The sequence below is a fragment of the Lampetra fluviatilis genome, chromosome 13, assembly GCF_964198595.1.
Source record: "Lampetra fluviatilis chromosome 13, kcLamFluv1.1, whole genome shotgun sequence".
Lineage (NCBI taxonomy): Eukaryota > Metazoa > Chordata > Hyperoartia > Petromyzontiformes > Petromyzontidae > Lampetra > Lampetra fluviatilis.
In genome coordinates this window covers 2,991,303-3,135,481 of record NC_136287.1, presented here as the reverse complement: position 1 = coordinate 3,135,481, position 144,179 = coordinate 2,991,303, and the positions used below count along the sequence as shown (strand labels likewise).

At 50.8% G+C, this 144,179-nt stretch overlaps 1 protein-coding gene across 5 annotated transcripts; it reads left to right on the top strand.

Moving 5' to 3' along the window:
* The first annotated feature begins 27,169 nt into the window (after window positions 1–27,169).
* LOC144935421 (histone-lysine N-methyltransferase ASH1L-like) lies at window positions 27,170–134,048 on the top strand. Of its 5 annotated transcripts, none has more exons than XM_078862035.1 (27): window positions 27,171–28,175; window positions 31,514–32,257; window positions 58,977–63,507; window positions 77,100–77,667; window positions 83,152–83,436; window positions 90,927–91,012; window positions 92,637–92,710; window positions 96,367–96,412; window positions 97,431–97,539; window positions 98,222–98,428; window positions 99,039–99,230; window positions 100,624–100,732; window positions 102,151–102,282; window positions 103,616–103,713; window positions 105,539–105,675; window positions 114,177–114,299; window positions 120,001–120,055; window positions 121,613–121,763; window positions 123,028–123,381; window positions 125,394–125,480; window positions 126,757–126,847; window positions 127,267–127,414; window positions 127,644–127,816; window positions 129,614–129,780; window positions 130,017–130,057; window positions 130,514–130,824; window positions 132,343–134,048. In XM_078862035.1, exons 2-27 carry the CDS (start codon window positions 31,616–31,618, stop codon window positions 132,432–132,434), a joined length of 9,009 nt encoding a protein of 3,002 aa, XP_078718161.1. In that variant the 5' UTR covers window positions 27,171–28,175; window positions 31,514–31,615; the 3' UTR covers window positions 132,435–134,048. The 5 variants fall into 5 exon arrangements, with proteins under 5 accessions (XP_078718164.1, XP_078718161.1, XP_078718162.1 ...); XM_078862036.1 differs by having other exon boundaries at window positions 27,172–28,175; window positions 31,514–32,227; window positions 77,097–77,667; XM_078862037.1 differs by having other exon boundaries at window positions 27,172–28,175; window positions 77,097–77,667; window positions 99,084–99,230.
* The last annotated feature ends 10,131 nt before the right edge of the window (window positions 134,049–144,179 follow it).

The window sequence follows — 144,179 nt, the reverse complement described above, 5'->3', positions numbered from 1 at the left end:
AGCTCTTTCTCAGAAGCGACCTGGCCACAAATGATAGCTCAACGAAGTGGTTTATCAAGTGGATAACCCCCCAGCTGGGATCCAGATAAAGATCCACACTACCACGTGGAGTGAGTGGCGCAAACTCCAAACATACGGGCGTCAGGACCTGGATCGAGCCCACGGCCTCCAGTATACCTGCCATGATCATTCCACTGCTATATGAAGGCCTCGCCAAGCCATCGCCATCTCTCACGATGTAAGACTCCACCTGACACCCACACTCGAGCTGATACCATCGCTCCATCTCCTCGGTGGACGATTTTTGGATTAGTTCCATCCTTTGGCTGGCACTCCGACACCACTGTTGACCATCCTCTCTTCTTGCGACGGCTCCTGCCCAAGTCCATTTGCTTTTCTTAACAGTTTGAATGATGGAGACGGTCACCGCATCGCTGGCTTTCAGATGGGCTTCTGGGGCCGTCTGGAAAGCTCTTCCTTCCGATAATAGGAAGCCAATGGAGCTATGCACTTTTAAATCATCGAGATTGACAACTAATTTCCTTACAACTGCTTTTTGTGTTTAGTTTGTTGTCCTCCCCCTGCACCTCTGATTAGCACGGTTGGCTACGTACGGTGCAAAAGAAGTTCAACATACATACAAACAATTTACCTTCACGTAAACAATTCACTGCTGGATGGAGCCCCCTCCGCATAACGCGTAGTTTGACCATACTGCACCATGCCGGCCAGTACGGGTTGGTGAAGAGGGGGTACCCAGGACCGGTTCGGTTACCGCTTGCCACTGATGGTATTCGTGGCGGGGAATCAAACTGCGGAGGGCCAAGTTCATGTGTTTGGTAGCAGAGTCGCCTAATCAATGAGCCGCCGCCGCTCCTCCACCCCCTTTACTCTGATGTCCAAACGTCCCACGATAAATAATTCCTGTGATTTCACATGTCAGCAAATTGTTTGTTACGGTGGTGCAGGGCAGCTCGAGGTGCGTTTGTTTTGGTTTCGTGGAATTGGGACATCAATTTCGAGTCGGCTGAATCGACGCGTGCGCGCGCACCGCGTGAGTGCGGAACAGCGCGCGCCGCTTTGTAAACAGGGGGGAGAGAGAGGGGAGAGGGGAGAACGCCGATCTTTGCTCGCGGCCTCTGCGGGGCCCAGGGCAGAGGCATGAGTCACGAGTGCAGGCGTGGGGCCCTCTTTGCGTGTCAGCGATTTCACTGATTCCCACTGCCGGTGGTGGTCCGTTGGGGGCCCTAAGCAGAGATATATATTTTTTTCGTCCCCCATTTCTACCAGCCCCCCCCCCCCCGCTATCCCCTGCCAGCTCACCTATTCGATTTATAATATCCCAGTGAGTTGACAGAAGAGATGTAGACAAGAGAAAGAGATTTGGCGCGATGAGAGAAGTGTTTAGACAATCGTTGAGATGCAGGGAAGTGAGGAAAGAGAGGTGCAAGCGAGATACAGATTGCTGGAATTGGCTTTCTTGTTAATTAGTTTGTTATATTGGTTGTGGTTTTAATTTAAGCAATTTAAGTACCCATGTTTTTTTTCTTCCAGAAATCGGGTGCCCCTTGAGCCACTTGGGGCTCTATTGTGTTGCTCGGTTTTTTTGGGGGGGCAGCTCCACCACTGTTGCTTCCCCCATTGAATAATGTTATTTCAAAATATATATATCGTATCCAGTAGGTTTCACTGAGTCTCAATATGCTTTTGTTCCGAAGAGTCTTAAATAGGAATGTTCGGCCAGATTAATTTATGAGTGTTGTGGAAAGAAACTGACGAATCTGGGAGAAAGAAAAACACGCATACGAGCGGTGAACTTCCAAATCTCCTTACAAATAGAATCAAGAATCCACTGCGGTGCTGCCTTCTCCTGGCAAGCCTCGAAGACCAAACCTACAGCATCTGGCTTTCCCATATGGTATCATATCCAACTACTATCTAGCACTAGCCAAGCTCATGACTGCTTAGCCACGACAATTTGCCAAGTTATGAGAGCATTCATGGTGATATGGTCAAAGGCCACATTAAACGTGTTACCCTACAGCCAGTAGAAAGCAGGCAAAGCCTACAATCATAAAATAAATGTTGACAAATATTTTGATGTGCGGTTGCAATCAATGGATCGATGGGGTGGCATGGTGTTGACCAAACCACCTGCAAGGCTTGATAGGGGCTCGTTAAAAACTCTTACCGCGACAGTTCTATGAGACTACCTGGGGGAACTTTGCGCAGCCTTGCGAGTGTGTGTGTGTGTGCATTCTACTGACTGCTTAACATAAATACGAACACGTGACGAACGGAGTTTATTCAAATTCAGCTGTCAAATTGCCAACTTCTGCATCACGGTTCTGGGCGCAGGGAATTTTAACCTGCAAGCTAAACGCGCCGGTACCTCGCGCCTGAACTCTTCCCCGAGGAGTGGGGGCTGCGGCCACTGCGATGCGCCGCGGATGTCATTAGCGCGCGCCAAACTAAACGTACAATCTTATTTCTCGTGGCGCTGGCTGCGTGGGCGGAATGTCTCCACCATTGCTATCGTTTGTCGTGAATTAATAGAATTAATCGGTAACTCGCACTTGGTCCAGGACACGTTCGCTACAAGGGGACGATGGCAAGTGGTTGAGACTGAAACAGCGGAGTGGCAACCAAAGGAGAGAACGCGGCCCCAGGGGACGCCCACAGCGGAGATGGAGCGATTAAATGATTTCGTTCGCAGGCGCCAGATGGATCGCTACATAGCAGAAGCATGAGAGATGGTGGGCGGCTTAGGAAGGTCTTCATCCAGCAGTGTATAGATCGTGGCTGATGATCATGGTGATTATGAATATAATCATTGATGATACCCTATTGGATCAGGGTATTAGTCTGCTCGAACCAATGTGGGTTGCGTGCAGTACAGACTGAGCAAGTGTGTCAAATAATACCTACAGCATGACAGTGCGATGCTGACACGAGTGCGTGAGAGACACACGGTGTGAAATTCGAATGAATCTAATCCTTCATTTAAACCGAACGTGAGCGCATCGAGAGTGAAGGTTATTTTATTTTTAAGCGAGACGTGGGTCACCAAACAAAGCAAAGCAACGTGCGATAATAAGGGCTAATCAACGTTGTACAGAGTTTAAATAATAACACAGATGAGAAGAAACAAAACATCTTAAATTACGTCAAGCGTTTAGCAAAACAGGCAATTAAAATCCCATTCCATATCACGCCAAGGCTTGTGTTGGCTCAAAGGTTAAATCATCTCCTTTAATTCGACTCAAACGAAGGAACATTAAGCGACTGTGTTGCTAACGGTGCACGAGGAGCAATAATAAATACATTACATCTCACCACTTTCATCATCCACGCCACTTTATGCCAAAAATCTCTCTCTCTCTACTGAAGAAAAGCCATTGCGCAATACGTTAGCGTATAGCTAACTGTGTTCTGTTGAGGCGGGTGTTGGTGGGGAAAGCGGAGACATTTATTATCCATACTCGAGGTGTTTTGGATTCGATCGCGTAAATACAAAATGTGTCGTTAAACCCGCCACCACCCGACACAGCCAATTAGTAAGGTCTTCCACGTTAACAAAACGTGGCAATTCGTTGCTCGTTCAGCACACCGGTGCAATGGAGAGTAAACCCACAACATTTACAATTCTAGTACGGATGTTTTTGTTTTTACAACAACAGCCACGGGATTTAGTTTTCAGGCTGAACGTTATAAGGGGCCGTCCATAAATGACGTCACGCACCTAGGGGGGGGGGGGGGTCAGGAATTTGTGATGATGTGTGACGAGGGGGGAGGGGGGTTTGAGAAATGTGACGTCACATCAAAATGCGCAACTTTAAATACATATAGACAACACCTTCTACTTAATTAAATAGACGTTTTAATAAATGTTTTCTCCTACAACATCAGAGTGCAGCGGCACATTAAATACGCACTACAATGACAATAGTTTAAAGCGATTTGAAGCATTTTTTTGGGGAGGGGGGCAGAACTTTGTGACGTCATATTTGAGGGGGGGGGTCTGACTTTTTGTGACGCCGTGTGACGAAGGGGGGGGGGGGTTCAAAAATCGTCCAAAATTGCGTAACATCATTTATGGACGGCCCCTAATTCGGCCAGATGGCTTAGCGGCCCAAGCACTTGACTGACGATTAGAAGAGGGCATGAGTTCAAATCTTGGTTCGGGGTCAAATCAGCCTCTCATTTCTGCCTCTCTGCTATCAATAAAAATGTGCACCGCTTTGTGGGAAGTCATAAACGGGTTGTGTAATGGAGAGAAAAAAAACCTCATGCTGCTATAGGAATGTGGAATTTCCAACAGCAACTCAGCGCCACCATTGGAGAGGGGGGCTTGTACCCACGTCGGTCGTTCGTTTGAGCGGGGAGACACATTGACGCTTGGCTTTGGATCGCCTTAAGCCTCACGAGCACATTGGACTCTAAGCGAAGGGAGGACAGGAATCGAGCGGCTCGGTCGCATAAGCGAATCAGTCGTCACCTATTGGACAGTTAGGAATGGAAAAAAAACAGCGCTGGCCAGGGGGAGAGAAAGGCTGTGGACAGCTCGCTACCAGAGTCCGGTTCACTCGTGTTGAGCCCAGGAACTGGTATTCTTTTCAGGTTACTCTTTGACATTCATGCGCTGGGAGCTCTCATTACCCATTCAGCGTGCGTCACGCTCGACTGAGCCTCCCCCGAATGGCACCCGCATCTCTTGCAAACAAATTTCCGAAACCGGTATTTTCGTTTTTTTTTTGGTGCGGGGATGGGGTGGGGGGTTAGAAACATCACATTAACGGAAATGTGTTTAAAACTGAAAAATGCCCCCGACCAACAAATTCAATGTTGAACAATTAAATCCATTGCAATTGTTTATTTGTCAAAATATAATGTATTCAAGAAACGTGCAAAGAAGGGCGCTTAATGCCTGCGCAAAAGCCCCGTGAAATGACGGATTTTGTCTTTTCATTTTGCGTCGCTCGCGCGATGTCGCAGCTACGAGGCAGGCAGGCAGAGGGAGGAGGGGTGTGGAATTCGTGCATGGCGCACGCACATTTGCTCGGCATGGACACGCAGCGAAAAAAAATGCCAGCGCTCCTCGTTACGTATACGGGATTATATGGTCACGTAAGAAATAAAAAAGAACCCAATCGGAGTAAACAAATCAATATTGTTCAAATATTTAAAATGCGGCGGCGCCGGTTGCAACACGGACAAAGGTGCGCATTGACGTTAGCAGCGGAGCGACGCACGCACAGAGGAATGCGGCATTTACCGAATTAAGATTTAAAATGTAACGTGGCCATATAAGCGTCCGCAAAAAAAATCGAGGCTTACCCCGAACCGCAATTACATTCTCAGTTGAATAGATCATGGCGCGTGTTACAGACAGATTTGAAAAAGCAGAGAGAGAGAGAGCGAGGAGGAGGAGGAGAGGTGGAAAAAACCCCAACACCGTGGCCGTTTGTGTGCAGCGTAATTTGCATGTAGATCCCCGAGGCGAGAGGGCCGGAGTGGGAGGATGTGTTTGGGTTTCATATCTCCGCTGGCTGTCGACCCACAAGCAACATTTTCCTGCACAATCAAAGGAGCGGAACCGGGTTGGGAGGGAGCGTATGACTCAGCCACTGCTGGCTGCTCTCCAAGCCTCATTAAATTCCTGCTGCCCCCCCCCCCGTTCTATTTCTCCTTCTCCCCATGCAGCCCCGCGCTCATCCACCAACGCAAACCCTTCCTCAGCCACTCCTCCCGTCATCTCCCACGCCGACCAGCCAGCTCCCTTGCCCGTCCCCCTCGCCCTCAACTCCCCCCAGCCCACACGCCCCCACCGCGTTTGTCCCCGCGCAGTACGCCATCGCCCCCCCTGCCTCCGACCGCCACCACCTCCCCCATATCGATTCGCTTGCTTCTCTACTCCGTGCATCTCTCTCTCTCTCTCCTTCTCCCGTTGGCTTCGTGCTGGATTAATGTGGCCGCGAGCTGCGAGGGCCTCCTCCGCTGCCACCCGCACGCACGCACGCTGCGGTGAAGACGGAGGAATCGGAGAGGTCTCTCCTACGTGCGTTCGGGTTGTTAGGCGTGATGTCCGACGTTTTAATCCCATTGATGGGAGCCTCCTTCAGCACAACCTCGAAAAACCTGCGTGTTAGCATCGCAAGGGCCCACGGACCGAGAGTGGCCGGGTAGCGGAAATTGGGAAGGGAGCCCCCCCCCCGTCAATTTAATGCACTGGCCAAAACAACTTCTTTCGCACCATACGTAGCCAACCGTGCTAATCGGAGGTGCGGAGAAAGGACAACAAACTCAACACACACTAAAACGTCTCTAAAGAGGCACGCGCATGGAGATGATGGCACAGCATAATGATTGGGACAGATCATTCTACGTCTCGTGACATCGTTGGCAAGACTTAGGCATTGTTCGTCAGAGCCACGGTTTAAGTTTTATATATATAATTAAGGATATGTTATCGCTGTTACTCGGCTGGTCTGTGATGGCGCACAGAACACACACTTGCAAATGAGCTGATTTCGCTGAATAGAACTGAACCTGCGCGGGCCCTGGAGGATTGATGACCCCGCAAGCGTGCTTCGATGATTGACACGATCGCACGCGCGCGGCGTACGTGCTCGGCCTCTCGCCTGCTAATTTCAGATTATATTTGTTCTTGGATTCATCAATGTCATTTCCACATCTCGTGCGAATGCCATTGCAGAAAGCCGATAACAGTGCAACTCCTCTCATCCATAGCTCTGTAAACCCGTGATTGCGTGACTCCGTATTTTTCCGCAGCTCCAATTGAGCCGAAAATATGTTATTCCTGCATTTGATGTTAACCGCATTTTTTTTACGGATAAGAGGAGTTGATTGCCAAGTGGTGGAAAAATGGTTAGTTTAATTGTGTTTATTTGTGCATAAGCCACCCGGAAATTGTCTTTTGGAAGCACCACATTCATCCTATCTGTGTTTATATTTTATTTTTAAATATGCGGCGACACCTGAATTAGTGGCACATTTATCATGTCTATTTTTATCCAGAAGTAAGAATCGCTCTAAAGAGAGCTCCGAAAAACCCTACATGCTCCCTTATTTGTGTTTTTTTCACGAATAAAGCAGAGTGGCCTGCAAGCGATCATTTATTTATCCGAATATCCGCGATCATCCACAGATCGCTTGTGCGGATATCGGGAATGTTTTTTTTGCGCCAGTAAGAGTGTCCCCCTATAACATCCCCCACCAATATCAATGCGGACAAGAGGCTATTTTACTGCATCCAAGATTACAAGACGAGAGGGTTTAGTCATCAACAATCATTTCTTGTGGTTTCTGCCCTACAAAGCCAGACGACTCTTCGATCTCCAGTGGAATTTGTGGTCACATCTGAGCCAGCATCTTCTCAGTGAGAAGACTGCGCAGCAGCAGTACCGGAGACACCGATGATGATAACAAACACACAGAAAGTGCTTTGTTCTGCGCAGTAAACAGGCAAATTTAATTTAGCAGTGACGCTTAAATCTGGAATGAGTGGTTTTCAAACAATAATAATCACTGTCTTGAACATTGCACATAACATTACTTTGTTAAACTCTGCTTGTCCACCGGGCTAACATTTCACAAATGTGGATTATTTAAAATTTGACATGGACTTTGCTCAGTGCCGGATGAAGCTAGTGCTGGGCCTGTAGCATATGTTATAAAGGGCCTTAAATTAATACAAAAAAAAACAAATATTAAAACACAAATCTTTAACTTGCATGAAGTAACTCTATTTTTTTCATTTGCGATACAGCCAGAAAAATACGACAAATCGCTAACCTTAAACACCCAGTCGTTCATAAAATTTGAAGGCAGTATTGTGCTATAGTAATAGAGCAAGTGCAGAATCACTGAACCGGAATTGATAGCGTGAACACATTTAGCGCGGGGCCCTTGAAAGTGCGGGGCCCGTAGCATATGTAGCTACTTGTGCTACTGGGATACTCCGCCACTGACTTTACTTTTTAAAGTTAAAAAACACCCGCCATCTTGATCGCGTGAGCGGGGAGCGGCACTCATCCACATTCCTCTGGCGGGGGACAGTCTGTCCATGTATCAAACCAACATTGAACCCTCCACAAAAGTGGCACTCATTTAAATGACCCTGAACTGACGATGGGCTGAGTCAGGCTGAGTCAACCACCAATCGCGATTTGAACTTCTAACTCTTCCGATTGTGAGTCAAGGGTTTAAACCACACTGCCTCTCGGCTGGCTGGTTAATGATCTACATGCCTGTGACCACTCAGCTTGTGACTTTTGCCAACTCCTTTGCAATTTATTCTGATTGGACGAGTCTCACAATACAGTACTGACAAAACGCATTCCTCCAATGCTTTGTCAACAAGGACCAATTCAGCTTGACTGTTGCCGACCGTCCCCGATCGTGGAAGCTAAGCGCAATTTAGCCTGTCGAGTGCTTTGACAACCCGAGATCGCCCATGTGTTGCAGGCTCAGGGCTCGCTGAGCTGCGAGGTGGTCTGGAAGGGGCAGTAGAAGCAACGGATTGTGCCGAGCGCTGAGCGATATCACCCCTAACACAAGTGGGGTTTCTCCGGGCACTCTGGTTTCTTTGGGGGGCCAAGGTGGGGGGGGGGGGCAAGGTGGCGAGATATTGACTACCTCGCTTGGTATGCAGGAGGTCGTGGGTTCAATCCAGACCCTGACGCCTATATATTTCTAGTTTGCATGATCTCCCCGTGGTCGCGTGGATTTTTCTCCAGGTGCTCCAGTTTTTCCCTCCACATTTAGAAACATGCGTTTCGAGTATTTGGCTGCTATACATTTCCACATGGAAAGCCACTTCGTTGAGCTATAATTTGTGGCCAGATCGCTTTTAAAAAAGAGCTACATAGCTCCGTGGGTATTACCTGGTAAAGTAAAACCATTGCTGAGTTTAGTTTTACCTTTCTATATGCAGAACAACTAATTAATGGAATTGGCCAAACATTCAAAATGAAAAAGTATTTTGAAACTCATTGAGTAAAAAAAAAAATTCCGAGATAAACAAAACACACTATTATTACGCACTATTATTATGAATGTAAAATACTACAATGCACACGCCTCGTCAATGTGCCCGGGGAGAACATGCCCAGCAATGGAGTTTGCGGTGAAGCAGGAGGGTTTTTAACATTTGCACTAATGCGCGATGTGTGCAATATTGCGACATACGTGATTAAAATATGAACCAGCAGCGGCAGCGGCAGCAGCAGCAGCTATTGTGCCCGGGGTTGTGATCTGCACGTGGGGTGGTACGGTGCTGTGTGCTCGCGGCTATGCGATGCCGCGCACACACCCGGTGGGTCAGCGCGCCATCCATCACACGGCACAACTGAACTTACTGATGCTGCTGCTGCTGCGGTAGTTGTTGCTGATGATACAGCTGCTGCTGCTACTGTTGCTTCTAGTACTGCTGCTGTTGCTACTGTTGCTGCTGTTACTGTTGCTGCTGTTGGTGCTGCACAGGTTGTGGACCACTAAATAGGTCACTGGGTTGCTGGCATGTTGCATGTAACAAACAAGGTTATAATGCACAGATTCGTCGATTAATATTGATAATTTAACCCTCACGATACATGCATTGATAATTTAACTCTTACGATATATGCATCAGATTTCCTGCTTAAAAATAGAGGTTGTGTCTATTTATGTCACGCAAACCTACGGGCAAAATGGGGCGTGAATGCAACGTTCAGGAAAATGGAACATCGCGGCACAAAGCGAGACGGGAAAAACAATGAGAACATACAAATCAGAGCAATTTAAATGGGACGAAAAAAATGTGTACATTAACCGTGGCCTTAAATCGTGGAAATTAATCGAATCTCCGGGGACGGTGGGGTTGGCGGGCGAATCGTAAAAGCCATAATCGTTATTAGCAGCGGCAATAGCAGCACCGGTTCGCTGCTGCTGCCGCTGCTGCCCATGCATGTCGTGTCGGATTTAGGCTTCGGTGTGAGTTTTTTTTTGTTTTCCGCGCGGGATAATGAGCACGAAAATGTTCTCTCCCTTTTTTTTGTTTTGTCCTCACTCTGAGAGCGTTCTGTTCCAAAATAAAAAAAAAATACTGGAACTTGGCGAAAACGCATCGCCGCTTGCAGCGTAACCACATTCATCTTCGAGCGAAATATTCCTTGCAGGTGCGTGACCGCGAAGGTTCTGTAAGTTTGGCTGTTTTCTTGACCTGAATGGCTCGCCGCTCGCCCCCCCCACCCCCTCGTCTGTGCACGCGCCACGCTTTTCCTGGAAAAGCACTTGCGTCAGTTGCAATTACGGTGGAATCCACATCCCGAGCCTCGGAGCCAAGCGGTGGGCGGATCAGAGGACCAGGGAATTATTTTTGTTGTTGCCCTATACATTAACGCGTTAAAAAAAAGGCAAATATAACATTCCAGTAAATCATTTCAATATCCCATCCTGTATAATCTTATCCGGCGCACTCCCGCCCACTGCGCCAGGAATACCAGGCCTTAATGTCAAATGCACTTTTGGCGCGGCGTTGACGGAATTCTCTGCCGGAGACTCGAACGCTCGTTTTTTTTATGTTTGGCTCTGATTATTATTATTTTTCGTCTCGCGTGGAGTTGTGTGGAAGAGCAAAAAAACACACACAGCAATTAACTTCCATTGGATGGGGCAGGAAGCTCCAGTGGTAATGAGATGAGAGGCAGGCAGAACTATTTAATGTGTTTGACCTTTTCTTTCCATTTCGGATCGCACCCCCTTCTTGTATTGACAGCCTCTTCTTGGACATCACACGCGATGCTCGTGCGCGCGCGCCCGTGTCCGCACGCTGTGCTCATTAAGGTGACACTAGCAGCGGCTTCGCGGTGAAGGCTCTGACCCTGTTTTGTATGAGTCGCGGAAATTCGGGATAATTAGAAAGTTGCACTCAAGGCGCTCTGCGCGTTGTTTTGTGCAAGTGTGAAATAATATATATTTTTTAAATCTTCACTCTGTGCTTTCTTGCCAAGTTAATCGCTGCTCCTGAGGGTACTTTATAAATGTAATATATTATTATTATTATCATTGTTTATTCAAAGTTTTTTTCCCCCTTCTTGTGTGGTGGGAATTAAATAAAAATTTAACGGTAGCACAAAAAAGAAAACATATATATAGATTGTAAGTGAAGTTTTGGCTGGCTCTAAGGAATTAGACACTTTGGCGATGGTGTTCACATCATTTACACGCCCTGTTGATTTCTGATCAAAGAGGCCACACAAGCAAGCGCCCCACCTCAGCCTGAAGAAGCGCCGTGACATTTTCACAACTGAAGGCTGCCGGTGTGGTGATGTTTTATTTATTTATCTTGACGAGCGATGCGATTTGACAGCACTGCTTGGCTGTTATGATACGGCTTAATCACGTGGCACTAATAGCTGAGGTCTGACACCGCGATAAATATTAATATATTTATTACAAACCTGAAATGATGACTGCCTGCAAATGGCAAAACCTTGCACTGCACGAGAGCACTGTGAAGGCGCCCGATAAGATTTTTTCCGGCCGCTGTGGAGATGGAACAATGAAATCACTTTCCGTGCAATTGCTGTGTGGATTGCCGTGTTTCAGGACCGCTGAAGATGACGGTGGTTTGGGGAGACCTTTATCCAGCAGTGGACAGATCATGGCTGAGGATGATAATGAGCCTTAGATAATAATTCAGTTGAGGTCTCAATTCCAAATTGCTGGTCAAATTACACCTTTTCCAGTGCAAAGCAAATTTCGATTTAAAGCTTTCGTGACTGTAGGGATTCATCTTCTTGGTTCTTTCGGTAAAGTCACGTAGAATGGAAATAATAAAATAATACAAATAAAACATAGAGTCAGACTCTGTCTTCTCGACAGACCTGTTCTCCACCTGAGGACGGCTGCTTGCGTTGTGGCCGGGAACGTCGTGAGAATTTATTTTATTATGTTTTATTTTTATTATTTTATTATTTCCATTCTACGTGACGTTACCGAAAGAACCAAGAAGACAGTGCAAAGCAATTCGTCATCGACTATGAGCAATCCACTGCTGGATGAAGGCCTCCCCAACTTGTCGCCATCCCTCACGCTCCTGCGACGCAATAATAATCGACGCAGCACGCGCGCGGATTTCGTCGCTCCATCTCCCCGGTGGACGTGACCTGCCGGACGCGTTCGACGTTCGTATTTAGGCGGAATTATACATTCGTCCGAACCAGCCGTCGCATCTTTGTCGGCAGTCCATCTATTCATATTTGAGACTAGGGGCGGTTTTAGTTTTTGTTGTTTGTTTATTTGTTTCGGAGCGTGCTTGCCTGGCGGTCCCCCGCGCAGCTGCGACGAGTGAAACGAGCGTTAAGTGGCGACTCTTATTTGTTTTACGAGATAATGGGAGCTCGCCACTGCCGCAGACGCACGAGCCCTCAACCGCTGCTGTGCTCACCCCGCACCCCACCCCCTCGCCTCCGTAACCGTAAGACATTTTACTAAAGCAGCGTCCATCCACAATTGCCTTCCTTATCTACTGCCGGCAATCGCTTCGAGAAGGCCCCCCTCTGCCAGATGTCCCGTGGCCATACCCCGCACGTGTGTGTGTGTGCGCGTGTTTACCCAAACCACGGCGGCCGCATGAAAATGACAGCTCCCAGGAGGGTGAGGCCTCCAGACAGGAAAAATGCATCATCTCAACTGGCTTCTGCATCAACACAATGTCCCTACACGCCGTGTACGTGGCTGCCCGCCCCCCACCTCGGTATTTTTTATTCAGTTTTTATTTTACCAGGTAAGGCCCACTGAGCTACGTAGCTGTTTTTATAAGCGACATGGCTTTAACGAATGATAGCTCCACGAAGTGGCTCATCTCGTTGAAATGTATTACAGTCGAATGCTTTGAAACGCGCGCTGATTCCAAATGTGGAGGAAACAACCCGGGGAACCCGGAGAAAAAATCCACGCGACCACGGGGAGAACACGCAAACTCCAAATATACAGGCGTCAAGGTCGGGATTGAACCCACGACCTCCTGCATACCAAGCGAGGAAGTTAACATCTCACCAACGATTATATTCCACGGTTGCCCTGTACTGCCGTGCTCGAGTGTAAAGGCTTTGGAATGAAAGTGAGACAGGTCACGTAACTTCTCGTGATATGTTTGCTGGAATTTGAAAGAAAAAATATATTCTAAATATTAAAGTTTTTATTAATTATATTCCAGTCGCATGGTAGAAAGGCTGCTGTTGTGGTCTCTGTGTTTTTTTTTACTTTTTTTTTACTTCGCATAGATATAGTTTTCACATTACATTTTACAGGCGAGAGACAATGTTCTGTGTTTGGAAACCGTGGATTTGCGGTGTGTGTTGGTGGAAAGACAGTTTTTTAATGAAATCGTATACCAAACATATCTGGAAACGGCAGTTATTTCCACCAAATAGTAGAAATACTGCCCTTTCAAATGCCACCAGATCCCAGCTTCATGCGTGTGAATGATGTGGATCATGAGCGTGTGTGACAATAATGCAAGTATGTAGCGTTTGTGCATCGTGGCCAAGGTCAAGAGGTCATCATGGTCAATATCACTGATGGCCACCACAACCTAACCATCACCTCCATCATCTCGGTCAACATTCGATCTCCCAGCTATGCTCTCACAGTCTGTTCCCATCCAGATGTATGTTTAATTCTTGGTCACCGACCTCCAGGTGCTACTCCAACGCCTGACTCGTCAGAAATGTTTTGCAAAGTCTGGTTGATGAACAATGATCGGTCTGTAGAACACGCGGCCTCGGGTAGTCACGTGACCTATGCCCGTGCTCTGATTGGAGGAAGAAGCTGCCGCTGCAGTTGCCATCATAACGCGGGGAGCAACGGTCAGATTTGTCTAAATTTGGGGCAACCGAATTCTCCACGAAAGGAAACGATGCGGGCGACACCCGTTGCCGGTGATGACCGCCGCCGACGATTGCCCTAAGTTGCCCCCGGTGCATCGTGGCGCTCAGGGACAGACGGGCGCGGTCTGCGGACAGCTGCGAGACAAATTTGACGACGCTGAGTGAAACGCGAGGAACGCGACGTCCATCGGGGATGACCACCACGCCTCGTCCCAGCTGCATCCTCATCCTCCACATCCTCCTCCTCCTCGTCGACGTCGTCGTCATCTTCCACATGAGCGCCGTCTCGCTCTGTGCAAGGATCGACGTTTCACCCCCTGCTTTCCCGTACGCGTCGGTGCTCGCGCGTGCGATGTTACGCCCTGCACCTGCTTAATAATTGCGTGGCGGCCGTGTTCCCCGCTCGTTGAGATGCGAGAGATTTCGATTCAAACACTTTCGCTTGTGTTCCTCCTGAAATTGCGAGTTTCATTCACCGGTGTTCGGTGCAGAATAGGATTGGGGTGGACAATGCAATTAAATCGTAACACGAATGCTGATGCCTTTTATCCAGGAAACCACACTGAGTCTAAAGACTCTATATTTTTTTCTTTACGGAGGATCCTGCATTGGGAGATTTGACCAATTCTGGTGACGTTCGGCTTTGTGTGATATGAAACCAGAATACCCAGAGAAAACCCACACATAGGAGGCCTTACATACAGATGGATTCACTCCACTGTTCCACCACCATATTTGGCCACCTTGCAAGCTTACCTGATATTCTCAAACACATTCGTCAATACTCTTTGGTTCTTTCGGTAAAGTCACGTAGTAATAAAAAATAAAATAAATTTAACCACGACGTTTCGGGCGCAACACAAGCGTCCGTCATCAATTGTTTTCTTGCTGTGGTTGTCCCACCTGAACCACAGAGTATGGATCCCTGCAGTCACGAAAACTTCAAGTCTAGATTGACATTCGTCATTAACACTGTGGCCATCGAAGAAAAAATATATATAATCGGCGATATTTTTTGGCAATGGCCTTATCTTCATAACACATAAACCGTTGTATATTTGATGTGCTATGAAGAAGGGTCATTGCATAAAACCTCGCCGATTACTTACTTATTTTAACGCCGAAGCGTTGTTGACGGATTTGTTCGTTAACCGTGTCTGAGCACCGCTGCCAACGCAGCAAATAACTGGCATTCTCATGCTGTCTCACACACAAGTAGAGTACTAACAACTGCACTCAACCATGATTACCTCCCGAGATCTGGTGAGATCGGTCTCGTTCTAGATGCTGCCTTGCCCAAGCTTGAGAATTGGTGGACAGTCTGTTGTCCTATAACGCGGTAGTTGCGTTTCTGAAGAACACCGCGTTATGGGAAAATCACGTTGTAGAAAAAAATATAATATAGAGGGTAAAGTATAGTCCGTGATAACCGGTCAGATGCGTACGCAGGCTGAACAAAGACTGAGGCACGTTGGTAGTATCGAGAAGCATCCAGCAGCATCCCACTGCCTTGTGCGATGCCACACCGAGGCAGCCGTACAACCGCGTATTGCTACTCGCGCGTTATATCCGGTTCACATGCGCTTTATAACAAACATGTGTTCCCGAATACATTCATCGCGCTTTATTCAATTCGCGTTATGAAAACAACACGCGGCGTTATAGGAGAACAGACTGTACTTATGCAATTTGAACTTATATATTTAATCTATTTTACGTGTTTCTTTTTGAGTAATTTGCTTACCTTTCCGAATGCTGTGCACTCTTATCATTTTTTTTGTATCGTTTGTTGTTGTTACTTTGTGACCCCGTGCCCCTACTGGACATGTGTGAAAACGAGCTTCAAAGCCCATCGGATTTATCCAGGAGAAATGCAGATTTTTATTCTGAGGTCGATTTGCCCCCTTTTTATTATTATTACACGCTTTTATTTAACTCACTCTGTTTGTTGTTGTCGTCGTTGTCATTGTTGTCGTCTTCGTTGTTGTATCCTCAAATCTTGTAACTCAATTTTAACCCACTTCTCAATGTGGTATCGACTGCAAACTTGGTATACTTATGTCATACTGATGACAATACGATATTATATCATAAATATAAAACATAAAACATTTAAACGATCTTTTTTACACGCTTTCAATGAATTCACTCTGTCTGTTGTTGTTGTCGTATCCTCAAATCTTGTAACTAAATTTTAGCCCACTTCCCAATGTGGTAGCGACTGCAAACTTGCTATACTTATGTCATACTGATGACAATACTATATTCTATAAAAAAAAAAAAGTATTTATAAACATTCATTTTTACATGTTATGTTTCGGCTTGGGTCTTGTTGTCCACGCTCAACTGAAAATGGCTGTAAATCACCACGGCCCCTAACGTTGTGGCAAGCCTCGGGGCCACTTCCTGGAGTCGTGGAGTTCTGCCATTCCTCGTACGATACATTTCATTAAAGCGTGTTGTTAAAAAAGTATTTTTTAAATATGACTTATTCACGTGCATCTAAGGAACATGAGTCGTGAATTTCACGAAAATGGAAAAGTCGTCAACAGCATCGTCCCCTGGCACTGGTCTCAGGTGCCCTACAGGTGCCACGAGCCGATGATGATGACAACGATCGACAAATGCACCGCGTGTTGTTAAATATTTCATACAAATGAATTTTAAAAATTACTATGGTGCATAATTTATAAGTTTGCGTGTAATTAGCGCAGAGTTTAATTACCAAGAGGGGAGGAAAAAATATTGGCTGCTCATGAAAAGATAATAAAATAACAGAATGTGCTTTTGCTGCCTCGATGAACGGTTCTGCGCATGACAGTCGCCACAGTGAACTCGTGTGGAAAAGAAATCGGCAAAAAAAATGCTTTGGGTGTGAAAAAGATTTTGTTTGAAACTGCTGATCACTGCCCATGACCACATCAGCCTCAATGTGCACGATCCTGTCAGATCTCAGAAGCTATGCAGCCTGGTTAGTACTTGGATGCGAGACTGCCTGCGAACACCATTTGGGTCATGAGGTAGCCAGGAAATGGCCGTACAGCAATGGATTCTTGAATCTATCTGTGCAGAACGCTCAATGTTTCCCCGGTGTACGTGTCAGTTTCTCTCCGATGATTCTGGTCTCTTCACACATGGAGGCACATTAAATAAAATAAAATTGGTGAACAATCCCAATGCAGGATCCTCTGGAGAAGTCTTGAGGCTCAGGGAGGCTTTAATGGGTAAATAAATGGCATCATTATCAACATTATTAGCTTCAGCCTGCGCACAATGTACAAATAAAACACACGTGCAGATAATCGCTCCTTCAATGAAGGAAGAACACGAACTCTGTCTCTTAAAGTCCTCATGTCATGGCCAGCAGATATTTGACTCCTGAACATTATTGCCATCTTACACAAGAACAGAATCATCATCATCATCGGCCACGATCAATACAGTGTTGGATGAACGCCCCAACAATCCTGGGCGAAATCTCTCACGGTCCTTGCGATGCAAACAATCCACCTCGCGCACCCACACGAGCTGAATTTCGTCACCCCATCTCCGCGGTGTTAGACGGCCTATCGGATGCATTGCCTGCTGCAAAAAAGTATTTGTTTTGATCACTTTAGCGACATAAGTGAAAGAGACGTAATATCAAATTCAGTGGACAACGTCAAAGGGAGTTGAGAACGGGGTGGTCCGGATTGAGGTCAATGGGACTGCACGACCGCCGTTTAGCCTGCTCGACGCTTGTGCCACGGGATTAATTACCTGTGCTTTGATTTGTATTGCAGGCTTCAAAACAAAAACAGCAACAACAACTAAAAAGCACCTCCGACATGCCGCATCGCTGATTGATATACCAGCATCTCCAGGTTGGCAATACGTCTCTTAGCGTTTGGCTGTTCAAAAGTACGATCTGACTGAAACGTGATCCCTTCACCTCAGTGCGGGGGGGGGGGGGGAACGAATAAGAGCTATTTAGTCTTCTTCTTTAAAAAAAAAAATCTGTTTTTTGAAAGCGGTTACAATATAGCTGACCTGCAGGATTCCTCACGCGCCCGTTCAACGACAATCTTCGCAAGTCGGTTCCGTTTGCCTTGCTGCGTGTAATTGCCAGATGGGAGCAGGGTTAGGGTGAGGGGTAGCTTATACTGGTAGGAACGAAGTGGACCAGACCACCAATAGATTATATCGTCCGTCCGTCCGTCCGTGTATCAACATCGCCCCCTACTGCAAAACACTTGGCAGGACCCTACAAAAACCTTTTGACTCAGTGGGGCTTTCCAAGTGTAATAATACATTATGTTTATATTCTTTGGTTATTCGTTCCTACCAGCCCACCCCGCAGGGTCCTGTTAACGGAATCACCTGAAACGCGACTGATCTCCTCCTGCGGTAACAACAATAATAATGACAACGACGACGACTTGTAACGCGCCACACAGCATTCGCTCACTCTCAAAGGGAGAGGACGAACGACTCATCAGAGGAGCGAGGAACCACAGCAGAGGTAGCAGCTATCAGCCGGTGAGCTGGTCCCAAATTACTGCTCAATCTCATCAGTCATCTGTGGGTATTAAGGTGTTATCGGACAGTTCATGAGTGTTCACGCACGTGAGAGGAAAAATGGAACGCATGGAGAAAAGCCACGTGTGCGAGGGAGCAACGCTATATTCCACACAGGTGGAACAGGTGGAGTCCACATTTGCTCTACCTCCTTCTCCTGGAAGGCCAGGATATGGCACATTGATGCCCACGGGAAGGGAGTTTCGCAACATCTGTGCGACCCACCAACTCTCACCTCTACAGTGCTGGACTCCATGCACGCACCACCACCGCCCATATACGGACAATACACAGAACAATACAAAGCGAAATTGAAAAGATAAATTCTGCTTGAGACGACTGCTTCATTTTGTCCGCTTCATTTGATTTATTCGCAAGCTGTCTGAAAATAATATGGATTTTATTTCGTCGTCAGCTGCTTAATTACATAGCCTGATACTTGTTGACGCAGACAGAGATATAAATAGTCTGTATTCACTACCCGGTGAGAGCCCAGCAAGACTAAATGTCTCGTTTTTCAAAGGAGACCTGGGGTCATAGAGCAACACAATGCAGCGCACAGTGATACAAGGTTCGGGCGAGCATCGCATGTAGGGTCAGATAATCAAAAACGTGTAAAAAAATCTGACATGAATATGAAATGTGAAATAAAAGCGATACAAACTGTAGGTTAGGGAAAGGGTTACAGCACAATCAAAGTTGTAACAGGAGTTCACACGTTCCTTGAATTGAGCAAGCTTATGAGAGCTCAGGAATAGAGCTGATGGGAGGTGATTCCAAGGTCGAGTAGTGCAAGGGAAGAAGCAGAAAGGGAAGTGTTTTGACAAATTGGGAGTATCGCAGCGATATTTCTCAGGATCTCTCCAGAAAAATCCTTGCAGTGGCCTTTTTAACATTTCCACAGTATGTGGGGGGGGGGGGGGAGGCACTTCCCCACACACAAATCTGCTGTAAGATTGTTCCTTGCAAAGAACTCAACCCAATAATTTGAATTCTCAGAGCTGGAATTCAGCCAAAATTCAGCGAAAAGCCAAATTTCACATGACAGGTGCGGACTTTGTTTTGAATTCAGTTCATTGGGTGGCCAGGCTGAGCACATCAACTCGCCGCACGTGAGAAGCCGGCTTCATCACGGGTGGTGGAAACCTGGATTCAAACCCAGACCTTCGCCAGAGGTGCCAGCTCAGCTCCCTGCCCTCTGAGGCACCCTGCCACATCAGTTGGCTTTACAGTATGAGCGTTACTGTGTTACTATAAAGCCCAGGGTGTGGTCGGTATGGTTTAGGGACAAAGCTGCCGAGCCGTTGAATAGCCTGGACTTGACAGACATTCACCTTCGCAGGGGTTTGCCGCACGAGTGGGTTTTTTTTTTTGAAACATTAAAGGACGTTTCTCGTGCACGTGACGTTACGGTTCGGTTCACCGAATGTGTTGGGGGCACCTCGATCAGAAACGGCCTCTGTCTCTGTGTGTGTTGAAATCGCAGCGACATCGCGCCAGGCGGACCCCTAACCCGCCGCGCCGCATTCTTGCCTCTTCTCGCCACTTGGCGATGGTGCCGAGGCGTCTCGTATTCAGCTCGCGTCGTGGATACTGCAGTCGGCGTATACGTGGCGGTTACCCCAGCAAACACGGAACCGTTGGGCAAACGTTGGGCCAACGGTCACTCAACGTTGGCATATTTTACCGGGTAGTGACCGGGGTTAGATCGATGCATCGATGCACATATCAACGTCGGTTCGTGCATGCGGAGGAATCCACTTTTTTTATTTGTTTATGCTGTTATGTAACGGGGTAATGTGACCCCTGCAGCCACAAGAGGCGATACCATTTACTTCAATGAAAAAAAGAAAAAATCGATTATGTAATCGCATCGATACCCAGATTCACAAGAATTCGTTGAATCGCCGGCCGTATGATACCCCGATCAGCTCGTGTGCTATCATCGCACATGTAAGATGTTCGATGGCGCTATTGACAATCTTTAAGAAATGAAAGCCTCGCCGAGGGCTCGGTCTGTTGCTTTGTGTAAATTCGGAACGTGTTTGGAAATGTCTATAACCACTCCTTCGTTGAGCACCTCCGATTAGCACGGTTGGCTACGTACGGTGCGAAAAAGTTCAACGTACATGCTTGTACATGCCGGTGGAAGGCGACCACCGTGCCGAGAGAAAGTCTTTAACGTTCGTCATGAACGCTGCCCGATGGCAATCGTGTCTTCTTTAGAGCCGAAGAACGGCATAGCCTGCAACGTCAGCATGCTGTTGCAATTCTGCCTTGTCTGTTACAAGGCAGCGTTCATGAGGAATGCGGTTCAGAATTGTTGGCTTGTGCTTGTGCACCACTGACCAATGCAGTGCCTTCATTTGATGTGTTTGGCTGGCTTCATCATGCACATACGACAACCATCCGCACTCGACATCTCGACTGCCATTAATCAACCTAACCAGGAACTTGTGAAGGGATTTCCCTGATTGACCCAAATGTCTTTTTTTATTTGTTAATTACTCACGTTTTATCTACAATTACTACGCCTCTCGGCCGATTCCGAAGAAATGAATTCATCAGCGCGCGCAGCGCCGTTCCACGTGTTTGCTTCCAGCCCGATGTCACCCCGCCTTTGCCTTGACTCACCCTCTCATTCCCCAGGTGATGTTCGTTAATGATTATCAAGGTCGTGAGTGCCACCGCTAAGCACACGTCCGCCGTGTGGGCGAGAGCAAAGTTGAATTTGCGAGATAGCGAAGCGACCCCGCTTATCCCGCCGACGACCCGGCCACCCTCAACGCACCTTGCCTCGTCGGGTCTCGGAAGCTAAGCAGGTGTAGAACCTGGTTTGTTCTCTGTTGGCCGCGTGTTGTTGTAAGTTGTGGGGTTATGAGTCGGCCAAAACTAGCTATTAACTATTTTTTATTTTACCAGGTAAGGCCCAGTGAGCTATGTAGCTCTTTTTCAGAATGCGACCTGGCCACAAATGATAGCTCAACGATGTGGCTTGTCATGTGGAAATGTATAGCAGCCAAACACTCTAAATGTGTAGGGAAAACCCGGAGGACGCGGAGAAAAAATTCCCCGCGACCACGGGGAGAGAGACACGCAAATTCAAAATATACAAGCGTCAGGGTCTCGATCGAAACCATGACCTCCTGTATGCTAGGCGAGGTAGTTAACATCTCGCCACCGTGGCGCCCCAAACAATGTCATTCCACTCCGAGTTATAATTGTCCACATGTATTACGTATGCAGTGTATACTAACAACAAATACTCAGTAAAACATGAAATATACAGTAATGTAAATTGTATAGCTGCAAAAAAAATTACATTGAACAGTGCTCATCTCCATTCGTGATGCTGTGCAAGGCAGGCAGTGGTGGAAATTCCACATTGCCGGGACAGGAACCAGCTGGTCCCAGTGTGCACACAGAACGTGAAAACATTGTCGTCTATAATACTCATGATAACAATTTACAGTACTTTGTCAATCCACTTCTGGATGAAGGTCTTCCCACCCCGTGATGGTTATGGGGTTTTGTTGACCATCCTTCATCACACTTATCAGTGTCGGTCGCTGAACGAAGGGAGGCCAATACTGGTTCAGATATCACTTGCTGCCAGTGTTACATTTGCGGCTGCGAATTGAACTCAGGTCAGTACGGGTGAAGAGCACTGTGCCACCCCGCCCCAAAGAGAATTTGACCGTATAAACATTTAGTAATATATATCAGTATAAACCCCGCAGAGCAGACTGTAAAATACAGAAGTCAATGTTTTTCCCGGTTGGGCATCATTATGGTCCACATTGATCGCGTGCTATAAAAACAGAGAACACACACATATATATAAAATATAGATGAGACACTTCACAAGATAGCAATATATAATCTCTCAATGTAAACACGCGCTGGCCGGAGCCAACCCGCGCGTACCCGCCAGCGAAACGAAACCCTAAGCACTCGCTGGGGTGTTCGTTTCAAGAGAGGTCACGAAACGTGGGGGTCACGACCTCACGTTTTGTCTGAAATCCATACCGACCACGGGCACAATCGCTTTCAAATATGCTCAAGGAGGCTGACAAAAGACAGGGTGAAAATAGCTACAGAGACAAAGTGTGTGGTAAGCTCACAGCGGCGTGACATTTTTTTCTCTCTGCATTTGGTTTCCATTAAATGCGTGGGGAGTTTTTTTTTGTTATATATAAATCTTGTCTGCACGCAGTCGAAGCTCACGGAATTAAATGCCGCTTGCACAGGTGGCAGCTCGCTGATGTGTGGGATTTTTTTTAAATTAACACCTTTTGTTCAGCAGCTCATATTGGAAAAAAATGTTTACTTGATGTTCTCGTATTTTTTTTACTTTTTCCAAAACGATCTGCCGGAGCGAAAGCGCGATGGTACGCGCTGTGTTTGTGCGGTTTTTTTCATTTCATAAATTTTCACACAAAATGTAAAGTTACAAAAATTACGCGGCTTTAATTTTTGTCATGAATGTTAAATCGTGCATGTTAACAGAGAGCTAAAACGATCGCAACAATGCCGTCCGTGTACACACTTCGAGGCGGTTGATATCCGTTTTAGCCGAGATATTTTCTTATCCCTCGACGCTGCAATAAACGCTCTCTACGGGGAGCGAGCCGAGCGCAGAGTGGGGCCCACGCCTATAATTTTCAGAATGTGTCGCTTTAGGGACATCACAGCCCAGTTAGTGTTGTAGCCATGGGGCGGAGTGGCTCCAATCACTCCGCCTCAGCAACAATTGAAACAAAACCTTAGCTGCCAGGGTCCTCTATACTCTACCGATCCTCAAGTCCTTCCATCGGCCATTCTATCGGCTGAAATCATCGACCATCTCTTGTATCGCCACTCAATACGAGGGGCGCAGTCACTATGAGCGTGCTACGTCTCTGGAACACCCACAGCATGTTTTTGATGCGGCTCTGAGACGTCCACGAACAATAGCACACCCGGTGAAACAAAAAGAGAATAACCGCACATTAAATTGAGGTTGCCAGCGCCGTACTACATATAGCGTGGCAACGGTCATTAATGATAGCATTAGCAAAGAACGGGTCACTGCGCCTCTTCAACCAATAACCACGGGGAACCATTCGCTAGTCCGTGCCCCGTACACGAGACCCTTAGCGCGACTTTGCCGATGGGGTGTCCAAGATCTCCGACCTCCACCGTCAGCACCCTCGCTCCAGCTGCCGAGTGCCGGAGGTGGTAACCCGTCAGCCGTGTTCACTTGGCGCCGAGCTCCGCGCACGACGCTTCGCGTCTCCCGGGGCTCGGTCCTCTGAAAAGGCGCGACCGAACGAACGCGACGATCGATCGACCGATCGCCCGCCGTTGAATTTATCCCCCCCCCCCACCAAGTTATGAGCGCGCATTTATTTATACACGCGGCTTTACTGTTGCAGTTAAATGGAAGCGAGTGACTGTTCGTGCCCCTGGGTGGCTGCCCGTATCGATGGTTTGGTGCTTGAGTGCGGCGGCCGTTGCTGCGTCTCCGGGGAGGTTGGTGTGTGCCGCTGTAAACACCAAAGGACGTGGAAGCTGGAAGCGGCGACGTCGAGATGTTGGTGACATCGATGGCTTCAGCCGTGATGACCTCTTGCCCCTCCGTCAGATGTCGTTTAATGTATTTCCCCCACCAAATTATATTCCAGTTGGGCTATGAGTATCATGTCACGAGACGAAGACATCTCTGGGCGGAGTGGCGCAGCCAGTAGTGCACCACCCTGTGTCAGAAAATGACCCTGGAAAATGGAGTCGCAGAACTATTCCTGGAGTCACTTAAATATACCGTACCTCTTTAGTCATTGCTAAGGGTTAACATTTTTTATGCCCTAATTAGCGTGTTTGCAGCATGTCAATAAACAGTCTCAGAAGCAGAATACTGTAAGCCAAATTAAGATAAAAACAAATGAATATTATAGATTTTCGTGCAATCGTTGGAGACTGGGCTTGCCAATCATGCAACTTACCTGGGGAACCGAGATACATCGTGGGCAGAGATACATCGTGGGCAGAGATACATCGTGGGCAGAGATACATCGTGGGCAGAGATACATCGTGGGCGGAGATACATTGTGGACAGAGATACATCGTGGGCAGAGATACATCGTGGGCGGATAAAACCTGGATTCGAACCCAAAATCTCTTCACTCTCAGCACTCAGACCTCTAAACCACCCAGCCACCTCTAAATTTGTATTCTTAAGTACAGTTCTACAATGTGTTTTATTTCAAGCGTGTACGAGATATCAAACTATGCTCATAACTAATTCACATTCCATGGGAATGTTGTCATGATCTTCCTTGCTGTACGACGGCTGAGTGTCTGAATTTTCTTAGTAAACGGGACTCGGACCTGATCCAACATCTTTCTCTATCCCTCTACCGCCTTTGAGTCTCTCTCTCTAAACGAGAATAAAGAGAAAATTGCAGCTGCTGCACAGGGGAGGGATGTGCGTGCAGAGGGCCCCACACAGAGCTTGGTGGCCTGGAGCCAGTTGCTGGTTCTCAAAGTCTCGGGGAACATGGGTCCATTGTGTTAAACGTGGTCCTGCCGAAGCAGCTGTCACCCAACTCGTAAACTCAAGTGCGACCCCACCGACCCACGCGTTATTTAAAGCGTTCCCCTTCTCCGGCTGCACCAAGAGATGCTGCCGATCGCCTGCCGAGGCTGCAGCATGGCCGGCGGGTCCAACAGGACCCAGAGATAGCCTCTCAGCTGAAAGACGAAACCGTTACTACCCAACAAATATAACCCACCCCCTCCAGCACCCCCAAAATGAAATTACGGGACTTTGTTGGAAGTGCTGCACATGAAGGATCAGGTTTGTGGTTAGGGGTTTGTGTTGATGTTAAAATTGAAGCAGGTTAGGATAAGTGATGAGTTTAAAGCCAAACGAAAATTTTGTAAAGTGTCCAATTCCAAAGGCGGTTTTGGAGGGAGTCTGAACCCGATGCTCGCCAAGGTTTTCTTGAATAAGTGAAACACTCGCAACTCGATTTCCTTTCTATTTCCCAGCTTTCTCAGGGCCCCGAGGGTGTAACGTGTGATCTCTAAGCCGTAAAGGCAGCCCTCTTCTGCTCGGTAGGGGCAATTGCCTGAAACGTCAGCCCACCACGTAATTTTATTCTATCCTAAGGCAGCGTTACTGGTAAATATGGTGTGGGGGGATTATCCAAAATGTTCCCCGAGAAAGCCGTTATACTCCCTCGGAGCTAGATTTTGCATATGAACAATTCCACAAGTGACACCAATCAACATCCATTGTTGTAATGTTTAGGAGCCAAGACATGTATTTTTTTATAATCTTTTCATAAGCGTAAACTCAGTTATATATGTTATATATTTTAAAACCCCATTTCAGATTTTATGTTTCCAAGTAATCATTCACCCGTGTGTAATTATCGTCTGTACAGAGAAGATGTCATTTTGAATCTGTTAATTTTGTCATATTGTTTCGGTTTGCAGCGTTGTCCCATAACCTCCTCATTCCTCCTCCTCGCTTTTTTCTGTCAAAATTAAAGCGACTGGCTCAGACACCGCCGCTCCGAATCCCCCGTCTCTATGCCCCCCCCCCCCAACTTCTTCCACCCCACCTCCCGACCTCATTCATTCACAGAGGGCTCCCCATTCGCTTCGGCAATTCTCCCCCCACCACCACTCCCCATCCACGCCACAACCGCACATCCACCCATCCCCCAACCGCTCCGCACCCTGCCACCCACCTACTCACCCATCCACCCACCCTAAGCCACCCCACCCACCACGTCTGTATGTCTTTTTTTAAATAATATATTTTCCCAAGTCGAGGCGACCATTCTCAACATCCCACCTCGCTCATGCCCCCCCTCCCACCCCCGTAAGCCTTAGCGCTACCGATAGGTCAATAATTGAGCTTTAAGGCAGCAGGAGGAGAAAGCGGGAGGGGTTGGGGGATTGTGGGGGAGAGAGGTGCAGCGTGGAGAGGGGGCCCCTGGATGTTGGAAGAGTGGGTGGTGAGGGAGGGAGGGGAGTGTGTGCGTGTTTCTGTCCGCGCGTGTGTGTTTCGTGTGTGGGTGGGTGTTTGTAGGGGGTTGGGTGGTTCTGTGTGTGTGTGTACGTGCTCGCTGACAGCACTTACCTCTGCGAGCAGCACTAAGACAAAAACCGGGGCTCTTTGTCTCTGTGTGTCTTTGTCTTCGTGTTTTGTGTGTGTCTGTGGGGAGCGGTGGCTCGGCGGTTTGCGCGCTGCGCCACGAACAAGGAGATTCGAGTTCGATTCCCGCTCAGGGCCAACACCAGTGACAATTATCTGAACCGGTCCTGGGCCTCCCCTAGGTCGACTCAGCCTCAAATGAGTATCTGGTGCGGTGTGTAAACATCGCCGCTGGGGAGACAAAGGCGGCCGGGCATAGTTGCTGGCCACGTCAACCCCTCGTGTGCCGTCCCGGCCTTCATTAGGTGCTCGCAAACAGCACTTTGCCCCAAAAGTCTGCTCAAGGCTATACGGGCGACCTTTGTATTTGTCCGATACGTTCATGGATGTGTCTGAGTACAGACGTGTGTCTTGTATGTGCGTGTCCCCATGTGTGGTGCGTGCGCGTGCGTTTGCTGTGCTTGCTGTGCGCCTAAGTGTCAGTGCGTGTGTGCGCGTGCGTGTGTGTGCGTGCGCGTGTCAGTGCGCGCGCGCGCGTGTGTTGCACGGGGAGGGGACTGTGCGTCTGAACACACAATGTCATTGGCTCCCACAGCCATTGACGTCTCCTCGTGGAGTGGGCCCTTTCAAGCGCCGGGATTTGGGGGAGGCGAGTAGCCGGCGAAAGCGCGCACGGGAGAGGAGGGAAGAGGAGTTGGACGCTGGTTCAGAGGCTGCCTTTTCCCCCCCTCCCTCCCTCTTTCTCCTCTTGTCATTCATTTCCAGGGGAAGCCGCGGTCGTCTCTTCCGCTGCCGCGGCTCTTCCCACTTGTCTGGAACTCTTGACGGCGTGCGAGCGGCAGGCGCGGCTTCGTAAGAATCGTTTTTCCCCACCGAGAGGTGCTGCTGCTGCTGCTTCTGCGCTGTAAACCCGGCGGCGACCCGGGATGGAACTCGGCCGCAGACGTCTCGGCGAGGTGGCAACGCTCGCGTCTGAGGTTCTGTGACGCCGGTTCGCCGGTTCGCGGATTTATCTTTCGCGGTCGACGCGCGCACTGCCTCCATCGGTGGAGTTAGACCCGTGGGCGAGAAGATGACCCAGCGTTTGTGATAATTTAAAAAAAAAAATTCGTTTCTTTGCGCTCTCCCGTGGCTGCGGGGAGGTGGAGGCTGGTGGTCCTTCACGGTGGTGGTTGCCCAGAGCTCCAACGTTTGGGTTGCGTCCGTGGTGGTTAGTAGCGGTGGTTTAGGAGTGCTGCTGCTGCTGGCGGTGGTGGTGGTGTTGGCCTTGGTGGTGATACGAGCGGTAAGCCCGGGATTCGTCCACGGTGGCTTTGCCGCCGGTGGCACTCAAGTGGCGGCGGTAGGTGGCGGTGCCTGGCGGTGGCTGGCTGGAGCTTCGTTGAAACACGGCTGGCTTGGAAGGAAGCGATAGCGGCGGCTCTGCCTCCACGTCTACTTTGGACTGGCCCGGGGAACGCGTCTCGCCCGGCCCGCTGTGGAGCCGTCTTCAGGAGCTGTTTGGACTCCTCAATCTTCCGGGGGCTCCTAGCCGAGACGCCTTCGCATCGCCTGCCGCTGACCCTGCTGTTAAGGTGAGAAGTCCGACTCGCTCGTGCAGGAACACGCGTAACCGAGTGAGCGACTGATGGTAATGGATCATGGGACCCTTCCTTTGGTAATGGAGTTGTAAAACGAAATGCTCCCGTGGAAGAAGGGCTCGGAGAGATGAAATCCGGCGCGCGTACCTGTGCCGTCGGTAGGGGGCAGCAGAGTAGAATGCCTCGTTGTACCGTACTTTGCTCAGACTCTGTGTGCTCCCCTTCGCGAAAACACGCAATGGTCAGCGTGGTGAACTGTGGACAGACAAACTTCCCCGGCCCTGGGGAGGCCCTCATCCAGCAGTGGATTGACAAAACCTGTACATGTGCGTAGTAGAGTCAATCCGTGCTTGTGTGTAGATAGATACTGTAGGTGTGAAGGCGCGGACCCTGCAATTGCTCGCTCACGACACTGCTGGCGAAAGGTCCCCAGTAGAGGGGGGGGGGGGCTCTAAATTAGAGCCCCCCCCCCCCTCTCTAGAGTGTGGAGAGTAATTACGGTTTTTTTTGTAGAAAAACATCCAACAAAAAATATATATTTTTTACAATTATTTGTGTCGATTGGTTTAACTCGCAGGGCAAGGCTCCGCTTAAAGTTTCACAAAGTCTCGGCGCTGATCTCTCGCTCACCAACCGTGCGCCCATCGTCAGTTAACCGAGTAATTCGCCTCCCGCGGAGTGTGACGCTAAAGCCGACAGAGAGCGAACAAAGCCCCGATATCGGTTACCGGTAATCGTCGAGAACGGATGGTTTACAGGCCACAACACTTACACTCGCACGGGTTGGATTACGGTGCGCGTGTTTGTTTTGATACGTTCGTGTATTAAACGCTCACCCCGAGACACGCTGTAGTCTCGGCGTGCCCCCCTGTCCACATTTATCCATCAGCATCGTTCGTTACACGCTGCACGCACCCGGTGATTGGTAAACAGCGACGCGTGACCGCCACCAGTGCTGATTTCAAATTAAGATGGACTGTGTGGACAGCTGCGGCTGGGGGGGGGGCATTGTGGTTAGACCACAATGCAATGACTCTACCATGAATCCAGGCTAAAGATGTCGATGATTCCTGGCCACGGCATCGGTGGCGCGTGACATCCGAACTGATGTTGGTCCACTTCACCAACCCACGCTGACCGGCGTGGCGAAGTATGTGGGTTTCACGCAGGGCTTGTGCATGCCCCGTGCGTGCAGACCAAATCATCCGATCTCGTGCGATCTCAGAAGCTGCGTAGGGTTTTTTGAGCCTGGGGTGAACGTCTCACGATGGGCGGACCGCCGTTCATAAAGCGGGTGCGGTAGGCACAGCGGTCCCCAACCTTTTTGGCACCAGGGACCGGTTTCGTGGAAGACAATTTTTTCACGGACCGCGGGAGGGGGGGTTCATCATTGGGTCTTTCCCCCTTTTCAAAGAAGCTCTCCAGCGACGTTTGTTTTTTAGCTCATGTTGGCTACTAGGGGTTAGCAGCTTGTGGGCTTACCAACACTGTGACCGAGTCAAGTGCGCAGTGCGGGAAAGAGGCGCGCACGGAAGTGGTCAATACAATAATTGGGGCGGGCCACGCGCGGACTCACCGCCCTCGCCTCCTGCTGCTGCTGCTGTGCGGCCCGGGTCCTAACAGGCCCACGGGCCGGTACCGGTCCGCGTCCCGAGGGTTGGGGACCCCTGCTGTAGGCTGCTGCGGCTCGACGCTGCCAGATGGGGGCAGTGCAGACAAATCGGTTGTGCCAGGACCATGTGCCAACGGTACTGCGATCCTCGTCTTCAGCGCCCACTGAAGTCAGGTCCAACAGTCCCCGGGTCTTGGCCGACCACGCCATGCCGAGGCTCCGGCATTCAAGTGACTGTCACAACGTCGTTGTTGTGTGGTGCCTGCAACGCGCGGTTTACTAATCATCGGGCGCGATTTGCGTGCACGTTTTGGGAATCCATGGAGAGGAGGGGCTGGGTGAGGGGGGGTGTCGCTTACAGAGAGAAGAGGGGGAAAAAGCGACTCCAAAACACATTCGCCCCCGGCGCGATAGCTGCAGTGATGGCCTTTTGTAATGCGACTCTGGAGCAAGTGGCATCACCATCATCACCACCACCACACCACCAGCACCATCACACCACCACCATCACACCACCACTCCGGGCTCTCATCACAACGGCAGGGCGTGCGCCATAACGCGACGGCCTCTTCTCACTCCTGGATGTGGTGATTATTCCGTTTGTGTGATGGTGATTCCCAGCGATTCGTGCTGCTGCTGTATTTAGTTTCACAAGTTTTCTTGTTTCAAGGGACGTATGTTCTCATGGGACTCACCTGCCAGGGAATGATACGCCCAGGGTAACCACGAAGTTGTCGCTAATGGAGGAGGCGGTGATGATGGGGGTTGTTTTTTTTAATGCCCTGCCACCAGCATCGCTGACGAATGCACGCACTGGGCGCTCCGTCCATGCGCGCACGTGCGCGAGTTGCCTGGCGCGCTGAGCTACAGATGGAGCCCGGTCGACCGAAGTTATTCAATTCCAGGCCACGGATAAAATCGGTGGCGGTTGTCCGAACCGATCCTGAGCTGCCGCCGAGTGCCCAGTGCGACGTGTCAACACTGGCAGTGGGAGGAGCGGTAGACAAAGGTGGCCGGGCGTAGCTCTGCCTACACCACCGGCTCGTGCACCGTGCTGGCCTTGACAAGATGCTCACGAACAGCACTTGGGTCTAGCAGCAGGCAGTGTGCCTCTATGGCAGGGGGGAGGGGAGGGGGCAGTGTTTGCGTGCGTCCTTGAGTGCGCATGTGTGTGCTTTGGTGCCTGGTTAGGTGGTGTGCGTTGGTGCTGCTTGGGTGTGCACGTGTGTGTGCGTGGGGCCTGCACGTGTCATTGTGCATGTGGGTGGGTACGTGCTTAGTTGTGTGCGTGGGTGTGTCACTGTGTTGTGCTGTGTGTGTACACACACATACACGTGTGCCCGTGTGTGTGTGTGGGCGCACACGTGGGGAGCGGTTAGCGCGGTGCACCACCCGAGTTCGATTCCCGTTCACGGCCAACACCAGGGACGATCTTCTGAACTGGTCCTGGGCCTCCTCCCCTAGGTCGACTCAGCCTCAAATGAGTACCCGGTCCGTTGTGTAAACATCGCCACTGGGGAGACAAAGGCGGTCGGGCGTGGTGCTGGCCACCCACCCCCTCGTGTGCCATGCCGGCCTTCATAGTAGCTTGCTAACAGCACTTTTCCCACGTGTGTGTTGCGTGTACGTATGGAGATGTGTGTGTGAACACGTGTGCGTCTGCCTGTGTGTCCCCGTGTGTCCATCGCTCCCCCGACACGCCACGTGGGCGACGCCGCAGCCGACCCGAGCCACGTTGTCCAATGCTTCGTCCCCATGCGGCGCTGAGGCTCCCAGGCTCCCGTTCCTCCGGGGCCCCTGGGTCCACCACCGCTCCGACCCCATGGAGAGGGGTCCGGGCTCCTCGCCGGCCTCGCTAGGGGAGGACGGAGACACCGCGACGAGCACAGCGACGACCAAGACCCAGATCCATCACGCCCAGGTTCAGCGAGTTCGAGCAGAGTGCGCATCGTCGGCGGAATCCGCCGCCGCCGGCGTCGCGCGCAGAGCAGACAGGCGCGTGCGGGAGCGCTGCAACCGTGCCAGAGCCCTTGCCCACGGCCATGCCCTTGCGCGTGGGGCTCTCGCGCACGCAGGGCAGGGAGGAGCGGCTGAGACGCACCCCGTGCGCGCGCGCTCCAGGGAGTTCTCCATTAAGGAGACCAACTTCGCCGACGGGGGATTGAAGCTAAAGATCCAGAGCACGGCGAAGATCCAGGGGCAGCAGCAGCAGGGGCAGCGGCAGCAGCAGGGGCAGCTGTCGGGCCAGCAGGCGAGGCGCCGTGGCATTACCATCACCATCAAGCCCACGAACCCTCCACGGGCAAGCACGGGGAAGACATCATCATTATCTTCGTCGTCGTCGCCGCCGTCATCAGCGCCATCGTCATCGACCAGCGCCTCCTGCTGCGCCTCGTCTGGCTCCGTCAGCTGCTCCGGCTCGTCCAGCAAAGCGGTAAAGAGCTGCGCACACGGGGCTTCTGTCGTGAGTTTCACTCTAGGAATTCAGTGCGTTGTGCCTTGCCGCCGGTACACGCACACCTGTGCGGCGCTGTGCATGTTATTGTGTTACAGGCTGGGTGGCAGGCCGTCCTGATGGACGGGGCAAACCTTTGTAAATTACATTGCTTAAAACGGTATTGAATGAGCGACCTGAATGCATCATTAAGCTTGGTGCTCAGCCACCCCGTCACGTTTGATCGTGTCAAGTTAACCCTTAACAGGAACGCTGCGTTGCATCTGGAGGTACTGATCGTGTGACCCGGACGTGCGTTGTCCCAACTGTAAATGCTTAAACAAAAACAAAACACGGAATGGGAAGCGAGTTTAGAAGTTTCTAAAACATCCCGTGAGATTAATGCCGTGAACATTTGTTTTGAGTGGGAAGTCGGTCGTAGTCCTTAGGTATTGATAGACTGCTTTCAGACAGAGGTATGTGGAAATTCTCACCTCTGGCTCAGGGCATTCCACCATCACTAAGGGCTGTCAGTGGGAGTCGGTTGTGGGCATTTCATATTAACCACTTGCTCTCGTCTATAGGGCACTAAGAAAAGTCGTCACCCCTCTCAGGGTTCATGGGGTTAGGAGGATTATTTTTGTGGTCATGAGATGGTGCCTGGTTTTTGTTGGCACGAAGCTCTTAGCATTAGTGCTGAGCGTCAAAAGTAAAAAAAAAGTTACCCTCCTGTGTAGATCTCTCGCAGTCGCACCGCTGTACAGCTCTCCGATTTGCTTTTGGGTTGTACCGCTTGTACATGATGTCCGACGTTTTGCACCGCGTGCTGAAGGATTTTTTTACGTACTGAATGGAGAGCCCATTAATTGATGTTATAAAGAAGCTCCGAGCACGTGCAAGAAACATCGCTCCCAAAGGCACAACCCGAAACCACATTGCAGGGCTGAAGTGACACTTCTAACATTTTGACACGTGGCTGAGGTGGCAGCAGTGGTAGTGGTGGTGGTGGGCGGTTTAAGCTGAAATAATTCCCCCAGCCAAACCCGAGGGATGATGTTCACCAACAGCGCCACGTGGTTGGCATGAGCCCTGGTGTGCATGGTGCATGGATTGAATTGAGGCCCCCAGTCCAATATGCTCCCCTCCACTCATCATAGCCCGTTGCCAGTGCCCCTTCAGCTCTCGGCGTAGTGTGTTTGGTATGGGCCCTGGTGCATGGATTGAAATGGGGCCCCCTGTCCAATATCCCACATCCCCCGACCTCATCATAGACCGGCGCCTGGGCCTCTCAGCCCATGGGGCTCTTTGCATTTGCACCGCACACACGCTGCATAGCCATGCCGCTGATGTTGACACTGACGCATCGTGGCTGTTGTGCAGAAAGCGAAGTCGGGAACACTGACGATCGCGGCCCAGCTGCCGTGTTTATTATTGTTGGAAAATCAGAAACTGGGGTCCTTTCAAACGCTGTGAACCCCCACGGTAGGGGGTGGAGAGAACGCGCGTGAACCATGCGCTGTTTACATTTCTTCCGTTAACGATACATGCGGTTACCGTCACCGTTCAGTGCGGTCTACGTTTTGAACATTCCAGAAATTTTACCCTGATTGGGGGGGGGGGTCGGAGCAGCGGTGGAGTAGTTTCACGCAGTGCGCTGCGAACCCGGGGTGACCTGAGTTTTATTCCTGTCCTTGGCTCACATCAGTGGTGGGCGATATCTATAGCGAGCTCTACAGGGCTGCTTTTGACCAAATGGCACTGACTGACCATCGTGGTGAAGTAAGGTCAAATCTTCACGATTTGACACGGTGTAAGGAGACCTTCAAATAATGGAAGTAAATTTGAAAAAATTACAATTGTCGTTGTTCATGAATGCCACAAAGGAAATATTGTACTGTGTTATCCAACTGGGCGGGTCAGTGGAAGAGTGCGTGGCCTCTAATAATAAGGTTGCGAATGCAAATCCTGGTTGGGATTGACTCATCATCCCGCCAGGGTCGAAAAAAACAAGTACTAACTTTGCGGTTACAATTTAACAGTGGTTGTCCCATGGAAATACTCAACTCTGCCATAAGAATGTCATTGGTTTTTTTTTCATCACTGCCTTAGGGAAGTGAAAAAGGAGACGAGTGACATGCCAGACTCAATTGAGTGGGGAAACTACTTAGATATTTTTGTAATTTTTTTAATAGTTTTTTAAACGAACTCACAAAAATCAATGATAAGAAAAAATAACCGTGCACTTTTTTCCCCCTGGTGCGGTTATGGTGATAGTATCAGTTTCATGAGGGCTTTTATTAAGATTTCCAAGTCCCACATATGGCCTGGCTTAAGGTTGCAATTAAATGGCTGAGCAGGATATTTGAAGGGAGGGATTATGCAGGATTACGGCAAATGATGTGAAATACATAATATATTGATATGAATGCACTTTTGACTGCCGATGAGAGGCAATCTACTGAATCTGCTGGTTATTATGGGTGTGCGGCTGGTGTTTTTACTCCCAGTTTTGGCTAATCATTTTAGACGCGCAGTACAAAAAAAATACGCGTCCTGTTGGGAAAGCCCAGCCTCAACAAATGAGACCCATAACCTCGTTAATGCCCTCAAAGAGTGGTGACGGATTTATTTTTCACCGGTGCTCACTGCCAGAGCTGAAGATAGATCTAACGGAGCCGAGCAGTCTTGGGACCGGACTCGTGTTGACAGAAGACGTGTAACAAATCACCCCCAGGCGAAGAAAACAAAAAAACGCATCCCACTAACGAACACGGTAAAACGTGAACATCATTAATTTTTTGATATTCGGTCAAAATAGGTTCCTATTCGCACTCAAGTGAATGATTCGCAAGTGGAGGTAAGCCCACACGTGATGGGTTTTCTTTCAATCGCAGGCAGTTATAAACTGGGGGGGGGGTCCCTTCCGTAAACACAGCGAGTGAATCGTAGCGCCCTTTGTCGACAGTGGCCACTACGGAGAAATCTTTCCTTTTCGGAGAACGGCTCAAGTTCGTCGACCTAAAAACGAAGACATTTCCATTCAAATTGCCTCCTCTCGCTTTCTGTTCATGGGCAACCCGGTCATTGCTCGAATGCGTCTGGCTGCTGGTGATGTTACGTCTGCAGGCGACGGTGGCTTCTTAAGGAAAAAAAGGGGGGGGGGGTTGTGGGGGGTGGAACAAACCTTCTTGTGTGAAAGCGTGTTGTTCACATTATCTGGCCAGCTGCAGTTGCACTCACGAGACGGCGCGGAGCGGCAGGGTGGCTGTCTCGTGGCGCAGAGCCGTCTAGGAATGGCAAGTCTCGCTCCCTCCGAGCGCGCACCCTCGCAATCCGGTTTTCAGCGCTTACTTAACGCAGGAGCCGGTGGTGCTTCCCCCCCCCCCCCCTCTCCGACCCCACACTTTCGAAAATAACGCAATCGCCTCAGGGGGGGGGCTCTCCAGGTGACGATGTAATGTTGGCTTAACCAATGTCCGGTGCTGCCCAGTGTTTAACCTTGTGTGTGTGTGTGTGTTTTACACTATTTGCGGTAGTGACAACAAATTGAGTCCATGTTTGTATAGCCCTGCGTCGCACTTAGCGCTTCTTAGTCGGGGCCCCGGCGAGGCGAGGCTGTGCATCCTGGCCGCCCGTGCGAGAGGTTCAAAGGGGTCGCCACGCGGGGTGTCCCCCTCGCTCTTCTCGCCGCGGCCCCCTCCCAAGATGCCGTTAGGCCGCCCGGGTGCGCACGGTGGACGGGGGCCGCCCGGGTGCGCACGGTGGACGGGGGCCGCCCGGGTGCGCACGGTGGACGGGGGCCGCCCGGGTGTGGACGGGGGCCGCCCGGGTGCGCATGGTGGACGGGGGCCGCCGCGCGCGGTTGGGCCCCCGTGCGTGCCTGCGACAGCGGTGGGCCCTGCGTTATCGTCTTCGCCGTTGCTCTGTGTTTCGCGCTCGCCGTGGCTCTGTCGCCTGTGCTTTTTTCAGGAGCAACTTTCAGGCTAATAGACTGAACGTTCAGGCTAAAAGACCCGACGGTGGGGAGGGGGTGGTTGGACTTCCCTGTCACATTAACGGCGCTATGAACCCAGCAAACTGCGTTTGATTCCCGACCACGGCTATAGCGTCAGTGGCACAAATTACTTCTGAACCGTCCATTGTGGTTACACGCGTTTTCACCAACCTGCACTTGACCAATTTGACGAAATCCGTTCACATCCCCCACCCATGACCGACAGGACACGGGGAGGCCTTCACTTAAGCGGCGGAGTGACAACACAATCCAAATTATTATGCGAGACAGAGAGATATACAGAGGAAGAGGGAAGGATGTGTGAATATATAACATATATACTTAGACGTAAAACTAAAGTATAAAAATAATTACGCTATTTATTTATTTATTGAGCTAACCGGCAGTGGCTCTGCATGATGAAGCTGTTTGGAAGAGAGTGAGTCACAGGCAGCAACAGCACAGCCTTTGATATGGTAATGATCCCACTGAGCCGAGGGCGCCTCTGGCAGTGGCTGTGTGATGTTTCTATTTCGTTTGTTTGCCCCAGAGTTGCTTGTGTGATGGGGGGGCAAAGGAATGAATAAATAAAGAAATAAACGTACTGCCCTCCTTGTTTCTCTCTCTCTCTGGATCTCTCTCGGCTCTACGTGATGCTGAGATACGGGGCCACGAATGGGAACAAGGAGCCAGGTCCACAGGAGACCAATTAGATGCGAGATATTTAACTATTTTACTGCAGCCCTCGGCTCTAAGCCTGGGAAATAGGGCTCTGTGTGTGTGTGAGCGCTGGTGTGTAAATTTCCCCTGGGTGCGTAAATGAACGTGGGCAACTAGCGCACTTGCCATATTTTTATTTATTTTACCGTTGCTGTTGTTGTTTCACAATAATAGGCGTAATTAGAATTAGCGGAGATGACGAGATGAAAAAACAGAAATAATTTGATCACCGATGATAATATCGGGGGACGGTTGTGCACGGACCAATTTTAGTCGGCGTATATTCCCTGATCTGACACGGATCAGAAACGTGGACGCTCACAAAATAAACAAAACGGCAACAAACGAGCTGAAAATGTGCGTACCGGATGAAGCAAGGAGAGATGGGCTTGGGCAGGACACCAGTGGTTGAGACTAATGATGTGGTGGCAGCCAAAAGGAGGGAACGTGCCTTTTTAGAGAAAGCCCCCCTTGCAAGATATGGAGCAACGAACTGGCATTTTGGCAGTGGAGACATTGGGGGTCCCAAGACTGGACGGCTTGCTCTACGGCCTCCTCACGTCACCCGTTTCCAAACTCATGATGGTCCAAAACGCCGACGTTGGCTCGTGTGCGCAGGTGCTTGCAGCGGATCGTCGCACTGCAAAACCCTGAGAGATGGGCCAATGACTTTGGATATACCACGAGTGCCAATGACTTGGGATGATGCGCGCAGACCAGATCGATGTGTGCTCAACGTCTGCACAGCAGACGGTGCGGCGTGCGACGGTGTGCCTCGAATTAGCGAGGCGCCGTGAGTTATCGGAAATCTGTTCCACATCGGGGGAGCCCGACCCAGGCAGCTCCGCGCGATAAACCCACGACGCTGCTGGATGGCATTCACATCGAGCCCGTGGAATCGAGACAGCTGTCACAGTTTTTATTTAAAAAAAATTAGTTCCCCTTGGTTATTGTTGCCACCGAAGAGTCTTGCGAATGGCCAAACGGGAAATGTACTCGTAGCGAGCAAAGCTTTTTGTTTATTTTTTTGTGGGGGGGCTGGGTGGGTGGGATGGGGGGGGGATCTATCGCTGGCCGCCCGCTGAACTTTCACTGCTTGCCGCTCGCGGCGAAGCCCATCGTCGTCCTTTGTGGTCGCGTTTGCCCCGGTATCCCGGATCTTGGCCCGCGATGCCGGGGCCTGCCCACGATGCGGAAACATTGGGCCATTAGGGCCCACCTGGTACGCGTGACATATTGGCGATTGAGACGCGCGAAACCGCGGGACGCTTTCTCCGCCGCGGTGACCGTCTGCTTGGGACGGCGGGGGAGTGGTGGCTCAAATTGATTAAATTGAGTAAACTCCGATTGCGGTGCTCGCCGTGGGCGAGGGGCGCCTCCGCGGGGCCGCCGCGACCCCGCGCGGAGTTCCCGACGCCGTTGTTGCCTCGCCGCGTTTGTCGTTCCGTGGCGGCCAAATGTTTTACCGTGCATGACAGGGGGGGGCGTGGGGAGTATGTCAGGGGGGGGGGGGGAGCAGGCAGGGAAACAACGCTTCCACCTCGTGGCTTTTAGCGTCGCAGCGAAAGAAAATCAGGACACGCGAGGTTGTCGTCATCGGAGGCTATAAATATAATTAATTGCGTGCGTAATTAATTTGCGTCACAAGGCCATTGTAATTTTCCTTCAAGAGTGACATTTTTTCGCACGTTGTAATTGAAGTCACCTTAAAATATATATATATACAAATAATTAAACTGGAGAGAGTGATGCTGTGCGGGCAAGTTTTCCAGCGTGCTCGTGTGTTTCTGCGGCTCCACAAAAATAGAGCAGACGCAGCCTTTGTTTCCCTGCACCCGGCTTGCATTTTTTTTTTACCCCCTAAGAGCCAATCGGGGCCGCTGCGGCGTAACGGACGGACGCCGTGCTCGCGTCCCTCTTCTCCGCCTCGTGGTCATTGGAGGAGTGAGGCCACAGTCTGTCACTCCAGCCTCAGAGAGAGAATGGGGAGCCATGCAGAAAACATATTGGTCCCATGGGCAGCTAGCGCCAGAGGGTCCTAAAGATTGATGCCACAAGGGCCCATAATGGGAGACTAAATGGGTGACATTCATGACAGACCATGAATGGAGGGGCCATGCCCTGCCTGAACTCTACGTACGGCATTGCGTCTCCCAGATTTGTAATTCGTATCAGGGGGGAATTCTGCATTTATGCAACGACAACTGTAAGCCATCAAGGCTACTCTAGTGGACATTGCTTATTTCCTTGACCCTGGCTGTCAAACTTAACTGGCTTTACTTGCATTGTAAACGATTCTGTAAAAAACATTTTTGATCTCGGTTGTTGACGGGTAACATGTGTGTTGCCACGCTGGGTCATGTCAGGGTCTCTGATTGGATCAGGACAGGTGGAGGTGTTTTGGGGGCAATGATTGTTGACCTGTATAGAGGTCATGCGATCCCAGAATGCTACTGAGAAGCCTCTTGCCCTGTTTTCATGACCGCCGGGAATGGGGCTGGCTCCGTGCTGGAATAGGCACAGGCTTTGTTAGAATCTGCGTCCCCATGTTTCCGGAACCTAGCCACTGAACGGGGACCCTTTTATAAGTGTGCTGCCTGATTAGAGCTGGACCTAACTCAGAATCAGTCTTGACCTCACGGGGTCAACGCAGAAACTAAGACCATGTTCTGTGATGTGCGCTCGCTTGGTGTAATTGTCTGACCGTGATGCCATTTAGACTACTATACATGGCAAGACAATTCTGACATTTTATTTTAATATATATTATCCTAACCTAAATTGTTTTAAAATTGGTCAAGAGTATACACTCTTAATCATTTCTCCCCAACCATGTGCCTTGTCTGCAGAAGTAGGGAAGATCATATAACGTTGAAATATCCACTTCATTTTGATATTGAAGTGGCAACATGGGGCTCCCAAATTCCACTGCTCGCTCTATGGGCCTCCTCACGATCCCTCATCTCCAAACTCAAGATGACCAAACATTCCGCAGCCAGACTCCTCATCCACACCCATAAATGAGACCACATCTCCCCAAATGCTGCAATCTCTCCTCTCCAATCCCGGATCAATCTCAAGATCACACTCGCTCCTGCCCACCTCTCCCCTCTCGTCTCACTCTACTCCCCTCCACGCACTCTCTGCTCCACCAACCAAGGCTTTCTGTCAAAGCCCCCATTTAACCTTCACTCATTTGGAGGTCGCTCATTCTCCTCTGCTGCCCGCATAGCCTGGAACTCCCTTCCCAACAGACGTCCGTTTTGTCGACTGGTCAAGTCCAGGCTCCAGGCCTTCCTTGTTTCCCCTCTGCCTATGTCTGACCGCCTCTACCTCTCTATAACATAAATATGCCCACTGTTTTCTTCCCAGCGTCCTGAGATGTCGCATTTCATTGCTGTATAAATCCACATTGTATTGTCTTGTTCTTGGGTCACTGTTCGGCTATCTCTGGGCTGGCAGAGACCAGGTCCAAGTGATCATGGAAAATAGGCATGTGTGTGTGTGTCTTAATTTTCTACATCTCTTACTGGTCAAAGATAAACCCTCACGTGGTCTCTGCTCTGCCGCTTAGTCGATCATCCCAGCGACAGAACTTTGCCAGGCATAGCAGGATGACTTCCTCTTCTCAGAAAATACAGGAAAACCTCGCCCAACGCTCCTTTATTGAACTCGCTTTTCGGCGATACACGGTTTACCTGAGGTCTGTTATCTGGAACACAGGAGTGATATTTTCGTTCTACGCGGTTTGATGCTGCTAAGATTCTCATCTCCACGTCGATAATTAGTGCGGTGAGAGTGCTGCATCCGTTGGAAGGTGTGAACGAATCGACTGTGAGAACGATGTAGTTCATGCGTATGTTTTTTGTGCGTGTTTTTTTTGTGTGATAATGTAACACACTCAACACGCACAACGGCACAACGCAAATGTTCACACGCTGTCGTACACATCTAGCCGTCCAGTTGTTGAGGATGTCAGTCGTATGGACACCTAGATGGCGAATCATTAACGTTCAAGTGACAATGTTAGGGGCGAGCGCCGGGCTGGGAATTCAGTGTCATGGGTGAGGGCTGGGTGCTGCGGTGCAGGAAGTGTAATGGAGACGCGGGTTTTGTGTCGAGGTAAAATTGAAAGAGCACACACGCGCACACGCACGAGAAATTGAGAGCGACTCCGCATCCTTTATCACAATAGCAAGGGCAGAAATCACGTGGAATTAGTTCAACATAGTGGGGGGGGGGGGGGTGATGATTTCAGAACCAGGAACGCAACTCTATTTTTCCCATAAGGTCTATTATTTTTTTAACGCGGTTTTGCCCAACATGGCATTTTTCCAGGAACGTAACCAGAGGTATGCTGGCAATACTTAATTAAACATTTGAGTCTAATATTGAAATTAGGAGGAAAACGGTTTGCTCGACTGCATGTTTACCATTGACGCCGCTTGTTATTTTCCAAGTTTAGTTGAATGTGTGCAGGGCAACAATGAATGTTGCGGTGTAACATCTACTAAAGACGGACAGTTGGTTGATTACAAATACAACATGAACCCTTTAGAGGAAATCCATGGGCCCTTCTGTTGCCGCATCTCTCCTCCCCCCATATTTGGATTGATATAGAAATTGTAATGAATGGGAAAATCCGTCACCATGATACTTCCTCTGAGAACCCGGCTGAAATCCGCTTTTGCTTTTTGCAGCGGTCTCTCCAAAATGCTCGCGAAATCCGTTCTTCATCCCGAGTTTAGTTTCTCAATCGCGGCGCACCGCGTCATCTCGGATGCCGTGGGCACGGCATATCTCATGCGCAAACGCAACAAAAATATACGAACTCACTAACAACAACAAAAACGTATTTTTTTAATTATTTACTCACGGACGTATTTGTTATTTGTTCAAATTTACAACAAACAAACAAAAAAATGCCCAGAAATAAACCGAGAGAGAGACGAGAGCAGTGTAATCCTCTGTGTACTGGAGATTAAACCACTCGGGATCTGAAAAGGCGCGTTTGCGATCGTCGGGCTGGGATGCCCGTCTTTTGTGTCTCCTGCGCGTCGCCGCTGTTTACGTGGGATGAAACGAGAGAGGGGATAATCCACCGGGATTACCGAGACCCAAACAGCAGCTGCGATGCAGCCCAGCAGAGCTCCCCTCCCCATCTCCCACTTCCCCCCCCCACTCTCCCAACCCAAGCCCAAGCCCAATCTGTCTCTTGGGGAGATTGCGGCGGGCAGGGGGGAGGGCGAGACGAACGTTGGCAAGAGTGCCAAAAAGAGGAAGGATAGAAACAAAGAAAGAACGAAATTGAGAAGAACTCGACTGAGGTATGCCCGCACGCACGCCCGCCCGCCCGGCTGGTGGCTGTGAGTTTGGTCTCAGAGAGTTCGGGCAGCATTGACAGGCGGCGACACGCACTCGCCTCGCTGTCGTTCAGATCTTGATGTCTAAGGCACCTGGGATAATTGTCTCAAGTATCGGTCAGACGCCGAGTCCAACCTCGAAGTTTTCCAGGTGAGCACCCGGAAGGAGTTTTTTTTATTCATTTTGTGTACATTGTCTAGCTGGGAGCACTTGTGCCTGAAGTGCATCATTTATAATAATAATAACCCGGTGAATTCCTACGGCTGTGCCACTCAGAACTATATATGCGATCCTCGGACATTAAAACTGTTCCATAAGATAGTGTAAAATTGGCTTAGTCTGGTTGTATTGAGCATCAGGCATTAACACTGAACCCTAACAATCCTAAACGTGCCTTAGGCTGGCCCTCTTTAGCCTCAGTAATAATAATGTCTGCTCTCCATTGAAAACGGATGCAACTTTTTAATATACACAATTATAATAGCGTTTATTTTCACTCAAGATGCTTCTCAGGAGGGGCTTGCATTGCGATGTTGGTCAATCATATTTTAAGGAGTGCCTGGCCTGCGGGAGGAACATTTGGAGGAAACCGACCGTAAATACGGGCAGAGGGGTTTTCGGACCCCCAGTAGCTCATGCTGATATCTCCGGGCCACCTCACAGCCCAGCGGGTTTGGGAGTCGTTTGGATGAGTCCCACGCGCGATCATTTTTTAGGTTTCTCAGCCACCAGCAAAAATGCGCTTCACGGTTGAAAATCTGCGTTTGGTGCCGACACTGTCGCGACGAGCCGCTACCTTTGGGACACTACAATATATGACGCCTCCTCTCGTTTACTGCCATGCACGTGTCCCACTGTTTTGTGCTAGGCGGGAGGGTCATTGCCCGAGACATCGCCTGTTATATACGCTTTCCTTTAAGGCCACACACAGAGTGTTGTTATTTTGCGAGTTGTGTTTGTGCATTACTGCTAATGCTGAATCACCAACAGCGGATGGCACTTTGGGCTATGAACCCAGCGATCCAAGATCCTGTTCCCGGTTACAGCTGATGTCAGTCACGGGCGATATCCGAACCGGGTCCTGCGTCCTCTCTTCACCAAGCCGTGCTAAAGTATTGTCAAACAACCCCTGCATGGGGAAGCCTTCATCCAGCAGTGGATGGACAAAGGTCTGCAATTGATGGTGCATAGCAGATGATACAATCCAATATTTTATCGTATCATCGTAAATGTGCGAGTGGCTATAGGAGAAATTTTTGTTGACAATTACATCCCCTGCAAGTAGTATCTTTCATTAATTTCCCTGTGGAATAAAGCAAGTTGTTTTAATCAAACCAAAATTATAAAATGTATAATTAAATAGTCTCCATGACGTGCAGACGAGAGGTAGCGATTCGATGTTTTTTTCAGGATATGGTACAATAGTTGATTACTTTTTAATATTATTTTGGGAATGTAGCGGCCACAAGTGGCTGCGGTTGCTGCAGGAACCCATACGACATACATCGCATGCCAAATGAAGAACATCGACTCCCAACACAAGCGAATCGATGCGTCTATCACGAGCCTAAGAATTCATGTCAATCAATGCGTCTGTCACGAGCCTAAGAATCCATGTCAATCGATGCGTCGCTACTCAGACGTTGCGCTGCCTCTGACCATTTCGCACCGTGTGAAAAGAAATCGGCCGATAGACGTCCGTTGGACGCAAACGGGTGAGATGAGAGAGAGAGAGCCGAGGCAAAATCCTCATTCGCAGGCGCGACTCCGGTTCATGCGTTCACATATTGTGTGGGTTGCGCACGCGTTCCAATTAATAAATTAATCGATGGTTTCCCCCTTTTACATGTTTTTTGTTCGCTCGGCGCTCAAGATGCGGCAGCCACCCCGGCGCCGGTCCCAAAGCTCACGTTGCAAAGCGACCATCGCAAAACGTCAGTCGGTACCTTTGCCCGCCCGCTCACGGGGTGGAGGCCAAGCGTTTTCCACCATAGATCTCCCGTATGCCACCCCCCACCGCCCGCCCGTCTAACCGCGTCGCCCCAGCCGCGGCCCGCCACGCCCGCACACAGTGTTGGGTTTGTTAACCACGCTAACCTTTCGCTTGTAATAATAACCGCGGCACCAGCTGGCACCAGTTGAGGGGGTCCGCCAGCTCGCTCCGTGCCTCTAATGAAACCGGCGGTCCCGCGAGGGGCCGGGCGTTAATTTAGTTGACGGCAGATGTCTGCGTGTACGTCATTAGCGGGAATAAATTCTTGCCAAGCGGAGGCTTCCCCCCCACCGCCCGCTCCGGTCGAAGCTCCGAGCTATCGGAGCTTCAACCTTGTGCTGAAAAGGAGGAGGAGAAAGAGCAGCAGTCATCGTGGCCCCGGCGGTTGGGCGGCCCACGAGGGCCACCGATGCTTAACCCCCGAGGCTGATGGGGCCACCGTTGCGGACCCTGACCCCCGCGCTTCCCAGCGGAGGGCCCGCCCGCCGCCCACTGTGACTTAACCGACAGCAGATGTTTGTGCAATGGGATCCGGGAGGTGGTCGCTCTCCCCCCCCCATCCACCTCGCCCCATCACAGCCGTTGCACTGTAACCCTGAGCTGCGCACACACCGGCCACTGGCTACGTTTTTTGCTCTTTCACGCATTGTTATTATAATTATTGTACTGGGTGCTTTCTCACGGCTATGCTTGGGTCTCTTAAGTCTCTGGAATTAACACTGAACCTTAATCCCAGAGGTGCCTTAGTCTGTCTCTCTGAGCCTCAGGCATTAACACTGAACTTTAAGAATCCCAGAGGCCCTTTAGTCTGGCTCTCTGAGCCTCAGGCATTAACACTGAACTTTAAGAATCCTAAAGGTGTCTTAATCTGAATATTATTGCATCGGTGTATTTATGTGTTTATATACATAGTCACTGCTCACATCTCCTTGCTCATTTGTATATAGCATATATAAAACAATAATACAAATTAAACTTTAACAATACTCTTGATATCTGTGACCAAGCATGAGCTGTGACGTCATATCCCACGTGCCATAGACTTTTCACCTACAGGCAGCTCATTAAGATAGATCATTAATATATTATCAATAGAGTTCACCTGGTGAAGCCACAAGGTCCCGCCATAGTGTAGAATTTTCACCATTGGCCCAGGTCCACCAATGGAGGAACGCATGATTTAGAGATGTCAGTCAAATTGCTCGTGGAAGCCAAGCAGCGCAAGTCGGGTTAGTACTCGGATGGATGTCTGCCCAGAAATACCAGGTGTTCAAGGGTTGGGCAGCTCGGAGGCGATCAGATGGCAATACATCAGTGGATACTTAACTCCATCCTTGTGGAGCTTGCTTTTTTTTTTATCAGGTAAGGCCCACTGAGCTGTGTAGCTCTTTTTCAGAAGCGACCTGGCCACGAATAATAGTTCAACGAAGTGGCTTATCACGTGGAAATGTATGGCAGCCACATACTCTATAAATGTATGTTTCTAAATGTGGAGGGGCGAACCGGAGGACCCGTACAAAAATCCATGCGAGCGCAGGGAGAACATGCAAACTTCAAATATACAGGTGTCAGCATCGGAATCGAACCCACGACCCCCTGTATGCCAGGTGAGGTAGTTTATATCGTTCCACCGTTGCTTTTGAGACTGTTATCCCCTGGTATGCGTGGTGGGTTTTCTCCGTGGATTTCTTCCGTGGGTCCTCTGGTTTCTCTCGCAAGGAGCCTAACGCTTGCGAGTGGAACCCACCAAACATCCAGATGCAGGCGCAGTGAGGTTATCTCGAGTAAACAAGCGACAGCCATTGTTGTTGCTAGATGCTTGAAGCCTCACTGCTCAACTGAGCAGGGAGACGGAGTGCTGCAAACCAAGACCAAGACACTCGCATATCGGCACGTGGAATTGTGTTTATATCAGTTGTAAATCGCCGAGCTATGGAGTGAGAGAAGTAATTTAATTTATGGGGAGAATACGATAATTTTGCCAATTAATTTCAGGTGTTTTAGGCAGCATCTAAACGCATGCTGTGCCCAAATGTTGATTTAGTTTTGTTTAATTTTTGACCGATTTTGTCATAATTATTTTCCCAGCGTGTGAACACAAACAGTTTTTTTTCCCCCACCCTTAATCGCTCTACAATAACGAGACCCACGCAAATCACTGTGCAGTGAACAAGAAGGGAAGAGGCCTCCGAGTTTCATCCAAGGCTCCATCTTACACATCCACTTTGCTGCCTTTCCTTCTGACTTGCACAGAACTGTTCGATTGAGTGCCTCTCTCCTGAATAATCCTGCTGGTAGTGATACGCAACTGGTTAAGGTGAAAGCATTTCATGTCGATATGCATTTTTGGTGCACAGTAATCAATGATCATAAAAGACAATCGAAATCCCTGCACGCCAAAAAAAAAATCTGATTTTATCTCAAATGGAAACTTGAGTCCCTTGCGTTGCCGGAACACATTCTTGCCGCGCGTGCCATAAATCCGCACGGCAATCGAGCAATTGACCTCTGTGAGCCGATATTAAACCGTGCCAGATCACTTCCCTTCCGAGTTACCAAAACAACCGTTCATCTCAAACAGTCGTCGCTGCAGAACATCTGCTCTCCGTTACTCCGGCAACATTGTGGGAATATAATTCGCCGGGAAGGAAACATGACGTGAGAAGTTTTCTCAGCAGGCTGCGCATCACTCTGCGTCGCAGTTCACTGCACCGGCCGTGGCGGATATCGGCTGGGCGGTCGGCACATGACATCCCACCGAGTCGATGATTTTTTAAAATGGATTATTTGGCTCGAAGCTTGTGCGTTGAGTCGTGCGTGTAGTAATTGATTCCGATTCGTATTCATGGCTGCCCTTAATTTACACTGTGAAGCCCTCACTTTAGCCCTAAGACTTTTTTTCAGAATGGTCCCAATACGTTGCGATGTTTGACCAATTTATTCGGGCAGTTCGGCTTCATGTGGGAGGATTATCTGGAGTATCTGGAGAAAACCCACGCTTGCAAGGGGGTTACATTTTAAAAGCTTCACAGAGATAGATTCAATCATTCATTGGTGTACCGTCATATTCTGGCCACCTGACAGCCATACCTGTGCATGTAATTGGTTCACGTGGCCCCTGCTGGCATTGGTTGCATTATCTTCACCGTAAAGTCAAGAAATTGGGATTCTTGAATCGAGTCATGATCCCTCTTCTTGGGAGTTCATCGAGTCGCAGGAGGATGGCATCATCAGGATCCTGTTAACTATCATGTAAGGACCTCTCTCAACACCTTAGATTGTCCTGCATTGTGTTTGTGTGCGCTGTCCTATTGCAAACCATACAAGCAGCCCCCAGCATGGCCATTGTGAGCCGTCGCCTGCTGGGAAATGTTGCACAAGGGCAAAATTTTTAGATGATGCCCACGACGGACGGCATGTGGAATTATGCCGGTTGTTTACAATAATTGGACTGGATGGTTAATCTCTCGGCATTGACCCGGTGGTTTTCTCCGTGCACGTCTCTGGTGGACACTTCCTCGGCGCTCGAACCAAAAATGCAGCCGCTCGTGCCGGGTGCGGGCGCGATCACGACATGTCACTTGCAGAGAACGGTTTGATTCGCGTGAAATCGGCCGCAAAAAGGTTCCCCTCCGCGCCGTTGTTCCCGTCGGGGTGGATGGCGGGCGAGCGCCGCGTCTAGAAATCGAACCCCGACGTGGCAACCCGCCCGCCGTGGTAGTGCTCGTTTATCCGGCAAAATCCGGCTGCTGCGGCGCGAGCGAGGCGGCGGGCGACCACAAGGTGGTGCCACGGGGCGATCGGCGGCCGCCGCACGTCATCTTGCCGGGGCCCTCGCTCTCGCGCCGACATCGCGCGGAGCCCGCGTGCGGCGCCCTGTCCCGGTCCGCCACGCGAGCCGCGGAAGGGGGTAGCGGTTCGCGGTCCGTGCCTCGTCGGTCCTCCTCGCTGGCTGTGCCCGCTTAGTCGCCAGGGTGGCTACGAAGGTGAGCGCAACAAAAGAACTGGAGCGCTGCCAAGTTTGCGGCTTTCAGTGGCTGACGGGCCGTCCGCGACTCCATTCTGCTCCTCTCTCCTGCTGACAGGCATGTGATTTCAACGCCAATGAACGCATTCCACCGCAGTGGAAGCGCTCGCCTAGGTATCTGCTCTTACGTTTTTAGGGTCCTTCAACTTTTTTTTTTTACACGCGCGGGTCTTTCAGGACGCGACTCTTCGTCTCTCTTCTCTGTTTGCGTCACTCGCGACGTAAGCGGCGGAGACCTGGAAATATATATTTTTAGCGAAAAATCCCTTTTGGTGTCATAGCGGGCAGCGCTGATGTTCGCAGGCGGCGGGCTGCGCAGCTACGGGATCGGGGACTATTTCGCCTCGAATCGCGCGCAGACGCACGGCGGTGATGGCAGCCGTCCAACCACTCCAGCTGGGCAGAGCTGCGCGCCGTATTCCCTCCCCGGTTCTCTTTTACGGTTGCGGAGGAGAAATCTGTCATGCGCACACTGCGCGCGGGCGCGCCGGATTCCGCTAAAGATGGCACCGGCGCTGGCGACGCATTCCGCTTCGTGCCACGCTGCGCCATCTCCGCCGTCGTTTCGCGATCGCCCGTAGCGCTTCCCGTCTGATTTTTTGCGGTGAGTGAGGGCGTCCTCGTTTGTTTGAGTCGATGGGCGGGTAGAGGAGACGCGGGCTTGCTTTTCAGGTAAATACGAATGGACTGAAGCGGCAATTCGAAAATTTGATGTCGTCCGCTTTCGGCCTGCATGGCGGCGCGGTCCTTGCGCGTGGTAGCGGCCGCCCCGCTCTGCATCGCGGGCGTGATGTCCAAGTTCGATAGTCGAGTCTGGCGGACATCTCCACGCGTTGCTTTTCGCCCAAAAGACCGCAAACATTTAATTCCCCGCATTGAAACCAGGTGTTGGCGCGGGCCGAGCTTTGAGAATCCGCCCCCCACCCGCCCCCCCCCCCAACGTTGCAGCGAAACGAGCGACCGCCACCGTCTGCGGTCGGCGGCAAGCGAGGTTTACGGACCCCCGTCTCTCTCCACCGCATTTCCCCGCGGCGCTAGCGCGGCCATTTTAGGGCGATGCTGCCGCGGCGTTGCGCCCACGGAAAAGGGGGGGCCTGGTGCGCCGCGCGGCGTAGGCACGGCGGCGGCTGTGGCTGTAAAACCCCCACAGTGCCACAGACCCCATTGGCAACGTATAATGGGAAAAGAGGTGGGGGCGAGGAGTTGGGGTCGGGAGGGAGAGAGAGGGGGCCCGACTACCGCATTGTGCGGAGATGTGAACCGTCCGTGACAGATGCAGCGTTGGACAGGTGCCAGGAGCGGCATGGAAATTAAGAAGTGCCGCCTCTTTGTGGGGTGAAAGGGAGACCGCCGTGGGATGCGTGCGCGATCGTCCCAGGGAAGAGAATGCGCCGGGGCGCTTTTAGCTGAAACGAATCTCATTCATTCCACGGGCCCCCGCTAAAGCCACCCCGCTTGGGGTCCGGGGCCCACCTCGCCAGGGGCCCTACTGCCACCTTGCCTGGCGGTGGTGGCAGTGGAAAGGGAACCTGTGGAGGAATGGGAGAGGTTCTACATTTCCGATGGTTGGCGCTGGGGCAAAACGATCGGATGCCGTTAGAACGCGTTGGTCTACGTAATCGTAGCATGAACGCGAGTCCCCCGACGTGCCAGGTGGCGTGTTGGTGTAGGGTTGTGAGGTTTAAGAGGAAGCATTTATTGGCGTTGGTTTAACTGGGTTTTATCTAATGGGTTTGCGTGCTCACGGTGCGGTGGCTGCGATATGCACATGGTACGACGATTGGCGGCGATGCAGGCAGGCGTGGAAGCCGCTCGTTACGTTTATTTTTATTTCGCCAACATGCTGTAGTGCCACCAACTGTTAGTGCTGGATATTTGCAGCGATGTGGAAAAATGTGGCAAATTTTAAATTATGGAAACGGGAAGAACCCAGCTAATTTAAGAGCTCATTATTCGATACAATTTGTTACAGTCAGCGCGAATTACCTGTTCGGAGAGACAGATGACGGAGTCGGTGTGTAATGATTGCCATTGCTGTGACATAATGATTTAATGTTCTCTAATACTGTAATTATTTTTTTTCCTTCTGTGGTTTAACGTGTGCGTGCAAGCATGCGACTCTGAGCCAACGTTGCTCAAGCTGTTCTGCAGCTCCATATTCTCTCTCTCTGCTCTAAGGTGTGAGCACTGCGGTAATAAACTGCGTGCGATGTGAGATGCGGACCGAGAAGAGGCTCTAAGGAAGGGCGTTTTTTTTGTAAGCATCGGTCTCAGCGGTGGTAAAACGATTTCCCATATGGCTGTAATTGTGACCACGCGGGAGTGGCCCGATGCCTCCTACGTAACGCTCAACCGAATAATTGCCAACAAAACGCGGTGCGAGCATCAATGGGGGGACTTTCATGAATGGATGTGTCTCATTGGTGACCATCTCTCTCTCTCTTTCTTGTGAGCATATTCATGTGCTTGTGCGGGAGAGAGGGAATCGTGGAAAGTCACCGCTGCGTAAAGGTTTCCCCACAACACAGCCGTCGGGCATGGTGGGTTGTTTGGCCATACTTCACCATGGCGGTCAGTGCGGGTCGGTGAAGCAAGGAGCCCAGGAGCAGTTTATATGTCGTCACTGATGTTAACCGTGGACAGGAATTGAACTCAGGTAGCCGAGTTCCTAGTGCAGTGTGCTAACCACTGTGCCACTCCTCCACCCAGTGTATCAGTTTAACTGTTCTTTTGTGTTCTTTTTAAACCTACTTGATGCCAAATAATTATTATTTGAGAACGGTTGTTCAGCTTTGGATACATGGGGAGGAAATGTGAAAATAATTAGTATAATTTCTTCACTTAAACCAACATCTTGTGGTACAAACAATTAAAATACTGTAACTCCGGACTGCAACAATGTCTGAGGGCAGATTAAACATACGGCAAAGTTGACCACTGCTGCCATGATGGTGAGCATGGGAGAGGCTGGCATTGATTGGAAGGTCGTGAGGTGAAGTTTGACACCTCCCTGTGTATTAATAACCTTTGACAAAAATCACCCTGGATCCACCTGATCTCGCCAGAGCTCACAATCTACACAGGGTTTAGGACCAGGTTTGTAGATTGTGTCTGCTTAGTAGAGTGTGCCTGGTTAATAGATTTTGCCTGGTTAGTACATTGCGCCTGGTTTGTAGGTTGTGCCTGGTTAGTAAATTGTGCCTGGTCAGTACTGGGATAGCAGACTACCTGGGAACACCCCAGGTGTTTGTGTGCTTCGACCTTGAGGTGGCCCATAGAGGGCAGTAAAAATATGGATTCTTCAATCTATCCGTGCGAAGCCTTGAGCATTATCTCCCTGTATGCGTGGGATTTTTCTGGGTACTATGGTTTACTCCACACACAAAGCCAAACACCCCATAAATGGATTTGGCCAACCATCCCAATACTGCTGAAAGAGTATTGAGACTTTGCGAGGCTTTCCTGTGTAGTTTAAGTACATTATAATTTGTAATGTTATATTGTTGGCTTTGCTGTTTCATTAAAGGCCATTACATTGTCTCGGCCTCGCTGTGCGCTGCGTTGCACCGCTAGCTGAGTAGTTAACCTCGCGTCCAATAAACCCTCAGAGCCAGGATGAACGTCCGACTTCAAACGTCATTTACGAGCTAAAACTGGTAAGAAAACAGCACAGATACAGCATCTGTTAATACCCGGAAACACCAATACAATGAATGAACACCACAGCATCATAACATTGTCTTAGATAACAATAGATCCTGGATGGACCAGGCCCCTACATTACCTCTGAATAACTATACAAGAGCATAAGCTTCTGTGTTACATAAAGGCACATCGTGTATTCATCACACTGCACCCCAAATGTACAGTATTACACATAACACTAAATTGTGGATGAGATATTTCGTCATCCTTGCTCTCAGGATCACAATATAGTTAGTTGGGTACAAGTTTGACTCGACTTATTAAATTACAAGTAACATTCACAATAAGGAAAGTTGCAGGCTTCGTTGTTAACTAGGCCTCGTATTTATCATAACAATTTAACAGCATTATAAAGGCATTTACATAATTATAACGGTCATTCTAACATTATAACAGCATTGCCAATATTATAAGAACATAAACGAACTTACAGACAATGCTTTTTAAAGTCCCACAATGGACAATTGCGGCTGGCTTCACTGGGAGGCGATGTGTGCTGCCATCTTGAATTATGTGTATAATGGCCGACGCCCGCGTGGTTGAGCGGGAATCTTAAATCGCAACTTCCTGGTCACGTGACCAAAATTAGCATCAAAAACAGGAAATTCCTGTGTACATACCCCCCCCCTCCCCCCATCTGACGTGAGGCAAAACCCCTGCCGTGAGGCAGAACAACAATTATTATCCCTCTCTTAGTTGAAAATGTTTTGATGACATTTCAAAACATAATTTAAACCCAAATGACTATCAGGGAGCCCTTGACAGTTCTTTGGAACCGAACTCCTAAATGTCTCTCAAGAATACATTTTTGGCTGGAGTGGCATTTCTCCTGAGTGGCAAAGAGCGTTTAGTTACACTCGAGTAGGTCAGCGTGCAGGTGGCATGATCCGAGTGGCTTTATAAAACTCGCTCACCATGGCATGACCATGACACTGAGAGCTAAACGATTTTTTTTAACTAAACTTTTTTTTATTTTACCAGGTAATACCTACTGAGTTATATTGGTCTTTTTCAGAAACGACATGGCCACCAATAATAGCTCAGCAAAGTGGCTTTTCTCGTGGAAATTTACAGCAGCCAAATACTCTACACACTTGTTTTTAAATGTGGAGGGAAAAACCGGAGGACCCGGAGAAAAATCCATACGACCGCTGGGAGAGAGAGATGCAAACCTCAAATACACAGTCGTCAGGGTCGGGATCGAACCCACGACCTCCTGTACTCCAGGCGAGGTGGTTAACATCTCGCCACCGCCACGCCCCTGACCATCGCGTCCTTGCCGCCGGGGTTCGTTAATCGGGTGTGGGGAGGTGCCGGGGTCGGGCGGCGTGGGGCACGCGGAACGGTGGTCCGCCCATCGGGGGTTGTCTTGGTTTTGCTTGGAGTGGCGTCGGTCTTCGTTGCCCGCCGGGGGAAGAGTCGCGGGGCACTTCTGAAGCGGCCCTGCCGATTGGTCGTGAGGTTTAGAGAGAGGCCCTTGCTGTCTGTGCCCAGAGCCTGTGTGTGTTTTTTTTTTACTCGTTTGGAGCTATGCGAGTGGAATTCCAACTCGCTGTGTGTGTGGTGGTGGGGGGGATCTCTACACATGGTGCATATTAGATTTGTAAATAAATCAGAATTTGTATTCTTATGTAACGATTTGCCTCCTGCCTATTTATGCAATGCATTGTCACACTTTGGGGGTCATTCAGGAATTAATTCCTTTTTTATTAATATCATCATAATTTTAATGGTGCATTGCAGCACCTCTGATGGCTATCAGAAGCCGCGTGACGTGATCAGATAGAGCAGTGCCTCTCAGCATTTTTAGTTGCACGGCACACTTTCGGGCGCACTCGATCTATGCGACACACCGAACCAAAAACAAATGCAGTTGGGCAGAGGGCTGGTGGTGTTTGATGGCTGTCTGCCATACTGCGCCGCAAGTAGGCCTCGGCAAGGTAAGGTAAAAGTAAAAAAACAACGAGCGTACCTTTACCCTACCTTTTACCTTACCACAATACAATCACTCTACCCTTACCTTTTACCCTTTAGCAGGTAAGGTAAAAAGCAACGAGCCTACCTTTTACCCTACCTTTTACCCTTACCCCATACAAATTACCCGATTACAGGACAATTTCTGGGGTACTACGACATGAATAAGGTTTATAACGGTAAATGCTAGATAGAGCACTTTATTCATATAGAATACTCTCGATGATTCCAATTTTACACGCTTTCTTTGAACTCACTGTCTGTTGTCGTTATTGTTGTTGTCGTTGTCATTGTTGTCGTTGTTGTCGTCGCTGTCGTATCCTCAATTTTTACCCACTTCCTAATGTGGTATCGACTGCAAACTTGGTATACGTATGTCATAATGGTGACAATACTATATTATATCACTAAAAAAATACATATTTTTAAACGATCTTTTTTTATATGTTATGTTTCGGCTTGGCTCTAAATCTCCACGCACAACTGACGTTGGATGTAAATCACCACGGTCCCTTACGTTGTGGCAAACTTCGGGGCCACTTCCTGGAGTCGTGGAGTTCTGCCATTACAAGTACATTTCATAAAAGCGTGTTTTTAATAAAGTTTTTAAAAAATATTAATTATTAAATGGAGGCCACGGACTGCGCCACGGAGCTTCTAGCGAGTAAACAAGGCACCGTATTTACCGTGTAATACTTTGCGCTACCTTTACCCTACCCCTTGGCATGTCGACACCTTTACCCTTTTACCCGGTAAAAAGGGTAAATTACCTTACCTTGCCGAGGCCTAGCCGCAACCTGTGGAGAGTGGAAGGTGGGGGCTGAGGGAGCTGAGAGCTGGGAGAGCTGGGAGCTGTGGGAGTTGGGGGCGCTGGGAGCTGGGGGAGCTGGGAGTTGGGGGAGCTGGGAGTTGGGGGAGCTGGGGACTGGGAGCTGGGGGCTGGGAGCCGGGGGGGCTGGGAGCTGGGGGAGCTGGGAGTTGGGGGAGCTGGGACCTGGGGGAGCTGGGGGACCTGGGGAAGCTGGGGGGGCTGGAAGCTGTGGGAGCTGGGAGAGCTGGGAGCTGGGGTGGCTGGGAGCTGGGGGCTGGGAGCTGGGAGTTGGGGGAGCTGGGAGAGCTGGGAGCTGGGAGTTGGGGGAGTTGGGGGAGCTGGGAGCTGGGGGCTGGGGGAGTTGGGGGCTGGGGGAGCTGGGAGTTGGGGGAGCTGGGGAAGCTGGGAGCTGGGGGAGCTGGGGGAGCTGTGGGAGCTGGGGGAGCTGGGAGTTGGGGGACCTGGGAGCTGGGGGAGCTGGGGACTGGGGGGCTGGGGGAGCTGGGAGTTGGGGGAGCTGGGAGCTGTGGGAGCTGGGAGCTGGGAGGCTGGGAGTTGGGGGAGCTGGGGGCTGGGAGCTGGGGGCTGGGAGCTGGGGGAGCTGGGAGTTGGGGGAGCTGGGAGCTGTGGGAGCTGGGAGCTGGGAGTTGGGGGAGCTGGGGGCTGGGAGCTGGGGGAGCTGGGGGCTGGGAGCTGGGAGGGCTGGGAGCTGGGGGGCTGGGAGCTGGGGGAGTTGGGGGGCTGGGAGTTGGGGGAGCTGGGGGGGCTGGGAGCTGGGGGGGCTGGGAGCTGGGGGCTGGGAGCTGAGAGTTGGGGGAGCTGGGGGCTGTGGGAGCTGTGGGAGCTGGGGGAGCTGTGGGAGCTGGGGGAGTTGGGGGAGCTGGGAGTTGGGGGAGCTGGGAGCTGGGGGAGCTGGGAGCTGGGAGTTGGGGGAGCTGGGGAGGCTGGGAGCTGGGGGAGCTGTGGGAGCTGGGGGAGCTGGGGGCTGGGGGAGCTGGGAGTTGGGGGAGCTGGGGGAGCTGGGAGCTGTGGGAGCTGGGGGAGCTGGGGGAGCTGGGAGTTGGGGGAGCTGGGAGCTGGGGGCTGGGGGAGCTGGGGGCTGGGGGGCTGGGGGAGCTGGGGAAGCTGGGAGCTGGGAGTTGGGGGAGCTGGGGGGCTGGGAGCTGGGGGAGCTGGGGACTGGGGGAGCTGGGGGCGGTTGGGGGAGCTGGGAGCTGGGGGGCTGGGAGCTGGGGGAGCTGGGGGAGTTGGGGGAGCTGGGAGTTGGGGGAGCTGGGAGCTGTGGGAGCTGGGAGCTGGGGGGGCTGGGAGCTGGGGGCTGGGACCTGGGGGGGCTGGGAGCTGGGGGGCGGGGAGCTGGAGGGCTGGGAGCTGGGAGTTGGGGGAGCTGGGAGCTGGGGGGGCTGGGAGCTGGGAGGGCTGGGAGCTGGGGGGGCTGGGAGCTGGGGGGCTGGGAGCTGGGAGCTGGGAGCTGGGAGTTGGGGGAGCTGGGGGCTGGGAGCTGGGGGGGCTGGGAGCTGGGAGCTGCTGGGGGAGCTGGGGGAGCTGGGAGCTGGATCGGCCACTGAACTGCAAGGAGAGTTCGCCCGTCCCGGCTCGCGAACAATTATGTTCTTTCTGAAAATATCACAGCACATCGGGGACTTTTGCCGCACCGCACCAGTGTGCCAATCGCGGTACACCAGTTTGCGAGGCACTGAGATAGAACATCCAATAGAAGGAAGATAATCGATCCTTGCACACGTGATTCTATGCTTGTATCGTATGAGAATTTGCTTTAATCAATGCATAGTTACAACCCTAGTGCCTATGTGGTTGTATGTAGTTTAAAACGCGATCTGTATTTACGTCAAATGATACTGCAGTCAATTTGTTGACGCGTGCCGTGGCTATTGATTGCACCTTCCATCAGAATGTCTTGTATCGCATTACCGCGGTGCCGTCTATTAAACCGCACAGTGCCCCGAACGTCAAACGCGTTTAAGACACAGGAGTGGGATGAGGATGGGCGTCTCCCACGGGGCTCATAATGGCCGGGTCTAGAGCACTGAGTCAGCACCGCTGAGATCATGGGTCAAGTCCAGGTCAACCTCCAAAATATATATTCGTACGTATGTATATAGGCGATCAGCATTGGCTGGACCTCTGAGGAGAAATAAATTGGCTCGTTCTGGGAAAATGAGACTCGAAGTAAACAAGCCGCGCATTTCCACAGCTGAAGAGCGCCAAGTCACATGGTGACGTACGGCCCACACTTGAAGAAGTTTGGGTGAGCGGTGTGGCATCGTTGGCCATGCTGTGAGAACCAACGTGGATACGTGTGAGCCTGACAAAATGATACTGCATGGATTCCTACATGCATTGCGACTCTTTGAGCATGCCCCCGGGAGACACGGTCATTGGCATTGAACACTAAAGACCCTTAATGTGCCTCAGGCTTTCTGACCCTCAGACAGTAACCCTGAACCCTATGAATCCTGAATTCTCATGAGTCTGCCCCCCCCTTGCGCCGATATGTTAGTCGTCACACGTATATATACAGTGCATGACGACTACGCGTTCAAATAGAGCACGCACGAACGTACGGCAAACCATCGTGATCGTAGCAATAGCGATATCTGGCGCGCTTTTGCGACATCGCGCGTGCCGCCGATGGGCGCGGCTCGTTGACAGCGGCGAATTTAACCGGAGAGTCGGGAGGGCATCGCTCGCCGCCGCGCGCCCGCGGCACGCAGAGCGTCGACCTCGCAGGCAACGAAAACAAGGCCCGCGTTTTTTTTTTACTCCCCCCGCAAATAAGGAGTTGCCGTGAAGTCATGTGGAGGCTGTTTTTGCTCAGCCCTAAGGCAGAGTTGAGCTTGTGGCTTTCCGCACACTCCGCTGGCATCTTGCGGCGCAAAGCTAGCGGGATACTGGCCAAATCTGCGTCTCATTAACCGGCCGCTTACTGAAGGGGAAGCGGCTAAGTTTCCTCATTAACATTCTGCGTAGTTTTTTCGTAATCTCCACGCTCTCTGCGCCCCGCATTCCCCGTGGCCAGAGCGCGCCCTCGCTCAGCCCGCAAATTATTGGGGCCCTCTCGGCCTCGCGAGGAGCGGAGCGACACACGATAGTTCAAAGGACCTTATTAACCTTTTGGCTGAAATGCCATTTCACAACTCGGAGCGTCAGGCTAATTATAAGCCCTTGGAATGTTTAACCGCCGCCGTAATATTCTCAATCAGCCGATCTGTTTAGTTCACTTACGGCCCGAGAGGTGCACCTGGGCACTTTGTGAAACCTTTAACGCGAGGCAGCTGTCACTGCGCGCCCCGCGTAAACGCGCCCTATGGGCGGGGTGGGGCACGGAGACAGGCGGTGCAGTTCGCCGATTATGTAATTGTTATTAAGGGGTTTAACGACGCATGGGGTTCATCGATTGATGTTGATTCTTGGGACTCGCGATACGTATTTACGGTCACGTTCTCCACAGTCTGTGTTTCTCCCGCCCGCGTAAACTGCGTGCGTACGACGCCACGGATGTTACATTTCTGGCGATGCTGCGTACAGTGCATGGCCGTGCAAGGGAGACCGATGAAACAACAACAACAACCCCCAATACAAACGTCGAAAATAATACAACAAAAAAACAATCGATTTCTTGAACGGAATCATAGCCCTGAATCACAGAAAATGTATCGAATTGCCATTGGTGGGGGCAATTGAGGGGCATTTAATCGTTGTCACCGCGCCCCCAGCCCCGCCTTGCAAAAGAGCAAACCTGTCGCGCGGTGCTCGATTCTCGCGTCGGGTTGTACACGTCTGCAAAATGAGGGCGGCACTGGTGTGAAAATCTGTTTGGCACGATCTAACAGTCCCCTTTGTTTCCCTTGGCCGCAATTCGGCCGGGGAGGAGAAGAAAAAAACCACGACGCAATTCACCTTGGCTCCGAGATGATGGTCTTTTAAGAGCTTTTAGGGATACAAAGCTTTGCGAGTCTCTTAAATAAAGGAGCGAAGTAGCTGTTCTTACCGTGCGGTTTCACAGTGTGTAGCTGACAAGCGAAATGCAGACTCTCGCTCTAACGTCTCTTTTTTGCCCTCTCCTCCCGCTGTATCCCTCTCTCCTGCTCTCTCCCTCTCTTTACACTCCCCACCACCCACCCCCCTGTCCGTTAATAGAGTCGGATCAAGTTGCAAAAACAAGCGGAGGAGAGAGCCGTTTCCCACAGAGCCTCGGAGGAGCCCCGCGGTTTCGCAGAAGCGAAGGCGGCGGCGGCGGCAGCAGCAGCGGCGGTGGCCGCGACCACCACCGCCACCACTACCGACACCGCATCGGAGACGCACATCTCGCAAATCGAGTGCCTTGTGACGCCGCAGTCCGCAGACGCCGTGGAAGCTTCAGGAGTGGCCGAGTCCGCGGCGCTCGGCTGGAAGGAGCCCGGCAGTGCCTTCTACCACGATGCCGATCTCCTCCCCGGCTTCGGGGCACGGGCCTCGCCCCGAGGGGTCCCCTCGCCGGGCGCGTCGCCGTGCGCGGGCCACGGGGATGACGCGATGATGGCCTCGTACCTCGCGGACGGCGGTCTGGCCGACATCGCCGCGGCGGCGTACCGGGCGGGCGACGCCGACGCCCTGCCTGGCATGGATCCCATCGAGTCGCTCGTGGGGCTGCATGACGCCGCGTCGGCCGACGACAAGCTGGATGCGGTGGAGCTGAACGCGGACATCATCAACAACGGCTTCCACAGCAGGGCCTACCGCGAGATGATGTCCGAGTCGCTGGACGAGGAGGACAGCGACTTCGACAGCGACGGCAAGATCGAGCTGAGCCTGCGCAGCATCGAGGACCTGCGCGCCGAAATGGGGCAGTCGAAGAGCTTGGAGCGTGTGGTGGCGGCGGCGTTCCAAAAGCCAGAAAGGGACGTGCAGGACGAGCCCGGGGTCGGGATGGACGGCCCGTTGGCGGAGGGTGGCGGCATTGGCGAGGACGGGCTCGCCACGAAACTCGCAGCGGCGTGCGCACCGCCACCCCCGCCGCCGGCACCGTGCTCTGCAGACGATTTTCCCAGAGGTGCGGCGTGCCCCACTCGCCCGGACGACGCCGATGAGGACGACGGCGACGGCGGCACCGTCGGCGCGACGGTGGCGGAGCCCGCCGAGGACGCGGCTTCCGAGGACGCGCCCGGGCCGGATGGCGCCACCGGTGCCAAGGCCGCCGGCTTTGCATACGGGAAGTACGCGGAGATGCCGTACGAGGAGGACCACGCACCGCCGAAGGACGGCCTCGCGCCGTTCGGCTTCTCGAAGGCGGCGCGCGTGGACGGCCCGCGCTCGTACTCGCCGTTGGGCGAGTCGCAGGTGTCGTCGATGCTGGGCGGGGAGGCCGAGTCGGCCCGGGACACACGCCGCGCGGCGTGCAGCGGCTCCCTGCCCAGCGCCAACAGCCCCGCCGTGGGCTCCTCCCCGTCGTGGGCGTGCGGCTCGCCGATGGAGAGCCAGCCGTTGGCCTCCGCCACGCAGCTGAGCGCCGAGGCCTCGGAACCGGACCCCCACGACTCGGGCTGCGTGGCCAAGCGGAAAAAGGGCAAACCGCCAAAGCTAACGGTGATCGAGACGGAGGCCGGCCGCGATGTATCCGACAACCGCCCGCTGGAGCCACCCGTGCTGACGCCGGTGCACGAGGTGGACGCGCACCGCAGGAGCAGCGGGCGGTGCCGGGGCGGTGCCGCGGCGGTGGTGGCGGTGGCGGTGCACGGGAAGCCGGCGGCCCTCGACCGCGCCGCCGCCGCTGCTGCCGCTGCCGCGGCCTCTTCTGTAGCCGGCGACGACGACGATGAAGACGACGATGACGACGAGGAGGAGGAGGACGACGAGGAGGACGAGGAGGAGGAAGACGACGCGTGGCCCGAGAGCAAGGCAATGAAGCCGAAGCTCAAGCGAGTCGGCCACGAGCTGCTGCCATTCAAGCAGAAGGTGGGGAGAAGCACTTTATTCATGGGGATGAAGAACAAAGCGGCGAGGTCTGTCTTCGGGAAGAGCAAAGTGAAGGACCTGCTGCAGGGCACGTTCAGCGGCAGCCACCAACTCTGCAAGCCAAAGAGGGGCCGCCCGCAAACGAAGCACTTAAAGAAGGCCCCCTCAGACGAGAGCGCCGCGTCGGACTGGCCGCCGTCGTCGCCCAAATCCAAAGCGGCACCCGAGCGGGAGGTGATCCTGCAGCCCTACGACACCCTGGCCCTCGGCGGCCCCCTCTACTCCAACACGGCGGGCCTCACGGTGAGGGTCCCCGTCAAGAGGGGCCCCGGCCGGCCCAGGAAGCTGTCCGTGTGCGACGCGGGCGCCTCGGCGGCGGCGATGGCCTGCGCCCCGCTGACGGCGGGGTTCAAACTGAAGGCGGCACCGGCCAACGGGTGTCACAAGAAGGTGGCTCGGCAGAAGGCGGGAGGTGGCCAGGGCGAGGCGCTCGGCGAGCTGCTGCACAATCGCACCGTGCTGACGAAAATCAACAAAATGAAAACGCTCAAGAGGAAGAAAATCCTCAATCAGATTCTGTCGAGCTCGGGCAAGGCCAAGAGGGGAAAGTCGAAGGTGAGGTTGGGCGAGGTCAGCAAGAAACCGTGCCCCATCGCCGCCCCGGTCGGCGCCCGGCAGTGCCAGCAGATCCACGTGAGCAAGCGCGGTACCATTTACGTGGGCAAGAAGAGGGGTCGCAAGCCCAAGGCGGATCCGCCGCAGCCGTCCTCCGGCGCCTTCTCTGGCCGCAACCTGTTCCAGGCCTCGTACGGCCTCGGCTTTCCCGTTGCCTTTCAGCGCGGGCCGTCGGGGCCGCCCCCTCCATTGCTCTCGCCCGCTGTCCGCCCACCTCCACCGCCACCCCCGCCGCCGCTGCTGCCGCCGTTGATGTCGCAATCTTCGAGTCCCGGCGCGTGCGGCGCGGGCGGCAAGGAATACGGCCGCGGCGGTCCCGCGGTGCAGCCGCTGGCCCACCAGCAGCTGCACGTGCAACGGAGACCGATTGCCACCAAGGCAATGCTCAAGCAGGGCGCGCAGAGCGCCGGCCTCAAGTTCTCACCGCAGCCGGCCTACCCGACGCGCTCGCCGTCGCGCTTCTCTGAAACAATGCCGTCCCCGGCGAGCGAGGAGGCCAGCCCCAGCGACAGCGGCATCGCCACGGACAACACCAGCACGTCAGAGCGCGCCGAGAAGCTTTGCCAGCTCGGGCCGCGGCGCTTCTCGTTCGACCGCGGGTCGGTGGCGTCGTCCTCGGAGGGCCCGGCGCTCATCGCGTCGCCGTCGTGCCGGCCGGGCTGCCGCTCGGCCGCCCGCAAGCAGCGGCACAAGCGCAAGCGGCGGCTGATGCAGCTGAAGCGCGGCAGGCACCGCGATGCAGACTTCGCCGCCGAGTTGGAAGAGGTCGTCTCGAAGCTTGGCGAGTGCCGCGTGAGCTGCAGGCAGCACCCCCCGCGCGCCGCCAGGGACCTGCTGCCCAGCTTGTTCCGCCTGAACTTTGGCGGGTCGCCCGGACAGCTGCCCTGCATGCACGACGCCCTGAGCGGGGGCGGCGGTGGCGTCAGTGGCGGCCCTCGCTCGGCGGGCGAGCACAGGGCCAGGAGCAAGAAAGGCCGGTCGGCGTCCCGGGGACAGAAGTACGGCGAGCAGTCGCAGCTCTCCCCGGGCTACCGGTGCCTGGGCGAGCAGTACCGTTCAACCTTCGGGCTACGCTACGCCCCGTCCACCCTCACCGCCAGCAACCTCAACTTCGGCTACTACGGGCGGTACCCTTCGCAAGCCCACCACTCGTGGGCACCTTCGGCGACGCCCGTCCACTGCCAGGTGGTCGCGGCGGCGACGGCAACGGCGCCAACGGCGGTGGCGGCCGCGACGGCGGAGGGTGGCGGCCGAAAGCAGCAGAAGGAGCGCGGTTGCTCGGCGGAGCCGGCGGGAGCCGGAGCCTCGCCCCTGTCGCCACGCTGCTGCGGCGGCAAGGCTGGCGCCCAGGCGGTCTCCTTCCAGTGGATGCATCGTGACGAGCGGCTGGCGCAGAAGAAGCGGAGACAACTCCAGGGCGGTGGCGAGTTCGGCGAGCGGCAGCTACACCAGCAGCCGCCGCAACCTCTACAGCAGCAGCAGCAGCAACATCCGCTCAGTCGTTTATCGATGGGCTTAGGGAGCTGGCAGTGGAGGACCCTGGAGCAGAATAAAATTGCAGTCCTGGGCCGGAGAAAGGGCAGCAGCACTTCTGACGTCGAGTTTCTGAGACGGCCGTTTGAGCGGAGCCCGTCATTCTTTGGCAGTGCGGTGGACGCGCCGTCCATCGGCGAATGTGTGCGCAAGTACGCAGCCACCACCGCCGCCGGTGTAGGAGGAGGAGGAACGGTGAGCCGCAGAGACTCTCATGGCAAATACGAGAACCTGTTTGCGAGCGCCCTGCAGAGCAGCGCGCGGGCTGAGCCGCCCGGCCTGGGGTTCGGTGCCGAGGAGCAACAGGAGGAGCAGGAGGAGCGGGAAGAGGAAGAGGAGGTTGACGAGCATGAGGAGGAGGAGGAAGAGGAGGAGGAAGAAGAGGAGGAGGAAGAGGAGGAGGAGGTGAGAGCGGTAATCGGAAAGGACGGCGTGGCGCGGGTGCCACCGTGGGGCCGGGGAGCATCGCCCAGGAGAGACTGGAGGCAGTGGAGCCGGTGCTGTCGACCCGGCCAAGACGCGACCACAGGTGAGGGACACTGCACGGCATGACGCCATCTCCAGGTTTATGCTTCTCGACATTCGTAACAGCTTCTGTATGGGGGCGCTGTGGTTTTCGCCACTGCGCTTGCAATCCGGAGGTTGCTGGTTCAGTCCGACGTGCTGATCAGATTCAGCCGGGTGGTTTGGTGGTTCGAGCGAGCAACTGACGGGCTTCACGTTCTCCAGGTTTGATAGAAACGAGTACCGCATTGCGGGGAGGTCGACAGTAGTTGTCCAACGGAAAGTTTCGTCTTCAAGTTCCAAGCTGTAAACGGGAGATGAGGGCCTCCTCATGCTCTCGTTGAAGTGACAAAAGCACTCTTTGTCAGTTGTTCTTACATTTTTCAAAACTCTACGCGTAGTGACACCAGTACTAGTGCCAGCGTCTTTGATTTAGGGTTTGGTGGCGTCACTGTCAACTGCGGTTGCCCACTGACACTTGAACCGTACTGTGGATAAAGTTCGCCTCCTCGCTCGGCGGGGCGGTAACGCACGCTCTCGGCCGTCGACCGTGCAGCCTTGCAGAGCGGTTCCTTGTCCTGGCGTGGGAAATCGGCCGACGCCGAGACCCGACGGCAACGGCTCTCCCGAGGAACCCCCCGGTGTTGAGCCGCCATGCAGGGGGCGGGAGCGGGCGATGTTCTGTGCCACCCAGGCCTCAAGGGACAACCGCTGGATGGTTCAGTCCTCCTCATCCTCCAGCCCCGCCGTAACAACCCGGTCCCCTCCACAGGGGCACAGCCGCGCTTCGAAAGCTGGCGGCGCCCTTCTTGGGAATGCTTCCCGGTTGTTGGTTCGTTTACTGATTGCGTCCGTGACCCGGTACTGAACCTGCCACCGATCGTGTGCTACTGTGCGCAGAGCCTCTGTTCGGTAACGAAATCGGATAATCGATCGGCGTTTGTCAAAGAAAAGCGAAAAAATGCACATTCAAACTTACCATGCATTTCTCCAAAGGTTAGTGAGGGTGACCCGTGGCCATGTATAACCACTTTGGGGGGTGTCTGGACACCCGCGACCCTCCCCCCACCACCCCCCTGTGTCGCTCGATAACCCCGCCGTAGCGACACAGGTGGTGTCGCGCCTGTTAGGTGCCGTTCGCCGATTGACACCGATTTGGTTGGCGGTGTGTGGGGGGCGGGGGGGGTGACGTATTTTTTTTTACCGTGGGCAGCGTGCCAAATTGATGTCGCTCCCCAGTAAATACGCGGGAGATTTTTTTTCAAGTCTCCACGCGGTCACTGTTATTCGCCGTAGGGGCCCCGGGGTCCCCCGCGAGCGAGCGGAGTAAACTGCCGCGGCGGTATTGCTGCGGGATGCGATGGTTTATGACACACTTCCAAAGTGGAATTGATGGTGCGACAAGGGTACGCGTTCTTTCATGAATCAAATTGACTCCCGGCGAAATCGGGGTGCGGGGGGGGCACAAAAGACGATGTGGCCTGGCGGAGGCCAGGGAGGGAGGGTGGTGGGGGTTGTGTTTTGTGTTTTTCTTTTTTGTTTCGCACGGAACCAGCCGCACGATGTGTTCGCGAGACACCCCCCCCCCCCCATTGTACCGTGGGCCTTGGCGCAGGCTGAACAATGACAATGCAGCCCTCGTAGCGGTCATTCGGTGTTTTGTGGCCACCACCTCTATGGGTCGGGCGAGGTTTGTTCCTCCGCAGTGAAAACGTGGGCATGCCCCGCCGCCGATAAAACCGCAGCGAGCGATAAGAGATTAGGGCCAATAATCTGCTCTGCGCCCAATTTGTTTTTTCTCACCCAGTTAATAAACTCTGGCAGCTGCGTTTATGGGGGCGCATGTCCTTGGGAGGTCCCTGTAAGGTAGGAGAGGGATTTTCCTGCAGATTAGAGCGGATCTGTCGGGGTTTTTTTTTGCCTTTTGTTGGTCCGTGCAACAAGCCGCACCCTGACAGGCAGCGTTTATTAGTGAGAGATGAGAGGGCTGCTGCTGTCGCTGTCGTCTCTGACGTGTTTATTGGAGGGATCGTGTGAAGGAAAATGTCTAATAATGGAAAGGTACACTCTGGTGTTACTATTATTGGCGTCGATTATTTATTTTTCATTTAAATAAAAAAATGTCTGACGCACGCAATTTTTTAAAAAGATATTTCTTTGCTCAAGTGCTCTCATGCGGCTGTTTCTGCTAAGCGTTATGAAGAGACACGTTCAGTCCTTTCGCAGCTGCAGAGCTCGTGAATGCGGAATAGCGATCGCTGCGGCTTGAAAAAGCAGTTTGAAAAAAGCAGCTGATAAATTTACGCGGCTAGACGGCAGCTGCGAAAACAAGAAAGTCGCGGCGCAGGGCGACTTGGGGAAAGAAAAAAAAGACCCCCGCATTTTTATTCATTTGGCTGCGTCCTTTGTTGCAAATAAAGCTAGACACCTCGAGGGTCCGTGAGGGGGGAAGGAAAACCGATTGGCCGTCCCCCCTCGCGGCCATGAATTTCTTCAGATTTGATTTTTTCGCCATCCAAGTCGCGACTTGGCGAGCAGATGGACTCCGTGCGAGCCTGAGAGGTCAGGGCAGACCGGACGGCTCTTAGCAGAGCGGTCGGGCGAGCGAGGCGGAGCGCGTCCGAGCCAGTGTCGCTCGCCGGCGATGGGGATCACAGAACAGGAGGTTCCCCTTGGGTCACGTCAAACTAGATCAGAATAAAAATCTTTTATTTAGACTGGAGGAGGAATCCGATGAGCTATGAAGCTCTTTTTTTCACAGATGCCCGGTAGGGGCACGGGGTCAGCAACATTTACAACAACAGATAATTGAAAAAACGGTCCGAGTGCAAAAAAGGTAAAGCAAGTGACTTGAAATAAATATTTATTAAGTACATAAATTGCTGCCAATATTTCAACACCAAATGCAAGCTTGGGCTAGGCGTCACAGCAACAAAAACAGTTCCACACCACACCAAGATAACACACAGTCCCACAATTAAATTGCGCATTAACATTTTACTATGGATACACAGGTAAAGATCAAAGAGGTTGTATCCAACAACAACAAAAAAGAATGAAGGTAGAACTGGGCAGGCAAACAAACAGTGCGTTTTGTAAATGTGGATTTGGAAATGAAATTCTCCAGTTACCTTGACATGACCTTGCAGGAGAATGTCGAATTGACAGCAACCAGTGGGAGCTGATTCGAGCCAGGTGCTGGCTGGAGAAGGAGCTCTTATATGGTAATAGGTTAGGATGATGACGATGGCCTTGTCGAGCATGGTGATGGTAATGACGGTAACAATGACCATCATCACAGGTTCAAGGAACGCGAGCAGCATGACGCATTTTAATGAGGTATTTTTCTAAAAATTTGGCGGTATTGTAGGATAAATAAATGTGACTTTGCAAACATCGTCTGGCTTGGCGTACGACAGAATTGGCCAAACGTCACGGAAAACGCGGCGGGAGCCTCCCGCAAATGATTCTCGATACCCATTGAGATATTTTTTTATTTTCCCCACGGGTAAATAAAAGTGTATTTTTCGTCAGACACAAATGGGCAACACGATTCAACTGCATTTTGTCTGTGAGAAGTGTGCGCCGACGTTGCGACGAATTGCTGTGGCTCCCGATGTATACACGGTGGGCCCTCAGGGACTGAACTATTGGCCGTTGTCAAAAGCAACCCAGAGTGACCAATCGTCAGAACCGCATCCAACGGACGAATAAAGTGGGCCAAATAAAAGGACTGATTGGCGAAGAGATACATTTGAGGGAGCGAATGAGTTATGGAGAAAAGTGAGCAACTGAGGGAATGAATGAGCGAGTGAATAACCGTCGGAGTAATTGTAAGGATTAAATGAGCAAATTAATTTACTTAGGAAAGGGTGAATGTGTTAGCGAATGAAAGCATGCATGAGGTAGGATATTAATAAATGAGTGAATGAAAGTGGGCACTTATAAATTAATTAATGGAGCAAATGAATGAGGGAGTGAGTGAACGAGTGAGCAAACTAATGAACACGAATGAGTAAAAAAATGAATGAGCACACAAATGCATGTGGGAATGAATGAATGATGGAGCTCACGAACGAGGAAGCATGCGCGCAAAGGACGGAACAAATTAATTCATTAATGGACTAATTAATTCATGAGCAAGAGACCAATGAGCGAGCAAATTAATGAGATAGGGAGCAAGTGAATGAGCGAGTGGATAAGAGAACAGAGCGAGTGAGTGAATGGGGGAAGGAGCGAGCGTACTGGCGAGCGAATGATTTGTGCACATGCTCATTTGACCCGCCACTAGATTGCTTGTGGGCGCCGCGTGATTGGTCGTTGTTTTTCCCTCTCCTCCTCCTCTCTGGGTCGGTCGGTGACCCAGCTCGGAGAGCGAGCGGTGTGCGTGCTGTCACTGCTAACCACAGATGGAATTTTCCATCGACTCATACGGGAAAGGAATTAAAATTGCCAGGAGCGTGCGACGGCTTGGCTGGAGATCAGCGCTCTTGCCTTCTGATGCCCGCTGGCCCCTGTAGCTGGCCACTACACTGCAGCACGCACTTTTAAGTGAGGATAATCTAATATTACGTAGCACGTACGTATGCGGTGCATGGAGAGAGTGAACATACAGCGTCTGTTTACAACGCGCTTACTGTAGACCATTATCTGCACACTCGCCTATTCGAAGATATTTGCTTGTTTACGATAAAGAAGAGCGGGCTTGGCTTGGAGGAGTCACGGCGGAGTGGCAACCAAAGGAGGGAATTGCGCCTGAGTTTGTGCCCACCATGGAGATGGAGCATTGAAATTAGCAGGAGGCAGCTTGAGGGTTCTTTCGTTCAGCAGTGGATAGACTATTGATGCTGATGATGATGATGACATATGTAAACGATTCAACTTCTCTTGTCCGTGCTCATGTTGGGTGGTGCTATTGTTAGAGCCTCGTTTTTCCCCCGCAAAGATTTACTTCTGTTATCCACGCGGCTATTCGCAGGTAGGCACGGGTGGTAGGATACGTCTGCGGCAAATGCCGGCTCGCTCCTCTCATCTCTGGATAACCACGAAAATAACCTACGAGTTCGGTGCTTCCAAAAAGGGACGCTTCTGTGACTTCTCATCCATGACTAAGCCCGGATAATGTGAAAAATCGGGGGAGCCCATATCATGGGATACTTCCACAGATTCATTTGGTGGCACAGATATGGAGGTACAGAGCAAAATCGTTTTTAGTGTAGTGTAGAGTAGTGAGCTTACGTTTCAGGCAATGGCCCTTTTTCAGATCTAGACATTCTGACATTTCCTTGGAAGTTACTAAACGCGACGGAGCGCGTGCACGGAAGCCGGCTCATGGCTCTTGAGAAGGAGAGCAACGGGGCGCGAGTCTGAGCTTGCATCCCGATGTCACGACTTGTTTGCCCGGATCGCCATCAAACGACGGTGGCGGACTCGACCTGGGACGTTTCACCTCCGCAGCGATTCAATGAAATTGTCACCGTTCTATTCAACAATTGGTCATGTGAGAATAGGTTTTCCCCTTTTATCTGGCAAACAAAACAGGTGTTAAGATGTTAAAACACCAAACTGAAACCTTTTACAAGGAATCTTGTGGTCAGAATGCAAACAAAAAATATACTCTGATAATATATGCATTGTCTTTTAAACTGATTGGTCCACACCAGAGACAGCTTTCTTTGGAGCCTAGTCTCAAACGGTGTTAGACCAGAGGATGCCAAAAGACCAGAGGGGAAAACCTGTTCTCATATTTGGGTGCTGGCAAAGGAGGTCCCATGCAATTGGTCACGTGTTATTTACTTGGGTCTTCCTTTTGACTCATTTCTACTGCCCCATTTGTATTGTTGCTCATTTTGTTTTGTCAGTGTTATTCACCCACATCGTCGGTGATCCCTCGCAGTCGAGGATGATCGAGGATGATCGAGGATGATCGTCTTCCATCAGTGTCTTATCTGCGGATCCGAAGACGGCCAATGAGGCAGACTATCCGGGATGGACAAACCCCGTCGAGCGCCGCGCGTTCTCGAGCGGGACGCGTGGCCCCGTTTCCGCTGCTCTTGCTTTGCCTCCTCCTGTCATCGCCGGGTTTCGAAGACCAAAGTCGCCGAAATACATCACGAGATAATTTTGCGTGTGACGCATATGAGTTGCAAACAGTTCGATGTTAAAACGCACTGCTCGTGGCACGTATCGTGGGCAGAAAAAGCGATTTATTTTCGACGAGCCGTTGTGTCGCCACGTCTCTCCGTGGGTAGTGCGGCGAGCGCGAGGGCATTTGGCGTCTCTCTGCTTGTAACCTGTGCACAGATGGCTGCACGCATGAACCCTGAACGAATCCAGCTTCTATCTTTAATGCCGGCGTTATGAGATTATTTGGCGAGTGGAGGCGCATGCAAGCTGCTGGCAGGGTCTAAATTTAAACTTGATGAGGTGTTGCTGTCTCTGAGAGAGTGTGCCCTCTGTGCCCACTGTCTTTGCTAATGGCTCGGTAAAAACAACCATGCCCCAGTACTTGTGTGCATTTAAAACACAAAGACGAAGATCCCCCGTTGTAGCGTTTAGCAGACTGTTGGGACAAGTGCTCCTAGTGAGCACCTATGAAAGCCGGCATGGCACACGAGGGGGGTGGGTGGCCGCCACCACGCCCAGCCGCCTTTGTCTCCCCAATGGTGATGTTTACACACTGCACCAGGCAACGGTTCAGATATTCGTCACCGTTGCTGCAAGCAGTAATCATACTCAGGTGTCTGGGTTCGTAGCGCAATGCGCTGACCACTGCACGACTGCACCCCCATATTAAACACACACTTCATAATTATCAGCAGTGGTCAACCCGCTGTTGGATGAAGGCCTCCCGAAGCCGTAGCCATTTCTCAAGGTCCTGCAATGTAATAACACATCTGGCGCCTGCGCGCAAGCTGGTTTCAACGCTCCATCTCCATGGTATTAGTATCCACAGAAGCACCGGGGAGTGGGAGGGATGATACATGCTTGGAATTACACTGAGAGACAGAGAGGGAGAGGCACATTGATAGAGGAACGTTAGACGCATCGTATATTGACCGTTCGGCAAAGTCGGCACACCTGGGCCCGGGCATGTCACGAGATGGAGATGATGGCCAATGGACGAGACTGGTGATGAAGTGGCAGCCAAAGGAGGGAACGTGTCTGAGAGAGGATGACCACCCCCCAAGGTTGCATTGATAATGTTAGATCCCACGCCGGAGTGAGATTAATTGTGGCTTCGTGGGGACTGTGAGATTTCCAGCGCGTGTGGAGGTCTTCATCCATCATGTATGTTGCTGTATATTGAACTTCTTTCACAACCGTACATAGCCAACCATGCTAATCGGAGGTGCGGGGGAAGGACGAAAAACTAAACACAAAAAGCAGTTAAATTTCGATTTAAATCTTTCGTGACTGCAGGGATTCATATTCTTGGTTCTTTCGGTAAAGTCACGTAGAAGGGAAGTAATAAAATAATAATAAATAAAACACTCAAATTATCACGACGTTTTGATTGCAACACAAGCAATCATCATCAGGTGTGAAACCCACAGCAAGAAAATGTAAAAAACCGCCACTTTTTCAAATTTTCTTGTTGTGGTTTTCACTGAAAGAACCAAGAACACAAAAAGCAGTTGTAAAGAAATGAGTTTTCAATCTAGTTTTAAAAGAGCATATGTCTAGTGGCTTCCTAATATCATATTCTTAGGTTTTTTCGGTAAAGTCACGTAGGTAAAACATCAATATTAATGAAAATAAAATAAATAAAACAAAAATCACGACGTTTCGGAGGCAACACAAGTCTCCGTCATCAGGTGGGACCGTCACAGCCAGATTAGCTGATGCAGCTAATCTGGCTGTGACGGTCCCACTAATCTGGCTGTGACGGTCCCACCTGATGACGGAGACTTGTGTTGCCTCCGAAACGTCGTGAATTTTTTTTATTTTATTTTATTTTCATTAATTTTGATGTTTTACCTACGTGACTTTACCGAAAAAACCTAACAATATGATTCCTTGCAGTCACGAAAGCTTCAAATCTAGAATTCCTAATATCATTTAGCATAGTTGGTGAATGATGATAAGGAGGAGTGTATGTCTTTAATAATAATGTGAGGAACGGTAAGTGGAGTTCGAACTTGGGCATGCATTCATGTGCTTCTCTTTCACATTCCTCTTATTTTTGTTGTTTGCATTCCTGCTATTTATTACTGAATATTGGCACCCTGTTCGCTTGGTTCAATATGCACTAGCAGAGCCCCATCGACAATCGCAAAAATCACGGGCTTATCGTGGCGGTGAACTCTCTCACGTGGTTGAGCAAAGGTCACCGGACTCAACTGAATCCGCAGTACGCACTCGTCCACACTCTCAACATGAGAAACCCTCATATCAATGTCCCTATTGCCCGTGGCCCCTATTATCCGCAGAAAGCTGTGGGGTCCATGGAAACTCTGAATGTTTGCACCATATTCTGGCGATTTTCCGCAATTACCTGCGTTTATGCCCCGCGCGTGCGGATTAAATTTGCGGATAACCCCACGGATAATAGGATGCGGGATGTGCAGTCCCACCGCATCACAGAGGCGCTGTCCTGTATATTAAATCGAATAATAATTTCATTAATAATTTCCAGCTATTACTCAATCCACTGCTGGATGAAGGCTTCCCCGCATACCTTGTCCGGTATTGGGGGGGTGCTTGACCATACTTCGCCGTGCCGGTTAGCGCCGCCACTACCGCCTTGGCCATTCTTAACATTTAAGGCGCGAGGTTGCAAAAGCGTCTTGGGCTGCGCGTGTCGGTCCGCACCGCGTCCCTCCCTCACGACACGCCGCAATTTGGCGGAGCTTTGGCCGGGCGATCGCGACGGGATGCATTTCACACACTTGGCATGGGCACCGGCCTCTCCCGCCGTCCCCTTTTTTGCCACGCCGCGAGCCCCCGGCGTCGTCGCCTGCGGTATTTGCACACGCGCCGTAAATCCCGCCGCTCCGCTCCCGGGCCTTCAGCCCTCCTACCCCGCACGAGGGGCTCCCAATGGCAACCGCCGGGCCGCCTCCGCCCTCTGGTCATGCATTTATTCCTGCTTCTGCTGCTGCTGCTCGTACGTTCATTTATTTAGTTTGCACAGACTGGTGGGATGGCTTTGGAAGTCGGCGGCGGGTGGGGTGCAGGGAGCTGTTGGGGGTGGGTCGGGAAAATTGCTTACACCGTCATTTCTAGCGGGGGAGAGGACCACTTAACAGTCTGCGACGAAGGCAGCCTCTGTGCGTCGTGGGTCAGGTTCCTTTTGTTATGGTTTGCATTGGGCATGAAGCTGTGGCTGCAGCGAACATTTTTCGGGATATATATATTTTTTTATCCACCAACGGGGGCCACTAAAATCATCGTCGCCCTCATCAGCAGCGTGTTTCTGAGACCCTAAGACGTGCCGGACCAGCTGATACATATCATTCCCTCTGCCTGCTGAGAGGCCATTGCTGTTGGGCGACAGACCTAATGTTAGTCATTAGCCTTTATCTGACCAGGCGAGTGCCTGGGGATCAGACACCGAGTCTCCTTTGTCAATCATGCAAGAATGGAATCGGCCAAACATCCCGCCGCAGGACCCTCTTGACCAGCGAGGCTTTCGTGGGAAACTAAAGGACAGGATCATTATTATTTGGTAAGGCAGACTTGGAAGTAATGCAAGGCACAATACAAACTCACGGCCCGGCAGAGGTCGCAATCGGGTACCCGATACCCGTACCCTACCCGATACCCGGCTACCCGTACCCGGCCGGGTACGGGTACGGGTACCCGTTTGCGACCCTGGTGCGGCCGGGTACGGGTACGGGTAGGCCGTGAGTCACTGGTGAGTAACCGTTTGTCACTCATTTCGGGTAGGGTACGGGTACCCATTTGTGACCCTGGTGCGACCGGGTACGGGTACAGGTAAGGAATCAAAACCCATTTGCGATCTCTGCGGCCTGGATAATATTGTGCAGTTGGACCAGTGCTGGCCAGCGGTGTGCCCGTCGCCTTGGGCCCGTCGCCTTGGGCTAGTGCCGTGCGAGGTCCTCTGGTGTGTCATGGGGTTCTACCGTGGGATGTCGGGCGCGGTGTCTGACGTTCCGCTCCGCTTGCGTGGAAGCTTTTAGAGTTAATTTCCTGAAGGAGCTCCCAGCATGTGGAGCGAAACGTTGGACATCGTGCCCGACGGCAGGCGGTGCAACACGGAAAGGCAACAGAGAGACACACGGTACAACCGCGAAACCTTGTACGGCATTAACGCCGTGTAACGTTTGCGATATGAACTGGGGGTCGGTGCCTGTGAACCGGAATGCACGCATACGGTCCCCCGTATTCCCCAGTCCTTTGCGCAAGCTCGCCGAAGCCTTTTGTCACTACGCCTGGGTGTGAATGCCATAGCTGATTGGGAAAGCAAGGCGTTTAACATCCCCATGCGCGATTATATATTTATATATTATTTTTTTTAATGACCCGACTCATGCTCTGTCCCAACCTGCCTCTGCCCCGTGGAGGCTCTAACCAGTTACCCACAGGTGTCACTCTCATCACTCACCCCTGTGTGACCTCTCCCGCCACCCTCTAAAGACAGAGATCCCCTGTATAGCCTTAACAGACTGTTGGGGCAAGTGCTGTTAGCGAGTAGCACCTATGAAGGCCGCCATGGCACATGAGGGGGTGGGTGGCCAACACATACCTGTTAACCCACACGGTTCAACCCGTGTTCTTGTACAAGGAAATTTCCTTTTCAGGTCCATACGGCGTACAGACGTTTCAATACGGGCAATAAAATGTTTGTCTGTTTATGTTTCTCCCTTGTGATGGGACTTTGTAGGATGAACGTTGAGATTTATCAGGGCACGGGGTGACCTATAAGGTCTGAATTGGTCTGTAATAATGTAGCCACTGATAAGGGGTTGACAGGTATGCCAACACCACAGCTGGCGACCTTTGTCTCCCCCAGTGGCGGTGTTTACACACCACACCAGGCGCTCATTGGAGGCTGAGTCGACCTAAGATGAGCCCCAGGACCGGTGCAGATAATCATCACCGGTGTTGGCCCGTGAGCTGGAATCGAACTCAGGTCGCCGATCCCCACCCCCTACACCACTGCCGGATGAAGCTAGTGCGGGGCCTGTAGCATACGTTATAAAGGGGCCCTAAATAAAATAAAAACACAAATATTAAAACACATAAATGTTTTACTTGCATAGTAAAGTAATTGTATTTATGTATTTGCCATACAGCCAGATAATACGACAAATCGCTAACCTTTCATAAAAGCTGAAGGCAGTATAGTACTATAGTAATAGAGCAAGGGCAGAATCCCTGAACCGGAATTGATAGCTCGAAAGCATTTAGTGCGGGGCCCTTGAAAGTGCGAGGCCCGTAGCTACATATGTAGCTACTTTTGCTACTAGGATAATGCGGCACTGCCCTACACACACCACCTCACACCGTCCACCCACACCGCCCACCCTCCTCCTCTGGCCGAATGTGGGACACACGACCACTGCTGTTAGGCCACCATTCCCACCGGAGCGAAAAGTCCATTTAATATTTCGCGCTTCGCGACCAATGGGCGCGGTCGCCCTTGGCGTGAAAGCGGCACCGGCTGTCGTGCCAAGTCCGTGGGGCGCAGACAAATGCGGTGCTTAATGTGCGCGCACAAGGCTTCAATTATGTTGTAATGCCGCTGTTGAATAATTTGTCAGATATCGGTAATTTGAACGTTTCGTAATGTTTTGGGGGGGTACACGTATGAATGTAACGATTTACCTCCCTTCCTCGAGCAATGGATGAATTACGGTGATTCGAGGTCACGATTCGTGGTGATACTTTCTTTTCCATTGTGATGCGTGTAACGTTTTAACAGTGTGCATCTATCGCATCGACAGTGCCATTTTTTTTTTACTAAAATAAATCTCAATAATATATTATTTTACCAATGATTCAACACAAGTTTAGGAAGCAATAATTATAATAAATAAGTTAATAATTGTAATCCCTCATTACAAGCGTGGCATCGGGGCGAGCGACGCCGATTGGCACTGTGGCCCTGTGAACATCCCTACCGGGGGAGGTGATTTTAGCGGCCAATTCAACAATGCAAGGGTGCACGCTGTCTTTTGTGTGAACACAAGAGAGAAAATAACGCGTGCACGAGCTTGTGATTTCTGTAGAAAATATTTGACTGGAAAAACCCAGACTGGAAAAATATCAGCTCTGCCACCTGGAGCATGTTCACTATGTTCAGTATGAAAAACTAAATATTCACTTCTCCCCCCCCCTGCCAACCCCAGAGAATTTTAAACAAAAAACGTTTGCAGAAGGTAGCGATCGCTACTGGCTGCAGAGTTCACGTGAACCCTTTACCGCACACGTACAAATTACCACGCGTATACAAATTGCAAATGTTCATTCTCTCGCACGCGAGGATATTAATGAATCCAGAGTTCAAGAATCGATTTTAATTGACAAATTGATGCGTCATTACACCTCCAGTTTCCATCGCCGCTGCCAAAAATCCGTGGCCCGCGGCGTTTCCCCCTTCCCGTGCCTCCTGCACTTATTTTGTTTATTTTTTGTTGCATTCCATTCGTATGGAACACCGTGTAACTTGACGGCAGTGACGTGCGCGGGGTAACTTTCATAAATCGGGACACGGATTTCAGCCAAGTTCTGTAACCGTGTGTGTGCGTGCGGTCTACCTAGGCAGCGGCAGTAGAGGGGTTAGCACACTTCGCTACGAACCCGGCGACCCAAGTTCGATTCTCTCTCGCGGCTAACACCAGTGATGATTATCTGAACCGGTCCTGGGCCTCCTCTAGGTCGACTCAGCCGTAACTGAGTAGAAGGTGTGGTGTGGAAACCTCAGTACTGGGGAGACAAAGACGACCGGGCGTGATGCTTACCACCCACCTCCTCGCATGCTGTGCCGGCCTTCATAGCTGCTCGCTAACAACCTTTGCCCCAAAAGTCTGTTCAGGCTATACGGGGGGAAGGGATCTTTCTTTGTCTATCCAGACAATAACAAATCCTATTTGAAATGATCAATATCAGCCTGCATAGCGTCTATCGATGTTTATGCACAGCCCTTTTATCGATCCACTACTGGATGCCCCCCCCCCCCCATTGCAGTCCAGTGTGTCCATCCACCTTCTTAAAAGAGTTCCTCATCTCTCGAGCCAGTGGTGTAAGTTCCACATTCCCATGGCAGGGGCAGATTAATCCACAGGACAACCACTTTTGGCACCCCATGAAGTGGCACTCATTTTGTTGACCCTGGAGGGGATGAAGGGCTGCGTCAACCCCCCCCCCCCCCCCCCCGATAGACATCACACCGTGTCTGGCGCTCGAACCGCGAGTGTCTCATGTGCACAACCGGGATCTGTGTGGGCATTGGCTCGAAGCTTCCTTCCAATTAAAAGTCTGTGTGCATTGCACATGCGGTACAGTGAATTGCAAGGAACGATGGGAGGACCGATAGGTAACACTGCGGTCGCAATCGTGCCCCCTCTCCTGTCTGTAAATTGCCTTCTGTGTGCATCTTTACTCTGATCATTCCTGACGTTCCCTTCGCTTTGTTTCGTTTGTCAGCAGGACGAGAAGCACAGGACGACAACGACGACTTTTCGGGCAGGGCCCGGTGCGGAGGGCACCTGGGCAGCGCCAGCAGCGGGGCCCAGCGGCCGGAGAGAAGCCACTGCGACTTCACCAAAATCCTGTCGACCAAGCGCAGCCTGGACCACCTCAACAGGATCCTGCGCGTCAAGAAGCTGCAACGGGCCTCGCTCACCGGCAACAACGTGGTCAAGCGGCGGCCCGGGCGCCCACGCAAGCGCCTGTCGCCGTCGCCACCGGCGACGGGGCGCACGCGTCGAGCCGCTGCTGCCGCCGCCGCAGCCGCGACGACGGCGGCGGCCGCGGTGGATTGTGTGGGCTCCCAGCGCGTCGCCACCGGGCGAGGGGGGGCGGCGGCGGCGGTGGCGGCGGCCGGGCGCGGCGACGACGCCGTGACGGACACCATCGAGTGGGTGGTGCACGGCGCCAGGAGGCAGCGCGCCGAGCACAGGAAGGGCGTGAAGAGGAAAGGGAGCCACGGGCCGTGGACTCGGGAAGTCGCGGAGAAGAGTCCTGCACGGGGGAAGGAGCCGGAGGCGGACGGCAGGTGAGCGCTCAAGACGGAGGAACGCCCACGCGCTGCCGATTGAAATCGAGTTGCAGTTGGTCGAAGTGCGAGTGAGGAAGTCGATTTCTCACGGTGCATGCCAGCTATGTGTAAATTACGTTTAGGCTCATTGAGAGAGCACAGCTACGTAAACGGAACAGGGAAATTGAGAAGAAGGTGGCAAAAACGAGACGCATAGAATCGATGTTTGTAATCGAATGGTTGACCCCGAGTTCGTGACTTACAGAAAACAAAGAGAAACGATGCAAATGGTAAAATCGACACCAAGCGAATGGATGCTCAAATTGAATCGTGACCCAAAATTGTGACGATTCATCAAATGTCTGGTTAGGTGGATGCTTACATTGCTGAACATTCAATAAATTCAAGTACAAATGTGCAGCTTTCAGCGTTTAGTTTTTTTTTGTGCAGAAACCGGGTTCGTTATTTGACGACAGCGTCCACCCACTTGCGGGAGGTTCCCAGTCCGCGGGCACCCAATTCGCGGTTACACAACCAACATAAACCCCGACAACGTTCACGGTCTGAGGCAGGCATTCATCAGCGTAAAGCAATACTTTAATCGCGGTCTCGGTGGCTTTTTAATGTGACGTCTAATTTGGGAGAGTCTTGTCACGAGGGGGATAACCGTACGACGTAACCATTAGCACACGGGGCTTTGCGATCCGGAGGGTTGCCATTTCTATCCAAACTCCTGACGAGGCAGTTGGAAAATTGGGGGCCGAGTTTCGGACGCCGCCTCCGGCCCACACGGCAGCAGGTGGTACACACGGGTACACAACGGCAAGTCGATCGGCGTGCGACCCGCGGCGGGGTAAAATGCGGATATTCTTGCCTCTTCCGGGATGTCTGGCCGGCGTGGAAGAAGAGCCAAATATACTCCGGAGGAGCGTATAGGCCCCTTCCTCCAGCAGCGGAGCGAGCAAGGAGGTCGCAGGGCTGCACCTTTGCATCTTTTACCATCGAGGCGCCTGCGCGTGGCGCCGCCCGCCTTGGGCAGTACCGTCGCCAGCGCGCGTCGCCACTGAAACGTCATCAGCTGAGGCATTGTGTGGATTCGGCGCAGGGAGTAGGGTTTCCTGGGTATAAATATTGATTTTGAATGCTTAAACGGCCACCCGCATCGCTTACCGCGGCAATCCCCAACATTATCGCTCTTTAAATATGACTGTAATAGTTTTGCGTGGCAGTAAAGCCTGAGTGGTGAAGGGCAAATCGATGCGCGCGCTAAAATGCGGTTTGAAGGTCCGTTTCGTTTAAGGTTTTAATTTAATTTTGAATATTGCCGTTTTAAATTGCGTACATTTCATATAAATAAATAAAATATGCATCGATCGTTTTGCAACGGTTCATGCCCTCGGGGGAAAGTGAGGGATGGAGACAATGCAAGTTTTTTTGGGGTTTAAATCAAGATAACCTCTGAAATATAATAGAAATAATAATGCACAGTCCCACGTCAATCCATTGCTGGATGAAGGCTTCCCGCACCGTGGCATTAAACATAACATTTGGGTATGATTTGCATAAATCTTACATCATTGATTCCTTCGCGTGCAGTTTGACGATAGCGTCATTTACGTATGTATATACTATGTTGAACTTGTCTCGCACCGCACGTAGCCAACCGTGCTAGTCAGAGGTGCGGGGGAAGGACAACAAACTAAACACAAAAAGCAGTTCTGAAGAAATGAGTTTTCAACCTAGATTTACGCGAGATTCGACTTCAGTGAATTGATTCGTCGTTGTTACGTGTCAAATGGAAAAATCGGCAGAGGCTTTTATATTCAACTCCATTCCGAGAGGCCTTGGCTGCAGCCACTTGTGCTCACGTTACGTGACCAGCCTCGTGGAACGCTGAAAGCTGCGATCGTTGCCAGAGCAGTACGAATGGCGTGGGAGGACGAGCGATTTGGACCTTTAGGGGTTGCGATTGCTCCACATCGCTCACTCCCGCGGATTGATTTACGCAGGGAGTGTGCGCACTCCCTCACACAAACGCCGGCCCCTCCTGTATCACCACCCCTCGCACTATGCCAAAGCCACCGAGTCCTTCTCCACTCGTACGTACGCATGGATGGATGTTGAACGTCCACAATATAACGACGACGATCATAGAACGAATCATCTACCTCCTGCTTGTCAATCCACTGCTGCATGAAGACCTCCCCACCCCGCGTCAACCATGGGGGTTGTTTATGTGACCATACTTCACCCACGCTGGTAAGTGCGGGTTGGTGAACTGTGGGTGGGGGGTTGCCCAGGACCGGGTCAGACACCGCTCGCCGCTGATGTCAGCCGTGGTCGGCAATCGACCTCGGGTCGCCGGGGTACACGGCGCAGTACACACATCGTCACCACCCGCGTGCAATATTATAATTCACAGCACAGTAAATGGTCCCCTTGTTCCGAAGCAGGTGATGGCCTACCGAGACACAACACCACTTTTGAAAGTAAGATCTGGGGAATTTCATCATCACGATCCATGAGCAGATAGCCCCGTAGGTGTCCACTGCACCTTTCGCGACCAATGTCATCCATAATACAGGTGTGTTGGGTTACATCGTGTAAATATAAATGCGTCGTTAAACCCGCCACCATTTATTTCCACTTACCTCAAGTAGTGGCTCATGTTTCCGGCACCAATCTCTCATAATGTCATCATCAAGCCATTATCTGTGAGGTCTTCCTTTCTGTTCCTTACGTTTTTTCCGAACAACACACGTTTAATTTTCCTGTTGTCATCCATCCTACATTTGTGTCCACATAGACAATTACCGTAGAGAAAAAACTATGAACTATAATTTTACATAATTTAGTTAGGTTGGATTTTAGTTTAGAAGTTTTTGGGCAATTGGTGAATTTCAAATTAAATTGTTTATGAAAAAAATGTATGCCTTTCATTCAAATAGGATGGGTTTAGAAATTGATATATGGCTAATAAAGTACATGCCATTTCAAAAAAAAGTATTCTACTTATGAATCGGGTATATATAACAAACAAAAAAATAATTCATATGTATTCCGTCAATTAATGCATTTATGAGACATTGAAAACATTTTCAAATTTAAAGCAGATTTACGTGATGAATTCTATCCAATCACAGACAGTTATAAGCAGGAAACTCCTGAACAAAAATGGCATGTAAATCACATCACACGATGCCAGCGGTGGCCTCTAAAGAAGAAACAAAGTCTGTTTTGGAAACTGTTAAATGTCGCAGGCTATGCGTGTGGCGAAGCAAACCACCTCCTGGTGTGTGGATCCCACACGGCACTCGAAGGGTTGATGCTGTAGCTCACGATACGCGCATGGAATTGCGCGTGTTAAATAGCGCGTTTGTTCCGCGCTATTAGTTAGCTTGAGCCGTGCATTCACTGGAGGTGCTGCGATTTACCACTATGTTTATGGGAAAAAATCGATTCATGAGGCGGATCACATCTCTGTATCATAACAATTCATTGAATCCCGAGTGGGAGGGGGAAATCGTCTTCCCAGAGTGATTTATATTTTACCAGATAAGGCCCACTGAGCTATATACAGTAGCTCTTTTACATAAACGACCTGGCCACAAGTGATAGTGCAACGAAGTGGCTTATCATGTGGAAATCCACGCCACCACAGGGAGAACATGCAAACTCAAAATATACAGGTGTCAGGGTCGGGATCAAATCCACGACCTCCTGCATACTATGCAAGAGAGTTAACATATCGCCACCACGGCGTCCCTTGAGGGAGTTCGAGACTGGTGGCCGTGGTTGTCTGTAGACTCGCTCACTGTTTCTGACTCGCTGGCTCAATGCGGCTTTCCGAGGAGGGAGAAAGAGAGAGAGAGAGTGACACGTGCACGCACACAGATCCGCGCACAAATTCGCGGAGGATGTGGGATTACTCTCCCATCGGGGGGGCGGGGGGGAGAAGGGATTAAGTGGGACACCGCACAGTTTATTTCAGGTTTCCAGCACTTGCAAGGGAGCTAGTGGCAGCCGCGGTGGTGCGATATGCTGCCAGTATAATCACCGTGGGTATGAAGGAGGCTTATTCCACATGTCAGCAACTGGGAGACTTGAGTCGGCCTTTTGGTGTGGCATTTGAAACAAAATGGTATCGAATGTTCAAACGTTAAGAAAAAATATGCGAGCAAATGTTTTGTTTTTGTAAAGAAATAGGGAGCAATATTTGCTTCTTGGCGGGTTTAATAAGCGCTGAGAAATTTCAGACGTGCGTTTTATTCGTGCCGCGCCGTGGTAGACGTTGCTGACGCAGGGGTTCCGTCGACTGTTGTGCTGTGGCATTTTTTGAAAATTGTTTTTGTTGGAAGAGTGAAATTCTCGGTGGCCATTACTGGCCGCTGGCTGCTACGGTGCTCCTTTAGTCCCCTGCCAAATGGCGGGTCTTTGGCTCAACCCTCTCCCTCCTCGTTCTTGGCCGATCTTTAGCCGGTACCAGTTGGCGTACCTGCCATGCCATGTGGCCTCAGGCAAAGTACGGCAACAGTAGCGGGAAATCGCTTTACATTTGTGAATAATTCTTACTTATTGTTAGAACTTTTTTAACCCGTATGGTTTGTAAGGGTAGAAGGTTTAGTGTTACATTATATATATATAAATTGTTGGCAATCCTTTTTAATTCCATTGGATAAAAGCCTCCTAATGCCATGTTAGCAATAGAGGGGTAGGGGGGACGGGGTCGTTGAGCATACTTATCCACGTCTATCAGTGTGGGTTGGCGAAGGGGGTAATCCAGGACTTGTTCAGACGTCACTCGCCAATGATTAGTTCGCTTTGGCCAGGAATCAAACCCAAGTCACTGTGTACACTGACCTCCGATTAGCACGGTTGGCTACGTACGGTGCGAACTAATTTCAACGTATATACATACAATCCACCAACATTTGTGAGGGGAAAAGCATTAATAGCTCGTTATATCATGAGGCGTTTAGTGATTCTCCGTTTTCCCGCCACCCGTTGGTTCGATTAAATGTCACGATTCAATGAGTGCAATCCAGATTCAATAATAATCAATCCTTTTTCTTTGCAATTGTGGTGAATGTAGCGTCCCGAGTGGTTACGAGAACCACTTGTACCACAGCATCTACGAATTAAGAAATAATCCATTCTCAAATGCAATACTATGCATGCATTGATTTTCATTGGTGAATTTGGTGCGTCATTAAATGCCCAGTGTTAATTTGATTATAAGCGTAAAAGATCACACAAAGCAATGGAAACATTAACACCTACGAAAATACATTCAAACCTTAGATTTTAGTTGTTTTTTTTCCCAGGCTCATTCGAACACGCGAGGACTCAACCGAGTTTTCCCTTCGTACTCGCACTTGCAAAGGCATCAAGTTCATTCCACCGAGCCATCCGATGGTCAAACGACATCTTTGTGACGGTCACACAAATTTCCCGTCCCTTATGTCCACCTCTTCCCACCCCGTCCTCTCGTTCCCGGAGCAGCTTGGACGGGAAAGACAAGCAGATAGACATGACGGCTGGCGGCGGCGGGGATGGCGATGGCAGCAGCGGTGGTGGCGGTGATGGAGAGAGTGCGGAGCGAGGAGCTGGCGCCGGTGGCTTCGAGACGAGCGAAGAGCCATCGCAGCAGCTGCCCAGCAGCCCGGCCTCCCCGCCTCTGCTGGACCTAACCATGGCCGAAGATGGCCAGGGCCGGAGGGGGCCACGACTGGCGAAGAAGAGATACCAAACCGCGGGCCTCTACTCTGACGTTTACAAGCAGGATACGTAAGTGTCAGATGATTGTCTGGTGCTTGTTTTTCTTCCTGTGTTAGGGTGATTGCTCGGTTTCAGGCTCCGCAATGTTAATAAATTGTTGATTCTAAGATTAAAAGCGATTGTTGCTTTTGATGGGGTTTTTTGTGCTTTGAAATAACTTGTTTCTTGCGTACAATCGACCGCGTAAATCGCGACAGTTGAATTGTAGAGGGATTGAGGTGGGGTATCATTGTTACATGCCTACAAATTATGTTCGGATTTAAACAAAAAACCTCACCGCATTCGTCACTCACACTTTTACTGTACTCACGTGTATTGGATGGCCTGCGAGGCAGCGTTAATCAAATGTGGTGAGTCTTTTTGTTTTATTTATGCTTGTGCACCTCCGCCAACGCCATTGATTGCGATTTTGACATGTATATTTATAAATGCACATTATCCCTTCTGCTTCGCAACACGCTTTTATTATCGCTTTATATATTTAAAGGAACTCTGTGAAGCATCACGGAAAGCTCTTCTATTTAAGCAACAACAAAAGTTCACGCGGGCAGATAACCGCAATTTTGCACGAGAAAACTTCAAATGCCCAATTGTGCACATTTAAAATCATTTCACTAACTAATGTCGCGATCGCGCAGAATTTTAATTGACTGCTCGTTACTTTCAAGTTTTTCTCGGCGTGAATCAAAGCAGCAGCGGAGGAGGAGGTGGGGTGGGGTGGGGTGGGGGGGAATCCTCGCATCTTCGATTTGGGATTTAATTTTTAGAAATCCTCCAAGTCGCGTGATCAAACGATTTTTAAGTGGTTTGTCGAATTTGTGTAATGGTGTGGGCCTCATTTCAGACTGATCTCACAATTAGCTCAGCGCTTCCTTTCATCAGCGTGCCGCCTCCAAGGTATTTGAAGGCATTAAGCCTTCAGTACTTAATGGGTCTACACGTCCACAGCTTCGCCCTTCATTGCCTCGCAATTACCGCGCGCATTTGCCTTTGCCGTCGCTCAAGAAAAGGGCGTGAGCGAGCGAGCGAGCGGACGAGAGAGCGAGAGAGCGAACCGGAGACATGCACAAGGAATTGAAGCCAAGCACAAATCCTGAATCTTTGTCCTAATGCGATGCGGGATGGCAAAGTGGCCGCCTGGGAAAGAATGTGGATCTGCAAGGCCTCACACGACCCCTAGAAGCATCCAGAATTCCTCAAACCAAGTGGGTTAACCCGTGTAGTTTAGGGGGGGGGGTATGCGCGTGGGTGGCTGGCAGGCAGGGAAGTCGCGGGGGCGCATGCTCGCAGGGGTTGCGTGAACGTTGTTTGTTTAAGCGTGGGATTTGCTGACACTCTTCCCCCGTCGTCGTCTCGCAGCAGTCGCAGCCATCGCCGCCACACAGAAAACGCAGCTCCGCTCAAACGTGATGGCCTTTGATGAGCTACTCAGCATGTTGACGTTCGGCAAAGGGTTGTTTTCAAATTCTGTGGAGCGTAATTATTTTAAGTACAATGTAAACGTTATTGAAAAGCTTCCTACCCGCAGAATGTAATTTTTTAATCGACGTTTTTTTTTACTTGAACAGTGCGTGCTCGTTGAAGTCGAAAACAACATTGAACAGGAGCATAACAACGCAGACATTTATTGATCAATACTGATTCTCAAGCACACGATGCATCCATCGAATAGCATGCATGAGCGTCGATGACTTTCAATTTGTATACGTTGTATGCAATTTGTTAAGATGACCCATCCAGCCACTCGAGACCGCTACATTCACCACAGTAAAAAAAACATTTATTCCTGAATAAAAATCACTTCCACGAATCTCAACAATTAATCGAGTGACAAGGAGGGGGTGCGGACCACGTGAGCTCACCGCACGCGTCTCTACTCGTGGAAACGATGCGCGCTTTGGGCTGCCGTGACTTTTATCAGAGTTTGGCAGGTGCCGAAGCTTTGCGAAAACTTTGGAGGATCTTGTCACGGTAAATTGCCACTGTGTTCCTCGTGTAGGCAACACAATCGCTTGAGCGACTTCCGAATAGCTCGAATAAGGTCATTGCCTCTCGGCAAAAAAAAGAAACCCGAGCGCGCGTTCACGATTAGGCCACCGTCAGACAGTGTGAGGCACGCGTGAAGTGAAAAAAACATCCCGTACCCGTTCTCGGAGCCCATACAACGATCTCTGCGGTGGTGAAGAAAAAATACATTCCTCACGGTTAATTGTTTAAGCCTTCCAGCCAGAACCCCGGTAAACAAACCTTAGAGTATATTATTAAAATTGTAGAAAATGATGGCAAGAGAGAGAGCAAGAGAGCAGCGGGAGCACGAGAGAGCGAGCGAGAACTAAAAGAGAATTGTGAGTGACAGGCTTGGCTCAGCGCCCGGCTCGGAGCCAAATGAGACCCTTGTTTGGGAAACCTTATCTCGACGACGCTGAGGGCCCAGTGGCCCCAAGCCAAAGGGCCCCAACTCTTTGATGCGGGCCTCTTGAAAGCCATCTCCGCAGGAATTTCCTTTAGCGGGGACCGCTCTGTGAAAAGCACAATTGCGAATGGGGGGGGGGGCACTCCTACAAGTCCACATGCCACAGCGGGGATCCCTAATTGAATTGTCAGCGGTGTTGGAGCGTGAGGGAGAAGCCTCTTCTATCCCGCCGTTTTTGGTGCGTGCCTGTGTATGTGTGCGTGCGTAGTGGGGAGCGGTAGTGGAGCGGTTAGTGCGCTGCGCTACGAAGCTGGCGTCCTGAGTTCGATTCCCGCTCACGGCCAGCAACAACCAGTGACAGTTGCCTGAACCAATCCTGGGCCTCCCCTAGGTCGACTCAGCCTCAAATGAGTATCTGGTGCGGTGTGTAAACATCGCCACTGGGGAGACAAAGGCGGCCGGGCGTGGTGCTGGCCACGCACTCCCTCGTGTGCCGTGCCGGCTTTCGTAGGTGCTCGCTAACAGCACTTGCCCCAACAGTCTGTGCCGGCTATACGGGGGAAATTTGTCTTTGTGCGTGTTACCTGCAAGTAAATGTGTGTGCGTGTGTGCCTGCGTATGTGAGCAGCGAGATAGTGGTTAGCGCACGGCGCTACGAAGCCAGCCAACCGAATTAAATTCCTGCTCACAACCAATAACAGTGGCGTCCTGGGCCTCCTCTATACAAACTAAAACTGTAAACTATTTTTTATTTTACCAGGTAAGGCCCTCGGTCGACTCAGCCTCAAATGCAGTGTGTCAATATCAGTATTAGGGATACAAAGGCCACCAGGCATGGTGCTGGCCACCCACCCCCTCGTGTGCTGTACTAACCTTAATTGGTCCTCACTAACAGCACTTGCACAAACAGCCTGTTAAAGGCCATATGGGAGAGCTTTGTATGTGCCTGCATACTCGTGTTAATGTGGGAAGATTGGTCCAGTGGTTAGAAACACTGCCCTTCAACACCTGGCCACCTGAGTTGATTCCCAGTTACGGCTAACACCAGTGACAGGTGAGACCTAAACCTACCCTGGGCCTCCTCTACACTGGCTCTGCCTTAATATTCGTGACTGGTGCAGTTTGTAAACATCAACACTGCGGAGACAAAAGTGGTGTGGTACTGGCAACATCTCCCTCATGCACCGTGCCAGCCCGAATTAGGTGCTCTCCAACAGCACTTGCCCCAAAAGTTTGTACAGTTAAACAGGTGATCTATGTTGTTTTTTGATTAGGTGGGTTAATCACTGTTTGTATATAAGCAGACTATTCCGTAAACTCTTGCTTATCAATCCCCAGATGTCACAACATGAAACTAAGTTTTTTTTTTTTACAAAAGGCTAAAGGTAAAGATAAATAATCTATTGGTCAATCCACTGCCGATTGACATCTTGCCAATGCAGTCCTCTCCGCACTGTCTCAGTCGTGGGGGTCGCTTGGTCGTGCCCCCCCCGCCGCGCGGGTCAGTGCGAGTTGGTGAACAGGAAAGGGCCTGGACGGGTTCAGAGGTCACTCGCCACTGTCGCTCGCCACGGGCAGGATTCCAACTCAGGCCATCGGGTTCATAGCAAGGGTGCAAACACCAGCAGCACTCCACCACCGGCCCTCCCGCCAGCACCCTCCCCAAAATGTACTATTTATATAACATTAATTATGTAGAGAATGTCCAAGCTAAACAGTCGGTGTACACCTGCTCTCATGAACAGTCGGTGTGCTCATCTCCATTCGCGATGCTGAGCCATGGGTGGAAATTCCACATTCAAGTGGGCGGGGGGAGGGGGTGGGGATGGGGGGGAGAAACGAATCCATGGAACAATCCCCCCCCCCCCCCATTGGCTTCTCATCACGAGATGCAGCCTCACAAGGTGGTGCTCATGTTACCAGCTCCCAGGAGGATGATGGGGCTGCGGAGACCCTGGGCCAGAGAGATATGAACTTTCGTTATATCTCAAAATTATATCTCAAACTTGAGGACCCTGATATTCACCTAGGCAGGCACTGGTGAACCCCCGTAGTAGTTTGTAAAGTAAGACAAAAATGTACCCTCTCATGCACGAATTATTAAGCACGAGAAAAGGTCATTTTGGTGTCCCATTGAATGGGAGACCAAAGCGTCAATGGAAAGGCTCAAAGCTGTTGGAAAGGCCTTCGTATTATTTAACAGCGGTCAAATAAACCACGGCAAGGCCACCGCAATGACGCTTGGAAGGCGATTCACAAACACAGCGGGTTTTGCCCCCCCTCCCCATCCCGACACCCACAAAAAAAGTCATAGCTACAGGCAATTTTTGAAGTCATGATTTTGGATTCAAAGACATTTGACCTCTTGCTGCGAGAGTCAAAGTGGCACGGCAGAGCGCGGCGGTGGCCACGGCGGCGGCGGTGCCAGCAGTGCCCATCCCTTTGCCCCCCACGACGTCGGAGAAGCCCCCCCCCCTTCCCTTCGCCAGCGCTCTCTGCCGCCGTAATTGCCGTAAATTGCGGCCGTGGCGGCGGAGGCAGTGGCGGAGGCGGTGGTGGTGGCAGCAGAGCAGTTATGGCTGTCATCTTATTTTTCCCCGAGGGTGCCCCGGTCGTGGGTGAGCGAGTCCTAAAAAGAAAGTAGTGTTGGTTTTGACACGTGAATGGCACCCTGTAATTAATGCCCCAGCCTGTTTGCTCCTCCAGCCCCTCTTCCCACCCGTGCTTAAACGCACACCCGAGGAAGTTCAAAGGCAAACCGGTTGACATGTCGTGGGTTTTTTTTTTGCCTCTCCGTACCATCTAAACTTTAATTAGTGAAGTGGTTGCAGCGCCGGCTCGGTCGCGCGTGTGCGTGCGTGCTCGTGCGTGTTCGTGCGTGCGCGGAGTGCGTGTTAAGCTGTCAAGTTACATGACGCAACCTCAGATGCGAAGTGAGTGGAGGCCGCGCGTTGGGTTCGTCCCGCAAATGTTGGCAAGCGACGAAAGGCCCTCGAGCTGTTTCAACTTCTAAACAGTTTCCTAACGTGTCCCGTTCTCTCCATTGTGAATTTCAGCGGCCCCCATATATTATTGATGTACACATTTTAAGCGTGTGTGTGTGTGTCAGAATAATGCGGTTCTTATTATTTTATGCGGGGGTTAAGGAAACAGCAAAACAAAAGGTCACAGCTGTTTAATGTAAATGTTTTGTTTGGGTCATGGAAAGTCTGCTCTGCTCTTTGCCTAACAGGCACTCAGTGTGGTGTGTGTGTGTGGTGCTGGGGAGCGGTAGTGTAGCGGTTAGCGCGCTGCGCTATGAACACGGCGATCCGGGTTCGATTCCCGCTCACGGCCAACACCAGTGACGATTATCTGAACCGGTCCTGGGCCTCTCCTAGGTCGACTCAGCTTCAAATGAGTACTTTGTGCGATATGTAAAAACTTTGCCACTCGGGAGACAAAGGCGGCCGGGCGTGGTGCTAGCCACCAACCCCCTCATATTCTGGCCTTCATAGGTGCTCGCTAACAGGACTTTCCCCAAAAGTCTGTAAGGCTATACGGGGGATCTTTGTCTCTTGTGTGTGTGCTTGTGGGTAAGCTCCTGGGTCTTCTCGCCACAGTTATGACCTCCCTTCTCTAACTTGGAGCCCTTTAAAGGAACATCTGCATCAATTTGAAACATTCAGGCTGGCCAGTCTACAATCTGTCCCAGGTTAACCAGATTGGATTGTGTGAGGAGCACACAGATCCTTGAAAGATCTGGACACAGTCCCATCAGTGAGCTTCTCTGGCAGGCAAGGCTGCATTGGTTGGGTCATATAGACCGCATGCCCAGCCACCTCATGCCCAGGTAGCTTCTGTTTGGATGGAAAGAGGGGGATAAATGGGAATGACATGGGGCAGAGGAGAGGATGTGGAGCTGATTGGACTTCCCTGTGTCAAGATCGGCCTCTGTGAAAGAGGCTCACGAAGGACGTGATTGGGTAGTTTCAAGCAGTCACCCTCCAGCAACAGCAGGGGGTGGATGAGCGATGCTCACAACAACGAGTGGAGCGCCGGACGACTAAAAAGCAGCAAGTTGGCACTTTAGGAAGCACAGCTGGTGCATCCGAGTAGAATCAACCCATGTTACCTGGGTCTGTTCCATGATCTCCTGCCAGCTAGCTTTCAACAGTTCACTTAGCCTCAAAGTGCACCTAGCCTGGCACAAGCACCATGATGATCTCACCGCCAGATTGTTGTTGTTGTCGTACGAGTAGTGTATATAATTGGGAGCGCTTGCGTAATGGGTCGCGCAATGCACATCAAACCCGGCGAATCGAGTTCAATACCAGTGACGCATATCCCAGCTTCTCCTGCTTTAAGTTCAAGTTAATTTATTAGGTATAGCCCTGTGAGCCATTCGGCTCTTGAATCGGGTGCAACCGCAACAAACAGAAAACAAAAACATGAACAAGAAAACATCTTACAACTCAAATTTCGATTTAAAGCTTTCGTGACTGCAGGGATTCATCTTCTTGGTTCTTTCGGTAAAGTCTACGTGACTTTACCGAAAGAACCAAGAAGATCTTACAACTCCCCTAAATCGACTCAGCCTTAAATGAGTACCCAGTGCATCGTGTCATAAACATCAGCTGTGGGGGAGACAAAGGTGGTAGGACATGGTGCTGGCCACCCACCTCCTCGTGTGCAATGCCAGGCCTCATAGGTGCTCGCTAACAGCATTTGCCTCAACAGCCTGAAAACAAGAACAATGTATTTTGTCTCCACACGTTCTGCGCATGTGGGTGTATATGTACGTCCGTCCGTATGTCCACGTGTATCACAGATACTGTGTGTGTCCTGTACACGTGTCTCTCTACGTGCGATGGGAAGCTCAGTTGGCATGTCTGCCAGTCAGAATCAGAATCAGCATCTTTATTCATCCTGGAGTCAGTCAACCCATGGCACCCGGTGGTCTGTTCCATGGCCTCCTGCCAGCCAGCCTTCGACACTTCACGTGATAGCCTCAAAGTGCACTTAGCCTGGCACAAGCGCCGTGGTGACGCCACCGTAACTTGGTGGTCAACGTCGGTGGCTGTTGTTGTTGTTGCCGTGCGTGCAGGCCCAGCGAGTCCGGCAGCTACAGGGCGGCCGATTGCTCAGCCGGCGACAACGACCATGGTGTCCTCCCGGCTCCCATCCACGTCGGTACGTTTTCGAACGCCCCCCACCCACCTCCTCCATCGCCCCCCCACGGCACCCCAACTACCCCTCACTACCCTCCGCCCTTCCTCACCCTCAGACCCTCCGCACATTCCGTGAAGCATTACACGCGTGTCTAATTTTAACGCAGAATTCCCGGTGCGTGCGTGCGTGCGAGAGGGAGAGGGGGAACGTCTGCGCACGGACCCAAGTGTGGGAGAGCGCGCTTAGCGTTCGCTGCTGCTGACGGCTTTTGCTATCGGAAGGTTGACGAGATGAAATCTTGATATGGATGGCGAGGGGGGGTGGCAGGCAGACAGGCAGGGTCGACCCAGCCTATCGCCCCTCTGAGGTTACTAAAATGAGTACCACGTGCACCCACACACGCACGCACCCACACACGATGTTCCCGTGGTGTCACCCGACCACCCATTGTACGGACGGACGGACTTGTTTATGTTGGCGGAGCGCTCGTTATTGCTTTGCTTACGAGTACCGTACCCGCTTTGTGTGGAGATTAGGATGATTTATTGTCCTGCGGCGCTGACTTGGGACCCGTCATAGTAATGTGGAATTTCCTCCACCATGTGTGCGGGGTCGCCGCCGAAGATAAGCTCCGTCGCACTCTCGCTTGAGTGATTGTGCACGAACGGCCGCTTGATCATGATCAATCCACCGCTGGATGAGGGCCTCCGTGTGCCCGTGCGTCATTGGCTTATTTGACCATACTTCACCACCATGGTCAGTGCAACACAGATATGGGAGCGTAGAAGTAGAGTTCAACAATGCCCTCTGCTGACAACGTAGCCTCACATCATTTCGACGACGTGCTTTGAGTGGTAATCAGGCATCATTGAGTTGTGACAGGCTGTAGGTCAAATGTACCTTTCCCTGTGCTCTCAATATCCTAGCACAGGCAGGACAGCTCAAGTTTCCTCCCTTACAATACGTACACACGTTGACCTACACACACATAGATATATAAAAAAAATATATATATAAATATCTTCCAAATAGCCTTTTACAGAATGTCGGGGCAAGTGCTCTTAGCGAGCACCTATCAAGGCCAGCACGATGCACAAGGTGAATGTATGTGGCCAGCACTCGGCCCTGACGCCTTTTATTTCTCCACTGCTGATGTTTACACACCACGCCAGCTACTCATTTAGGGCAGAGTTGGCCTAGAGGTGCCCCATAACAATGGTTGATGCCACTGATGTGAGCTGTGGCCAGGAATCGAACCCAAGTAACTGGGTTCATAGTGCGTTGGTTGAACCACAGCACCACCATTCCCCAAGTATATAAGCATGAAAAAAACCGCCGGTGCTCCTCACCGAACCACCTTGCTGTAGTTTAACCACCCGGAAATCCGCTCATTGGTGTGAGCGTTGCTCCCCCACCCTCCCGTTGATTGCTAGAGGAGAGGTAGCTTGCCCCCCCCCCAGCTGCCCCTCGCAGCAGGAAGGACGGGATGCCACTGCGCACACATAAACGTACTTAATGTCTACAGCGAGACAAAGACTCGCCTCTCACCGTGCAGACTGTTGGGGGGCCCGAGCGCCGATAAGTGGGCACCCAGCGCAACGTTTTAACGCGTCACGTGTGCTCGTGTCGCCCCGGCCACCTGCAGGGAAATACCTTCGGCAGAAGCGCATCGACTTCCAGCTCCCCTACGACACCGATTGGCAGTGGAAACACGATCAGGTGAGGCACCCCCCTCCCCCCCCCCCCCGGCAGGACGAGACGCGGACCGGCGTGCCACGCGCACGTGGGGTGGCGGCGATGTGTTCACTTTAGCACGCCCGCACGTTCACCACTCGTGCCACCAAATGCGTACGCCGTTTGATTCGTGCGCAGCTCCGCTTGCCTATGTACGGCGCGAAAGAAGGTCAGCGCGCGTACGTGACACGCAGACGCGTTTTGCATTTTCGTGCATGGAACACAATTAGCTGTCCGCAAGTCCAGCGTGTTCGGCCGTTAAACTGAGTAGCCTGAATACATGTTGACGTGTGCGTCCTTAAAAGTGTCAAGAGTTACTGTTCCATGGAGAGACTGGCCCGCGCCATAGGAATGTGGAATTTCACCATAGGCTCAAAGCCACCGTAGGTTGACACTTTGTTCCAGACTCGCATATTTGCGAAATATCTGAAACGCATCTCTTTGGAGACTTTCCCCCACTTATTGATGGTGAAATCAGTACTGGATGTTTTTGCCAAAAAAGTTTTAACACAAGCTAACATCCTCCAATACGGGGATCAGGCTTGAAAGATTTTGTCTCGAAATAAAGATACGTAGAGCCGTGGTGCAACAGTTAACGCACTAACATCATCCTGGCCAAGGCCAACATCAGAAGTAGTGAGTGATATCTGAACTGCCTTTTTGGGTTTCCTTCTAAACAATTCCACACCGGCCATCAATGGGCAGGCCTTCGTCTAGCAGTGGATTGATGATGGGTTGCACGTTGTACGTGTATTGTACGTACAAAAAAACATATCAAGGCTTTGAAAAATAAACTCCCGCCTAATGTTTTGGCCGGGGCTCAGTGCGCGGAACGTAAATCGCTCGGCCGTTTAGCCCGCGGTGTCATTCCAGGTGACCTGGTTAATTATTTAAAGGCAGACGGTTTAAAAGAAATGTTATGATTAGGATTACGAGTTATTTCCACAGGACAATTCTTTGCGGAGCGTGACCCCTGCGCCGGCTCCGCGGAGGTCGCGTCACGCCGCGCCGGTGCCCTTGTAGAGACGACGTTTGTTTCGCCTGCTGTTTTTTTGGCAGCACGACGCAGACAGTTTCTCGCGTGATTCACATTTTCCATCTGGCGGCGCAGCCCGGCCCTTCTGTGAAGCTTTCCAGAACCAACGCCGCTTCTTTTTATAAGTCGTTCCAAACCCCTGCAAACCCCCCCCACCCCCCCTAACTTGCCTACTTTGCCAGAGAAACCGTGTTGGTTGTAAGTGTACATAGAGGTCCATGTGACGCTACGCACGCACCGTGCGATGCTCCGCGAGTTGCGTTTTTGATCGCAACAACGTACGCAGAAATAAACGTTCTTGTTTAGCGGCGTTCAAATAAATGATTTGCCGTGCTCTCCGGATCACAATATGTTGCGGAGAGTAAGGTGCACTGGAAAACTCGTGCGTACCTGGGGTCAATAAAGTTGCAAAGATCTGGTGTCACAAACACGCACACGCGCGCACACAGACACACGCCTACCGCATTGCAAGATGCACTCCTAAAACTTTGCTTTAAAACGCAGGGGGGAAAGTGCGTGTTATAATACGGAGCATACGGTCATAGCTTTTGGATATATATGTGTATGTGTGTGCTATGTGATGTCATGGTTAGCACATTGGACTTGTAATCCAGTTGAAAGTGAGTAAGTTCATGAATACCCCCCCCCCCACGCCTTGGTTCAACCGGCAGTATAAATGGGTACAGCACAGCTTAGTAAATTGGCAGGCAGCGTGTGGTGGGATAAAGTGTGGGTATCCCCCACCTTGCAAGACGCCTGGCCAGTCAGCGTGAAAGAGTTGGTCTTGCTCCCGCTGGTGAGGGCCTTCCTCCAGCAGTGCTGCACGTTTGCCTTTCATGCATATGTGTTTAAAACGCACCACGCTCTGCGCCTGCCCATGATTGACGAGCGCTTGATCATCCGACGACGTGGCAACGCGCGGTGTCGCGTCGTCGGGAACGCCCGCTGACTCGGCTGTTTTTTTGGACGTAAATCTCAAACGCGCACGTGCGCCCTCGCGCCAAGCGGGATGAGATCCTTGAGATCGCGCGCGCGCGCTAACATCGTCCGTAACGACGATGACCTTACGGTTCCCGCTAAGCCCGAGCAGGTGCAAGCTGAGCGAGGCTCTGTCTTGCCACCACGAGAATCATTACACCCTCTTAATTGCCCTGTAATGCTCAGCATCGGCCGTAATGGCGCCCGGTTTTATGGCGTCTCATGGCGGTCGGACCAGCCGAATGATTTTGTTGGATTTTTTTTTTAAAGAGGTTCTGGTTTCACTTGAATGTAGCGGGACTTGCCACGGCAACCTCGGCCACGAGACATCCGTGAGGCTCTGCCGGCCGGCGTGTTTTGGTAGAGTTTGATGGAATGAGACGGGAGACGATGAAGGTGGGCTGTGGCGGCTGGGAAAAATAAATTGAAGAGGCAATACAGTTCATAATGTAGAATGCAATGTAATATATGCACACAGTATATATGTTCCACTGTAGAGTAATGATACAAGTGTATAATAAGTTACAGCCCTTTATCAATACACCACTGGGTGGAGGTTCTACCCTATGTTATGTTGGGTCATGGGGTTTGTTTGACCATACTTCGCCATGCTGGTTAATTGCAAGTTGTTGAAGAAAGAGGGGGCCCAGGACCGGCTTGCACGTCGCCCATCGCGAAAGTGAATCGAACTCGTGTCACCAGGTTCAGTCGCGAGGTGCGCTAACCACTGTGCCACCACTCCACCCCGTGTTGTTCAGTTTGCTCGTCTCCGCCCAATACTATTTGTCAAACTGATTCGCCGATGTTTTGTAGTATGGAGAATGCATTTATTCAGCGTCTGTTCAAAACTGAAATCGCATGAATTCAGGCGTGTTGATTTAACAGCGGCAGATTTGAATGTAACAACAGCAAAAAACTCCATTCGTCGCTTAAGATCAATCCCTACGCTCACGATCCACGCGACGAATCGTGTCTGTACGAATTGATTATTACAATTTAAAATAAATGATACGCGGATATTTGAAGCTAATTGCGCTATTAAAAACTGAGAAACAGTCATAAAAATACGGTGAAAATTTGATAAAAAAAAAGGAGAAAATATTAACAAATTGCAAGTATGGATCTTAATTTTTTTTTTTTTTAGAACTTTCGTGACTGCAGGAATTATTATTTGTTTCTTTCGGTTAAGTCACGTCTAAAGATAAAATAATAAATTAATTGTATTATTTAATTTAATTTATTATTTTATCTTTAGACGTGACTTAACTGCAAGTATGGAATTGTGACAACTCATCAAAAGCATTCACTGGGGGAGCTGAATCGCTACGAGCCTATTACTAATAGTCACCCGAGTTTGATTCCCGCTCACCGCCACCAACACCAGTGACGATTATCTGAACCGGTCCTGGGCCTCCCCTAGGTCGACTTAGCCTCAAATGAGTATCTGGTGCGGTGTGTAAACATCGCCACTCTGGAGACAAAGGCGGCCGGGCGTGGTGCTGGCCAACCAAACCCTCGTGTGCCGTGCGGTCCTTCATAGATGCATACTGACAGCACTTGCCCCAACAGGCTGTGAAGGCTACGAGGGGCGATCTCTGTATCTTCCTTTGTTGTCTTTAATTTGCAGCTGCTGAAAAAGCCCGACGTGCCGCTCTACAAGAAAATCCGATCGAGTGAGTGGAGCAGGGCCCGGTCCTACGCACGGCGCGCCCGAGGAGTGACGGGTGGATTGTTTGGCTGTCACAGCCTTCGGGGAACGGCGGTGGGGGTAGGGGGAGTTTATGGGATGGAGAGGGTGGTGGTGGTGGGGGGGGGCATTGGCGTGTTCTTAGACTAAACGCGAAAAAGCAATTAGTGACGTGACATTACATTTTGAAAAGCAACTGTTATTTTGGGCAATCGTGAATTGTTTCCGAAAGTAATTGCAGTTTAAATTGAAAATGGGGCCAAACAATCTCAACTGATGCAATGCCATAACATTTCAGTGCGATTTTAATTAACCCCCAAAGTCTGACCGGTACCAAACTGGGAATTTATTTTCTGTGTTTTTTTTCATTTTCCATTGTGGAAAGTTGTATTGAGGTAGTTTTTTTCTTTTTGTTTGTACGCTCGAAATGCTTTGCCGTTCGGGCACACAGTTTAATCTGGTAATTGAATCTATTTACATCGGGCACTTTACTTTGATGGAAGATTTTTCCCAGTGCTGAAAGGTACACGCGCGTGTGCTCCCAATCACTCGCCTGCCTCTCCTCTGGCAGAATGGAATCTAAGTCACATCAACGCAGCCTGGGCGAAATTGTTAAATGGCTCTATCGCGGACCGTCCCACACAAGATTTCGGTGACGCTGCAGTAAACCGTACGGCAGTCGAGCTTGCGGTGCTGTCATTGCAGTGCTTCACTGTGGTGTGCATGAAAGTCAATTTAAAGGGTTTTTTTGCTTATTAACAAAACTTCAAACTCATCCCGGAGTACAATGCACAAATCCGAAGTTGCGTATCTACAAGATAAGGGGCAGTTTGGTCAGCACAAGTGGCTCCAGGCCAATGCAGCCGAATAAATCTCAGTTCTCTGTGAAGCGTGCTCGTTATATTCCGGAATCAGACAGCTTTGAACACAGAACCATTGCGGTTGGATATCCCCATCGTGGTTTGCGGGGATCGATGTTCTCCGTGTGGCGTTTCCCGTGGCAGATGTGTTTGTGGACATGAAGCCTTTGTCGGGGTGCGAACCGGTCTCCTGCAGCTGTAAGAGGCCCGAGGAGACGGAAGATTCGGCATGCACGGAGGGCTGCCTTAACAGGTGCGGTGCTGAGCACGAATTCGCCTTTGACAGCTGTTGTGAGAAGAACACACGTTGGCTGGAGACCAGTCGGATTTACGCCGCATGCAAGCAGCACGCTCCGCGCGTCATTGGCTTTGGAAATCGATCCCAAACGGGCCTCGCAGCTTCTGCGTTTGGTGTAAACTCGACACTGTTGTTTCGTTGACCTTAACTATGCTCAGGTGACCAGTGTAAAGATCACATCGAAAAAAATTAAGACCCAAATAAAACAAACCCAAGGGGATGGCTGTTGAAGAGTTGACTTTGGTCTTTTTCACTCAGAGCAGCTCACTTTGGCAGAACAGTTCGCCTCCCCAAGTCACCGTTTGTGGCAACAATGCAAATAAAATGAGTGAGTCCAATATACTTTAAATTACTTGCGCTCTTTTGTTTGGGTCGCTGACAACTGTGCTCTTTCCTAATTGTCAACAAACAACGGCAACAATGATGATAATGATGACAGCACTGACGACGACAACGATGGTGACGTCAATCATGATGTTGTCCGATCACGACTATAGTCCCTGACTCTACCCTCTGCTGCCATCTGGCCACTCTCCTGCTCTTGCCACGTCACACAACGTCCCCGGTCCCATCCACACATTGCCTCCCCCCCTCCCCAACCCTGCCCCCACCCGTCTCCCCCCCCTCCTCCATCCAGGCTGGTGTACGCAGAGTGCGTACAGTCGAGCTGCCCGTGCGGGGAGCTCTGCACGAACCGGCGATTCCAGCGGCAGGAGCGCTCGGCCGGCCTGGAGCGGTTCCGCACGACGGATCGCGGCTGGGGCGTGCGCACCACGCACCACTTCCAGGCCAACGACCTCATCATCGAGTACCTGGGCGAGGTGCTTAGCGAGGCCAATTTTCGGTGAGGGCCGCCGCGCGCACACCCGTCACACGTTTTAGCTGGGACACGCAGCGCGGTGTTTAGCGCAGAGACTCGCGCCCTGGGTTACGAACCCCGGCGGCCCGAGTTGGATTCCTAGCTGCGGCCAACTTCGGTGTTAAAAATGTGGACCTCGTCCAGGACCTTCCCTAGGTCACACGAGGCCCTATTATGAGTGACCTGTTGCGGTGTGTAAACATCGTCAGGCCTTGGGGAGATAAAGGTCGGCGTGGTGACGACCACACAACCCCCTCATGCCTATATAGGCTACATCGGTAATATTTGTCTCGTGTGCACATGTGTGTCTGAGTCTGAACCCAGGGAGCGGTAGTGCAGTGGGTAGCACACAGCGGTACAACCGGAGTTGAATTCCCGCCCACGAACAATAACAGTGGCGAATATTTGAATCGTGCCTGGGCTTCTCCGAGGTTGACTCAGCCTTAAATGAATACCTGCTGCGGTGTGTGAAACATCAGCACTGGGAGAGACAAAGGCGACCGGGCATGGTCCTGGCCACCCACCCCCTCGTGTGCCATGCCGGCCTGCTTAGGTGCTATTCGCTAACAGCACTTGCCCCAACAGTCTGTTAAAGGCTACACGGGGGGGTGACGTTTGTCTTCATGTTTTTCGCACCCAGGAGCCGCATGTTGGCGCAGCGCGGCGAGCAGGCCGGCATGTACTGCGTGCAGCTCGACAGCGGCGTCGTCATCGACAGCTACCGCATGGGCAACGAGGCACGCTTCATCAACCACAGCTGCCAGCCCAACTGCGAGATGCAGAAGTGGTGCGTGTCCCACGTGTGCGCGCGTGTCGGTGTGTCAGCGCGAGCGTGTGAGCGTGTGTGTGTGTGTGGGGAGCGGCGGCGCAATGGTTAACGCACTGCGCTACGAGCCCTGCTGTCGACCAAAAACGGTGGCAAACATTTGAACCGGTGCTGAGTCTCCCCGATGTCGACTCACCCTTAGATGAGTACCTGGTGAGGTGTGTAAAACATCAGCACTACGGAGGCAAAGGTGGATAGGTGTGGGCGGTGGTCACACCATTCTCTCGTGCTCCCTGCCAGTCTTAATAGGTGCTCGCTAACCCCACTAGCTTTTAAAGTACATATCGAGGATATTTGTCTTCTGTGCGATTATGAACGCATACGTGTGCATAGAATCATAACGTCGCCAGTGTTCTTTGCAAAGTCAAAATAAGGCAGCAAACCCATGCTCAAATCAACTGGCTCATCCCCCATGGTGGTCCTGAGCCTTTGGCAGAAATTCCACATTTTTATGGCATTGACCCGTCTTTCTCGATGACACTGCCACTGTTGGGGCTCCACAATGTGGTGGCTCTCCATCTGCCGTCACCTCTGTATGACCCCGCGGTTCGTTTCTGCCGATTGGTGTTGGTAATCCGTGCCGTGTGATGAAGTGATGGTACCGCAGGCTGCCGACGGCTGTAAATTAACAACTTAATTGACTGATTGATTGAAATGACTCACGCCCCCCCACCCCCATCCCCCCCGTGGACACGACTCGGGCCACACTTATGCACGTTAAGGTGCACAGTGTGTACATGTCAGCGCTGGGGGAGACAAAGGTGGCCGGGTGCTGCCTGGACCTCCCTCTCGCACACCGAGTCATCCTGAACTTGTGCTGGGCTTCCTATCGGTCGACTCAGCCTTAAATGAGTTCTTGGCGCCGTGCGTGAACATCAGAAAGAGGTGGCCGGGAGTGGTGCTGGCCACACCACTCCACTTGTGTGCCGTGCTGGCCTAAATGCGTGGTCAATAACTGCACTTGCCCCAACAGTCTAAAGGCCTTTGCCTTTATGTGTGTGTGTGGGCGTGTATTGGCAGTAGTGCACCAAGCGACCCGGGATCAATTCCCACTCACGGCCATATCCAATGACGATTATCTGAACCGGTTCTGGGCCTCCCCTAGGCCGACTCAGCCCAAAATGGGTGCCTGGTGCGATGTGTAAACATCGCCACTGGGGGGACAAAGGTGGCCGGCGTGGTGCCGGCCAACCGACCCCTCGTGTGCCGTGCGGTCTTTCATAGGTGCCTGCTAACAGCACTTTCCCCAACAGGCTGTGAAGGCTATCGGGGGATCTTTGTATTTATCTTCATTGGCGTGCGCAATAATGCACGGCTGGCTGGTGTTGCGAATGCGGGACGGTGCCGGCTGCAGGTCGGTCAATGGAATCTATCGCATTGGGCTCTTCGCACTCAAGGACATTGCAATGAGCACGGAGCTGACCTACGACTACAACTTCCACACCTTTACCGCAGAAAGCCAGGTGCTGCATTCGAATGAACCCCCCCCGTGTTTTATTTTTTATATTTGTTCGTCAAAGCCCCATGTCGGGCCAAAACTGGAACGGCCAAGAATAAGTCAGCTTGGCGATTTGCTGCATTTTTTTGGAGTAGCGGAGACGCCCCGCCAAATTTTTTTGTTGCCGTTGTTGCCAAAAAAAAAATAAGGAAAAGAAATGAGCGTTTTGTCGAGATGTGAACAGGCGCAAAGTGTCTCCACGTTCATGGAGTGGTGCTCATTTGTGTTGGCAGCCTCGAACCAGTGGGAAAAAAAAATCCACATTTCTGCAGCAGGCTCCAGAATTCACCCCTAAATAAACAAACAGTTGTTTATTTCCCATAAAGTGATAACTAATTGTATCACCCCCCCCTCCCGCCCCCCACGGGAGATTAAATTAAAGATGCCAACATTTCGAAGTCGTATATTCATATCGGTATTAATCTCTGTAACTTACAGGCCCGACAACTCTCGGTAAACGTATCCACGTCGTAAATAATCGCTGTTGATGTGCATTATTCAACGCATGTATTCTACTTAATTAATATGGATTCAAATTTTGATTTAAAGCTTTCGTGACTGCAGGGATTCATATTCTTGGTTCTTTCAGTAAAGTCACGTAGAAGGGAAATAATAAAATAATACAAAAATAAAACTATATCACGTAGAAGGGAAATAATAAAAAAAATACAAAGATAAAATATATATTTGTTTTATTTTATTATTTCCCTTCTACGTGACTTTGCCGAAAGAACCAAGAATATAATATTGATTCATTAATTGTGTTCTTATCTGTTAGCTGTGTGTGTATATATATAAAACATACAAGGTGCTGTCCATCATGCGCTGTAGATCCCACATGGTGTGTTGAAGGAAACCACGCACAACACCAACAATGCAGCTCTTGCCAAGGATATGTATGAAAGATTGCCGCCCTTCCTCAAGTAACAACATTTTGGCCCTCAAATGTCAAAAATCAACGTCGAATACAAACCGAAATCTAACAGAAGTGTGACTCGCGTTCCATGGGTAGATTCTTCCGGAAGATGGGTTCCACGATTGATTAATGTTTAAAGCCAACGTTTGAGCATGACGTCATTGTCCCTGAAGCCATGCATATGGTTTAGACGCAGTGACGTTTCCCTATGCATAGGGCTGAGTAATGCCGTAATGATGTCATCGCGCTTAACGCTGACTCCTCATGCAATGCATACAGGGGGGGGGTACAAAGGTTTCGGGCGGCGATAGTACTCTCCACAAATCTGAAACGCTGGCCGGTGTGGTGATTATTGGAGTGAACCGTGCGTCGGAAATGTGAATGTAGATTTTTTTTTTTAAACAAGTACTGTGCTTAAAAAAATAACATTCGGTAATGGCGCCGGGCCCCGTTGTTTATCCCCACAGCGGCCCTGCCTGTGCGGTTCCCCAAACTGCCGCAACGTCATCGGCGGGAGGAGCCAGCGGGCATGTCAGGCCGGGCGGCTGGGCCACGGCAGGGCCCACCAGCGCAAGGCCAAGCACAGGCTCAAGAAGCTGGTGGGTGGAGTCATGGCCAAAAAATTACGATAAATATATAAATGTATAGTCTCCATTGAGCTCTCCCGCCTGGTATTAAAGTGGCAATGCACCAGCATTGGTTCGAGCAAGCCCGACTCTGCTGGTGAGACACTGCATGTCACAACCACTCCAGAGTTTGACCCAATGCTGCTGAAAGATATTTAATGCCTTGCTTATACACTTTCATTTACTTTTTTTATTATTGTAGGGTTTTTCTGGAACTCAGTAGTTACTATGAGGTAACCATTCATGTGCCTATCCAAAAATGGTCATCAGAAAAAGAAAAGGCTTAATTCTCATCAGGCCCCATGGTGTAAACAAGTGCAGTCTCCAACTTTTCTTATCCACTCCATATCTCTTGTTGGCCTCTTTATTTATGTGCTAACAAGAAGAGACATTGCCTAAAATGTCGCCTATGATATATTATTATTATCGTAATGAAGTGACTTCAGAAGTATTTCCACGATAACAGCTTCCTGGGCCATTTTACTCCCTCTGAGAGTGTCTCTCAAAAACATGGCTTTGACAACACAATTTAAATGTGATTGTTGTGGGGGGACAAGCGAACGTTTATGTATTATTTTTTGTAAAGGAAATCTCTCGGGGTGCAATCGGGCTGCCCCCTATAGTCTCGTCAGATCCCTCTCGAAAGTGAGCCTTGCGATCGATGGCCAGGTCCGTGCTCCAGGAGCGCTGTCCGCCACGTGATTTGTCCGCGCTGCGGCACTCCCGCGGCAGGTGCGTCGCTAATTGAGGCGACCGCAGATCGGGCGTGGGGGAAAAAAACCGAAGAGATTTTATCGTCTTTATCTTTTCGGTAAAGCGACCAGCACCTGGCATGACTGACTGACGAACGATTTTGAAAGAGATATAGCCAGACCAGAGAGGGCATTGCGTCGCACTGAAAGCTTCGCGCAATACCCACGTGGGTTGGTGTCACTACAAGTGTGTACATTTTTTTACATTTATGTTTAAAGTGGGTAGCCGAGGGTCTCTGGAGTCATACAACCAAGCTGGCACTGCTAAGACCCTGTTCTAGACTCCTGTGGTTGAACTGGGTTATCAGGTGTAGTGAATTTATGGTCTCAGCTTGGTTACCAATATTTTTGTTTTAGTTCCGTGATGTCGCCTTCCACTGATCATTCTATAGCATTGTGCGATGCACTACTCTGAGTTCCGAACTGATATTTCTGACATGTCAGTACATAATGCCAATGTCACAATTAGATTAAACTTGGGGGGGGGGGGATTTTTTTTTCCGTAATGTTTAACAATTGAATAATTGTTCTGTCACCATCCATGCCCGGGGCAGCTGCGATCAAGCCCCGAGAGGCAGGCATCCGAAGATGCCTCCAGCCAGGTGGCCGATCTTTGGCCGATGCAAGCGAAGCCTCTCTCGGACAAAGAGAAGTAAGGCTCGAGTCTGATCGATGCATTGATGCTACGTCGTTACACGCCCACTCACCGCTGCCTCTTGGTGTGTCATTCAAGCTCCCTAATTTAATTTACCACTTTGTGTAATGGCAGGCACATGTTTAATTAACGCCCTCCGTAACATTCCTCCGGGGATCGGTAATGGGATTGTATTGCGTGTCAATTTTATTGGAGCGCACAGCATCCAGCCGGCAAAGGGGGCCCCTCCTTCTGTCACGATCGCCCATCATTCCCTCCTTTGCCCTGCTTTGTTCAACCTCCTTGAACGTCTGCCTCGCAATTAAATGCGTCCGTCGCGTTACGACCTGAGGGGGACCTTGAGCCACGCGCGCGCCATTTGCCTCAACGGCAACGTCTGTCGCCACCCAACGATCGAGATCCGTTCGACCGGCCGTCAGCCAAGGGAGGCCTACAAGTCCAACAACAACAAAGAATGCGAGGCGCCAAAATTCCCCAGTGTGTCACTAGGGAAAGGGTTTTGTTAGTCGGGCGACCAACAAGACGAAACGAGAAAATAAACAAAGAGTTGCCGTGGCCGCTGTGGCCTCGAGCCGCAGAGCCAGATCGTCTCTGGCTGTCGGCCGAACGCCGCGGAAAAAGTTAAGATAATTTGTCAAAGTCGAAGTGAAAACCAGGCGAGCCTTTTCGTGCCTAATCTGGAGTCGTCCTCCCAACCCGTGTGGGATCACGTTATTACGCTCAATTCAAATATAAAAACAAGCAGCCCACACGCTCGCCAGGGGCTGTGTCCTTGGCGCTCACGCCGATACGTGGCATAATGTATTAAATAAATAAACCCGCCAGAAACGCTGAAGAAGATAAACGCTCGCTAGTTTACGAGTTCGCTAGTTCACGCACATCTACATCCTGACTGAGGTCCGCATTCTGAGTGGCTTATCGTGAGATTGTAAAAGCACGCAACTCTGTTAAATACATCTATATGCAGTGAGATAATGACACCAGTGAAGATGAGGGTGACAAAGGTGGTGGTGGTGGATGAATGAAGGTGATGATAATTGTGCCGATGAACGCCCTCACTCGGCCCCTATCTTTTTCGCTGTTCGTAAACTTGTGCGGGCGGCCCTTTTGTTGATCCACTGCCAGATGAGGGCCTCCCCGTGTCGCGTGGATCAGGATGAGGATCTTATTGCTCTCCAGCAGTGAGGTGGCCAGGTGCTTCAGGGGCTAACACCAGGTCGGAGCAATGAACAGGAATTGCTGAGATCCAGCATTCAAATCCAGATATCAGCCACTGATGATTGAAACCAGGTTCTCAGGTGTCGGGAGTTGGTGGTCTGAGCTCTATCAGCGATCACTGCATTATTTGTAGTGATAGCGATGGAGGTGGTAGCGGAGATAGCGTAGTGATGGTGGTGGTGATGATGATGGTGGTGATGGTGATGATGGTATTGGTTGCGCTGGTGATGGTGGCAGTGGTGGTGGCAGTTGTGGCGGTGTTGGCGGTGGCAGTGATAGTGGTTGTGGAGAGGGGTAGTGTACCTTTTAGCACGCTGAGCTATGAACCCGGCAACCGGAGTTCGATTACCGTTCACGGCCAACACCAGTGACGAATATCTGAACCGGTCCTGGGCCTCCCCTAGGTCGACTCAGCCTAAAATGAGTACCTGGTGCAGCGTGTAAACGTCGTCACCCCCTCATTTACCTTGGCGGCTTCCGTAGGTGCTCGCTAACAGCACTTTCCACAAAGTCTGTGAAGGCTATACGGGGGATCTTTGTCTTTGGTGGCAGCGGTGAAGGCTGTGGTGGTTGCAGTTTGTCTCTGTCCCTGGTGCTGTGCCAGGAGCTTCGTGCAGAAGCGCGGCCTCTTCCTTTTGCGGAGCTGGTGGAGAACGCGGCGGCAGCGGGAGGCGGCGGTGAACAGGAAACGGGCGACTGCTCTCTCCGGCAAGACATGCATTGTCGTCCCGGCAGCCACAGGTCAGGGCAGACCACTCACCCACACCGCCTTGCTCCACCCACCCACTTCACTCACACCGCCTTGCTCCACCCACGTCTCTCACACCCACTACACCCACCCACGTCTCTCACACCCACTGCACCCATGCACAGCCGGAAAGCTCACCGTGTGCACTACGCTTCACCCCACCCCTACCCCCCCAGCAGTTTGATGAATCTTCACGATTTTGGGTATTCCTTCGACGTAACGGTTTTCTTTTTTTGTCGCATTTGTACCAACTCCTTTATAGCGTGTGTCACTTTTTCCTCATTGTCCAGTTTTGTTCGAAGCTATAGCCTAAGTTCAACTTTGTGATTAACCATTCGTGTGTCATTTGCACAAATCGTGAGTTAATCGATTGCCATGCGCAGGGATTCGAAGTGCGTATCAGTGAGTCGCTGCAGGCCCCCAACTCACTGCATCTCCCCCTCATGCAGCCCCTCAGTGGAAACATCTCCGTCGTGAATGATGACGCTCAGCCATTGCTGCGATTCCACATTCCTTTGCTGGGGTCAAGCTTCTCCGTAGAGAACTGCTTTCTGTGTTGAGCACGGTTGGCTACGTAGGGTGGGCAAGAAGTTCTAAATACATTCATAGGATGACCACTGTTGGCCTCCTCACAAATATAATAATAATATACAAATAATTTGTTTTTTTAAGTCGCATTTCAACCGTAGAGTCTTCTTCCCGCGAGGATTTCAACACGTGACCTTCCGAGCGCGTACGTGACGCACACTCCAGCCACGGAGCCACCCGGCCGGGATAAAACTTATCTGTTATTCAATTTCGGGTCTCACGGCGTTCCAGCGGCTATTGATAATGCAACACGGCGCGTTTCAAGTTGCACTTGCATTGCAGACGCCGCCAGTGCCTCCTGACAATCAATCGCGAGGAGCCACGCGGGCGAATTAACATAAAAACACAACACGCGGTTGCCCTGCCTTTGCACTTCCCGAGACCTTTCTCCGGAAGCACGATGCCCTTTAATAATTTAGCCCTTATGAGCCATGTTAGGGTCATCCTGGTTCAAGAATATTGCATGAAACCCATTAAAATGTAAATTCGCTTAAATTACATTTGCCCGAAGTGCTTTACTGAAGTCTGATCGTGTCGTACAGGCACGACGGAATTGTTTGCTGTAAAAAAAGTATTGGGAGGTTTAATCGGTTACAGCTGTTGTATTTTAGATAAACTGGAACAAACACGTCCATTTAAATTCCCAACGCTGCAGCGGGAGGTAGCGTAATAACGCTTCACACGGACGTGCGCGCGCACCCACACACTCGCTTGCCCTCGCGCACGCCATGCAGGCACGCGGCGCGCGATGGTCTGGGGGACCGGAATCGCAAGCCTCAACGACGACTCGATGGTGGTTGCGATAACGCACCGCATGGCCGCCCGCCCCCCCACCCCGCCACCCTATGATCGCGCCGAGCGACGTCGCCGGATGGTCGTTACCAAAACTCCGGCGAGCAATGGGGGTGGCGTCTCGGTCAGCGGAGCGCGATCGGCTTCACGAGCGCGGGGGTAGAGGTTTGTGGGTCGTGTGCCAAGGACAGCCGACGGGTCTCATTGCCTACCCCCCCCCCCCCACGGCCTGAGCTCGGGTAACCACTCTGAAAAAAGAGCTTGATCGCTCATCAGATTCCTACGGTATAAATAAAGATTCTGATTCCGGAAAGCATGCCACTTTTCCTGAGACCAAATTACCCCGAGTACTCGGTGTTGTAGGCTTAGGTTACGAATTGACAAGGATATGGCAGTACAGCAGTGGCGAGATTTCAATGTTATCCCCTCGTTTGTGTTGGGTTTCTCTGGCTTCTCCCAGTCTCATCCCAAACTCGCATAAATCTTCTCGGCTAAAACTGCGAATGCAGTAGGTCGCTCTTGAAAAAAACCGTTTTGACGGTCAGCGAGATTCTCCTGGGTAAATGAAGGGAATTATTTTCATTACCATTTTATATATATATCGTGCTTTGCACTGGGCCTTAACTCGCCATCTTTCCAGATGCTTTACCGATCCCTGACGTGAAGTTCACTGCGGGAAGCAATTGGAAATGTGAAATTTACATGTGAACACTTTTGAATGCACATGCTATTCTTTTCTCCTCTCGTAATATTGAGTCGTAGGCTGATTTAAAATGTTAAAATGATAAATGTATCAATGGCTGCTCATGGAAAACTGTTCATGTCTTATTTAAACAAAACAAATCTCTACAGTTGCTCCCAGTAATCCAACTAACAAGTCACTCACTCTGTCTGCCCTTTCTCTTTGTGCTCTGAAGAAGGGCGTTTGCCTGAAATGTCAGCCTACTATATGTTGTTTTCTGTCGTAAGTTATAGACAAAGTGATGAGTTATCGTCCTTTGGTTTGTTCCTGTACACCACCACAGCCGAAGAAATAAACAAACGATTATTTCTTCGTCTTTTAAAGTTTCGTATCTATTTTCTCCTTCAGGTAAACATTCTCAAAGTTGCATTTGTTGTTTTGCAATCGATATTAACCACCATCGCTTTTCCACCACTTGGATTTTTTGGCACGGAACAGAATCAGGATCTTTATTTATCCTGGAGAAATCCGATGAGCTATGAAGCACTTTTTCACAGATATTCATTAGTGGCAGGTCAGAAAGTTGCAACAACAAACGGTACAAAAAACCGATAGGAGTGCAAAGTATAGAAAAGGCAAGCAAATCACTAAAAAGAAATACGTTAAAGTGATCAAATATAGACGTTCAAATTGCATAAATGCACCAATTGCCAAGCTTGGTCAAGGCAACAGCAGAACAGGGACAACTTTTGCCGTACGCGACGGGAGAACGCGCACGCGACGGGGGAACGCGCACGCGACGGGGGAACGTGCACGCGACGGGGGAACGCGCACGCGACGGGGAAACGCGCACGCGACGGGGGAACGCGCACGCGACGGGGGAACGCGCACGCGACGGGGAAACGCGCACGCGACGGGGGAACGCGCACGCGACGGGGAAACGCGCACGCGACGGGGGAACGCGCACGCGACGGGGGAACGCGCACGCGACGGGGGAACGCGCACGCGACGGGGGAACGCGCACGCGACGGGGGAACGCGCACGCGACGGGGAAACGCGCACGCGACGGGGGAACTCGCGCGATGCGAGCGTGCCGTCCCATTAATGGCGGGAAATGACGAATGGCGCGAGCCGACAAGCGCACACTCCACCAGCGGCACCCCCCGCGTCGCCACGATAGCGGCAGCTTGAGCCGTCACCTCTCACACCGCTTTGACAAACGACTGTTTTGACTCGGCCAATATTGACCGTGTCGCGGCCGCCACCGTGCACGTCATCCGTGGAGCGCTCCCCGCGGGGAACAAGGGGATACTTCTCACCTTTGTTCGATTGCACGACGCTGTGATAGATGCCAACTAAATACGTGGCCTCGCAAAGGAAGGACCTTTGAGACCCGTCCGGCTTTTCTGTGGGGCTTCTGCCCTTAACTTTTGTTCGAGTTAATCTCGGATGTAAAGCCACGTCGTCCAACTTGCGGGGAGCGCTTAACCTACCGTTTGCAGGTCACGGAGGCCACAGCTAGGCCCCCTTTAAAGGATTTAGTGTCAGCCTGCTAATGTGTCCCCGGCTTGGATGCGTCATAAATACTGCTACTGCCCAGGTCAAAAGGAGAGAAGTTTACACCGCCAGATCCTGTCGTCTGTCATCCATCACTTTCCCGCGCCGCGACTGTTGTGGCCAGGGCCGGTCTTGGCTTAAAAATTAACCTCCTTCCCTCGCTCGCAGCCTTCAGGAGGATAACTTTGTTATGTTCATAAAAAAACACCTGCTTTGAAAAGTGTTTTTTTGTGAGACGTGTGGCTGTTCCAATTTAGTGGCATTTTCACACGGATATTGCTTTTCTCGGCATATCGATGCAGACGTAATGGGAATGTAATTTATTCGTCCAGAGAAACCTTGCCAATTTTCAAGCGCCGGCGAGGGTCATGTCATTGGGATGTTCGCTCAGTCGCGTTTTAAGGAGTGTTTTGCGCGTGCATAAGGAAATAGATTCAAGCACCCACTTGCTGTCCTTACTACTCTTCTGGCCATCTCGCAAGCCTGGCGAGGTTTCGGAGTCTCCCAAACACAGGGTGTCCATGAAGTCCCGATCTATTTTATTGAACTAATGGTACCTTTGTGTATTTCTTTGCAGAACCCTATGAATAGGAATGTACAAGAACGCGTGATGGTAGTAAGACTTGCAATAAGACGGGGCTCCTTGTCATTACGCAAACATCATTCGGGGGCACCTTAACGAACGTTTTACAAATCGCTGGATTGGACGCAGCGGCAACAGGCCGTGGACGGCTCCATCTACGGATTTAACGCCTTGGGATTTCTTCGCATGGGGCCTCATCAAGTCAGAGGTGTATCAAACGAGACTTACAGATCTGCAAGATTTACGAGATCGTATAGGGGCGGCAGTTGTAAAAATAACTCCACAAATGCTGCAAAATGTGTTCCGCAATGCAGCTGACAGATTTGTGCTGTGCAGAGATATTGATGGTGCTCATGTAAAATCCAATGCTTAAGTGCTATTAATACATATACCTCTGATTATATAATTGCATAATTTGTCCCTAAATTACTTGGATTCAATTAAATAGATAAGGATTTCATGGACACCCTGTATACAGAAAAAAATAACCCCCCCCCACCCATATAGCCTTAACAGACTGTTGGGGCAAGTGCTGTTAGCGAGCCCCTGTATTAGGGTGGTTGATGTAAACGGTGAGCATCAATGCCCCGTGATCGGCAACAGACAGGACAGAGGTTGTATTAAACTGCTGAGGCTCATTGATGGCTCTTAGCTGCCCACAGAGTGTCGAGTGACAGGGATGAACGTCTCTCTTAACACCTCCTGGGGCAACGTTCACTTGAGGAGTTCACGCACCACAGACGAGCACATCCTTTACCATCGCTGTCTGCCAGGGGTCAGGAAACCAGACAAGCTGAGAAGGCCGATCCAGCAAGTGAGCACCTCCCCTCATTCCTCCCAACGGATCCCTGTTAAAGCCACCGGCTTGAAATGCGTCCAATACCCGTGCAACTTTGCGTTCATGTTATTTATTGTTGCGTGCATTGTGCGGGCAGTTACTTCATTTTTCTTTTTCTTACAGATATAAATTTCAGCCCTTTGTATGTTTTGGCCACATGCTCGTTGCATAAAAATCGAGGGCAGATTTATTATCATTGGAATTTTCATTCTTGGATACATTTGCCTTCCCAGTTGTGTATCTCTCCCACTCTGCGTTGTATTTTGTTCATCCCAAAGAAAATGTGTGCACATGCTGGAATACAATGGCAAATATCCCCCATATAGTCTGAGATACTGTTAGGGCAAGTGTTGTTTGCGAGCACCTGAGGGCCTACACGGAACACAAAAAAATGAGTGGCCAGCACCACGCCCAGCTGTACTCGTCTCCCTAGCGCTGATGTTTATATATCACACCAGGTACTCATTTATGGCTGAGTCAATCTAGGGGTGGTCCAGGACCGCTTCGGATAATCGTCACTGGTGTTGGGCCCTGAGCGGGAATCTGACTCGGGTCGCCGGTGTTCGTGGCGCAGCGCGCTAACCACTGTGCCACCGCTCCTTCGCATGCACGCACGGGAAATGTCAAAGTGCGCGCCGATCTGCTTGGGCCCACCCAAAAAAAAACTACGGCAGCTAAAAAAACACGACTTGAAGAATGCGGTCCAGGACGCGGAGAGCCGAGTGAAAAACGGCATACGCTTTTGCACCGGGCTTAAAATATACCTTGCCGAGAGAGGAGCGTGACAGTACAAAGAGACTTTGTGAAGGGGGAACACATTTGCCAGGCTTGGCTTGTCACCAGTGGGGGTCACAAAAGAATGCGTGTCACAGTGTCGCCGAGTGGCTCACGTGGCTCATAGAGAGGGGAAATACTGACCTGATCATTACTGAGATTGTGGGTTAAATTCCAGGTTTTAACTGCCCATGCATAAAATCAGGTTCTAAGCACAATCACCAATGACTACACACACACACGCACAAAATAACCTTCATGCGCATTCAGTTTTCACTAGAGTTTCAATATTCCAGCTTTGAGAACTAAACAGTTTTATTGCTATGCAATGGACACCTTCAGCAGGTCATGTGAAAATCTGCTACCCACCCCTATTATGGATAGGAAGTAATTGACTTCAAAAGTCAAGGTCAAGGGGTCATCATGGCCCGGTAACTTGCCCTCCTCGGAATTAGTTCTGCGATGTCATCTTCCAGAGGCCGTTCTCTAACATGAGGTGATGAATGGCGATGGTACTTTGCTTGATGGACGACGATGTTTTCTCTACTTTTTTCGAAAGAGTGCTGACGTGTGAGAATAGCGCACGCGCGTCACAGTAATTGCAAGAATGAAATGGACGAGAAGAAGGGGAGGAATCAGAGGAAAGAAAATAAACGTATACAAATGTGCGGCATCGAGGGTGACATTAAACAAGACGGGGCCAGCATGGTGCCACGTCGAGATGTCGTGCCTTTTGTTGTTGTCGTGACAATAAGGGGAGCCGATTTTTATCTGGGGCAGGTGACATGGCCTGCACTCCCCTCGTGGTCCCGCTGTCCTCGGGGGAGAGCGTTTCATCATCGCGGCGTGCGGGCTCCCTGTGTGCCTTGTCATCGCGTCGAAAACTGTCAAACCGAAATATATATATTTTTTAAACTAAATCTAAAAAAATTACGGAAAATGTTCCCACACACGCGCACGCGCTTGCGCGGCAACTTGACGTCAAGACGGCTCGGTTGCCGATGTCAGGGCTTGCGATAAAACGCCGCGAATCCTCTCTCTCTCTCTCCCGGGTGATCAAAGGCGGCCCGGTCGGCGCCGCATGTCGTACGTGACGTTCCCCCACGCCGAGCATGCGGGGCTCTCGCCACCTGCGTCCGCCCCTAGGCGATCGCGAGCCGCGAGGAGGTTGCCTGATTTTATTTACATTCCCAAGGTGCGAGCGGTTAGTGTGGTGTGTTCTAGCGGTTTAGAAGTTTTTTTTTTACTTTTTCATCCCACGCAAATCTCTGGAATTGCGCTGAATGCCGGCACAAAGGGAGGCGTGTGTTGTGGCTTGCTCAGAACTAACAAGTTCAACGCTGTCAAGCCGCAGTTTGACATGTGGTCATAAGTGTGTTTGTACTACGGTTATGACCGCACGGTATATTACAGTGCTGTGTGTGTGTTCATAACATCGAAGAGAGCGTTCGGTATTGAACTCAACTCGTCTAAAGAAAATGTGGAATTATTTCTTCCCTGTTCAACTCTGCAAAAATAAACTTTTGTTATTTTAGAACATTTTATGAAGCAATATACATACTTTATGTACTTTGTAGTGCCGTAATATAACTTTGAAAAGAATTGGAGCAAACACAAATTCCGGCCCCCCACTCCTAAAAAACCCCCCTACCCACTAACACAGCACCAAGTGGAAAAAGTCGAGTCTTGCCAGACAATCTTAGCAGGGCAAAGAAATGGACGTTGCTTTGTTTGTGAGCGCATATTGCCGTGAATTAAGTTCTTGGAAATTATGCGCGCGCGTGCCAACTTTTCCGAGCTTATTTTTTTCAGTCTTATTCACCGAACTGTGCCAGAGCGTTGCCAAAAACATATTTCACATCTTCTTGGCGTCCGTTCTTGGCAATGCCACGCACAGAGTTATGGCAATGTTCACGTGTGGCACGTGATTAGATAAAGTCAAACGGAGGCAGATCGTATCTCTTGATGTAGTCCAACATCCTCGTTGGAACCGAGCCGATGCACACGTGCGCGCATGCACGCACGTGTGCACCTGCGCATTTGCATGGGCCTCCATGCGCTCGTCCGCAGACTTTCGTCTTGGCAGCTCGCGTGCGTGCACGTGCGTGCGTGTATGGGGAGCGGTGGTCTAGTGGATAGCGCACTGCACTACGAACCTGGCCAGCCGAGTTCAATTCACACTCACGACCAATATCAGTGGCAATTATTTGAACTCGCCCTGGGCCTCCCCTAGATGTTATCTCCCTTGCCTCGTATGCAGGAGGTCATGGGTTTGATGCCTGACGCCTGTATATAAAGAGTTTGCGTGTTCTCCCCGTGGTCGCGTGGATTTTTCTCCGGGTCCTCCGGTTTTGTCCCTCGACATTTAGAAACATGCTTTTCGAGTATTTGGCTGCTGTAAATTTTCACATGATAAGCGACTTCGTTGAGCTATCATTTGTAGCCAGATCACTTTTGAAAAAGAGCTGCATAGCTCAGTGGGCTTTACCTGATCAAATGTAATGTTTTTATTTATTGATTGCTTGAGTATCTGCTGTGGTGTGTAAACATTAGCATGAGTGAGACAAAAGCGGCCGGGCGTGATACTGACCACCCCCCCCCCCCCCCCCCGCTATGTGCCGTGCCGTTCTTAACAGTCTGTGAAGGCTAAAACGGGGGATCGTTGTCTTTGTGTCTGCAGAACGGGCGTCCGTCGCCCCACAGAAGCGCCAGCAGGGAGCGGCGGACAGCAGAGTCGAAACGCCGGCGCCTGACGTGGTGCGAGCGATCAACGCGATGTTCTCCACCCTGACGTCTCGATCAGGTGAGCGGAGCGCGGCAGCAGTGCCACGCGGTCTGTGGGAGCCAGGCGCACGGCTCCACCTCGTCATGCTCGCGGCAGGGTGCAGTTTTCCCTCGTTCTTTCACGAGCTTGCCCTCCACGATTTTGGCTGTCCGCGAATCGCATCTGGAACTCTGCCGCGACTGCATCGAGAGAGAGAGAAATAAAGTGATGAGATAAAGTGATGAGAGAGAATGTGATGTGAGAAAGTGATGAGATCATCGTTATTGCATCCTTCTACTGCACAGCATTATTATAATTTAAAAGTACATGAATGTGTGTGTGACAATGTGTGACGTCACTAATTGTGTGTGACAATGTGTGACGTCACTGACTGTGTGTGACAATGTATGACGTCACTGACTGTGTGTGACAATGTATGACGTCACTGACTGTGTGTGACAATGTGTGACGTCACTGACTGTGTGACAATGTGTGACGTCACTGACTTTCTAGATTTGAAGCTTTCGTGACTGCAAGGATTCATACTCTTTGGTTTTTTCGGTAAAGTCACGTAGGTTAAAAGAAAACAAATAAATTAAATCACGACGTTTCGGAGGCAACAAAAGCTTCCGTCTTCAGGTGAAACCGTCACAGCAAAATTGCTGTATCAAGTAAAAAATTGCTGTGACGGTTTCACCTGAAGACGGAAGCTCGTGTTGCCTCCGAAACGTCGTGATTTAATTTATTTGTTTTCTTTTAACACTGACTGTGTGTAACAATGTGAGACACCGCTGACTGCGGTGGTGACGGTGACTTTTCCGACGTCCCAAATCTGAAAATTGCCCAGAAATAAAAATGACAACAACAAAAAGAGAAAAAAAACCCAGTACAGTAGCTGCCTCCACTCTACTCAGATTGCGAAGGTCTCTGGTGGGTCAGCGAACTCTCGCTCGGTCAAATAAAGGGCATCGATCGGCTGGGTAAACGGCAAGCGGAGTGGCGAGGCAAGGAGAATCATTCTTTTTCTTTTACCAGGTAAGGCCCACTGAGCTTATAGAGCTCTTTGTCAGAGGCGACCTGGCTATTACAAAGAAGTGGCTTATCACGTGGAAATTGTATCGCTGCCAAATGACTCTAAACACATGATGTTGATTCTAAATGTGGAGGGAAAAACCGGGAAGACCTGGAGAAAAATCCACGCGGCCACGGGGAGAGAGAGAGGGACACCGCAAACTCCAAATACACAGCAGGCGTCAGGGTCGGGATCGAAACCACGACTTCCCGTATACCAGGCGAGGTAGTTAACATCTCGCTCCCCCCCTTCCCTGCTCCCTCCGCGGGGTCGGTGGCGGCGTTCGGTCGCCCCCAACGCCGCCGGGGAACGTGAGCACCCGTGCGTTTGGTCACCGAGCGACACGGCGTTCGCCGCTCAGGGCTCTGAACTCGATCGCACGACGTTGAATTTCCATTGCGACGGGAGGCCCTCTCCATCCCGCGGGTTGGCCAAGGCTGGGAGGCACGGACGTCGGAGCGTTAAGTACGGGATAACAGTGGCTTTTGCTCCACCGCCCTCTGCTGTCAATGTAACCCTTTTGCGACCTGTTTTATATTAAGTCCTCCCGTCAACTCCTGTAGGTTTTATTACCATTTTGTTGTTGTTAAAATGGCTGTTGCTGTCAGCAGATCTGAGACGGTCAATGTTCGTCTCGCGTCGTTATTCCTCCAATTACATTTTTTGGGAAAAATCTCCAATGTTGTTCCGGATGACGGTGGCGAAAGAGCGACTGCTTCAAGCGACTCCCCTGGCAATGTGTGCATCGTTCCTTCCTGCAATGTTCAGCACAGCTCTCTCTCAGTGGGGCCTCACGGCCGAAGGGTCTTCTTATTTGAAGGAACTCCCAACGCAGGGGCCGACAAAATCGAGGGAAAGGGAAGAAAGAGTCACGCACGTGCCTGCATTCCGTAACGCTTCCTCAGCGTGTTTGTTCACGGAAGTATTTAATTAGAGGTGGTAGTAGTAGTAGTAATAATAACGGTAGCGCTCGCATCGGCCGCACGGTGAGCAGTATGACCGCACGCTGCGATGAGACAGCAGGGCTCAGCGCCTTGGCCGAAGGAGCGGGATGCCGTGCCCGGTCATTTTAGCGCTGGTCTTTTTTTTTTGTCCGCGCTTTGGGTTAACCCTCATGGATCAATTTGGCTGGATTCATCTCGAAGTGGCAGCACGACTTCATAGCAACGTTTCGTTCGTATCGGATGATCTTTAAAAGAGCTATGATGACCCCAATTTACAGATGGCGAGGCAGACGGACGGACGGACAGAGAGTTATAGAGAGGCAATGAGAGGCAATGCATAAATGCTTTTAATCTTTGTTAGAAACCAAAGAAATGTCGATCAGGGCGACATAATAGCACAGGGGCGGGGAAGGTATGACCCAGCCGCGGCCAGGTTACGACACCGCGTGGGTTGTGCCTATTCATTAACGGCGCAAACCCACAATAGGCAAATAGGATTAAGTAAGTTCATTAGGCTTAGGCAGCCCTCTTTTATTGGATTCCTCTCGTGGCCAGATCATCCAGGGATTTCATCAAGTATCAAGGCCGTAATTGCCGTGGCTTTGCTGGTAAATTGTCTCTCGCGGGTGTGAGAGATTGCGTGGAAATTTGATAGAGGGATCAGCGAAGGGCTTGCGTGGGATGTTGATGCGTGTGACCGAGCCGGGGATATTAGAGCAAAGGCAAGAAGAAGAAGAAACACCACCGCAAACGGAGAATTACATTTTCTTTTATAAACGCTCTCCCACCAACGCGACCGCAAACCACCGTGCAAAGCGGCGGCACTCGTGGGATGGTGCAACGCCACGTGGGCAAACGTATTGCGAGCTGGACTCGGTGCCCGGCTTTCGGAGGCAGCGCTTGATACTAAGCCTGTGGTAAGGTTTCCTAACCCTCGGCCCACCCTGCACCTGATGGTTTAGTATCGCGATTTGGTGTCGCGATTCGATTCAATTCAAGAGCCTCTCTGTTTTTTTGGTTTGCCACGTTGGTACCATCTCATTTGTATTATTTGTTTTCTTTTTGTCTTGGGTGGGGGGGTTGTCTTTTTTCTGTCTCATCTGTTCTGTTAGACCAAGGGTAGCAGTAGCGAAGAATCCAAATCAATACACGCAACGCACGATTTCGAGCACGAATCGTTCGGCATGAGAATTTATTTTCAATCGATGAATTTAATCATCGTTACTTGCCTAGTCGATGCGGGCTCCTACCCTGGACACGGGCAGCCCAGCGTTCACCTCTTCTCCCCCAACACACACACCCGCATCACCATCACCATGCCTCCTTTCAGCTCCACCACTGTGGCACCATGCGCGCGCGCGCGTGTCAGAGTGTCTACAACAAGAGCCACGCGACAGCTGCTGCTCACCGCTTTAAATGTCAGCGACGTCACAAAGTGCTCGTGCCAGAGTAAGTGCACTTCGATTCTGTGCGGAGTACCGAAGGCTCGCTGGCACGAGGTCACAGGGACGGACCGAGCTGCCGTGGCTCAACAGACCGGAGTGACTGACAGGAGCACGACCTGCTCTCCCCGCCGTGGTGCCAGCCCGTCGCCGCGTTTTATCCGCCCAATGCCCCGCTCATTGTTTTGAGCTGAGAGTGGCGCTCCTGAGTAGCTGCGCGTCCGGGCACACACGCACACACGCGCTCGAGATATGCCGGTCGTGGCGGCAACACGCATTGAGCGTCCGGTACTTTTCGCGACGAGGAGTTGGCAGAACGCGTGTATTTGTGATTCCCAAAATCCACTCGGCTGTTGAGTTGGCCAGGAGATGGCAGTACAACAAGAGGGTTTGTTGAACCTGTATGTGGGGATCCTTTTCACGTTGTCCCATCGTGTGCTTCGGTTTCCTCTGGGTGCTGTGGTTTCTTCCCACATGTGAAACGTGCGTGAGCAATAAGGAATTGGCCCAACCTCCCAACGGAGAACTCTGCTGACAAAATAGTCAAGAAACGCAGTGAATGTCCTGTATGAATAAATTATATTAATGTTGTTTTCTTATTTATATAAATACACACACACAACACGGGAGGCGGGGGGGGAGGCAGTGGCACAGTGGTTAGCACACTGCAATCTGAACCGGGTGACCTGGATTTAACATGAAATCCAGTCCTGGAGCCCCGATGACTGAAACAACATTGGAAGGCCTTCATCCAGCAGCGGATTGACAAGTGAATTGTATTATCATTAATACCGTTATTATTATAATTCACCCACACAGGGAGGCAGACAGACGGACAGACGTGCACGCGTTACACTGTATGGAGATAAATACTTTAAATAAATAACCAAAAAGGAATCCCGAATTCTGGCGGCCCGGTGCCTCCCTGCCAGGACCATTATCCGCTGACAGCGAGTAATGAAAAGGTTGCCATGGTAGCGCTTTAGAATAAGGGACGTGGGAAGAGAAACGCAACCCTGTTTTTTGGCTGCAACCTCGTCTCACAGACGATGTCGCTCCCTCGCTCTCCTCTCCCCCCCCCCGCCATGCTACCGCCAAACTCGCTCCCCGTTTTTTTCGATTCCCCCCCCTGTATTCCCTCCCCTTCTTTCCAGGCCCCATGAAAGGCCTTGGCAAGGGACCGAGACGTATTTGCCGAGCGGCTTTGCCCCTAATGGAAATGTCAAATGGGAAGCAGATGAGGGGTGGGTGGGGGGGGTCTGTGGCGGGCCGCACGGGGTGCGTGCGTGTGCAGCATTGATCGCGAGTTGCGCTAAACAGCATCGGTTCGCGCATTGTTTCGGCTGCGGTTGCTGGCCGAGAGAGAGAGAGACAAAAAAATAAAAAGTGGGTCGGGGATGCAGGGTGGTGGTGGTTAGGTGGGGAGTGGTGGTGTAGCGGTTAGCGCGCCGCGCTACGAACCCGACAACCCGGGTTCGAATTCCCGTTCACGGCCAACACCAGCGATGATTATCTGAACCGGTCATGGGCCTCCCCTAGGTCCATTCAGCCTCAAACGAGTACCTGGTGCAGTGTGTAAATGTCGCCACTGCGGAGGCAAAGGCGGCCGTGCGTGGTGCTGGCCACCCACCCCCTCGTGTGTCGTGTCGGCCTTCATAGTTGCTCACGAACAGCACTTGCCCCAACAGTCTGTTAAGGCTACACGGAGGGTGGTGATTAACCCCCCCTCAACCACCCTCCAAAAAAACCCACCACCGCGACAAGAGACAGAAAAGAACAAAAATGGAGAAATGTGACGGAGAGTCGTGACAGACCGCCCAGATGTCTGGCGGTCTCGCGCTTTGCAACTCCGCTTTCGCAGCCGTCTGCCGGCCTCCTTGACCCCTCGTCAGCGTCAGGGGTTTCTGCGCAGCATCGCTCCACGCTCCCTCATCACCGCGGCCCCTCTAGAATGGACTCGGTGTCGTTGATTTGCCGCATTGGCGCAGAGTTTAGGTCGCCAATGCAGGGTGTGATTTGACGAATTGTTGAGATTTGTGGTTGTGATTTCATGTATTAATTAAAAAAACACAAAAAATTTACCTTCCTGTAAATTGAGCAGCCTCTTGTGGCTGGCAGGGTCACGTGAACCCATTATGTACAACGTACACAAATGAAAAAACTTTGTTCCTTACACACGCGAGCGATGCGCGCACCGCGAGCGTACTGTCGGCAGCATTCGGTGTGTTGTACGGTGGAGGTATGCTATGTGGTATTGATCTTGCCGCCTTTACCGTTTACAGATGCTGAGGGTCGAACACAAGCCTCCCGCGTGTTCACAATCCCGCCCAGACAAGAGTAAGGCAACCCATCTTACGCCACTCTCCATTACAATATAACTCGATAATGTTGCTAAGTGGGATGTGGCTTCTCTCACTGCTGTCCCTCCATCGACTGGAATTCACTTCCCCCAGCCGTCCATGCTGTTGACTCCCATCGCTGCGGACGATTGCCTCTTTTTCTCCGTAAAATAAATATGCCCACCGTCTGGAGATGTCGCATTCGTACGCTACGTAATATCCACGTGGACTTCCACGCCAATGAGCGGCCCCTCTCGTTCAGCAGTCGGCCCTTTCAGCAGCATGCCTGCCTCCGGTATTCTGCTTCCAAGCAGAGCCGGGCGTAGTGGTGCACGGCTGGGACCCAGCACTTTGGAGGACAGGATTTCTCAATCACGCCGATTCGTGAGACTCCCGAAACCCCATGTGTTTCCGAGGCGGCTATGAGGTGGCGGAGTTTTATTAGAATCGGAATCTGAATATATTTCCTGGAGAAATCCGATGAGGGGCGGATCAGAAAGTTACAACAACAAACACTACAACACTTGATAGGAGTGCTTATTATGCCTCTGCTTTCTCCCGGAAGCACACTTAACAATGGAACTTAACAATGTTACACACTTAACAATTGAATTGGCCCAAACATCTCAATGCAATACCTTCCTGATGAATATGGACAGCAGGGGGTGTAGTATCCATAATACAGGTTTTTTTGGGTTAGATCGGGTAAATATATCAATATCCTGTTAAACCTGCCACCACCCGACACAGCTAATTACCAGAGGTGGGACAAAGTCATTGTTATGCAAGTCCAAGTCGAGTCGCAAGTCATCAAATTCATGACTCGAGTCTGACTCGAGTCCAAGTCACATGACTCGAGTCCACATCTCATAGGTGGGACAAAGTCATTGTTATGCAAGTCCAAGTCGAGTCGCAAGTCATCAAATTCATGACTCGAGTCTGACTCGAGTCCAAGTCACATGACTCGAGTCCACATCTCATAGGTGGGACAAAGTCATTGTTATGCAAGTCCAAGTCGAGTCGCAAGTCATCAAATTCATGACTCGAGTCTGACTCGAGTCCAAGTCACATGACTCGAGTCCACACCTCTGCTAATTACTAAGGTTTGTCACGTAAAGAGAACATGCCAATTCGTGACTAGTACAGCACACCGGTGTGTTGGAGAGCCAAGCCACAGCATTTACAATCTGAGTACGACTTTCACCAGTAATTACAACTAGCTTCATCAGCCATATTTGTGGAAAAGTCCTCCTGTTTCATTCCTTAAATAGAGGGGTAGATGTCATGACAACGCTTGTGTGCTCTTATTGCCAATTCGTTAGAACGAATTGGCATGTTCTGTTTGCGTGACAAACCATACTAATTGGCTGTGTCGGATGGTGGCGGGTTTAACAAGACATTGATATATTTACCCGATCTAACCCAAAAAACCCATATTATGGATGATATTGGTCACGAAACCCTACGTGTTAAACTGGTGTAGTATTATTTGGTTTGCAATTTCTTGTACACAACGGAGAGAATGACACGCGGCGTCTCGCTCGCGCTGCCGCAGGGCCCAGAACCTCCGGCGCTCCGAGTGCGGCGGTTCGGCACCGGTGGACGCGCTGGAGCTGACGGCCGTGGAACGGAAGGTGAAGGCCGGCCGCTACCGTAGCGTGGACGACTTCGACTCGGACATCTCGCTCGTCTTCAGGACCGCCGAGGTAGAGGCCTCGGCCGTTGCCGTCGTCCTTCGGTTTCCGCACATGACGCGAGCGCCGGCACAAGGGGGGGGAGCGGGGATCCGGGGGGCTGAGGCCACCGACTCGCTGCGCTGGAGAACCCGGTTTAAAACCCGAGCGGCCGATACCTGAATTCCGATCGCAGGCCATCAGCGGTTGCCGGCAGATCGCTCTGACCTCTGAGCCACCCAGCCACCTCCGGCTTTCACCTCGCCTTGAACGATGTCTGAAAGAGAGGGAGAGATCGATGGGTTGACTCGCACGGGATCGATTCCCACTTGATTAGTTAGCACCCGCGTCGATCCATATCCATGTCATTATCTCTCAGCGCCAGGTGCCGACCGTGGAGAAACAAATCGAAACGACACAGGCACCCCGCCCAGCACCCAGGCCACCCCAAGAATTGCCATCATGGACCCTGACACATGACCTCGCCTTTTTTTCCACTTTCCAATTAGTCGTTTTTGTTTGTTTTCTCCCCAATTGTACTACATTTGAGCTATTGGCATCGTCATGAGACTACGAAAACCATTTGGAACTCTCACCAAGCAGTGATCCACCCTGTGCTCGAGCACGGCCCACAGAAGGAGATATCACAAAACCACCTGGGATATCTCCCGTGTGATGTCTCCGCTTCAAGTGCCCATTTCTATCTACATGCGAGGAAATGCGCTCTCCCACACGCACTGCTACAGATGAATGGATTTTTGATCGCCAAATGAAGGGGAACGCCGTATTTAACATTCACGTGCTTCATGCGCAGTCGTTGGAACCCAAGCCATACCTGGGAACCCAGTCGTAATCACGGGCAGCTTTAAACTCCGATTCAAACCCAGGATGTGAGCTCACTGACTCAGGTTCGATGACCCCTGCGCCACCCGGTCACCTCTCCTGACCTTCAGCCTTAACTTTTTCTCCCCAAAGACAAAGATCCCCCGTATAGCCTGTAACAGACTGTTTGGGCAAGTGCTGTTGGCGAGCACCTATGAGGGGGTGGGTGGCCAACACAGCGTGTAGCGCCTTTATCTCCCCAGTGGCGATGTTGACACACCTTACCAGATACTTATTTGAGGCTGAGTCGAACTAGGGGAGGCCCAGGACCGGTTCAGATAATCGTGACTGATGTTGGCCCTTAGCAGGAATTGAACTCGGGTCGCCGAGTAGCACTAACCGCTATGCTACCGCTCCTCCACTTTTCTCCCCACACCCGCTGCCACTACCACTACCACCGCCACCGTCACCGCAGAGATGGCACGGGCGGCGGTCCCCGCTGGGCCGGGAGCTGTGCCGCCTGCGTAAGGCGTACCAGCGGGCGCGCGACTCGGTGGCACCGCCTTGCCTGTCTGCCGGAGACGCCGAGGAGGAGGAGGAGGATCAGGAGCCGCCACCGCCGCCGCCGCCGCGAGCGGACGGCAGGAGGACGCGCGCCGATGCCCGCGCGCCCGACGTGACGTCGACGGCCGGGCCCGGGGCGGCCGAGTCGCCAGGACGTGAGCAACAGGACGAGCGCGGGGCCGACGACAGGGACGACGACATCATCCGCTGCATCTGCGGTCTTCTGCGTGACGAGGGCCTCATGATCCAGTGTGACAAGTGCCAGGTGCGTCACACCCCCAGCCCCCCCCCCCCGTACCCCCACGAACCCAAACTGCACGGGTGCTGGCGCACGCGAGTGGGCCCCGGTCGTGAACACGGTTCGAACACGGTCACAATCGGCCGTGTCAGTCGCCCCGCCTTGCCTTTCCCCGCACGTTGTGCGCTACCGTCCGTGCAACTGTGAAGCACTCGGGTCGTACCGCTCATTGTTCGGCAAAGATGTTAGATGTTTTGTTCGTCGTGGAGCGGCACGGCCAAAAAACACGTGGGGAGAGCCACACAGCGGCGCAACCGCGACAAACCTATGCGGGATCCGTCAATGTCAGCGTGATGGGAAACAGAGGGTTGCATTTTTCGTAAATTTGCGTACGGCACTTTGTCTCTTCTTCCTTCACGTCCCGTAAGGCTAAACTCTGGAACTCATCACCCCACTGCTCTCTCATCAATTCTAATTACAACGTGCAATCTTCTTGGTCTGCTCTCAGTCGCCTGCCACTTTGTGAGTTGTGCCACCAATAGTGAGTAAATGAACAACTGACGCGGTCCTTGCATCTCAATAACGTGGAGAGCACTTTCGAAAGTACTGTACAACGTTAACTGGAATATCGCTGTTAAAGAAAAGCACATTGTGTGTCGTACAAACCATCGCTGCTGTCCGCCACATTCACCACCCAGAGGCCTCCACACGATGGCTCATTCGCTGGCCGAGCACCAAATATATAAGCTATTTAAACTAAACTAGAAACTATAAAACTATTTAAACTATAAATCGTTTTGTTATTTTACCAGGTAAGGCTGACTGAGCTATATAGCCCTTTTTCAGAAGCGACCTGGCCACAAATGATAGTTCAACGAAGTCGCTTATCATGTGCAAATTTACAGCAGCCAAATACTCTAAACACATGTTGATTCTAAATGTGGAGGGGAAAACCCGGAGGACCCGGAGATATATCCACACGACCATGGGGATAACATGCAAACTCCGAATATACAGGTGTCAGGGTCGGGAACCCACGACCTCCTGTATACCAGGCAAGGTAGTTAACATCTCGCCACCGTGGCGCCCCTATTGCTAGACCGGCCAGCACACGTGCACGTGTACGCACGTATTAAGATTTCTCTCCACCCTTACAAGGTCTTATTTGTAACAGAACTTTTTTTCACGTTTCCCAATTATATTGCAATTCTACATTCGGTATCACAATAGGAAATGAGAAATATTTATTTGGAACTCTCACTTCAAGCAAGCAGTGGATCACCCTGTGTCAGAGAATGGCCTTGGAAAATTATGTCACAGAATGACCTCCGAGGTCACACATCAATAGGCCTCATTATCCACACTCGTGGCATTCCATATTTTTTGTGCCCTGAAAAGATTGTTCATCGCATGGCAGTGAATTTTTTTTTTTATTCTCAGAGCTGGAATAAGCCAAATTAAGTGATACACCATTTTTGTTGTTGCTATAATTGGTGACAGGTATGAGACCACAGACGCTTCAGAGCCGTGTTTAACCACGGGTGGCTGATAGCCAGACTCGAATGCAGGAACTCGGTGGAGCCACGCGACCTCCTATACATTTCCTATCTTTCATTTTATTCATTAAAGAATTCATTCAGTTACATTTCCGACGAATCTTACATTCCAACAGTCAACATACTGCCCGACGTTACAGGTCGTGCCCGTCCTTGTTAACCGAGCTCATTGTTGGGGATTTTTTTTCAAGGGTTGGCTCAACGCTTCTTTTAATAAACACCCGAGGGGTAAGGAAGAAGAAGAATCTAGGAGCTGCGCCACGCGTTGACCTCGGGGAAATGTCCCACGGTTACCGAGGTGTACGCCCTGGTCACACTTGGCACAGAGGGGGTCTCGGACGTGAGGGTGGTGGGGGGTGGGAATTGAACGAGTTATTTAAAGTCTTCCTCCTTTCCTTTCAGCATGTATCCCTCTATTTTTTGTTCGTTGTTGTTATTGTTGTTCGGTAAAAATGTAACCGCGCGTGTCGTCTGTGGCGGCAGGTGTGGCAGCACTGCGACTGCATGCAGATCACGGCCGACGTCGAACGTTACCTGTGCGAGGAGTGCAACCCGCGCGCCGTCGAGAGGGTGAGTTCCCTGCCGTCGCCCTGCCCGTCACGTTGCCTCCGGTACGGTTGGCTACGTGTCGGCGAGAAATAAATTCTGTGTACGTACACACACGTACGTTAACGCATACACTACCGCTGCCTTGGGCTGGGCTCTATCTCGCCGTGCGCACGTGTTCAGCTCTAGGAATCGCGTGTTGCTGTGTTTACCTCCTTATTATCGTCCAGAGCCGTCGAACATTTTTGCCAGGCCCCCAAGTCCTATTTTTTTAAATTAAATGTTTAACTTTACTGCATTGTCGTTTCAGCATCCGCACCCAACTTTTCCGTTGCATTTCGGATATTGGGGGGGGTCGCATTTCTGCCCAAGAGCAGAGGCAGCGCCTTCGGCCATCGGCGGCTGCGACTAGGACTAGGAAAGGATGTTTTGTTAACGGCTTTAACATAAAATATTAAAAACGAGGGAGCAATTCATTTTGTTTCCGAGCATTTCACGGCAACATGTGGTGACCCATAACCTATGGATAATGCATAACATGCTACGCAATGCAGATGACGGACCCACGGGGGCAGGAGTGTTGGGTAACACGGCAAACGTGGGGTTAACTGACTCCGTGACGAGGAGGGGGCGGGGGGCCGTCAGTCGGGTGGATGGGGTGGGGGTGGTGTAGCAGGGACTTAGGGGAAATGTAACGGCCGTTGTGTGGAGGAGCTGTAGCCAAGGGGATAGGACACCAAGGCAGCTTAGTTTAACACACCATGGACGTAAGTTTGAATCCTGGCCTCGGATTACGGAAAATTGTTATCTTATATTTTTTAACCCATCCCCTCGGCTGCAGCATCTCTCCACTCAATGGTACTGTTTTTCATTTAAATCATCTACGGCACATTACATTTTACTTGACTAAACATTACTAATATAGTACATGTATTTTACTCTTAAATTGAAGTCAATTGGCTTCTGCCCCCTCTCCACCAGCATTTTTATGTGGAGCAAAAGCTCTCGGGGTGGCTCCCCCCTCCCAGTCTGCCATGTGGGGGATGGAGGATGGGGGGGCAAATGCCTCCCTGCACCCGCTGCCGCCTCGCCGCCTATGCTGTCGCATGCGGGGAAGCCGTGGCCCTTTTGCGTGGGTAGCTGGGACGGAGGTGGAGTAGCGAACGCGCCGGGCGATGTGGGAGGAAAGTGTTGGTGGAGCAGCTGCGTTGATCCTCGCTGTTGTATTTATGTACATGTGCTGAACTTCTTTACCACCGTACGTAGCCAACTGTGCTCATCGGAGGTGCGGTTGTTACAGGAGGTGCTCATGATGCCGCAGCCAGAATTGGCGCAGCCCGGCTGCACGTACTACATCTGCCTGCTGCGTGACGGCCTGCTCCTGAAGCAGGGTGAGTGCACTGCGTTTGCTCGTGCATCGTCGGTCATGATCTATCCGCTGCTGGATGAAGGCCTCCCCAAGCCGCCACACGATGCTACAATTCATCTGGCTCATGCAGTTGTACTGATTGCATCGCCTCATCTCTGCACCCTCCTGGTAAAATGGAGGTTGGAAGCCAGCTGAGGTGTTCCTCGACAAATAGAGTGCGTTTAGGAATTGTTTGTGACTTGTCCCATTTTCCAATGTTTTTCCTCGACTCCTCCTGCACCTACCCATGACCTCTGCGTTCCCCACGCAAATGTCTTGCCCCTTGAGATAATCCCTCTTCTCCCTCTATGCCCCACATGCCGCCCCCCCCCCTCACCCGTGCTCACATCCTCCTCCCCATGCCCCCCCCTCCATTCCCCCCCCCCACCCTGGCACCACCAGGTGACTGCGTGTACCTCATGCCGGAGCTGCCGCAGCGGAGGGGCGCAAGGGGGCAGCCGCTCCGCCAGGCCTACCACCTCCGCACGGCCGCCACGGGGCCCACCCAGCTCGACATCTTCCGCATCGAGAAGCTATGGAAGAACGACAAGTGAGTCGGGGGGGACTCCTGGCAAGGGCGGTGGGGGAGGTGGGAGGCGGTGGGGCGATGCAGGAGGAGGACAGCGTGAAGGATCGCAGGCGTGGGTGTGGCGTGGGTTGCCCAGGACGCGCGCACGAGAGAACGACGCTGAACAGGGCGGCATCCCTTACGCTCTCTCTTCCCAACCCCTCCCCCACCTCCCACCTTCTTGCCCGGCTTCCTCGCGAACATTTCGCAGGGGCGAGCGTTTTGCCTTCGGACACCACTACCTGCGGCCGCAGCAGACGCACCACGCGCCCTCGCGCCGCTTCTACCGCAACGAGCTCTTCCGCGTGCCCATGTACGAGGTGGTGCCCCTGCGTGCCGTCGTGGAGCTCTGCTGGGTCATGGACCTCTACACGTACTGCAAGGGTGAGCAGCGCAGTGACGCACACACATACGCACGCACGCACGTACAAGGCAGCGCGTCGGACGTTGCTTTTTACGTGGCGCTGTTGACGCGATTCATCCGAACGCGCTTTACAATGAAGACGCTTGACGCTAGTGAACAATAATGGCCAAGTAAATTATTATCCGGCCGAAGGATAATCAAACAAATCCGTTTGATTATATTCAAGTTAAAATATTCGACTGTGGCAGCTGCATTCTCAACGTGACTTGGCACAGAGTTCCAAAGGTAGGGAGCAGAACAACTCAAGGCCCTTGCTCCTCCTCACCTCAAACGACGCCTCAGAACAGCCAAAAGTTCAATGTTCGCCCATCTCCGTGCCTGCGGTCCATTGGTAATGGAGGCATTCTGGCTGGTGGGTGGATCGTGTAAAGAGATCTGCGGAACCTCCCGAAACTTGCTGGGCCGTGAGGTGACCCAAGAGCTGACAGTACCGAGGATCAAGATCGATATGTCATCAGTACCTGGGGAAAATGCTCAAAATGGCATTTCTTATTAGACGCCTCTGTTGTGAGCTCCAAAGTTGACTGGCACGGCAGCGCAGTGCAGTCACTTATCAAAAGGCCAGAGGTGGAAACCCGCGCAGAGAACTGGAGCAGTTGTTGTTTTGTTCGATCCACGGCGTACATGACAAGAAATGAGATGTGAAAAAAAACACTGATATATGCCCCGGGAAGTTTGCCAACCAAAGAAATTACTTTTCCTTTGTCCTCTGTGGCAAAAACAGCGTGAGCGTTCTCTCCCGCTCGCGCGCGCACACAGAGCGCAAATACGATGATAATTGTGAATCTCCAACTTCAGGACAACGTGAAAACATTTAGGCATGGCTGACGCTACCCACCGCCGCCCCCCCCCCCCTCTCACTGCCTCCCGACTCGTTGTGCCCATGCTCGCTGTCGCCAACTAAACGCTTCCCTGCTGCAGCACTGCCGCATGATCAGTGCTGCAGAAATATAATAAGAATAATAATCAAATAATTATCTTATTTATCCAGGAGAACAAGACTGAGTCGTATGACTCTTTTTTTTCAGGAGGATCCTGCATCGGGCTATTATTTTAAAATGTTTCCAGACAATTATTGATGAGTTGTGTTTATTATACGAGTGGGAGGAGCACCCGGAGAAAACCCGTGCATGCGAGGCAGCACTCTATCCATGTACAGATGGAAACAGATGGCGATTAGTCCACTTGCACCACTGCCTTCTCCTGGAGAGACAGGGTACATAGCCCACGAGAAGGGAGTTTCACACGATCCGTACGATGATCACCAACCCTCGCTGCTGCCTCCACCAGTGCTGGCTTAGAGGCAGTCACAGCAGCAGCGCAGCCGCCACCACTACCCAACTGCAGGGAAGGCACGGCTGTAACCTCGCTGTTCTGTGTCGACTGCACACGCTTGCCGGGGTCACGTATGCATCCGTCTACTAATATGTTTCGTGCGGGCGTGGGATGAATGATGTGTGTGTGCATGTGTGTGCGTGCGTGTCCGTGCAAACATGCCTTAAAAGGGCATGCGTGCGTGCGTGTTTTAGAGCATGTGTGCGTGTATTCGAGCGTGCGTGTGCGTGCGAGCGTGTGAGAGTTTGCGCTGAAGCGTGAGTGCGTGCGTGCATGCATACAGGAGAATGTGTGCGTGCATACATGCATTGTGCCCGTGTGCGTGCATGCACGCGTGCATTAACTCATGCGTGCCCGTGTCCCTGTGTGCGTGCGTGTGCATGTGCGTGCTTGTGTGCATCCCGCGGAAATCGCATGTACAGGGAGGCCGAAAGGCGCCGAGGAGCAGGACGTGTACATCTGCGACTACCGCCTGGACAAGTCGGCGCATCTCTTCTACAAGATCCACCGCAACCGCTATGCCACATGCACCAAGCCCTACGCCTTTGATCACTTCGCCAAGAGGCTGACGCCCAAGCGCGACTTCTCGGTACGGCCGGAGCGCAGCGCGAGCGGATTTAACGCGACGGTGGTGGCCAAACCGCCGGACGGCTCGACTCAAAAAAAAGAAAGGGGGTGGAGGTGGCGGTGGGGGGTTGTCGGGGTGTGGGGACGATCGCCGGATTTTGTTCGCTGAGCTCTGTCGCTTGCGTGTCACGGTGAATGTGCGCGGACGGTTTGGAAATGTAGTGATGACACCCGTCTTTTCTGTCTGTTCTAACACAGCCTCATTACATTCCAGAAAACTACAAGAGGAATGGGGGAAGGTGAGATAATGCCAATTATATTTCTTGCGCTCACAGATTTGCTACTTTAACACGATTAACCAAGAATGAGCGTCGAATGTGCTGACACTTTTGACAACGCGCATGAATAAAAACACTCGTGCAGTGCATTTACGATTTTCGTAGGCATTGCAGATGAATGTAAAAGTGCTTTACAGCTGTCACATGTTTATTGCTACAGGCATTAATTAGCAACAGCAATCAAAAGACACATTTTCAAATTGAGTTTACCTCCATGTGTCATGTACCACTGAGCCACCACCACACTGAGATCCTGGGTTCGAATGTTGATCGCAGCTATCTCCAATGAAACCAAGCGTGGGCGAGCTGATTGTCTCAGCCTGGTCGCCACCTATTTGCACAAATCCCCTCCCCCCCCCTACCGATTACATTGCATTTGTGACACTTTTATTTCTTCCTCCCCCCACCCCCACAAAGATCTTCCTGGAAGAGCGGCAAACTCAAGCTCAAGGCCAAGCAGGATGTGAGCGCGAAGAGCAAAGGCCTCCCGGCCAAGGCGCGGCCGCCCTCTGTCCCCGAGAGCCCAGCGAGCGACGGCGCCGCTGCAACGCCGCCGCTGCCGCTGCCGCCACGTGCCCCACCAGCGCGTGCGGCGGAACGTAGGGAGGAGAGCACAGCGACCCGAACGCCCGGTGTGCAGCCACCGGACGACGACAAGCGAAGGGAGCAGAGGCAAAGGCTGGACGGAGTTCTCCTGCACCTCCTGGCCAAGCTGCCGGGGAAAACGGGTAAATTGCTGGCGACCGTTTGGCCGTCGTCGATAATGACTCGCGGATTTTCACGAGCCCACCGGGGGAACGCCGGATAGCGGGGGGGTGGGGGGTGGTACTGTGCGTGTGTACATGCGTATGGGGAGGGGTAGTGTAGCGGTTCGCGTGCTGCGCCGCGAACCCGGCGACCCGAGTTCAATTCCCGCTCGCGAATAACAAAAGTGACGATTATCTGAACCAGCCCTGGGTCTCCCCTAGGTCGACTGAGCCTCAAATGAGTACCTGGTGCGGTGTGTAAACATCGCCACTGGGGAGGCAAAGGTGGCCGGGCGTGGTGCTGGCCACCCACACCTCGTGCACCGTGATGGCCTTCATAGGTGCTCGCTAACAGCACTTCCCCCAACAGTCGGTTAAGGCTATACGGGGGATCTTTGTCTTTGTTTTTACATGCGTGTACATGCGTGTACATGCCTGTGCGTGCGCATGTGTGTGCGTGTCTGTAAAGATGGCTGCCTATAGCGATTACATAATGACTATATTTCATCGGGTTTCCAATCCACATTTGGCACGGGGAATTTTGTGGCGAGGGCCATGGAAAAAACACGTTTTTACGATTGTGAATATTGTATTTATTGATTGGCAGCCATGAACGTATAAATTAGTTGCATTAAGTTAGTCGGGCTCTATTTTGCCCAGTTAGGAGTCCACAGAGACAAAAACTCTGCCAGGGAAACCGAGGGTCATTGCATGGATCCCGAAGAAGGCAGGAGTTTTGAAATGTGTTACAAAACCAAAATAACAAAAAATCAGCACAGATATTAATCATGCAAATTCTAAATTCTTCCTCATATACAAAAATCATTTGACGTATTAAATCATTGTTACACCACCTCAACCTATTATCCTGTCTGGAGCCAGGATAATCGGTTGAATTTCAACTTTGTGGGAAATCGACAAGTGTTTGTCTTGTTCGTTAACTTGCCCCTTGCCATGACAATTGAGAATGTGCAGCTCCCATCGCTATCCTGGGGGGGGCCGTCGTTTACGAACAGCACCACCACCATCACATCAAAGTCTGCAATTGCACTTTCACATTTGGCCTCCTTATGATTCATAATTAGTTACTTTTGGGTCAAATCGTGTCAGTGCAATGACATTTTTCAGCTTTACCCTACCCGTCACCCTACAGTGCCACTCAAATCAAGTTGCCACGTGGTGGGCAAATGTGCCAACTGATTTTGCTTTGACAAGCGAGCAAAGTTGTTTATGATTTTGTCCGACGTTTTGCTGGAGATTACAACCAGCATCATCAGGCGTAAACGGAGGCTCGGCTGTACACCGGAGGGTAAATCCGAAAATTGGCATTGTACATTACACTGGATCTACGCCAAAAGTAACCAATTACGGAGTGTAAAATTTATCGTGAAAGCCTACGAGTAAAATTCACCCAGGCGGTATTATTATTGTTAACTACCACTGTATTGTTTGAAGCACAAATTCCTGACGAACAATAATGTCCTTTCGTGTCTGATGCAGCTGTGGATGTGTCCTACCTGCTGGAAGAGGGCGCGGGGAAGAGGCTCCGAAGGCACGCCCAGGCCACCACCGGGCTATTTGCACTAAAGTGACATTTTTTTTGTAGAGGCCCCCCCCACCCTAGCAGTTAGTGGGGGGGGGGTGGGAGTTCGGGGGGGGTCAGACGGCCAAGACAGTGCCTTGTCACGGACGAGGCATGCCACGCCGAAAACATTGCCACCAACAACGCGCTCAGAACCAGCGGAACAAAGAGGATGGCGAAGCAGGAGAAAAATGCAAAGCGGCTTCCGGTGGTCTTTCGCGATGGAGGGATGGGCCCAGCTGTGGACATCCTCACGCGTGGCTCTCACGGAGAGGGACGTCCCACCTCGGTCGCAGTTGGCGGCTCTCACCCTTTGGTTCGAGCAGAAAGGCCGAAGGCCCTCGGAGTGTTCAGGGACGCGCGCGCTGGCCTGCGCCCGTAGCACACTGTTGGGTCAAAGTTCGTGCGTGGTGCGTTCACAAAACATGCCTTGGTTCGCACGCCCCGTCCAGCGTTGGTGAACGGAACTCGCCCAAAGGCACCCGCCACGCGCGCTACGGTTCGATGTGCGGGCGCTTCGAGATGCCTGCAGGAAATGGTGAAGGTCATCCCAGCTTGACGATGTGTCGTCGTGGAGCGGTCTGGGTTTGCGCAGATCTCCTAGAAGGTCGCTTTCAACAAAAAAACTTTACACCTTTTCTCGTGACGAGTGAAAAAGATGCGAACGAAGAGATGCGGTCCGGAGGAGGAATGTCGCTCCGCGATGTGCACGGAGAGAGAAGTGTTATTATCGTCGCCATCGTCGTCGTCGTCATCGCCGGCACTGCCGATCGAGAGCGTGTCATGTCACGTGTTTCCGTCCGTGCGTGTGTGCGCCCACCCCCGACCCCCCGTCTCCGCACCAGTGGCGGCGACGTCGTGTTTCCTTAGCAGTATTCGCAGCAGTACAGTATTTATTGTATTCGGAGTTCGCGCGCCAGGCGAAATTAACGATGAACTTGGGGGGGAAGAGCGCAGACGCAGCCGGCTTCTAGAGCCGCGCGCTCTCGTTCGAAATTCGCTTCGAGGCTCGCGGCCTCTCGCCAGCTCAGTCGCAGGCGACGGAACGGCCGCCTCTCGGCACCCCCCCCCTGCCCCCCACCCCTGCCCCCCACCGATGATGTTTTTGCATGGTTGTACATAGGTAGTGGGACCGCACGTAGGCAGTGGGTCTCTTTTCATCCCACTTTGCGGTTTTGTACCAGAACTAAAAAAAGGCTTCTTTTACATCGTATTTTATTATCGAAGAAGAGATTGTTTTCTTGTCTATTTTCCTATCTTGAAGCAAAACTGTTTACTGTACAGCTGTGTGTAGAGTATCAGATACTCACTAATTGTGTTTTCTTTGCTTTTTATTTTTTGACGTTTCATTTTGTGCCTTTTTCTTTTGTAATTAGTCTCGTCTGGGCGACAGTGTCAAACACTAGCCGGTCCTGTTTGGAAAAAAAAACTAAAACAAAAGTTATATTTTTTGTTGCAGAGCAAATAAATGTTAGACAATCACTCCTGGAGTGTAGCATTGTCTTGTCCAGCAAACGCATAAAATAATTAAAGGAAGGCAATTTTATATTTAGGGTTAGAGTAAAAAAAACATTAGCAATATTACAAAATGTTCATCGCCAATAATAAAAACAAATAAAATGTACCGTGTGTGATTGCAGTTTGTTTGTCATCGTAAGTGTTGAATGTTAGGGAGTCGCGATGGTTTATTTAGGCGTCTGAATATTAGAAGGGAAATGCCAGCCTGTGTTGGCCGCAAGGTGGCTCGGAGATGGTAGTGTTTAGTGTTACTCCCCTTGTATGCGTGGCTTTTCCCCAGATGCTCACGTTTTCTGCCACATGACAGACAAGCATTAATGATATTAAAGAGAGTCCTTGAGACTCCGTGAGGCTTTTCTGGATAATTAAGTTTGGTGTCTTTACTTGACATAAAATAATCTCAGGTCTCAGCCATAATATACTGATATTATTAACACTGCCTCCTAACAGGGCACATTTATTTTTAAGATAATGGCCACTGCCCGAAACGTTTGTGTCTATAATTTTTCGTTATAAATCAGTATCAAATTCAAGCATGGTGGAGTGTATATATTTTAACTTGTGCACCGCTGACAGCCACCATAATCCGTTTGCTAACAAGGTTCGTCTTGGTCACAATTATCCATATCTTTACTCATACTCTTTGGTTCTTTCGGTAAAGTCACGTAGTTAAAAATAAAATAAAACAAATCACGACGTTTCGATCGCAACACAAGCGGTCGTCATCAGGCTCACGAAAGCTTCAAATCAAGATTATCCATATCTTGTTTAAAATACGCCGCCTCCTTTGTACACATCTGTCCCTGCGCATAAACAAAATAACTGTTTACACATCCCATCAGCCACAATGCAGCAGTGCAAAGAAGTTGCAGCATCCTTGATTGAATAGAAGCAAACTTTGTTATTTTTTTGTAGAATCTTGTTTACGTTGTTCAAATGAAAGCCTTGCCCTATCCTTGTCCCTTAGTAAATAGGTTCTTGCGCACTGTCGTCAAGGAAACTCGCTGATTAAATGTATGCCCCACGACCCCAGGAGTTTTGATGGCATGGCCAGACAGATGATGTCACTGAACGGGTTTGCAGTGTCGGCCACACCGCCGTCTTGAACCAACTTTCGGGGTTTGTCCACCACAACATGTTAAGCACGTGTGCTCAGAGCTGTAATGAGCATATTCGCATTTCGCTTGTGTTCTTATCAAATTGGTGTTTCTTCAGAATGAGGCCTCCCAAGATAGAAATGATGCCATTGTTTTCTCTCCAAAGCTTTCATTACATCACTTTTAACTGCTGCTGCTGTTGTAGTGCGTGTGTGTGTGCGTACCTATGTGTGTGTGTGCACGCGTGAGAGAACGAGGTGTTTATTGGCCAGAGGTTGCCATGCTACTTCGCGTAAGGGCCCTCGTTGAATAGCGGGGTATGTGCTTTTTTATTTTGGGGGAAGGTGGGGGGCGCGAAATGACCTCCGCCGCGCTTTCCCGCAGAAAATTAATGAATTGCTTGATTAATGGCACTGCTCACAATTAACAGTTTTTGGAATAAGAATGTGCTCCTCGCCCGCCGTGGGATCTGGGCGGTGCCGGGGAATGTGGCCGACATTAAACACGAAATTCTCGAGGCAAGCCGTCGCGTATTCACAACGCGTTGCGGCACATTACGTGGGTTCGCTCAATAACTACCGGTAATTAAAAAGGTTGAAAATCTGCCAGGGTTTTATGACAGGTCATTAAAGGCTTCTCGCTTGCAAGTTCTGCCCAAGTCATCTTTAACCTCCTGGCATGATTTATTGCTCACTGCTGCATTGGCAAAATTAATGTGCACGCAGAGTGCCAGAAACACAATAAATTCCAGATTGCCAAGTGTGAATTCTGTGGCATCGTGCCCAGATTACTGTATCAGCGGGAGTTTATTATTTTTATTTTAACAAGGGCTTTTGTCCATTTAGGATTTTTTTAATCCCTTCTGGCAAACTATGTTCATCAGCTTTGGCAGGGACCCACAACGCACTATCGTAAATAAGAATCTGATATAAGTGCTGTTTATGTTAATCCTTGGAATCACGGTAACGTTTATGAATGACCATTGCTGTATGCAATTTAAATGTTAGCCATGCATCATTGTATTCATATTCATTGCTATGAGGCCAGATAATGTTCTTGGATGATTTGGCTTTTGCAACAGGCAAACAAATAAAAAAAACTTATTACAATGGATGTACAAAGGGAAGTTGACAATTAATTTTTTACTCAAATGTGCTCCGAGGCTTAATTGTGTTTTGGACACAGTGCAGACTGCAGACTTTGGAGAAGTCATAAATAAATAAAAATCACAACAGCCCTGCCATCTCCCACCAAGAGACTTCCTGCCAGCTGCTCTCTGCGAAGCAGTCTTGACAGAAATATATTTGGCAAGCCGAACAAGACCTTTGAAAAAAACATAATTCGTGAGGCTTTTTCACGCACCATTACAGCGCCATTAAAGTGCCTGTGAGTTTGGTCGCTGAAACATAATCCATTTGTAGCATGATTGTTTTTTGTTGGACTGGTTATGATTGTTTTAAATATCCACACACATGGACACACTCGGACGCACACACGCAAGGCTCTATCTCCCCATCGTTGAGGATGGTGTGTGTTGGCCATCGCCTATCAGGGCCCTTTCACTTGGCCTGTTTGAAATAATCTTCGTTTGGCGATCATTTTGAGAAGGCCTTAAATCAATGGCGTTCGGCGTGCAAGACGGACGACAGAAAGATGATGGCTGTGGAGAAGCAAGAGTCGACGTAATTATCATGGCCTGTGAATGGAGACTTTAAGGGCAGTGGTTAATGCTCCAAATAAGAGGTTTGTGCCTCCCACAGCTTGCAATGACTAGAACTAGGCCTCTGCTCAATGTCTGAGAAACCAATAGAAAGTCTGGTAAAACAAAAAAAAAAGCTCAAATTAAGGTGGGGATTGGTGGGGCACATACCGTGCCATGAACCATATGATCACAATTCCATTCCTGGCCAAGGCTAGCATCAGTGGCAAGTGGTGCTCTCCTAATTCGACAATTCACAACTATTGTTGTGGTGAGGTGTGGTCAGCCACCATGATCGACATGATGTAGGGAGGCTTTCATCCAGCAGTGTATTGGCAATAATATCTAGAAGCTTGGCACACTTTGGATCAATGGGTGCGTCCCTGAAAGGGAATTATGAAGTTGCACCACTGCTCTTGTATATCCATAATATAGGTTTTTTTGGGTTAGATCGCATAAATATAAATGTGTCGTTAAACCAGCCACCACCCGACACAGCCAATTAGTAAGGTTTGTCACGTAAACATGCCAATTCGTTACTAGTACAGCACACCGGTGTGTTGGAGAGCAAATCCACAACATTTACAATCTGAGTACGACGTTTCGCTAGTAATTACAACTAGCTTCATCAGGCAACAGCCAGAATTACTTATGCGATCTAACCCCAAAAAAAACGATATTATGGATGATATTGGTCGCGAAAGCCTCAGTGTTAAACTGACTGCTCGTTTTGTTTACTCTTCAGGTGACGAGCCACTTTCCAAGTGCGCCACAAGTCACCGCCGCTAACGATATCAGCGATCAGACGCGTTAATGCAACGGTGTGTGTGGTAATGGTGGGCAAAAAAAGCCATCCTTGATTAATGGGTCGTTAATCACGGGATGTTTAAGGCCGGTGCTTTCGACCTGCTCTCCTCCAAGCTGTGTCCCCTAATTAGGGAGATGTTTGAGGTGTATTTACGCTCGCTCGTAAATTCTCGCTCCGTGCGGCAAAAAGGGAAAAGTGCAGGCAAGTGGAGGTGCCGTCACCCGAGGAGATTGATGATGCCACGAGCGAGGGTCGGCCACCGCCGCGTTACAAACAGGGGCTGGCGCGATTTCAGCGCTCGGACGTAAAGTCAGGGAGAGACACACAAAACGGCTCAACACGATGCGCTCAAGAGAGAGAGAGATGAAAGAGTTTGCCCACAGCGGCTCACTCACGGCCACCGCTGGAGGGAGCTCCAGGAAACCCCTGCAGAGGGAGTAATTTGACCTCGCTTCTTACGCTGGATATTTGGAAGAGGTCGGAGTTGGCCCCATCTTTACCCTACCACACGTGAACTGAGTGGACATATTTGGGGTATTTTAAGAGATGTGTCCCATTGTATGAACTGCCACGCCAGTGGATCAAACCGACAACCTCTGGATTGCAGGTTTCATTGGTGCTATCAATATTTCCGCGGCAGCATTGATAATAAACCCCCCCAACAAAAGATAAGCTGTACTGTGAAGCGAAAGCATTGCGAGTATTGTCAGCATGAGGTACAATTTACAATTGAGGCTGTAAATATTCGTTTAGATAGTGTCAGTGTAGAAACATTTAGTATCACGTTTCTGAAACCTTTGACCGTATAACTCCGCACCTACGATTAGCACGACTGGCTTAGTCCGGTGCAAAACAAGTTCAACACACGCACGCACACATATACATATATATACGTATAACGTAGGACGCATACGTGCAGCGTGTTGTGCTTTTTTTGTTGTTGTTTTGCTTTTGCATTTGTCCTCGCGAAGCCGGCCTCCCCGTTCCCCCCACGGTGGCCACAAGCCGCGTGCGTTCTCGCTCCCTGAGAGCCCGAGGCCTCACCTACGCCAGTAGAAAAACATCACCTGTCAGGTTAAAGTGGCAAATTAGCCAGTTGTGTCACGCTCTTGCATTTGGCACTCGTCCCGTGCCACACAAACTGGCGCTGGCACTGCAAAAAAATGTTTATAAACAAAATCTCAGAGCTTGACCCACCCACCTCCACAATCCATCACCTCCCTCCATTCACGTCCACAAAAATACACCCACGCCAACACCTTTTTGCCCGTGTCAGGAAACAGCCCTGAGGCTGGAAGTTGCCAACTTGCATATCATGTAACATTTGAAGCATCCCCAAAGTGTTGACTTTGGCGCAAAGGTTCCCATATTTTTCAGATTCCACCCCCCCAAAAAAAAAGAACGGGGCCAGTTTCAATAAACTGTTTTTCCAGTCCACATAAAAATTGAGTCAGCGGGCCCGCCGGATAAAATACAGACCCTCTTTGTTCAGAGACGTCAGGTCTTCACAAAAAGCACTACTGTGCGCCGTGATTGCAACAGCGGCGCGTTTCTCCCGCACGCCAACTGACAGTCAAGTAAATCTTACCATATGCACTCTTGCGGGCACGGCGATTTAGCCATTCACCTGAACAACTAAAAATACAGGAAGCCGCCTCCGGCTCCTTTGGCGTGCCGTCAACGAGCAGTGAGAGAGAGAATTTAAAAAAGGGGGTGGGGGAAGTTGTTTTACCCCTTTAGCGAGGAGCTTTTCAGATGTTTCCTCAAGTGGCTTGTGGAAACGGGGCACTCCGAAATTGTGGGAGGGAATCATATAGAGCAGCCCCCCCCTCCACCCCAGGCTTGCCAAATTCTCGTCGTCTCTCAGGGTACGACGGGAACACGAGGCAACGCAACGTGTTTGCCGCTGCTGCTGCTGCAGCAGGGTTAGTAATTGCCAGCTGTGTCGGTGTGGCTGCAGTACCGCCTTCCCTGGAGACTTATAAGCACGGAAAGTTGCCGAAAAGCTGCGTGCCATTGGCATTAAGGGCTGTGCTTGATTTAACAAAAACGCTGCAAAGCTGTAAAACATTACACCCTTTTGGCTCAGCGCTGTTTTCATTAAATTAGCTTGTTTTTTTTTTTAACCGCACCAGGACTTGACCAAAAAAAAACATTACATTTGCATCAGCAAGACAGGGATTAGTTTAAGGATTTGCATTCACAATAAATGAAAGTATAGCAAGCGTTTATATATTTTTGTTTGCGAATGTTACGTGGATTAGTAAGTTTAACATGCAGGCTTTCACGGCCTATATTATTCAGAATAAAGGGTTTTTTGGGGGTTAGATCACGTAAATATTAATGCGTTGATAAACACGCCACCACCAGACACAGCCAATTTGTAAGATGTCACGTAAACAAAATATGCCAATACGTTACTAGTTCAGCACAATGGTGTGTTGGAGAGTAAACCCATTTACTCGAGAAACCCATTCACTCTCCAACACACCGGTGTGCTGAACTAGTAACGAATTGTGATGTTTTGTTCACGTGACAAACCTTACTAGTTGGCTGTGTAGGGTGATGGCGGGTTTGACGACACATTAATATTCACGCAATCTAACCCCCCCAAAAATATATATTATACGTGCATTAGTCTGACACTGCGCGAGCACAGCCGTGGCCTGTACCAAATTAAAGGCGCGCCTTGAGCCGGGTCTCACATTCACACATTGCACACATGTGCTGCACTTAGTCTTGGCAAGTCACTTTGACCTTTAAGAAAAAAAAACCCATCAAGGCACATCAAGTAACCAAAAAAAAACAGGCCAAAATATCTTACGAGCAAGAATGTGTTCTATATTTATGGAACACCTATAGCTCCCGAATCCTAATAAATGTGAATTTCTTTTTTTAATGGCTCACAACAATTCTTCGTTAACATTGCCTCATAACAAAAAAAATATATCAACATCATGGAACGTTTGCGAGGTAAATGGCGTGTACAACGAAGACGATGATGTGTGCACGCGCACCACCGCCAAAGCAAGTTCCGTCAGGTTTTTGCTGCTGTTGTTGTTTTTGAATTTAGCTCCGAACACATTTATTAAATTGTTAGAAAGTGGCAAATTTATTAATTAATTTATGCATTTCATAAAGTTATCGCTGTGCGTTGCGGGAGGCGTCGTCCCAGCGGTGTGCGGCGAGTCGTAAATGCTGTGTACTTTATGCTGACTCAATTAGCGGCCCCAGCAGTGACTAATTTTTTTCTTACATGAAGTGTGAGGAGAAAACACCGATAAAATTTGATGATTTTAAGAAGCATATTTTTTTAAGGGGGGGTGTGAAAGGGATTTTTTTGTTGCTCCAAAATAAATAAAATTAGGAGTGAGAGGCTGTGCATCAGCAGTTGGTCGGGCAATGTTTTCCCACACTAGAATGCTGGCATGGAAGTCATCAGCCAGCTCTGAAAGTGTTTGTCTTTAGTTGTCAGCTTGCCGTCTCATCGATCAACACTCTTTGAAAAGAGCTCCGCAAACATTTTGCCTTTTTTGCCTCTCTTTCTTTCTTTTCTGCCCGAGATTTTAACTGGATTTTTTTCCCTTCAGGCTGCTCGTGGATTCCTGGAATTCCAAGGTGGTTTTGAAATGTTGTCAGCTGCCAGGATCGCCACATTTGGTCAATGCCGGCCTCCTAAAGAAGTGCGCAGTAAACATGGAACCGTTGAGCCGACGTTGGGCCAACGTTGGTTCCAACGGTTCCAACCACATGCAAACGTGAGCCCAACGTTGCGTGTTTACTGGGGTAGTGCATTACCGATCATTCGTGGTCATTTTGTTAACACAGCAAACAAATATGCATTTTGCTTTTTACACCTATTCCTTGTTTTTAAACTGTCCATTTGTAAATATTCTTACAGCTTGCTGCTGCCTATATAAAAATTAAATATGTTCTATTCGTCCAGCCAGCGGTCTCAAAGGATTAATGTAAACTTGTTGATTGTTTCCGAGTCGCTTGCGGAGCTACAATAATTAAATGTATGTATGTATGTGGGGTAAAGTATGGGTTCTCCCATCTTTTATCCAGGCATCTGGCCAATGTAAAAGAGAAGGCCAAATCTCCACACTAGGGCTCTCTAGAGCTCCCTCTCTTAAATGGAAGTCCTACCGCAAACAGTGGGATGAGAAATAATTTTCAGGGCAGCACATTTGTCCTTTAAATCTATGTGAACGCAATACTCTATTGGAAAAATATCCATAAAATTGCACGAAAGCTTTTGAGTGTGTATATATATACGTGTATATAATTACCGTTTTTCTATAAAAGGGTGTTTAACTTTGGGCAGAATTTATGGTCTTAGAGTACACAGTCTATAATTGTTGATGTGGATTTCAAGTTTCGGAATACGTGACTGTTGGAAAAAAAATTTTACTAGTGAATTAATCTTGTAACAACAGCTTCATAGCGTTCACAGGAAATCATTAGGCCAGGAGCTGTTATTATTCGTAGACATCACAACACGCGCAGTGCTACATTGTGAGTGCAGCCGTGCCACAAAGCAGAGCGCAAACCTCTGATCTTAAAAAAAAAAACCTGGGTGGATTTCATTGCAAAATGTGGCGAAGAGGTGAGGGTGGAAATTTCTTTTCGAAGTTGACCCTCCGTAGTCTCTCCAATGTGTTGTTTGGCATGATGTTCGACCTTTTGCTCCATGTACAGTGAGGGAAAAAAGTATTTGATCCCCTGCTGATTTTGTACGTTTGCCCACTGACAAAGAAATTATCAGTCTATAATTTTAATGGTAGGTTTATTTGAACAGTGAGAGACAGAATAACAACAACAAAATCCAGAAAAAGGCATGTCAAAAATGTTATAAATTGATTTGCATTGTAATGAGGGAAATAAGTATTTGACCCCTCTGCAAAACATGACTTAGTACTTGGTGCCAAAACCCTTGTTGGCAATTCAGAGGTCAGACGTTTCTTGTAGTTGGCCACCAGGTTTGCACACATCTCAGGAGGGATTTTGTCCCACTCCTCTTTGCAGATATTCTCCAAGTCATTAAGGTTTCGAGGCTGACGTTTGGCAACTCGAACCTTCAGCTCCCTCCACAGATTTTCTATAGGATTAAGGTCTGGAGACTGGCTAGGCCACTCCAGGACCTTAATGTGCTTCTTCTTGAGCCACTCCTTTGTTGCCTTGGCCGTGTGTTTTGGGTCATTGTCATGCTGGAATACCCATCCACGACCCATTTTCAATGCCCTGGCTGAGGGAAGGAGGTTCTCACCCAAGATTTGACGGTACATGGCCCCGTCCATCGTCCCTTTGATGCCGTGAAGTTGTCCTGTCCCCGTAGCAGAAAAACACCCCCAAAGCATAATGTTTCCACCTCCATGTTTGACGGTGGGGATGGTGTTCTTGGGGTCATAGACAGCATTCCTCTACCTCCAAACACGGCGAGTTGAGTTGATGCCAAAGAGCTCCATTTTGGTCTCATCTGACCACAACACTTTCACCCAGTTGTCCTCTGAATCATTCAGATGTTCATTGGCAAACTTCAGACAGGCATATATATGTGCTTTCTTGAGCAGGGGGACCTTACGGGCGCTGCAGGATTTAAGTCCTTCACGGCGTAGTGTGTTACCAACTGTTTTCTTGGTTACTATGGTCCCAACTGCCTTGAGATCATTGACAAGATCCTCCCGTATAGTTTTGGGCTGATTCCTCACCGTTCTCATGATCATTGCAACTCCACGAGGTGAGATCTTGCATGGAGCCCAAGGCCAAGGGAGATTGACAGTTCTTTTGTGTTTCTTCCATTTGCGAATAATCGCACCAACTGTTGTCACCTTCTCACCAAGCTGCTTGGCGATGGTCTTGTAGCCCATTCCAGCCTTGTGTAGGTCTACAATCTTGTCCCTGACATCCTTGGAGAGCTCTTTGGTCTTGGCCATGGTGGAGAGTTTGGAATCTGATTGATTGATTGCTTCTGTGAACAGGTGTCTTTTATACAGGTAAAAAGCTGATATTAGGAGCACTCCCTTTAAGAGTGTGCTCCTAATCTCAGCTCGTTACCTGTATAAAAGACACATGGGAGCCAGAAATCTTTCTGATTGAGAGGGGGTCAAATACTTATTTACCTCATTAAAATGCAAATCAATTTATAACATTTTTGACATGCGTTTTTCTGGATTTTTGCTGTTGTTATTCTGTCTCTCACTGTTCAAATAAACCTACCATTAAAATTACAGACTGAAAATTTCTTTGTCAGTGGGCAAACGTATAAAATCAGCAGGGGATCAAATACTTTTTTCCCTCACTGTACATATGGATATTGAACTTCTTTCTCACTGTACGTTGCCAACCATGTTCACCGGAGGTGCGGGGGAAGGACATTTATGTATGTATCTTGAACCTCTTTCACACCGTACGTAGCTAACCGTGCTAATAGGAGGTGCAGGAGAAGGCCATTTATGTATGTTGAATCTCTTTCACACCGTACGTAGCCAACCGTGCTAATAGGAGGTGCAGGAGAAGGATATTTATGTATTTATGTATGTATCTTGAACCTCTTTCACACCGTACGTAGCCAACCATGCTAATAGGAGGTGTGGGGGGAGGACGACAAACGAAACACGAAAAGCAGTTCTA

What these genes read in the sequence shown, in the direction of transcription:
- LOC144935421 (XM_078862034.1), top strand. Translation starts at nt 31,616, where the DNA reads ATGGAGAGGGGTCCGGGCTCCTCGCCGGCCTCGCTAGGGGAGGACGGA. An exon ending in CTTAGCGAGGCCAATTTTCG is followed by an intron (nt 98,429 to 99,038) that starts GTGAGGGCCGCC and finishes AGTCTGTTAAAG; the next exon opens with GCTACACGGGGGGGTGACGT. An exon ending in CGGCCTGCTCCTGAAGCAGG is followed by an intron (nt 126,848 to 127,266) that starts GTGAGTGCACTG and finishes TGGCACCACCAG; the next exon opens with GTGACTGCGTGTACCTCATG.